The sequence below is a fragment of the Macaca thibetana genome, chromosome 4 (genome assembly GCF_024542745.1).
Source record: "Macaca thibetana thibetana isolate TM-01 chromosome 4, ASM2454274v1, whole genome shotgun sequence".
NCBI lineage: Eukaryota > Metazoa > Chordata > Mammalia > Primates > Cercopithecidae > Macaca > Macaca thibetana.
In genome coordinates, this window is record NC_065581.1 from 132,776,477 (window position 1) to 132,920,655 (window position 144,179).

Here is a 144,179-nt window from a genome sequence, read left to right on the forward strand (position 1 = left end):
CTATGATTGGCAGAGACAGGACTTAGAACCCAGAAACCTAATGTTTGGCCAGCACACTTTCCATCACCTCAATCTTGCTTTGAAGGAGGATTACACAGTAGGTGAAAGTAGGACCTTTAGAGTTAACAGAGGTGGTTCCAAATCCCAGTCTGCCTCTTACCAACACTGCTCTGGGCCATGCTGCTTGAATTGTGTAGGCTTCAGAAAGAGTACAAGCTGGAAAACAGCTTAGAGGCTTCTCTGAAAATGATCAGCAAGCAAAGGTATGTTTAACAGTACCATGAAACTCATGAATGGTTCAGATCTCAGGTATCAAATATTTTCCAATAAATTTTTTTTTCTTTTTCTTTTTTTTTTTTTTTTTTTTTGAGACAGTCTTGCTTTGTCACCCAGGCTGGAGTGCAGTGGCGTGATCGTGATCACAGCTCACTGCGACCTCGGCCTTCAGGGTTCAAATGACTGTTGTGCCTCAGCCTCCCAAGTAGCTGGGATTACAGGTGTGCACCACCATGCCAGGCTAATTTTTTTGTATTTTTAGTAGACAGGGGGTTTAACTATTATTGGCCAGGCTGGTCTCTAACTCCTGGCCTCAAGTGATCCACCTGCCTTGACCTCCCAAAGTGCTGGGATTATAGGTGATTATAGATGTGAGCCACCATCCCCAGCCCCCATAAACTCTTTAGGAAGATTTTTTTTTTTTTTTTAATTTCAGAGAGTGAGTCTTTTGAAATAGTTTTCTATGATTGACTTTTATTGATTGAGTTCTAAGAATGAAAAAGCTTGCTGAACACTAGATGTTAAGAGATTTAGTGGCACATTCAACAAGTCTTCAGATAAGGCCAACCTAGCTATTTTATTCTTTTAAACATGCATCTAATGCTGGGCACAGTGGCTCAAATCTGTAATCCCAGCACTTCAGGAGGCCAAAGTGGGAGTATTGCTTGAAGTCGTGTTTGAGACTAACCTGGGCAACAAATGAGATCCCTTTTCTACAAAAATAAAGTTTTTTAAAAAATTAGCCAGGCATGGTGGTACATGCCCGTAGCCCCAGCTACATGGGAGTATCACCTGAGCCCAGGAGTTTGGGACTGCAGTTAGCTATGATCATGCCACTGTACCCCAGTCAAGGTCAGAGCAAGACTCTGCCCCGCCCCAAAAAAAGTTTATAAAAAGAATGCATTTTTCCAGGCTTAATACCTAGGTAATGGGTTGATAGGTGCAGCAAACCTCCAAGGCACACATTTACCTATGTAAGAAATCTGCACATCCTGCACATGTACCCCAGACCTTAAAAAAAAAAAGAATACATTTAATGTATCCTCCCAACGCTGGGGAATGGATTCCTATTTTATGTATTTACTCAACTGACCAAAGTAAAACAACAACAAAGTAGCAAAGAAATAAAACACCAGTACAAGCTATCTGATTTACTCATAGTGATACTTCAGCAAGTATCTGACCTCCTAGAGCTTACATGTCATTAGGAGACAGACAGTTAAAACACAAGAAAATAAACAGATGAATAAGATTGTAACACATTCTGATCTGTACAATTAAGGAAATGAAAGAAAAGCAAGGTAAATGAAAGAATAAAAAATAGATACCAATATTAGCTGAGATGGTGATTTTTCTGAGGGAGTGATGTGAAAGCTGAGACCTACATAAGGAACCAACCCTGTGAAGATCTGAGGACTGAGTGATCCAGCAGATGAAATATCCTGTGCAAATCTCCTGAGTGACCTCGTACAATAGATGGGATAGCTTGTGCACAGCTCCTGAGGCATCCTGTGGGGGGTAGCCAAGGGGCTGGGATTGGACAGATATATCTGGAGCATAACAAGTAAGGGGAGAACAGAATAGGCAGTGGGTAAAGAGTTGTGCAGGGGTAAGACTATGCAAAACCTCATATATCAGAATCACAGAGTTAGAATTTGATTCCAAACACAACAGAAATTAGGCTTTGGGCTTTGAATTATGAATTAATCACACAGCCCACAGAGACCAAGATCTGATGCTGGAATTAGTCAGGAGTCTATAGGACCTTGTGGGCTTTTCTGTGTTTGCTGCTGTGGTTAAAATTAGCCACAGCATCCCCTGCCATCCATCTCCTAGGCCTGCATTGTGACTCCATTACCCATCTGGTAGAGGGCAGCCTTACTAGTGAAATATTAATTGTTCTTGCATTTAAGTCTTTAATCCATCTTGAGTTAGGTCTTGTATAGGATGTAAGGAAGCGGTCCAGTTTCAGTATTTTTGCATATGGCTAGCACCATTTATTAAATGGGGTATACTTTCCCCATTGCTTGATTTTTGTCAGGTTTGTTGAAGATCAGATGGTTATAGATGTGTGATTTTATTTCTGAGTTCTCTATTCTGTTCCATTGGTCTATGTGCCAGTTTTGTACCAGTACCATGCTGTTTTGGTTACTGCAGCCTTGTAGTGTAGTTTGAAGTCAGATTGCATGATGCCTGTAGCTTTGTTCTTTTTGCTTAGGATTGTCCTGGCTATACGAGCTTTTTTTAAGTTCCATATGAATTTTAAAATAGTTTTTTTTTCTAATTATGTGAAGAATGTCAATGGTAGTTTAATGGAAATAGCATTGAATTTATAAATTGCTTTGGGCAGTATGGCCTTTTTCATGATATTGATTCTTCAGTGGGAGCTGAACAATGAGAATACATGGACACAGGGAGGAGAGCATCACACACTGGGGTCTGTTGGAAGAGGGTAGGGTGGGGGCAGAGAGCATTAGGGAAAATAGCTAATGCATGCCTGACTTAATACCTAGGTGATGGGTTGAGAAGTGCAGCAAACCACCATGGCATCATGTTTACCAATGTAACAAACTTGCACATCCTGTACATGTACCTTGAAATGTAAAATAAAATAATATGCCTTTACATGTTTCTACTGATTGCTCCAAGACAGTAACAACCAGGCTATTTCAAATTCTGGGGACTCTGTTCCTGGTGCTGACCCACTGTGTGCTCTCCAGCAAGATATCTTTGTCCCAAAATAGGACTGGCTGTCTGGCTCTGCTTGTAACGACTACCTTCTGGAAAATAATGAAAACTCTACTAAAGTGACTGAGTCTCATTCATTCTCATGATTTCTGCATTGTCAACAGGGCATTTACTATTTAATACATATATAGTGCATGTTCATTGGCTGAAAATATAATACTAGATAATACAAAATGAGAAGTTTAAGAAAAAGATGGTATAGAGGTCTTTGAGAAAACCTGTTATTTCTTCCATTCTCTTTTTCTCAGTTCACTTTTTTCTGGATTTATACAGCAAATACTTGTGAGAGAATTTGGTAAGAAGTTTTATTTTCACTTGTTAGATTTCATTTTCCAGATTACTTCATGTGGCAGAAATGCTTATTTCTCACCTAACAACCATTGGGTTAATTTCCTCCATAGCATCAGAATCTTCTCTCCCTTGAGGAAACTGAAGTTGTCAAATAGGGCTTCAGAGAGCCCCATCTTCCTGGGTCTTCCTCCTCCCTATTTCCAGGAACATGTATGATTTGGCTGGAACTCCTGTAGTTACTTTGGAACCATTAGACAAGCATCAGGAAAATCTGTACAGCATCCTTGACTCTAACACACTTGAGTCACCCAGCCGAAGCCAGCAACTATCTCATGTAGACTTAATATTAATTAAAATAAACCCTAATGTGTTTAAAGCATTTTCTGCCAAATCCAAACCCTGAAGGATACATCATTCACACAATGTGATGTCCCATTCAGTAAAACAGTGTTTGGAAGAGGCCCTACCATGCAGCAAATATTGTGCTTACTGTCCTGCATTTTTCAAGACATTAGGTGGACTGTCTGCTTGGTTCTGGCTAATAGGTTAAGGTGTTCATGTGTTCTTTCAGGCTGAAGTATAGAAGTCTCTTGTTGAAAAGATGGAGCCATGAAATCAAAGCAGCCTGCACTATGTTGAAAACAACTGCTCTTGATAGCTCCTCAGACTCATAGTGGACTTCACATGAGCAGGAAATAAACTTTTGTTGTGCTAAGTCACAGAGTTAGTTGAGGTCGTTTTCACTTCAGCCATGTCTAGTCTATGCCTAAACAATGTATCCACGACCTATAATTGGCCCCAAAGGTTATGGAACCCCCAGCATAGTACACTAAATATTGTGTATATGTGATTGTGTGCATTTTTCTAGAGAAGAGAATACATAGATTTCAGCATATTTCATTGTGACTATGATCTAAAAATTATCAAGAACCACTGACTTACGAGAGAAACTCTAAGTGCTAAATATCTTCCTGTGGATAGCATTTATTTAACTGTACTTCTTTGTAATATCCTTTCTTGTTTCTCCTAAACTCTCATTTCCATGTCGAGGAAAAAAAAATGAGCTTAGAATTCAAACAATTTGGGTTCAAAGTATGGCAAAGATTTTTTGCAGGCTGTATAACAACTTCTTCTTCTTCTTCTTCTTCTTCTTCTTCTTCTTCTTCTTCTTCTTCTTCTTCTTCTTCTTCTTCTTCTTCTTCTTCTTTTGTTGAGACAAGATCTTACTTTGTTTCTAGATGCGATCACTGCTCACTGCAGCCTCGAACTCCTGGGTTCAAGTGATCCTCCCACCTAACCCTCCTGAGTGGCTGGGACTACAGGCATTCACCACCATGCCTGGCTAACTTTTTCATTTTTAGTACAGACAAAGTCTCACTGTGTTGCCCAGGCTGGTATCAGACTCCTGAACTCAAGTGATCCTCCCACCTCTGCTTCCCAAATTGCTGGGTTTACGGGCGTGAGCAACCGCACCTGGCCTACTAGCTGTGTAATTTCATTCAGGTTAATTTGTTTCTCTCTGAGTCCCAATTTCCTCATTTATAAAATGGCCAGAATATAAGATTAATATGGGTTTTGTACCTCTGTTTTTAAACATCAATTGCTAAATAAATATCATTTAACTTTTACCATAGTTCATGTATATTTACTTCATTGTTTATGTTTACGCATTGTCTCCCCATCCTGATTTTTAAGTCCTGGAGGGCTAGAATTGCCTTATGGCTCATTTTTATTTTCTCTAGAGTAGTGCTGTGCAACAGAAATATAATTTAAGCTACATGCATAATTTTACATTTTTCTAGTAGCCACATTTTTAAAAGTAAAAAGAGAAAAGAGAAATTAATCTAAATAATACATTTTATTTAACCCAATACATCTTCAAATTGGTAATTTCAACATGTAATCAATATTTTAAAAAGAGACATCTTACATTCTTTTGTTTGTCTTTGAAATCTGATATGTAAATTCTACCTATAGAATATCTCAGCTCAGACTAGGCACATTTCAAGTCCTTAATAACCACATGTTTCTCATGGCTACCATATTGGACAGTGCAGATATAGGGCTTAAAATAGTATCTTGATTGATGGATTGATTGATTGTGACTCTCCTACCCAGATGGTGTGCTTTAGGCAGACTGATCTTATTGGCTATCCTTTTTTGTATGCTTAATTGCATTTGATGTGCCGCTAAATTTATACCTTTCTTGAAAATTTTATTCTGCCTAGAAATGCCTTTTCTATGTTTTTTTTTTTTTTTAATTTAAACCAATCCTCCACTGCTTAGCTGGTATTGTATTCTGGGTTCTCCATGGAACTGTCTGAGATTTTTCAGCCCACAGCATCCAGTCCTTCCTTCAAAGTCACATAATTTATCCCATTTTACGTACTGTATAATTTATCTTATACATCATAATTGACAAAAAAACATGTTATGAGTGCTTACTCATTATTATACCATGGGTTGGAAAATCACCTCTACCTTTTAGAAACATAAATTGAATGAAGTATATTGTGTGTAAAAGACCAATACAAAAATTAAGAATATATTTGGCAAGAACCAAATCAATGATAGAGATGGTGTTCCTTAAATGTTTTCCTTGGACAACAGCTCTGTTATTCAGTTCCTCACATCAGAAGAGTCCCCATGGTTTAATAAATTTTTAGAATGCATATCTAAACAAAACTGGACAGGTTTTTGCTCAAACAGGGCTTCTCCGAGTCTTTAATATGCCAATGTATAGTGTTGTTCTCCAAGAGCAGAAAACAGTATGCAACAGTTTCAAAACATTGTTGAATCAGATATCTTTTTCCTGTTGAATCAGATATATTTTATGTGATGACTGTTTTGTAAAACCTCATTTGAGAAATGTTTCTTCGAAAACAATGAAAATTCTAGGAGTTGAAACTTGAGCAGAGTGGGGAGAATGTCTCCAAACCACAATGGAGGATGCCCAGGAGAAGTAGAGGTGCAGGGTTCAGATGCCAACCTTGGGAGGATTTAAAAGGGTGACTACTTCTTGGTGGTTGTTTAGGTTTTTTTTTTTATTCCTTCCTTCCTTCCTTCCTTCCTTCCTTCCTTCCTTCCTTCCTTCCTTCCTTCCTTCCTTCCTCCCTTCCTTCCTTCTTTATTTTTCTTTTTTTTTTGATGAAGTTTCGTTCTGTCACCCAGGCTGGAGTGCAGTGGTGTAATCTCGACTCACTGCAATGTCCACCTCCTGGTTCAAGAGATTCTCATGCCTCAGTCTCCCGAGTAGCTGGCACTACAGGTGCGCACCACCACGCCCAGCTAATTTTTGTATTTTTAGTAGAGATGGAGTTTCATCATGTTGGCCAGGCTGTTCTCAATCTTTTGACCTTGTGATCCGTCCGCCTTGGCCTCCCATAGTGTTGGGATTACAGGCATGAGCCACCATGCTCAGCCTAGTTGTTTTACTTTCATATTCCCTGAACACTTTGCACTTTCTCAGTTTCTTTGCTCATGCCTGAAAATCCCTTCCCATCTTTTCCCTCCTATAGAAATCCTTCTTAAAATGTAGGGCCCTACTTAAATTTCACTTCTTTAATACATCTCCTTCATTTTCCATCCAGGTCTGAATTCTCCTTTCTCCTGTGTTCTTTAAACACATCCTTTTATAGCTTAAACTTCTATGCATTCCAAGTCATAATCACTGGTATTTTGGATTTTGCCACAAAATATTCTAAGTTCCTGATTTTCTATTCCTGATCACACTGAACCAAGAATCTAGTACACACTAAGTCTTCAAAGATATTTTTGGAATGAATAAATGAATGACTGGAAGGATAAGTGCGTTGTTGTCTTCACATAGACAGGCTAGAAAGTTTATCAAGCAGGAATTGTGAACTCTATATTTTTTGAATAAACTTTTAATTTCAGAATAGTTGTAGACTTACTGAAAAATTGCAAAGATAGTAAAGAGAATTCCTATATACTCTGCAAGTAGTTTCTCTTATTATTAACATCTTAGACTAGTATAGTACATTTGTGATAATTAAAGATCCAATATTGTTATCAATATAGCAATAAAATTTCCATTCATTATTCAGATTTCCTCACTTTCCCTAATGTCCTTTTTCTTTCTAGCTTTCCATTTAGGATGCCATACTACATTTAGTTGTCATGTCTTCTTAGTTTCCTCTAGATCATGACAGTTTCTCATACTTTATTTTTGATAACTTTGACAGTTTTGAGGAATACTGATCAAATATTATGCAGAATATTCCTCAATAAAGTTTTGTCTGACGTTTTTCTCATGACTACATGGGGGTTATGGATTTGGAGAAGAAAGGTCATAGAGGTAAAAGCCATTCTCATTACATAATGTCAAGAACACACCATAGCCACATGCCTTACTACTACTGATATTGAGCCTTAATTACCTGGTTGAGTTAGTGTTTGCCATTTTTAAAATTTTCAGTGACCAACATTGCTTCTTGCCAGAGGCACAGAATTGGGATGTTATGCCTGTGTCTAAGGCATCTAGCACTGATTTCAGTACAATATAGGCATAGCTCTCATGTTTGGTAAATGGAAAAAAAATGGATGAATACCTGAATGCTTCTCATTGATGTCTACTCCACATGGCTTCTAAAACTTGCAAATTCCTTGCTGTAATTAAGTTTTACTATAGGAAAAAAAAAAAAAAAGAAAAAGAAAAGAAAGCTAGAGACTGCACTTAAAAGATATCCTCTCTAAAGGAACAAGTAATATTCAATGTGTATGAACTGAATAATGTAACATAGAGTTCTATTCATACCAACTCTCTAAACAGTTTTGTGAAATAGCAAGAACAGCAACCAAATAATCATCCTAACATCATTCTGGGAAGTACAGTGGCTTCTGCTTCCTACTTTGGGGAGGAAATAATTACAAGAATGGCAGTAACTGGTTTGATAATTACAACAGCCTGGTCAAGATGATGTCTACATTTGCAAATCGCCCTACACACCCTGAGATCTCTCCCAAGATTGAATAGATTAAACTGATACCTAAAAGGGCTCCTGTGGTAAAATAACCAAAGCAAAAGAAACCAGGAACTCGATAAAGGCTATTCACAAATGAAATTTTTGGCAGGCTGAGAAAGAGTAGAAAGCTTTGTAAAGAAAAGAGGAAAGGGAATCAAAAAAAGAACAGAAATATTTTTAGTAAAAATACCAGAGGAGAGGGAAGAGTCAATGGATTAAAAGACAAAGAGTATCTGCAGGGAGTGGGATATGCTGAGCTCTTAAGCAGTTGACAGATAGGAACTTAACATTTATTAGTCAAGTAAATACTTTTGCAGAAGGGACAGGAAAGTGTACATCTTAACAAGACTGAAAAACATTGATTTATCTTGTTTCATTTGAAGAGCAATTTATTTGCTATTCATTCATAGTCTTACTTGATTTTTTAAAACTCAGTTCACTTGGTAATTTTAAAGGTATCTTGAGCTTCTTCTATCCAACTGCTTATACATGTTCAGAGAACAAATTCATGGTGGCTGAACTGTTCTTTAAAACCTGACCAGTCACAATAACTTTTATTGCTTTCCTAAACCATGGGTAAAATAAAGCATAAATCAAAGGATTCACAGCTGAGTTATAATAAGCACACCAACAGCAAATCTCATAAATATAGGGAGGGGTTATAAAGCCCATAAAGGCATCAATTAATGAATCAATGCTATATGGTAACCATGAAACCATAAATGCTACCACTGTGACCCCCAGGGTTTTAGCTGCTTTTCTCTCTCTCCTGGCCACTCTGGCTTTGTAACTCTCTGAGGATGATTCTGTCTTGCTACCAGTATTTTCTATCTTTTTAGCCTGTCGTCTAGCCACAAGAAATATGTTACCATACAGAATTATCATAACAAGGGTAGGTATAAAGAAGGATAGAAAATCTATTAACACCCAGTTTCGATTTACAATGGTCTGACAACCTCCTATACAGTTCAGGGCATCAGATAATTCTTCCAGCCCATCATCGTAGACACCTGTGTAGAACACAGCACCGCTGTACACAAGGGGCAGGATCCAGGACATGCTGATGCAAATTCCTGACACAGATATGGTGAACTTGGTAGGATAGACCAGAGGGTCAGTAACTGCAATGTACCTGTCGATGGAGATGAAGCACAAGTGAAAGAGAGAAGAGTAACAAAATGCCACATCACAGCAGGTGTGGAAAGTACAAAAACTTCTCCCAAAATACCAGCAGCTCTCCATGGTCCTGACCATGCTGAAGGGCATCACAGTCACACCCACCAAGAAATCAGCACAGGCCAGAGAGGCAATGAGAAAATTGGTCGGAGAGTGCAGCTGCTTGAAATGGAGGATTGAAATCATAACCAGGAGGTTTCCAAACACAGCCAGCACAGCCCCAAAGCCAAACACTATGTACAGAATCACCCGGGATCCAGGCGAGTAGGGGATTTTCACACAGGACCCATTCACATTCGCATAGCACAACTGCACAGCTGCCAGCAGGGATGAGTTGCTGCTCATAACGCTGTTATTTACACGTAGAGAAGTTTTGTCCTTGTTGATTGTCACAAAAAATACAGGATTGTTTCTGATTTTCAGTGCTCCTGGGGAAAAAAAACACATATTCACCAGGATGTCAGAGGAAATTATAAGATATTATCTCCAATATAATTTTTCAAGTTTCCATTTGTATTATAAATCCCAATTTTTTTTATGGCAAAATAAAATTTGACAAAAATTATATTGAACAATATTACTGGAGATTGTTTCAGCTGACAAATGTCTCATGCTCTTAATTTGATAAAATTCCCTTTTGGTCATAAATATCCTTTTATATTTTATTTTTACCTTTTGAGTTTCTCTGTGCAACAGTCGCCGATATGGGATGTAATCACGGAGCTGAAAGATCACCTCCTGTTACCTTTATCTCGGTTATCTGTCTTGCATTACAGCCTTAAACATGAAGTCCTTTTAGCTAAATAAATGCCTTCAATGGGAAAATCCCTCAATGGAATCCCTGTGGTGCGAGGTGTGAACTAGTAAGATTATTTTCAACAGTGACTACTAGGAAAGTTATTCTACAAAACAGGTCTCTACTGTGTATTAAATTCTATTACCATTATAATTTTAGGCCAAAGATTTATTTTTCCTTAGTGCATAGACTTAAACCATTCCCTTGTTCCCAATCACAACTTAGACACCCGGGTTTTTGTTACAAAGATACAATAGGGTGTAAACAGTAAGCATCAATACTTGCCTCTTTCTCTCCTGTTAAGAATCACTTTTTCATCTGCACAGGTTACCAACAAGCAGAAATTATTATAATGTATAGCGAGGGGAACTTGAGATTGATAAAATATATTGCATGAAAGCATTAAAGAACGACATGGTGTTTAGACACAACAGCATTTCTGAGATGCTGGTGGAAACAACAGTCCTCCTTTCAAGACAGCTACTGGGAACACATCTGCAACATGTCTGCATCCACATGATAAATGAGCAGTGAGCCCTCCCTCTGGCTACACATTCGTTTGCAATTCCTGGTGACTGGACTTCGTGCTCCCAATCCTAAAAGCAGTCAAAAAATAAGAATAATGAACAGGAAACTGGAAAATGGGAAGAGAATCATCAGTAACGTTCCCAACCCTGGAATGTAAAAACACTGCAGAGCAAAGAAAAATATTATTCTCTGCCGGAAGAAGGATTCAACTCTCTTTCCAGTACAGGGCTGTGACTTTAGAGACATTTGTGAACTTGCTTTTCAAGTTATAAAGAGTGATAAGTATTATGATTAATTCATCTTGCTATCTGATTCCTAGTCAATAAAATTAACACTCTTAACCAAGTAATTTTCAGATTCTTCTTAATATTTTCTGAATGTCTGATTTTGTGAAATGATGTCAATTGCTTATATAGACAAAACCCTGTTCAGGGCTTTCTTAACTTGAGCACAATAGACATTTGAATTCAGGTAACTCTTTGATATGAGAAGTTATTCTGTTCATCACATGGCTTTTAGCAGCATCCCTGCTACGAGATGTCAGTAAAATCCTTCTAGTTGAGATACCAAACATGTCTCCAGACATTGCCAAATTCCTCAAGGGACAAAATCAACCCCCTTCCTCCATTAAGACCATTGTGGTAGGCAATAAAAAGTGTCAAGTGATGCCTCCATTTCAAATAGAGAAATAACTGTATACCCCTTCATCATTCTGATACTTATTAATTCATCTGTTCAACACATATTTATTGAATTTCAGTAGCTGTGTGTTAAGATAATGAACAAAACTGTTATGACCACAATACTCATGAAGTTTATAATCTTGAGAGGGAAACAAAACTTAAGGAAATAGAAAGACAGATTTATGATTTCAAATTGTGATAAGTACTACACAGGTGAAACACAATAGCGTCTACAGTAAGCACAATGTCAGGCAGATGAGACAAAGGGGTCCCTAAAAACATGAGAAAATAAAAATTCTACTTTAATATTAATAGAATTTTAGATATTGTTTTTTAAATTGTACCATCTAAACTTACTAGAGGATTCTGTTTTATACTTTTATGTTTTGGATTAGTGAATAAAGAGCCCTAGTCCAGTGCTGAGATGGGACGTCAATTTGAGGGTGTTTTCAAGGCCTCTAAAATTATTGCACATATACAACTCTTTCACTCTCGCTCCTAAGGTAATCATCATAAATGGATTTGGATCAGATAAGATCGAGAGTAAGCAGAAGTCCTCTTTCCCAGAGTTTTATGATTCTAACACCCGGGGCAAAATTTAGAGGCAAACTTTTGAGTGTCGTGCATCAGCTAAAGCTTTCAGTCTCACTGCCACACTTGCTCTTTAGTTTGCAGGTTGTGAACTCCTTAAAGACATTTCTAAAATAAAAGTCCACTAAGTAAACCATCTCCCCAGTGACCCAGAGTGTGAAACATTCTTCATTATGACCAAGGTGGGAGGAAGATGTGATAATGAGACCCTGTTGTTGCAGTACCCAAACTCAGAAGTTTGTTAATAAGAGGAAGGGGAGACAAATGTTTTGTACTCTTGTCAATTTGGATTAGAGGCTAAAAGCAACCAAACACAAAGCAGGGTCAATGTGTTCAACTGTAAATGAAGAGCGGCAGGCATTGATTATATGCAATCAATTTATCTAAGTTATGGTCTAAGCAATTCTTCAAGTTAGTGCATAGCTGAGTCAGTGCTCAGCTTGATTCAATCCATAATCCATTTGTGTTTGGCAAGTATTTCTTAGAAATATAGATTAACAGCTTATGGAATACTTTGAGTAGGATGAGAAACAGTATGAAAGTAATTTTTCTTCAATCACAGCCTCCAAATGAGCTCTAGCAAATCTTCCTTTTTTATCCCTTAGTTTTGTATCTCGAATAGAACTCGTACTTGTTCAGTCATTTTTCTTCATTTTTTCATGTATTTGCTATGTCAATTTTTGCAAGTTTAATTAAAGAATTCTAGATAAGTGTTTTGTCAAAACAAATTTGTAAAACACACTGACACTTAGATCCACTGAAAAATGAATCATGCACTGGAATCCTTGATTCGAAGGATTCTATTGTTTTTGTTTTTGAATTAATGTATTTATTTTCAAAACTAAGTTTATTGTGATACGTTAATGTAATATTATACTAAAACAATCATAAATCTCTAGGACATTTTAACTATACAATTTTAAATTCATGAATGTCTTATTATCCATTATAATTCTAACAAAACTTATCTTTCTTATGAATATGAATTATCTCTAGCTACAATCCTAAAAACTACATTACTTTGTATTTTGTAATATTAAAATAAATTTTATGCATGTTTGTTTAGTTAAATATTTTTTGGTTTACAAATTACACGATACAGTCGCTGAAACTTTGTATACAAAAGTAATTGTCGACTGCTGTGGATCAAAGTATAAGAATCAGTTTTATTCATTTATCAAACTCAAAGTGACAATTATGCCAATTATGTTACAATTATGGTAAGCAGACTAATTAGGATTTTGTAGAAACTACAATGTCAAGTTTTATCTGTGTAAGATGATGCTATTAGACACATTAATTGCCCTTTGCAGCCAATCTTACCCCCACTTCCTTTCTCCTGCCATAGGCAAGCACTGATTTCCTTTCTATTGCTATAGATTATTTTTACCTGTTCTAAAAATAATCTATTTTTAGAGATTATTTTAGAGAACCACACAGCATGTACTCCTCTGTGACCAGCTTCTTTCACTCAGTTCAGTATCTGGGAGATTTATTCATGTTATAGGGTATATTCATTGTTCATTTCTTATTATTGCTAAGTATATTATGCATTGCATGAATATACCACACCTGATTGATTAATATACCCTGTGGATAGACGTTTGGACAGTGTTCCTGTTGGGGCTGCTATGAATAGTATTGCTGTCAATATTTGTATACAATTATTTGCATAAACACATGCTTTTATATTTTTGAGTAAACATCCAGATGCAGAATTGGTGGATTTTATAGGAAACTTACATTTAACTGTGTAAGAAGCTAAAAACTGTCTTCTAAAGTAACTGCTCCACTTTATGCTCCCACCAACAATCTGAATGTTCCAATCACTCTAAGCCCTCTTCAACACTTGGTATTGCCATTTCTTTTTATTTTATCCATTCTACAGGGTGTAGCAGTATCTCACATTTTTAAGTTGGTGAATAATGAGGTTGAACATCTTTTCATGTTATTATTAGCTGCTAATGTATTCATTTTAGTGAACCAGCTGTAAAAACATTTGCTCATTTTTCACTGAATTTTATTTTTTATTATTGACTTAATTGGATATATCTTATTTCCAAATATATGCTGTAAATATCTACTTTTCATTCCCTTGATAGTGTTTTTGAAAAGTAGAAGGTCTTAATTTTCAAAAATTTTAACCAATTTGTATGGTTATTGACTTTGTTTATTTTCTGAGAAATCTTTGCCTAACCTGATTATCACAACTTTTTCTTCTATGCTCCCCCTAGAATTTTTACAATTTTAGTTCTTATGTTTAGGTCTAGTTTCACATTAATTTTGAATATGTTGTGAGGAAAGGTTTGAGGTTTAGTAGTAGCCATCGTAGCAGTATATGGATATTAAGCAATTCCAGCAGTATTTCTTTAACAGACTATTCTTTCCACAGTGAATGGCATTTATCAAAAACCAATTTACCATTTAAGAATGGATCTATTTCTGGACTCTCTATTTTATTACACTATTTAACATGTATATATTTAGGCCAATATGTTACCGCCTTGTCTCAAACTTCCTAGTAAGTTTTTGTTTGTTTGTGTGTTTGTTTGTTTTGGAGATGGAGTCTCGCTCTGTCGCCAGGCTGGAGTGCAGTGGCATGATCTCGGCTCACTGCAACCTCCACCTCCTGGATTCAAGAGATTCACCTGCCTCAGCTTCCCGAGTAGCTGGGACTACAGGCACGCACCACCACGCCCAGCTAATTTTCGTATTTTTAGTAGAGATGGGGTTTCACCATGTTGGCCAGGCTGGTCTCAATCTGACCTCATGATCTGCCCTCCTCAGCCTCCCAAAGTGCTGGGATTACAGGCGTGAGCCACTGCGCCTGGCCTCTAGTAAGTCTTAAAGTCAGGTTGTATTAATATATGCCTTCCACCTTGTTATCCTTTATCAAAATTATTTAGTCTATTCCATGTCTTTTGATGTTTCATGTAAATTTTAGAATCTCCATGCCAATATCTGCCCAAAAAACTTGTGGAATTTTTGTTGGTATAAAATTGAGTCTATAAATGAATTATGGAGTGAGAGGTGCTAAAATACCTGATCAAGGTAAATTTGTTCATTTATCCTTTTAGTTCTGTCATTTATGGTTTATAAAGTTAGATGCTCTGCAATTAGGTGCATGCATATTCAGGACTGCTATATTTTCCTGATAACATTGAAGAATTGGACGTCTTAAGTGTTTAGTCTACTAATCTATAACCACGTTGTATCTCTCCATAGTTAAGAAGCCAATAGAAGAAAAGCAATGGAAATTAAAAGTGTTTAGCCCAAATTAGACAAGAAAAGAGAAACAGAGAATTAAAAGCCAAACAGAACAAATGAAAAATAGCAAGAAAATAGAATTAAACCAAAATATATGCTATTACTTACATCAGATATATAATATATATATTTACTTGCAGTGCTTTAAATATAAAAATATATAATATATAAATTATATATAGTTAATATATATTAAATATATTTATATATATTTATAATATATAATATATAATATATAATATATAATATTTATAATATATAATATATAAATAATATATAATATATATAAATATATATTAAATATATAATTATATATTAAACATGAATATATATTAAATACATATAATTATATATTAAATATAAATAAATGTATATTAAAATATAATTTACATATTAAATCTAAATAAATGTATATATAAATATATATTAAAGATATAATATATAATATATATTTTTATTATATGTAATATATTATGTATAATATATGAATAAATAACAAATATATATGAATAAACAATATGTATTTAAATATGTATTAAGTATATATTTATATATAAGTATATATTTATATATATAAATAAGCTGAGATTTTCAGACTGCATTAAGAAAGCAATACCTAACTATATACTGACTACAAGAGATACATTTTAAATATAGACAGTTTGAAAAAAAGAATTGAGAGGGATATACTATGATAATAAGCATTTAAAAAGCAGGTGTGATTATATAAATAGCAGACAATGTAAAATTTACACAAATAGTACTTTAAGAAATAAAGAGGGACATTATATAATGATAAAAGAGTAATGTTCCACAGGAACTGAATGTTAAGAGGAAATCTCTGAATAGCTTCTGGTTTTCTGGAATTGATTATCTGATGTAATCATATTTAAAGGTATTACTGACTCTGTTTCCAGTGATAGATAGGGAACTGGTATTCTCTGGCATACAGTGGCAAAACATTTACTCAAATTATCATCTATAGACACTTACAGTCAAATATTTACAGAAATCAAGGGTCTGGGTGACCATGGGTTTGTTGCCATACAACATTTTAATGAAAATGAGGAGTATGATGGGTTGGTTAGTTACTTTTAACTGCTCTGGAGAACTTGGGGGGAGAAAAGGGTAAGTTTTATAGGCTTGAAGGACATGAAAGCTTCTGTGAATGCATTGAAAGAATCTCTTATCTCTTGCAGCCACAAGGATGTGTTTCTGAATATCAAACCCAAAGTCTAATTCTGTAGGTGGTTGAATAACAAAGTAAACTCAATTTCCGAACTCCCAGGGTCTCTTTTATGAAAATCCTGGAACTGATTTAGAAGGAAAGGGGTTCTGAAAATTAGAATAGTGACATATAGACTGATCTTTATAAAGATCAACTTGAACTCTTAAATTGGCTTAAGCCTTCTCTGCCAGTGGAGGCAGCCTTTTCAGCCCTGCCTGAGGAGGTCAGTCTCCTCTCAGGTAAAGAATCTATAATTCCTCTTCTGAGGTAGTTGCCTTACAATGTACTGCTGATCTTCCTCAGAACCTGCTCTTAACACCTTTTCTTGCTTTTAGACTGACTTACAGTCAGACTCTGGCCCAAATAGGAGAGGTACATAGTGTGATCCATGAGGAGTTACAACACAAACCAAAAAAGTTGGATGATTTTGACAATATATAGTAGCAGAAACCGGAATACTATCTATGGGACTGAATCTAAACCATATAAGATGAATATGGAAAGAATGTAAAGTTGGATTGAGCTGAATATATTGATATGAACCCACTAAGCAGACAGTCTCTATTAAATATTTTAGTTCAAGGAGCTAGGAATAGCCCCAACAGATTGCTTGGTCAGATGATTAAAATATGGATGCAAATGCAATGCCAACTGAAGATGAAAGGTCAGAACTTCTTTGCTTTGCTGTCAAGAAAGGCATCCAAATACTTAAGGAAACTTGAATGCTGGAGTGAATTTATCATCTAAGATATGCTCATGCAGTGCAGGAGGGACCAGGAAATATGACCTTCACCACAGCTGTATGAAATACATTTATGAGGGAAGTCCAGCATCCTAGACGTGTTCTGCAGAGGAAGAACAACCTAATGTTCTTACAATACAATACACACTTTCTCCAAGAGTGTATGGAGCAAATATACCAATGAGGTGAACTTAAAGTTGGGTATAGTAGGTTGAGGAGAGAAATTGAAGGTAAAAACATGGAAAACATAACCAAGAAAGACAGAACAGTGTGTGTGTCAAGTCTTGGAGTAGAGGAGGTGTCACGCATCGTCAGGATTGACAAGGAGGCTTGTGTTACTGTAACGCAGGCATTGTTTAGGCAGCAGCATGGGATAAAGGAGAAATGTGCACAGGTTGAAAACTGATCACACCTGCATTCATTTTCCAAGCAGTGTGGATTTATGCAAAGGTCAGTGTGTGGGAGGAGAGAGCACAAAAATATACTTGATGATAGGTACAAATCTTTGGTATTACACACTCAGGTATGCTATGAATGTAATTTATTTTTCTGCAATTCAGTTAAATTTGCTTATATGCTTGCATTCCTTTGGGTACAATAAATAAATCTCAGTATATTTAGGGTTTACTCCTTTTCCCCGGGGTGACATCCAGGTGCCACTGGACTTGACCTCGACATTATTATCTGTGGGTACTCTTTGTGGTCTGTCTTGAGGAATGCGTTTTCCTAACTTTAAGGAGCACGCTTAGCAGCATTTTACCTCCGAGAAGGCAAGTTTTCCTTCCAGCCTTGTGAAGTCTTCCTCTTGCAATGCATATGTCCCAGCCACAGGTCTCTGTATCCTGTGGCTAGTGCTGATGGGCTGGCTTAGCCTTCTTTCTATTGCTAGGAAGTCATTAAGTTTTTAAAGAAATGTCAAGTCTAAGATGGCGGCTGTTAAAAATTATTGCCTTCCATGCTTTTGCTCTAAGTCCTTTCCTGACAGGAAGTTTAAATGCCCAACTTTGCTTTTGTTTGTTTGGTTTTCATTTCCTATGCCAATCACCCTGTATCTATCCATGTAATTCAAACCTTTGTGTAAACCTCTTCCAAACACACTCTTTCATAGTCTTCTGACATTTCTGAAGTCAGGTATGACTACTGAGGTGCCATTTTAACACTTCAACCAGTATTTTTACAGGGTCACAGTACTAACTCTATGTCCTGGGTTTTCAATCAGACTTTCACAGTGTGAGACATCTGAGAAAACTCCAATTAGGCTCCCACATCTAGTCAGGATGACTCTGAGGATACAACTCAAGTCGCTGTGCTAATGGGAATTGGGACACTGTAAGACATTATACCTTCTACAGAAAATCTTTTCTATTCACTATTCTGTCCCTAGAGCTATTTGACCTTTATCTTACCATATTAACAAAATCTTGAATTGATTCTTACTGTGTAACTAACCACATGTTCATGGAGGAAATGGATTTGGGAATGACTCCTGGTAGCTTCTATAACTCCTGAATATAGCACATAGTTAACCTTTAGAAGAAAGAGTTGGAAGATCTGATAGGCCTGCTGCAAAATAACACTTATAATACATTAATACATTAAGATGTAATGCCTAAGATACATTAATGCCTTTAAAATGTAGTTTCTGAAATATACCAATGCAGCTATTATTTCATTATATATGTTAAAAAGCTGTATGCCACAGATACATACTCAAAAGATATTCTCCTTGAATGAAAACAGACAACCCTAATTTCAATGCTCAGATCAGAACTGAGATATGTGAAATGACTCTATCAATTTTAACATATTATTTTATCACAAAGATGTACGTGATAGAAATAATTTACAAAGTAATTATTCCCTCCTCCACGCACATACACACTGCCTGTAATACATGAGATGAGACTTTGTAAGAATGTATATAAGAACATACATATATAGGGGCTGTATTACATATACTATTTTGTAAGCTACATTAGAGTTTTTTGTTTTGTCTTTAGTAAAAAAAAATTTGTGATTGTCTTAACATGTAAGTTTGTACAGGAACTCTTTAAAGACTTCATAACATTCCATTACATAGGTAGAGAATAATTTATTTAACTAATTCCATATCAATGTAGGTTTTTCCCAATTAATAGTTAAGAGTTATGCAATAAATATGCTTGTAATGTGTGCTTACCTGCCAGGCTCTTTTCTTAGGATTAATTGCTAGAAATGGAACTGCAGAATCAAGCAAAATGTGTCAAGTTCTGCTTTTTTTTTGTTTGTTTTGTTTTTGTTTGTTTGTTTGTTTGTTTAGAGACGAAGTCTCGCTCTGTCGCCCAGGCTGGAGTGTAGTGGTACAATCTCGGCTCACTGCAACCTCTGCCTCCCGGATTCAAGCAATTCTCCTGCCTCAGCCTCCCAAGTAGCTGGGACTACAGGCGCATGCTGCCGCGCCTGGCTAATTTTTTGTATTTTAGTAGAGACAGAGTTTCACTGTGTTGCCCAGGCTGGTCTTCAACTCCTGAGCTCAGGCAATCTGCCCACCTCAGCCTCCCAAAGTGCTAGGATTATAGGCGTGAGCCACTGCGCCCGGCCTATTTTTTAAACTTTTTTATAGAGACAGGGTTTCATCAAGTTGTCCAGGCTGGTCTTGAACTCCTGGGCTCAAGTAGTTCATCTGCCTCAGCCTCCCAAAGAGCTGGGATTACAGGTGTCAGCTATCACACCGGCTTTTTCTTTCTTTTTATTTATTTTTTTTTAAACTTTTATTTTAGGTTCAGCGGCACGTGTGCAGGTTTGTGACATAGGTAAATTTGTGTCACGGGGGTTTAATGTGCAGACTATTTTGTCACCCAGGTACTAAGCATAGTACTGGATAGATATTTTTCCTGATCCTCTCCCTCCTTCCATGCTCCTCCCTCAAATAGGCCCCAGTGTCTGTTGTTCCCCTCATTATGTCTCTGTGTTCTCATCATTTAGCTCCTACTTATAAGTGAAAACATGCTGTATTCGGTTTTCTGTTCCTGTATTAGTTTGCTAAGGATAATGACTTCCAGCTCCATCCATGTTCCTGCAGAGGACATGATCTTGTTCTTTTTTTATAGCTGCATAGTATTCCATGATGTATTCTTGTTCCATTAAGCGTGCTACCCACAGCTTTTCAAAAGTTATCTTTTTTTCCCTAATTTGCCTGTTTTGTCTCGAAGTTTAAAATATTTAAATTGAGCACATGACAATTTGGGTTTTCTGTTATGATTCTGACAATAGAAAATTATGGAAGCAATATTTTCTTCTAATTTTGTAACCTCTGGAAGAAATCAGCTTCGATTTTGTGAATGATATGGACAAGATACTTAGCAATATTTTTCCAAAAAATCATATGTCCAATCATCATTTTTGAATGATCTATTCTTTTCCCATAATTTAAAATACATTATTATTTTCATCATTGACAATGTGCAAACTTTGGATAGTATTTATAGAAAAAAAAGACAGCAAAATGCCTTATATTATGACTGAAACATAAAGTAACAACCTGTATGGGATGAGAAAAACAATCCCATAAAAATCACCATTGCAGAAATTGAACCAAGGTTATTTCCACATTTGTAAAACATCTCCAAAATGTAAAATATGAGTTCTGTCCTGGGCCTGAAATGACTGATGTATAAAGCTCAGAGACCTGTTAGGACCTGCAGAAAAACTGGACCCCAAGAAATAAGCTTCTGAAAATGAAAGCAAAGCAAATCCAATCTAGAGAAAGATATAGAGGGCAAGACTTACACAGGGACTAGGGAACCAGGAAACCTTTGAAAGTGGCCAAAGTTAAGTATGAAATGAAGGCCTGGAGGAGGAAAATAACTAACAACTGACAAAGTAGGGAAGTGGCAGATTTGCAGAAACTGGAAATATAAACCTTGTATTAACCATCATTTAGTAAATATGTTTCTATCAAATACTTAAAAATGTTCACTTGAACAAAACAATAAAAGTATAAAGATTATGCAATTAAAATTGAAGTACCATTCCTCTTTCCAAATTTAATGTATTATATTCATGCACTGTTTTTCATATCATTATTACTGGAAAATTCTCATTAAAGCACAAATTCCTTAATTTCAAATTTAGGATGATTTAGAGAATAAGTTTATGGTTGGTAAACTGTGTTTTAATATTGTCTAGTTATAATAAGTTTTATTGCACCCCTAAACCAAGGGTAAAATAAAGCATAAATCAAAGTATTTGGAACAGAGTTAGAGTAACCAAACTAGGAAACTATCTCATAAACATAGGAAGGTGGTATAAAACCCCAAAGAGAACCAATGAGTGAATGAATCAATCATATACGGTAACCATGAGGTTTAAAATGCAACCACTTTAGGCCAGGCACTGTGGCTCACGCCTGTAATCCCAGCACCTGGGAGGCCAAGGTGGGCAGATCATGAGGTCAGAAGTTCAAGACCAGCCTGATCAACATGGTGAAACTAATGTTTAGTCTCTACTAAAAATACAAAAATTAGCTGGGCATGGTGGCACGTGCCTGTAATACCAGATACTCAGCAGGCCGAGGCAGGAGAATCACTTGAACCTGGGAGGCGGAGGTTGCAGTGATCTGAGATTGCACCATTACACGCCCGTCTGGGTGATAGAGCGAGACTCCAACTCAAAAAAAAAAAAAAAAAAAAAAAAAAAAAAAAAAAAAAAAAAAAAAAAAAAAAGCTACCACTTTAATACCTTCCTCCAAGAGGTCTCAGTTGAAATCCTGGGGTGTTTACATTTGTTTTTTCTCTGCAGCAGCCCCTGAACTGCAATTTTTGCCTCTCCAGTTACAAGAGACTGCCAAAGTCCTGCTTAGCTTCTTAACAATTGCATTTTCCTTTGTTTCTCGGGTTCTAGCCACAGAGAATTTCAGAATTCAGAAAAATCTCCAAGGGCAAAAGCAACACAGGATGCTGCCCTCACTTCTCTGCTATTCTCCCTTCTCCTGAGTGTTGGTCTCTGAAGCAATGGCTTCTTTGGTCCCTAAACTACAAATGTTTTCCAGACAGCGATTGGAGACTACTGACTGGTTTAGGACACCATTTTCTGCTTAGCCTGTATGTGTCACAGCAAGAATAGATGCTGTTGTGAATATAAACATTTTTGCAGAAGGCCCAGCTCACTTCAATGTGCTTCCTTTCTCTCTAGAATTTTGTCCAACAATTCTAGGCTGTCATAGTTGCTCTCCAATACTTCAAACAGTTGTTCTATATGTTCAGTTGAGCTTTTACAATTGTCTTAAGTGGGAGAGATGGTTTGATCAAACTATGTCATCATAGTCCAAATCAGAAATTTCTCCCCTTCATTCTACAATTTTTATTTTGCTATTTTTTTATCTTATTTTATCATCCAATTAATAATATTTTCAAATTTTCAGTCTGATTTCTTCCTTGTCCCATGGGCATTTGTATTGGACCATCATATTTATGCATCTTCATATTCTCTGACTAACACTTTGCTGCTTACTCTAAGACACCCCTAAGGACACCAAACCCTTTAGTGGCCTGAGGTTCCATGGTTTGTAGCCAATGCCCAGAGACTAGTTTCTCCCATCACTTCCAGACTCAAGTGGTGTGGGAATTCACTTTTGCAAAGGTTGTTGAAGTGACCAAATGAAGATACCCTACAGTTTCAGGAAGCAAACTTTCTGTGGCGTGAATTCTGACCTGTGAGAGATAGGAGGCAGGAGACAGACAGCACATAGATACTATTTTTGTATAACCTATTTGTAGACCTCTACATAATGAATGTCTGGATTTTTTGTGGCTTGAGAAGCAGACAGCAGCAATTTTCAGATCTAGAACTTTGATTTTTTAAAATGGTTTACAGTTTCCAAACATGATTATTTCCTTGAATGTGGTCAGCTTTCTTATATTAAAAACTGTTAAAGGTAATCAAGTTACTGTAAAGCATAATGCAGATTTCCCATTGGTTTAAAATTTTTTTTCCATCATTTCTGTTGATTTTCACGATATTCTTTTCTCCTTTTTCCTGTTTGTTTAAATTGAGTTGAGACATTCTATATGAAAAGTTGGTGTAATAACTTGAGAACTGAGATATTATGTTTCTTCAGAGAAAATTTGCCTTTACTTGTGGCATGTGGCTAGAAAAACCAGCAATCTGGGATAATCCTTTTCTCCGTTATAGACATTGAGACTATTTGAAGTAAAGGTTTACCCTGATGTTTAGAGAATAATAGTCTTCCAGACTGTAACAAAAACCATTAGTGGTCGGTGATGCCTGGGCTCATTTTTCTTGTTAGACTCTACAATCTAATCATTTCCCACTAACCATATCAGGCTGTCAAAATCTCTCCAAGGACATGGATAGACAGTTGTCAAAAGGAGATGTACAAACAGCCAACAAACATATGAAAAAATGCTCAACATCACTAATCATCAGGGAAATTAAAACCACAGTGAGATACCACCTTACTCCTGCAAGAACAGCCACAAATAAAAAGTGAAAAACAATAGATGTTGGCATGGATATGGTGAAAAGGGGACACTTTTACACTGTTGGTGGAAATGTAAATTAGTACTATCACTATGGAAAACAGTATGAAGATTTCTTAAAGAACTAAATGTAGTACTGCCATTCAATCCAGCAATCCCACTACTGGATAGCTACACAAAGGAAAAGAAGTCATTTTATGAAAAAGACACATACATACTTATGTTTATAGCAGCACAATTTGAAATTGAAAAGATATGGAACTAGTCCAAGTGCCCACTGACTAACAAGTGGTTAAAGAAAATGTGGTACATATACACCATGGAATACTACTCAGCCATAAGAAGGAACAAAATAATGTGTTTTGCAGCAACTTGGATGGAGCTGGAGGCCATTATTCTAACTGAAGTAACTCAGGAAGGGAACACCAAATATTGTATGTTCCCATTTAAATGGGAGCTAAGCTATGAGAAAGCAAAGGCTTAAGAGTAATACAGTGGACTTTGGGGACTCAAGGGAGAAGGTTCTGGGGGCGACTATGTACTGGGTACACTATACACTGCTCAGGTGATGAGTGCATTCAAATCTCAGAAATCACCACTAAAGAACTTATCCATGTAACCAAAAAACCACTTGTACCCACAAAACTATTGAAATAATAATAATTTTTAAAAGCTCTGCTTCACTCTTCGTATACTCAGATGCTCCTTTTGGTATTGGCCCTAAAGTTTAGATTCATCTCTCTGAATTTCGTTTTTCCCTGAATCTTAAATAATTGTTGATTGCATTTATATCTTTCTGATATTTTAAAGATTTTTAAAATACTTTTTCCAGATTTCCTAGATCTTCTCACTAGGAGAATGGAATAAATAACCTATTCTACCATTACTGGAAGAAGATGTCCCACATAGGAATTTTTTTAAATAAATGTAATAAGAAAATTTTCTTTTGTGATATATTTTATAATTCAAGGTCACTGAGTACATTTGCATCTTAAGCAAACAAAATAATTACAGATAAATGTATATTTGTAATCTATTTTTATATCAAGGTATGAGTTTTTGATGTCTGGGACTAGTTCTCAACTGTAATAAGGAAGACTTAGACAAATTTATTTTCAATCATATTACCTGCAAATAATAGTTTAACTTCCTATTTTTGAATTTCTATATTGATTTTTCTCTCATTTAGGTGTGTTAGCTAGCCATGTGAAAATATTAGACCATCTTGTCTTTAGCTGGAGCCTAAAAGAAATGTTCAAATGTTTCATCTCTAAGTATGTGCTGAATACGTTTTGGTGACAAGTATGTTTTTGTCACAGTAATAAAAGAAACAATGACCACTTAAAACTCAGAGAAATAAAACTTAGGCAAGATACAGCAACCTTCATTCTAAAGTTCAGTATTAACGGATTTGGTGTTTCAGTTCTTATTCTTTTGAGTGATGATGTGATGGACTTAACCAAGGCTATTGAAGAGTTTTCCTAAAATCACCTGTCCAACTCTAATTCAGCCATCTATGCCCAAAGAGGTTATCACATGGTGACAACAAAAGCATTATATAGAATACTCTAGATATGCATTCCAAAATGACTTCTATTGAACCAATGTGTAAACTCCCAGAGAGTAAAATGTAAAGTTACAGCACACATTGTTTATACTCTTTTTAATACACCTTTTTTACAGTATTAGCATAGAATTTCGACTCTGCAACATTCTAGGTAGTGAAATACACATTATTTTTAGTGTGAGAAAAACTACTAAGAAAAGTTGTGGAAGCAAGTTATACATTATTTTCAGGAGATAAAGGTTGACATAGAAATGACAGCTACTAGTGATGATTGCTAATTCTTGCAGTTTCCATTTGCTAATAATCTTTGTGCCAGATTTTTGTGGTAGATTTTTTCACATGAAACATTTCTGGGCAATGTCTATAGTCACTTCTGGATCCCAAGGCTGAATTATTGGTTCCACCATATTATGGGTGAGCATGCTGAGATTCTGCCCAGCCATTAAGCAGGAGAGGCTTACCTGCTGTCTCCCAAACTCCTGGAATGCACAATCATTAAAGAAACAGGGAGGAATAGTCACAGAAGAGCAGCAAATAAACACACCCTTTGGTAGTATCATCCCACGTGGACTGTGTCTGACTGTGTCTGTTATGAGCTGAATTGTTACCCCAAATTCATATGTTGAAGTTCTAACCTCTAGTACTCATGTCTAGATAATTAAGTCAAAATGAAGTGATTAGAGTGAGCCATAATCCAATACGATTGCTTATCTTTATGAGAAGAGGAGTTTAGGACACACACAAATAGGGAAAGACCAGGTGAAGACACTAAAAGAAGACAGCCATCTGCAAGTTAAGGAAAGAGGCCCTCAAAAGAAATTCACCCTGCTGACACCTAGACCTTGGACTTCCAGCCAGTAGAATCATGGGAAAATAAACTTTTGTTGTTTAAGCCATCTAGTCTGTGGTACTTTCTTATTGTACCCCTAGTCAAATAATACAGTTTAGCAAAAACCACTTAAACAATGCAGCCCTAGCCAACTAATACAGTATTGCAAAAGACATTTAAAGAATGGCCACTTGTAATTCCAGCACTTCGGGAGGCGGAGGCAGGCAGATCACCTGAAGTCAGGAGTTTGAGACCAGCCTGGCCAACATGGTGAAACTCTGTCTCTACTAAAAAATACAAAAAGGAGCCGGGTGTGGTGGCATGTGCCTATAATCCCAGCTACTCGGGAGGCTGAGGCAGAAGAATCGCTTGAACCCAGGAGGCGGAGGTCGCAGTGAGCTGAGATCACACCCCTGCACTCCCACCTGGGCAACAAGAGCAAAACTCCATCTCAAAAAAAAAAAAAAAAAAGAATGGCCACTTGAACATAAATGAAAGTAAGTTGAGCATTTTAAAAAAAAGATTCAAAATGTCACATCCAAAAATGCGATTCAGAATTCTGTAAATCGGAAAAAACAAGTGCATGTGGCAAGGATGTGTACAAAACATAGAGACAGGTGACATGTGTGAACCACTTTATCATTTATTATTTAATGTAGTAAATATCTTTACAATAGTTTAATCTTCCTGTGATCTTTTTCCTGGTTAATTTGAAAAGTGATATATTTCTCCAATTTTGAAAAGTTTTATTTATTTATTATATTTAATTTCCTCATAAATTCATAATTTTGAAAATATTTTTAATTTTCTCAACTTAGTGCTTAGACTTATTCTGAAAATAAACTAATGGTTGATGAACTAGCCTTTAAAACATCCCCGCTTAAAATAAGTTTTATGGCTTTCCTAAACCAAGGATAAAATAAAGCATAAATCAAAGGATTCATGACTGAGTTATAATAAGCACCCTGACAGCAAATTTCATAGATATAGGCAGGGGTCAGGAAGCCCATAAAGGCATCAATTAATATATCAATTGTATATGGTAACCATGAAATAATAAATGCTATTACCATGACCCCCAGGGTTTTAGCTGCTTTCCTCTCTCTCGGCCACTCTGATTTTGTAACTCTGAGGATGATTCTACTTTGCTACTAGTAGTTTCAATTTTTATAGCTTGTTGTTTAGCTATAAGAAAAATCTTACTGTAAATAATTATCATAACAAGGGTAGGTATGAAGAATAACAGAAAATCTATCAACACCCAGCCTTGACTTACAACAATTTGACAGCCACCTACACAGTTGAGAGCACTTACTAATTCCTCCAGTCCATCATCATTGGCACCTGTGTAGAATACAGCACCGCTGTACATGCGAGGCAGAATCCAGGACACGCTGACACAAATTCCCGACACAGACATGGTGAACTTGGTAGGATAGACCAGGGGGTCAGGAATGGCAATGCATCTGTCGATGCAGATGAAGCACAAGTGGAGAACAGAAGAGGAACAAAATGCCACATCACAGCAACTGTGAAGAGTACAAAATTTGGCTCCAAAATACTAGCAGCTCTCTATGGTCCTGACCATGCTGAAGGGTATCACAGTCACACCTACCAGGAAGTCAGCACAGGCCAGAGAGGCAATGAGAAAATTGGTTGGAGACTGCAGCTGCTTAAAATGAAGAATAGAAGTCATTACTAAGAGATTTCCAAATACAGCCAGCAAAGACCCAAAACTAAACGCCGTATACAGAATCACCCAGGACCGAGGAGAATAGGGAGTTTTAATACAAGATCCATTCACATCCTCATAACAGAGCTGCACAACAGGTTGGGAAAAATTGCTGGTCACGGTTCTGCTGTTTGTTGTTTGCTATTTCTGTCCTTCCTTGTGATAGGGAATTATAATTTTGAATTCTGAAAATTAAAACAAAAACAAACAAACTGCATATGTGAGTACTTACAAATATTGTTTCATATTATATTCTTTTTTAATTTTAATTATCAAGAGAAATTAAATTTCAAAACATAAAACATAATTCTGTCTTTAATCTCATAATTATTTCTGTCACTATGTCTAAACCTCGTAGCTAACCTCAAGCAAATCTATTATGAATTTTCATCAGCCCAGTAATCACATTAACCAAGTAATTGAAGAAATGTAATTTAAATACCTAGTTTTACACACATGTGACTCTCTTCTTTTCAAAGGACGATCTTGTATAACATAATTACATATTTGAGAAGTCACCTTTTAATAAGCTTCCATCTCCTAGGACATTTTAGGAAACCAGCCAATCCATCGTACCCATTATAAATTCTTCACAAGGAATCCCCACAGTGTAAGATGTGAATCATGAAATGAATCCCACTTTTGATAATTATAATTAATAAGTTCTCCTACCATAGGAGAACTGTTTCTCTGTGCTCTGCAACTTGGTAGAAATACTTATGATTTTCATAACCATGAGATTTCTTTAAATTCAACTGTCCTGAAATAGCCTAACCCAGCATTTGACAATAATATTATCTATTCCTTATTTACAAGACTGTCTATATCATTTGCAGCATCCAGCACAAAATAAAATGCAGAGACACTTGTTCAAAAATATGAACAAAAATGTCATTAAAGGTACTGAAATAGAAAGCTTTCACCTTTCTTTTGTGGTCTTTCTTGGCCTGTCATAGTGTTCAATATCTGCTATGTAATGTCCTTGGACAAAGAGGTATTTGCAGGGCAAGTGAGGACTCTCACAGGTGTCTGCATGCCCTGCCTTGCAACTCAGCTTGCACGTGGCCCACCCACTGCCAGATTTCCCCTCCTATCAGCTGCCGAACCAATATGCCATAGTCAGGATGGGGGCAAGAAGCTGAGCCAGGCATCTGCCCTTCTGACAGGCCTGCTACCTCAACTAAAGGTAGACCGATGACCCCCAAGGGATCACAACCTGCACACCAGAAAGCACTTGATACCGGGATTGGAGGTGATGAGGGGCTTGGCCCTGTTGAGGAGCTCATCAAACGTGCTATGACTCTGCCAGCCAGAGATGGGGACAACAGTCTATGCCTAGCCCTGAGACAGTGGAGGATGTGCCTGACTGCAACTCTCCCTGTGATGCATCCTGTCCTCTGCAGGGGTGAAAAGAGGATGGCAGTGGTCCCTGGTCAGAGCAGGTAGGAGGAGACTAGATGGAGCCCAAGGTGCCATGGGGCAGGGGAACATGAGGCTGAATACCCATCCCAGGGAAGAAGGGACAGGTGTAATGCAAGACTACTGGTGGTCTGAGGTTCAAAGCACCCAGCACACACTCCATTGTCCCTTCATTTAACAACACACACACTTCAAAGACAGAAATTCAAGACAGCAACCATGGGCATGAAACCCTAATAGTCTAACATTTAAGTCTCTAATCCATCTCGAATTAATTTTCGTATAAGGAGTAAGGAAAGGATCCAGTTTCAGCTTTCTACTTATGGCTAGCCAATTTTCCCAGCACCATTTGTTAAATAGGGAATCCTTTCCCCATTTCTTGTTTCTCTCAGGTTTGTCAAAGATCAGATGGCTGTAGATGTGTGGTATTATTTCTGAGGACTCTGTTCTGTTCCATTGGTCTATATCTCTGTTTTGGTACCAGTACCATGCTGTTTTGGTTACTGTAGTCTTGTAGTTGAATATTTTTAAAAAATACGAAGAGCTTCACATAATGTAGTAGTTGTCCTTTTAGTATCAGATAATTGAGAAAAATACATGTGGACAAAAGTTACTATAAATTCAGCAATGACGTTAAATAAATATGTATTTTATCAATAAAAGATAAACATGTATTATTTATAATAGTACATATACATAAGAGACATAGTATTTATATAGCCTCTACGTGGGACATAAGTGGATTAATTACCTCTTTGCAATAGTTCTGCAACCTCCCATTGGCTGAAGCAGACAATTTGGAACCACAGTGCTCCAGGATTGAGACCAAGCTCAGCAGCATATTCCAAAGTCAGATTTTACTTGCAGATGGTCTTCCCGAGTGAAGCCTACTTCCACCCTCAGTGTGTCTTGTTTCAAATATATCCACGGCCCTGCAGCAACTTGGTATGCAGCTTGTGAAGAAGTTTATCGCTTATTTGTATAAATAAATGATGTGTAGAAGAGAGGAGTGGTGTTGCATTAACAGTCTAGTTAGTTTTGGGGAAAATAAATTTTTGATCAAAAGACTTCCTTTTTAAGCACCACAAGAAGAGGAAAAGAAAATAAGCAAGAAAGAGGAGATTGGAAGTGTATTCTCCACTATGATGTGGATTCGATCTTGGAAATATAACTGTACAGTATTTATTTCTGAAACCAGTTCATCTAAAATTACACTCTACATAGTACAAGTAAATGGAATGGGATATATTTTTAAAGTGCCCCCAAATTGTGTTCCTTATTTTTTATGTGTCAATGTAAGTTCACACTTGCAATTGAAGAAAGGAACTCACATTTCTATTAAGACATTACCTGACTCTCAAGTTCTGAGCTCCTTTTTAAAGAAGGAGAATATGGGACCTTAACTGTGAGCATTTGAAAGTTGATCAATAAAGCCGTTCCTTAACAGTATTATCTGAACCACAAATAGGTACCCTGCTATGAACACTTGCATCTTCCTTTTGTCCTCTTTTACCTTTAATTTGTTTTCCTCTGAAATATTCTCTGATCTTTTTGAAAGGTATTAACACACAAATATGAAACAGCTTAATCTTGTGTAAAGTATTTCCAAACTGGTTCATCTACAAAATGTATGACACGTAATATTTGTGTAGCTCTATTTACTCACTTACTTTTTCTTTTCATTTTATAAAACAAACCTATTACAGAATTGTCTGGGAAAATCAGCTACCTAAACAAAGATTTCAGGCTGTGATTCAGGGATTTGAGAAGGCAAACCATTTTATTATTTGTTTTTTCAAATTTTGACTGTATCTGGAAACACTCAATGTATACTTTTAATTTAAAAGAATTAAAATTTCTATTGATTGAGAAATGTATAATCAGATGGGAAAACTGAAGCTGTTCCTAGAGTGTATAATACCAATTTGGGTATTTGCTATTTTGAAACAATGCTTGGCTATATTTGGATTACTCAGCTTTATACAATTTCAATGTCAAATACAATATCTGGTACAAAGTAAGGACTCAAAAGTGAAAAATTGCTCATTTGAATTGGCTTTTAAAAATTATTATTTTATTTAAAATTACTTAAAAAAAAGAACTACAGAAGCCATCTTTTTGTTCACATGCTTATTCCACAATAATAAATTATATTCTCCAAAAGTAAGATGTAGTGTGTATTCACATAATCATTAAACGTTTTCTTTGCTAACACAGTCTTTGTAAAATGAGCAGAAAGAACTGCCAAGGTTCAGAAAATAAAAGCGCTCAAGCGTTTTTCAGATGATCTCCGAGCACTAGAAAGTTCTACATTCCAGCTCTCTATAAGTCTTTTTACATTAAAATAAAGTTTCAAGAATTTATAATCCCGTGTCTTCTTCTCAAGAAAGATATACATTAAAGATTTTTGTCCTCAGAGAATCTAACTTGTAAGTAAAGCAGGAGCTTTATTTTCCCCTTTGTGTATTTTTTACAGCTGAACACTGATCATTAGTGTGGGAGAAACTACAAAACTTGAAAATATTTGAAGATACAAGTAGGAATCTCAGAGAAGAAAGTAGGGAACCAGAAAACCACAAAAGAATGCTAAATGGAAAAGATTGGACAGATCTTATTCACCTATCACTAAATCTAAAATATGTCAAAATACATGAAGACAACAAATGCTTTAGAACAACTATTGAACGTATCATCCTCCAACTTGGCAGATGGTCATGCTTGTCTCTCTATGTCCAAGTGTTTGTTTTTGCACTTGACCTTAATTTCAAGTTAGTTTTGAGGTCTCCACAGTAATGTTTTAAATCTGTCTCTACTTCTTCAGAAAATAAATTAGTTGTTGACGAATCACTTCTTAAGACCTTGCCGCTTACAATAAGTTTTATTGCCTTCCAAAACCATGGGTAAAAGAAAGCATATATCAAGAGGTTCTTAGCTGAATTATAATAAACACACCAAACTAAAATCTCATAAACATAAGGAGGAGTTATAAAATTCATATAAGCATCAATCACTGCATCAATGACATATGGTAGCCAAGAGACAAGAAATGCTGCCATAGCAATTCCCAAGGTTCTGGCAGCCTTTCTCTTTTTGCTACTCTTTCCTTGTAACCCCTGAGGAGGACTGAGCTTGGCTGGTTGTACTTTCTATCTTCCTAGCCTGATGCTTGGCCACCAAAAATGTCTTACTGTATATAAACACCATGGCGACAGTTGGTATAAAAAATAGAAGAAAGCAAAGTAGGACCCAGTTTTGATTCAGTGGAGCCTGACAACCTCTTACACAGGTGAGAGCAACTACTAATTCCTTAAATCCTTCTTCGTTGGCCCCCGTGTAAAAGATTGAAAAGCTGTATGTGACAGAAAAGAACCAGGAAAGAACAATGCATATCCCTGAAACTGACATAGTAAACTTGGTTGGATAGCTCAGAGGATCAGTAACAGCAATGTATCTATCACCAGAGATACAGCATAAATGAAATAAAAAGCAAAACAGAAGGATGTGTCAAAACATGTACGGAATTTACAGTAACTGTCCCCAAAGTACCAACAGCTCTCCACAGACCTCACTGTGCTGAAGGGCATCACAGTGACTCCCACCAAGAAGTCAGCACAGCTAGCGACGCGATCAGAAAGTTTGTAGGTGTATGCAGTTGTTTGAAGTGGAGGATGACAATCATGACCAGTAAGTTTCCAAACACTGCCAGCACAGCCCCAAAACCAAGGACAGCATAGAGGATAGCTCGAGGACCTGGTGAGTAAGGAGTTTTAATGCAGGATCCGTTCACGTTCTCGGGACACAGCTCCACAGGCTCAGCTTGGGAGAAATTGTTCACCATTGCTTTCTTGTTTGAACTATTTTAAAGTTCTCAAATTCCTGCTTTCAAAAAAATTTTTAAAAGGCAGCAATTTCAAAGTCTTCTAGGAGGGGGAAAAAAAATCTCCAGTTAAACTGATAAAAGTTTGTGATTTTTCCACCAATATTTTTCCATATTAACTGTAACCTCTTGACCTTTCTAAAAAGTGTTCCCACATTCACATTTTAATATATTTAGAGTGGAAATGTGTTGCAGAAAGCCATTAAAAATATAGTCAAATATACTCCTAAAAAAATGGCTGGCAATACACTTAGTCCAATGAGATATATAGATATAATTTGCTAATCATTAAAAAAAATCTTTTCTTGTGTGTTACTTTACCTTCTGAAAAATCTCGTCTGTAATCACCACAGTTGAGAAGTAATTTGGCTGTCAAAGCTGAGCTTTATTACATTATCTCCCCTGAGCAGCACTTTAGCATTAATGACAAACTGTTCTTCATTTATTCATGAAGGTAGAGGTAAATTACATCTCCTTCAAACTATGCCTTCAAAATCCCTATAGTATAGAGTGTGAAGACTGAGGAAAAGTTTCCTCATAATAGCTTTAAACTTACTTTAGGAATACATTTCTTCTACTAGTTATGTTTTCAGAATTTGTGGGGTTTTTTTCTTTTTATATTCTTTCATGATTCAGACAGCTTGAGATGATTTAGAGAACCAATCTTATTGAATTGATATTAGTCAGTGTAAAAGTATTTTCCAGGCTAATAGGCAGTGTTAGGTGTCTAAAATTAATGATTTATTAAAATACCAATAACTCACCTAACATCTCACCTTCCCATCCTTAGAAAAATGGTGTAGTTTTAAACCTATCACAGAAGAATGGACAAAAACTGGGGTGGACCAGAGAGGGATGTTTTTGGATAAGCCATATCCTTGAAGAATAGATTCATGCTGAGTCATCCAAGGCGCAAATAGAGACTAACTTGGTTTCTCTAGGTGTATGAGTTTGTTGGTATACTGAGGCATATGGTCTTAAGAAGGTTTAAAGAGTTCACCTAACAACAGTGAATAGTTTTACTTCATTTAACCATGAATAAGTGCAACCTTGCATCTGAATCTTCATCTGTGAGCTAGAGACTGAACTACTTTTATTGGCATTAACCCTATGCCATGGGTCTGGGCTCTGTTGAAAGTGTAGATTCCTAGAAAAGGTTACATGTGTACACGTAAGTGTGTATATCTTTTCTCTATATAGCTACAATTTTTAGGTAATAGGCTTCACTAGTCTGTGATTTTTAAATTTTGTGTGTGTGTATTTGTGTGTGTGTGTTTCTGTGTGTACAGGTGTGTGCCCAGGTATTTTCAGGTTTCTCTAGTATTTTCTGGCTTCACTGATCTATGAGTTTTAAATCAATTTATTTTTACTTTTATTTCCCAGTTCATTCTTACCAGAGCCCTCATTAGTTTGATGGTACAAGACTTAATCTCCTCCTTGCAAAATGTCTCCTGGTTATTCCTAGGATTCCTCAGAAGGGTGCATCTATGTGCACACAGATCAGTCTACCCAATAAAAATCACATTCCATACCCCCATGTTCTCTTCTTCCCCAGGTCTCCTGATAAGGTCCACCACATCTCTTGTTTTACTCTCAGAATGGCTAAACAAATTCCACCACTGCCACATCCATGGTGCCCTGCCTGAGATTCTGAATGTCTATTTAAAGAATGCTATTTTCCTAAACTTTAAAAATCCCCACTTCACTAGTACCAAATTAAGGCTGCTATTGTGCAAAAAGATAGTGACCACTTTCCTCACTTTTTAATACTTGAGCCCTAAAATAGTAGCCTTCAGTCTTGTAGAGTGTCTTAAAACTTGCCCATTCCTGGAAGCAAAGACACTTGAGTAGCAAGGAGCACCCCTAAGACCCACATCTTGGTGTTTAATACTTTTAACCAGTAAGAGCAACTGGTGCTTCTTTCTTATTCAAAGAAATGGTTCATTCCCATATGGGACAGGGAAGGAAGTACAGGAGGAAACTGGAACACATTTTGATGCCAAAAATTAAGGAGGATTTTTTTTAATGTTGGAGTATTTCATAAGAATGATGTTGCTAGCATAAATGAGCTCCTATTGACTGAATGTGGGACAATTTGAGTCCTTATATAACTATGGGGAATAAAAAGTATAAACCATTGAAAAAGAATGAGGCCACACTAATCAGATATAGATAAAATGATTAATTAATAGATAAACAGATAGATAGATAGATAATAAATGAAAACTCTTTCTTACAATAGAATGCAAAGTGCCAACTGGTACCTATGAAGAGAGTATAAATTTGAAACTTTGTTTTGGAGACATCACATTAATATTGACTTAGGCAAGATTCATCACTAGATGCTAAATTGAGGAGGGGTGGAGTTTTATGAGAATCAGGTAGTATTTATATGGTTTAAAATGTTTCCAAGAAAATGCTTATTACCTGCAAAAGAAAAAATAGTAGCTATATAGTGGAGACATCAAACAAGACCCTGACAAGATGATCAAAATTAATATCCCCAATGAAGGGCAGATGGCGGGGTATGCCTCTGGATAAGATACTGTGAGAAGCACAAAATATGCTGTACACGGTATTCTAGTCTGGAGTGCATAACCTGGATTTAATCACGAAGAAATTTCAGAAAAACCCAAGTTGAGAAACATCCTATTTTTAAAAGGGTGGAGGGCGGTGGGGATTGAGGTTATATTCTTCAAAAATGTTAACGTTGTAAAAGCCTAAATAACTTCTCCAGAATAAAGGAGACTAAAGGGCAAGACAGTTGGGAGGCCGAGGCAGGTGGACCATGGGGTCAGGAGATTGAGACCATCCTGGCTAACACGGTGAAACCCCATCTCTTCTAAAAATACAAAAAAAAAAAAAAAAAAAAAAAAAAAAAAAAAAAAAAGCCAGGCATGGTGGCGGGTGCCTGTAGTCCCAGCTACTCAGGAGACTGAGGCAGGAGAATGGCGTGAACCCAGGAGGTGGAGCTTGCAGTGAGCCAAGACTGCACCACTGCACTCCAGCCTGGGCAACAGAGCAAGACTCTGTCTCAAATAAATAAATAAATAAATAAATAAATAAATAAATAAAAATAAGTACAATGCAAGTACTCCAAAATCCAAAAAACAACAACAAAAAAACCAAAAACAAAAAACCCAAATCTGAAACACTAGTACTTACGTATTAAGCATCCCAAATCTGAAAATTCAAAACCTGAAATACTCCAATGAGCATTTCCTTTAAGTGCCACGCTGATGCTCAGAAAGTTTCAGATTTGAAATTCTGTATTTCAAATTTTTGGATTTTAGATGCTCAACGTGTAGTGGTATGTAACTGTATAATTTAGTCAATAAGTTATTAATTATCGAGAGAGGATTTTAAGAGGACTAGAGTAGGAACATATGCCACCCAGAAGTCATGAACTTGAAGCTGAAGCAGTAACTGGGACGACTGAGTTGCCACTTGGGTAAGAGATGAATATGTTTGGGGTTATACAAGGAATTATTACATAAACAGAAAGAGAAAACCATTTAGATGTAAGTAGAGGGAGCTAAAGTGTGTGAATTGTAGGGGATACGTATTAATTTGATTGCCTAATATTCAAATACTCTTCCTATTGGTGAGGAATATCAAGAGAGGCGAAATCAGGGCCCAAGTTATGCTATTGGCCCTCTCCATGCACCATGACTCCCCAGTGTCTACAAGATGCATGCATGCACATGGGTCCATGAAAGGGCCATATACGCCAAAGTGACTCCCAAATGCCAAAGGAGCCAAGAAATCAAAGAAGGAGGCAGACAAATTCAGTTTGTCAATATTTTATTGGGGGAACTTATAGACAGAAGCAACGTCTTAGGCAGCTGCAAGACAAATAGATTTCCATACTGCAACCTCCCAGATCCAGGGCTTCTATCTTGGGGGAAAAGTATATGTGTTCTGGAAGAAACCTACAGGTGATTGTGAGCATCATGTCTATGATTTCTTCAGCAGCATCTCGGATTTCTTTAGAGGAAACCTGCCATGAATAGGCATTTCTAGACATCAACTAGACATTTTGGTGGCATTCCCAGACTGGGGGTTAGTCAGCAGATTAGCATTTAAAGTCAAGTCATTCTTGTCCCCACAGCCACTCAGAAACTGAAGATGTGACACAAACAGAGTGGGAGTAAGAGATTCTTCCCAGCAGCTGCAGTGATGCTGTTCCATGGGGATGGTGACAGGGTTCAGCTAAGATTGCAAATTTCTGCGGTGGCTTTCTAAGCAGATCATTCAGTGGTGGAATGTTCGCCTGATTCCTCTCTGAGCCTGGTTCTTATGTCTTCCTGTAAATTATGGGGTCTTCCTGAAACCTTTATAATAAATTAAGTTTCTGCCTAAAACAATCTGAAAATGGATTTGATGTTGTGGATGAGAAAAAATGAAAATTCCAGGATGATTTCTTACATTCTGGCCTATATAAGCTGGTAGAGGAAAAAGCATGGGTAGAGGGTGGAAGGGGAGGAGATTTCCAGTTGGCATGTATTGATGTTGAGATGCCTTTGAACAATCCTATTGGGAATTGTCCAATAAACAGATGGATAGATCTGTGTAGAGCTCAAAAGACTAGAGAGATTTATTTGGGGGCCATCATCTTATATGTCACGATTAATCACCCAGGGAACTAAGAGTTAAAGAAATGGTTATTTATTATAAATCTACTGTGTGTCAGGTATCTACCAAATATCACTGTGAAGTAATGAAATTGCTTTTCTCATGTCACATGCAAGTCAAATAATTACTATCCTGCACTATGGCCTGAACAAAATTGTTCAAAATGCTGTATTTTACTTTATGACTATGGAACTAGTTAGATATAATGCATTAGTCTGTTCTCGTGCTGCTAATAAAGACATATCCAAGACTGGTTAATTTATAAAGGAAAGAAGTTTAATGGACTCACAGTTCTACATGGCTGAGGAAGCCTCACAATCATGGTAGAAGCTGAAGGAAGAGCAAAGGGATGTGTTACATGGTAGCAGGCAAGAGAGACCGTGTGCAGGGGAACTTCTCTTTATAAAACCATCAGATCTCATGAGACTTATTCACTGTCATGAGAACAGCACAGCAAAGTCCTGTCCCCGATGATTCAATTACTTCCCATCGGGTCCCTCCCATGACACATGGAGATTATGGGAGCTGCAATTCAAGATGAGATTTGGGTGGAGACACAGGCAAACCATATCATATAGTAATGGTCTGAAATTTCTATTATTAGATTCTTTCTAGACCAAAATCTAATTAATATTCTTAACAGAGTTCAAATGATATAATTTTTTTTCAACAACTTAAAAAAATGTCCACTTCTTGATCAGTATCGGAAGAAATATTAAGTCATGATAGTTTTCTTAATTTCTTTAAAAAAGTATTTTCAAATACTAATTTTTGAGGAAAGTTTATTCATAATTTAGAAATAATTTACTTAACCATATTATAAATTATGGTGATTGAAAATAAAATTTTTAAAGTTGTAGGTAAAAATATAAAGGGGATTGTGACATATTACTCATTATTTCTTGGCATTTCTTTATTGCTGAACTATTTTTAAGATAACGTCATTCTTGTTCATGGCCCTCTTATTTTCCCATACTCTGCTGCCCCTTAGCGGTCAATCTGAACAGTACTGGGTTGATCAAACGAGGGGATGCCAAGGCTAAACAGGTAAATGCCCAAAACGGAAATGTCTATTTTAAAATTATCCCCACACCAAATACTTTAACGCATGGCTACTCTCTACTCTCTCCCTTCCCTGCAGAACCCAGGAGGTGGAGGTTGCAGTGAGCTGAGATCATGCCACTGCATTCCAGTCTGAGCAACAGAGCAAGACTCCGTCTCGAAAAAATAAATAATAAATAAATAAATAAAACCTGTATTCAAAGGTGCTTTTGGTCCTTTCCATCATTTCATGATCCTCCTAAAAGACACCGTATTCTAGGATTTTTTCCATGCTTGTGAAATTTCCAGATACTGCATCAGCGTTAAGCAATTAACTGTGGAAATAAGTGAATAGTCATAGTTAAAGACACAATTGACAAAGAAATTTGGTTATTTCTGTGGCCTGAAATAACTTAACCATAACTATGTTTGATAGCATATACTTGGATGTATTAGAATTTTAGACATTCCATTCAGCTTGGAACATGTATTAATAACATTCACTAAAATGTAACCTAAAGAGGATTAAACATTATTTTTTATTTTGACAATGCTTCTCATGTAACTTAACATGTCAAATAATCCTGTTTACCTCCCTTTGGGGATGCTTCAGGGGCCCTCGGTTGCATCCCAAAGTTAGAGGTCAGGAAAGATCATTTTGAAACTGAAATTTGATTTTATGAAGCATGTCAAACATGTTAAAACTTTAAAACACTTGCTATTATAAAATAGAATTCCAGGCCACCACAGGTCTTTCATTTAGTCAAAATGGTTACCTGAAATTTTTAAAAAGGCAAAAACATTTACTCATTGATAGAGGGAAGACTTAACTTTCCAAACAATCTGTCTCTTTTTTTTTCCTTCTTTTTCCTGTGGTTTATTCAAAAGGCAAACAAAAATCTTTCATCATTCTTTAATATTCTACGAAAATCTTGTTCAAGAGAGAAAGCCAAATTTCACCTTTGCATTAGTGTACTATTAGTGTCAACCCCAATTTTTAATAGCATCTTATAGACAAATCTATCCTATTTTAATCAGTTTGACCGTAAGGTGAGATTCTCATAAACCTTTAATAATCCTTTATAAATTTTTATTAAAGAGATCAGTGCTCTAAGAGAACCCTGTTGTGCTTTTATTGCAATGTTCAATTTATGGAAAAACTGAATAATACCCCTTTAAATTTAGCCAATATGTTCACACACAGAATTTCTTTTACAAGATTAATTTTTCACAAACTTTCCACAACTTGCTCAAACCTTCAGCTTTATCCTTTGTAACTTAAAACAATCCCTTAGCCCTTTAATCTAGGCAAACAATAAAACAAACAACAAAAAGAAAACACACACATTCCCATACTTTCTTATTATCTTTCGTCAAAAGCACATTTCACCTGCTTGTAAAATTTTTTTTTACAATTTTTGCATGTAAAACTGTTTTTTCAGTGTCTTAATTACATGTTGCAATGTTAACTCTTAGTGATTTTTATTTCTGGTGAGAAACCTGCTAAGTAAGTGGATTTTAATGATGTACTAGGTGTGAAGCCTAGGGCCCAAGACAGGTAAGTCTGACTGTTTTTTAGCATAGCCAGGGGCTTGGCTAACTCCACATGTCTCCAGACCTTACCTGGAATCTAATGGCTCCAAAGCAGGTAAGTTGAACAACTTTCAAAAGTTAAAGAAGCAGTTTATTACCTTAAAGAATTTAGCAAACCTAATATCTGACCTGCCTAATTTAGACCAACTATCTTTATTTTACCAATAGTCTTTAAAACTCTTTATTTCCCAAAGCTTACTACAGTCACATAAAGTAAAAGACATTACAGTTTTTATTTTTCTGAAACAAAATTTGATTTAAGTGCTTATTATTGTTAAGCCAATTAACCCGAGCTCTTTTATTTATGAATGTCACACACACAACACATATAAATACACAGAAAAACAGAAGATGCAGTATTGGTAAGATTTTTCATTTGCCAGTTTTCAAGTTTCTTAATTGGATTACTGGCTTCAGAGTGGAGTCCTCGGAAAAGCAGGGCTAGGAAGACAGAGTTTCTAGGGTCTCATAAGCAGGCACATCCTGAAGGCAAAAGAGATCCCCCAAAATTAAGGGTCTTGTTTTTATACCAGATCCTGGATCCTTCCCCACACCCAAAAAAGAGGGAATCAACCCACGTCCCATGGGAGTCATCTCTCAGTGGGGATGAGGTGAATGGGGACATAGCCATATCTTCTAGGTGGCCAAGAGCATGCTTCTCTGATCCAAATGTGCAAAGAGCCATGCATTGCCCCATAAGTGCCATTAACTATCCCCAAAAGTACATTTAGCATTTAGCTTTAATTCCTGGGGTTTCATGAGGAAAACAGATTTTTCCCAAAACAGTTGTGTGGCACTTCCTGTTTTCCCCAAGGAGTCCCAGGCTTTCTGAAGTTATCTTAGGTCCTCTCGTGTGTGCATCAAGCATGGCAAGGAGACAAATAAAGTAAAACAATTCAAATGACTGAAAAGAAATTAAAAAAAAAAAAGTTTTTCTAAAAAAACCAAGATCCAAGAATAGAAAAAAAACCATGAAGGCCTTTCAAATATACCTATAGCTTAAATATCTGCTTTTAATGAAACTGACTTGTAACCAAATATCTTATTTCCGGACTCTAGCCAGAACAAACAAAAAATATTTCTGACTTTTGAACTTACCAAAGGTAACCCCCCACATGCTCAGAGAAAGGAAAATTCAAGATGGGAAGTCAGAAGTTGTTCATAAAGAGGAAGAGAATCAATAAATGGCAAAAGTCACAGAGATAATGAACCAGAAAGGACTCATTCCCTAAACCAGGAATTGAGCCCTGGCCACCACTGTGAAAAGATAAAGCCTGAGGCACCAAGCTACAGCATTGGGCAGTTTCCATTGCTTTTCCCAGAAGGAGCTGAAAGCAGTCACTTCTGAGCTTGCAAAAGTGATTAAGATAATTTTAACTGATTAAGATAATTTTTAGAACTATGATATGAACCCCAAAATTCCTGTTTCCTGAATGGCAGAGACCAAGAGAAAGTACCACCATGTAGTTACAGGGTGAAGCTCCCAAGGACGTAAAACAAGATGGGAGGGAAATCTCAATGAGTTTTTTTTTTTGTTTCAGGCATCTGCAGCAAAGTGCGTACCTGACCAGTTTGCTGGGCTGGCTTGAACAGTGAGCCTATGGGGGTCCTAGGCCCGCAGTCTATCCTAAGGACCTCTTTTTATGACAGAACAACACAGAAAGACAAATTCTTAGCACAAAGTACACCAGATTCACTACAGCTTAAGACTACCCTCATGAATCCTTTTTCTTATTAATTAAAACTTTGCAGAGGAGACAGTGATTTTTTTACCATTCCTACAACTGGTTTGCAAAGAAACAGAGAGGCCAGAAGTCTGACTGCTAAGAAATCCTTACCATTTTTGTTTGCATGCCACGTTTCTGGGTTCCCTTTCCTTGAGCGGCCCTAGTGATCCTGCTGGCTTCACCACAGTCCTGGGGGTCAAACTGCAATACAAAGGAAAATCATCTTTTTTGGTTTATGGACCCACAGGCAGAAGCCTCTCAATTTTGTATGACGCCACATGAGGGATTGCATGGGGGAACCGAATTAATGTTTTCCATTCTGGCCAGAGTAAAATACATGTGGCCAAACATGGACATTAGCCACTCTGCCTAGTACCAAATATCAAACTGGCAAGGTTCAAACTTGCCCCCAGTTGGGCCCTGTCTGTCATCTTTGATCCACTCAGAGTCAGGTGTAATGATTTTCTGACCATCAAACAAAACTTAATAAATTTAAAAGAATAGAAATCATACAAAGTTGTTTTCTGACCATAAAAATACACTAAATATTAATAACATAAAATTATCTTAAACACTTCAAATATTTGGAAAATTAAATAATACGTTTCTAAAAATCACCATGGGTCAAAGAGGGTGTCTTAAGGGTTATCTAAAAAATATTTTGAATTAAATGAAAGTAAAAAATACAAGATATCAAAATGTGTGTGATGCAGCTAAAGCAGTACTTAAGTGAAAATATATAGCAGTAAATGCTTATATAAGAAAAGAAGAAAAATCTCAAGTCAGTAACTTAAGCTTCCAGCTTAAGAAACAAGAGAAAAAAAGGAACAAATTAAACTTAAAGCAAGTAGAAGGAAGGAAATAAGTATTAGGACAAAAATAAATAAAATTGAAAACCAAAAAATAATGGGAAAAAAATCAATGGAACCAAAAGCTTAAAAAAATCAATAGTATTAATAAACCTGTTTCCAGGCCAAGAGAAAAAAAGAGAGAAGATGCAAATTTTAGTATCAGAAACAGAAGAAAGAATATTATTACTAATACTGAGACATCAAAGAGAGAATGGGGAATGCTACAAACAGCCCTATATATATAAATTCAACAACTTAGATGAAATAGGCAAACCTCTTAAAAGAAACAAACTACCGAAACTCACTCAAGAAGAGATAGATCAATTGAATGGTCCTACATCTAATGAATGTGCTGTATAGTTAAAAATCTTTAAAAACATACAAAGTAAGGCCCTTGTGGTTTCACTGGTGAATCCTACTGATATTTAAGGACAAAATAATACCAATCCTACAAAATCTTTTTCAGAAAATAGAAAAGGAGGGGACACATTCCACTTACATGAGATCAGCATTGCCATGATGCTGAAACCAGGCAAAAACATTACAAGTGAAAAACAAGCAAAAACTATAGACAATAGCCCTCAAAAATACAAATACAAGCATTTTCAACAATATGTTAGCAAATAAAATCCAGCAGTGTATAATAAGAATAATATATCACCACCAAGTGGGATTAATCCTAGGAATGCAAGGCTGGCTCAATATTTGAAAATCAATTACTATCTCTTTACTATATTAACAGACTAAAAAGTAAAAGTATGTGATCAATAGGTGGAGAAAAAGCATTTGACAAAACTTAGCATTAATTAATGATTAAAGTTCTCAGCAAACTAGAAGTAGAAGAAAACATCCTTAATCTAGGAAAAGAAATCTTAAAAAATCTACAGCAAACATCATGCTGTTCATCCTGCTTAGTAGTGAGAAACTGAATGCTTTCCTCCTAAGATCAGAAACCCAGCACGGATGACCTCTCTTATTAGTACTATTCAGTGTCATAATGGAAGTTCTAATTAGTTTGACAGAGCAAGAAAAAGAAATAAAATGCATACAGAATAAGAAAAAAATAAAACTATATTCACAGATTATATTTGTTTTTGTGGGGAAAAGAGTGACTTTATTTTAAATGCTAATCTGCCATGCGACTTCTGACTAACCCCAAGTCCAGGAATGCTGCCAAAATGTCTTGCTGATGTATTACTTTTTATTTAGAAATGCCTATTTATTGTAAGTTTTTCTCCAAAACCTCCCTTGATGCTGTTACAGAAATCTTAGGCCCTGATGCTCATAGCCACCTACATATTCCTTCCAGAGCACATATACTTTTCCCTCAAGATATATGCCCTGGATCTCGAGGGTTGCAGTGCAGAGATCTATTTGTCTTGTGGCCACCCAAGACCATGCTGCTGTCTGTAAGTTCCCTCTAATAAGTCACTCAATATCAATGAACTAGGTTTGTCTGCCTCCTTTTTTGGTTTCTTGCCTTCTTTGGCATTTGGGGGTCACTTTTTATATATACCCTTTCACAGAACAACTGTCTATGTAGAAATTCTAAAGAATACACAAAAAGCTCATAAAACTAACACATTCATTTAGTAAGGTCACAGAATACAAGGATGTTATACAAAAACCAATAATATTTCCATATTTCAGCAAAGAAGAAGTAAAAATTACAATTTAAAAATACATTCACAATAGTACCCAAATGAATAAATTACACATGACTCACAAGATATGTGCAGAATCTGTATATTGTAAATTACAAAACACTGATGAAAAACAATATAAGAAAATCTAAATAGATATGGAGATATACTATGTTTATGAATTGAAAGTCTCAATATTAAGATGTCAGTTCTTCCCAATGTGTTCTGTAGAGTCAGAACAATCCCAATCAAATTCCAGCATGATTTTGTAGATATTGACTAACTGCTTCTAAAATCTCTATAGAAAAGCCAAGAAACTGAAATGATCAAAAATTCTGGAAAACAAAAAAGTCAGAGGACTCATATTATACAATTTCAAAACTTACTCTAGAGAGCTTCAGTAATCAAGATAGCATGATGTTGGAGAAAATATAAACATAGATTAATAGAACAGCATATGAAAAATAGAGACAGGTTCACAAAAATATAGTCAACTGAGTTTTTGGCAAAAATGCAAAGGCAATTCAATGGAGAAAAGATAGACTTTTCAACAAAGGTACTGAAATAATTGGACATTCACATGCAAAAAAACAAACGAAATAAACCTTAACAGATACCTGATACATTCCACAAAAATTAACTGAAAATGAATTGTAAACCTATATGTAAAATGTAAAACCATAAAACTTTGAGAATAAACTACAGGAAAAATCCGTATAACTTTGGGTTTGGTGATGAGCTTTTAAATTAATCACTAAAGGCATAATTTATAAAACAAAAATATGGCCACCTGAAATTTATCAAAATTAAAGATTTATTTCTCCATGAAAGACACCATTAAGAGAATGAGCAGGGTGTGGTGGCATGTGCCTATAGTCCTAGCTACTCGGGAGGCTGAGAAGAAAGGATTGCTTGAGCCCAGAAGTTTAAAAAGTTGTATGTCCAATGATCTGGCCTATGTATAGCCACTGCATTCTAGCCTGGGCAACATAGCCAGATCCCAGATCTTTTCTGAAAGAAAATTTTAGAAATTTTAAAAGAAGAGAATGAAAAGATAAGCTACAGAGCTACAGACTAGGAGAAAATGCATGCAAATGATAAATTTGATAAAGTACCAGAATACAAAAATAATTCCTAAAACTCAACAGTGGGAAGACAACCTAATAAAAAATAGGCAAAAGATTTGAATTAACATTTCACTAAAGAAGACATATGGATTTCAAATAAGCATGCATAAAATCACAATGAGATGTCACTCCACACCCATGAGAATATGAGAATGAAAAATATTTTTTCAATTCAACAATATTAAAAGGTGACAAAGAAGTAGAGTAACAGAGATCCTCAATCATTGCTGATGGGAATGCAAAATGATATAGCCACCTTGGAAAACAATTTGGAAGAATTTTGTAAAATTAAATGTAGAACCAGAATTGACATCTTCCAGTAATTTGCCAAAATGATGAACACAAATGGAAAGAGGAGAGGCATCTGATACATGTTCTCTAGGCCTTTTAGAAAACACGGAGTTGTTCTTTTGGCCACATACATGCGAATCTACAAGAAAGGTGATATTGTAGTCATCAAGAGGATGGGTGCTGTTCAAAAATGAATGCCCCACAAGTGTCACCATGGAAAAACTGGAAGAGTCTACAGTGTTACCCAGCATACTGTTGGCATTGTTGTAAACAAACAAGTTAAGGGCATGATTCTTGCCAAGAAAATTAATGTGCATATTGAGCATATTAAGTACGCTAAGTGCCGAGACAGCTTCTTGAAACAAGTGAAGGAAAATGATCAGAAAAAGAAGGATCTCAAGGAGAAAGTCACCTGAGTGCAATTAAAGCAGCAGCCTGCTCCATCCAGAGAAACACACTTTGTGAGAACCAGTAGGAAGGAGCCTGTCTGCTAGAACTTATTTCCTATGAATTCATGCCATAATAGGTGTAAAAAAATTACCTCTAGATTGTAAAAACATTTCTCTTCATTGAGTAGAAGTGTGGTGGCCCCTCCCCCAGAGTAATATTTAAAGCAAAAATAAATGAATAAATATACACTTATACAGCCCAACAAACCTACTTCTAGATATTCACTCAAGTGATTGAAAATTTCTATTGTTACCAAAATCTGTATTGAAGTATTTATAGAAGTTTTATTCATAATTGCCAAAAAATTGGAAACAATGAAGAGATGAATGGATAAATAAGCCATGTTATAGCCAAACAATGGAATATTATTCAGCCACAAAAAAACAAACTATAGTTTTATACAACAATGTGTATGTATCTTAAATGCATTCTGCTAAGTGAAAGAAATCAGACCCAAAATGTTATACATCATATGATCGAATTTATAGGACATTCTAGAAAAGGCAAAACTCTGGTGATAGAAAACATAAGTGGTTGCCATGGAAGGGAGGAGGGGGATGGGTTGAATAAAGGTTGTCGTGAAAGGGAATTTTCAGTATGATAGAACTGTTCTCTATGGTATTGGCGTTATGGATATATTACTCTATGCATCTGTCAAAAATCTACAGAACTATATACCACAAACAATGAGCTTTATACAATTTTTGAGAAAATCAATCAGTATATTTGTGGATCATAGAATAGAATGCAGATCTATGACAAATGAATTTAACTGCAAAGCAAACACAACCTGATTTCACTGAAGGGGATAGGTAAAGAGCCGACCATGGTGAGTTTTAAGAAAACGTTGTTTTGACTCAATACTGTAAGACTAAAGACAAGAAGAACTACACATAAACACTGCACTAAAGATTTTTTTCCCACACAGAGTAGGAGTTAGCAATTTTGAAGCTATTAGGTTGGTGCAAAGGTAATTGCGGTATAATGGCAAAAAGCACAATTACCTTTGTAACAACCTAATTTTTTACATTGTACAAATAAGAACATAAATTGTAGATAATGGGAGCTAGGTTTCTCACTTCTAGAGAAAGAAGCTAAAAATTAGGATGAGGGAAGGTTAGAATGACCCCTATAATGTTGGATTACAGTTGGGAATGCCTAGATGAATTCATGTTTTTATGTATATAGATAAAATCTGATACAGTTATGGATATGTAAAACAATTGGAAAACAATTTGGCAGTTTTATATAAAATTAAATATATAGACATATTTTTTATAAGGCTTATACTGCATATAATTTATACTACATACATTTCTCTATGGACCAGTTCCCTGATTCCCTGCCCCAACTCACACAAACCCTACCTCTGCCCAGTCCAAGCACTTTTATTTTTACGAAATATATTTTGGGGCATGCAGCAAACGTGAGGATGGCATGAAGCCTGGAGTAAATATCCTACATACATGAATTAGTATATATACATTTATTTCCTAGCTCTGTCCATTGAGGGGAGCATAGAAGCATTGACACCCTAGTAACAATGAGAAGGCTAGTGCCTTGATCTTGATTTCTCTTCTTTTCTTTTTTTGGTAGGGTGGGGGACAGGGTCTCACTCTGTTGCCCAGGCTGCAGTGCAGTGGCATGATCTTGACACACTGCAGCCTTGACCTCTTGGGCTCAGGCAATCCTCCCACCTCAGCCTCCTGAGTAGTTGGGACTACAGCTACTGTGCACATCACCACACCCAGCTAATTTTTGTAGAAATGGGTGTATTAGCCAAGGTTCTCTAGAGGAACAGAATTATACATATATATGAGTTATACACATATATACATACATATATATACAATTATATATATATGAGTTTATTAAATATTAACTCACATGATCACAAGGTCCCACAATAGGCTGTCTGCAGGCTAAGGAGCAAGGAAAGCCAGTCTGAGTTCCAAAGCTGAAGAACTTGGATGTTCGGGGGCAGGAAGCATCCAGCATGGGAGAAAGATGTAGGCTGGGAGGCTAGGCTAGTCTAGCCTTTTCACGTTTTTCTGCCTGCTTTATATTTGCTGGCAGCTGATTAGATGGTGCCCACCAGATTAAGGGTGGGTCTGTGTTTTCCAGCCCACTGACTCAAATGTTAATCTCTGTTGGTGACACCTTCACAGACATACCCAAGATCAATACTTTGCATCCTTCAATCGAATCAAGTTGATACTCAGTATTAACCATCACAAGGGGGTTTTGCCCCATTGCCTAGGTTGGTCTCGAACTCCTGGGCTCAAAAGATGTGCCTGCCTTCGCCTTCCAAAGTGCTGGGTTTACAGGTGTGAGCCATGCTACTGTGCCTGGTGGTCCTGGCCCTTGATTTCTAAACAACATTTTCCAATAAAAGGAAGAAGAGCTCAATAGCAAAATAACTGCTTCTAGAGCTGGAGCAGGGAAAATACAAGCTAGTTTAGTTGGTACTGCTATACCAATGCTAATTTCTTAGTTTTGACAAGTGGACCATGGTTATGTAAGATGTTAACATTAGGGGAACATTAGGGGAACATTAGGGGAAGCTGGGTGAAGTATATATAGGAGTGCTCTACTATTTTTGCAGGTCTTCTATAAATCTAAAGTTATTTCAAAATAAAGAATTATTTAAAACATGGGGGAGAAGAGAAAATGTATTCTAGCTAATGGGAACTACGTGAGCGAAGCAAAGAAATAAGAAAACCCCTGGTTTGTGATTGGGGAGCTAGCTGCTGGGAGGGAGGGGTGAGCAGACAGATATAGAGAAGTTATTTAAGCCAACATATTTCAAGCATAAATTTTGATGTTTGGAAAGGCAGGATTGAGACCACGTGGTCCTTATATGTGTAGGGACCATATGATGCATCATCTGAACTGAAGTACGTTTCAGAATGAAAGGGCATGCTCAGAAGACAGGTGGCCAGGACAACAAGCATTAACTAGGACTGTCCTAGCAAACTAAATGTGTGGTCACCCTGTGCATATGCGAGGGGCTTGAACTTGATTTTGAGAGCAATGTTTTCCATTATGCATATTTAAAAGTTTTACAGACAAGTTCCACCGTCAAATACACTCATAAAATACCAGGTAAAAGAAATTTATACATGTTTCTTTTCTGAACCACTTCTCAGTGCCTTTAATTTACAAATATGTTCTGTGAATCTTCAAGAATGTAATATAATATGTTTCCCAAACATTTCTTTGTAGACCAAGTCCCTGATTCCTTACTTCAACCCACATAATTCCCCGGCTCTCCCCAATTTAATCATTTTGGGTTTTTTTCTTAAGATTTACAGTTCAGGGAATGCTGCAATCATGGAAATGGCATGAAGCCTGGAGCAAAATTCTCAGATTGGAGCTTCAAATATTCAGTGGTGGCTTTGACAATAATAAAGTTGAGTAGACCCGGGGATAGAAGATCCAACGGCTATTGCAGTGGATCAGGATGTCAACTGTGAGGGACAGAGAGAAGAGGGCACATACGAATAACACTTAGGAGGTAAAATTAGAAACGAAAATACCAGTCACCAGGAGGTAAAATTAGAAACAAATATACCAGTCACCATGCTATAATGCTCCATGTAAGATTTCCATGGGATACCTGTTTATTACCTCCATGTTCAAAAGCTAGGGCAAAATCGATCCTGTACTTGGCATATGACTAGGCACTTGTGTGATCTTAAACAGAAAACAAGTTAGACTGTAGAGAGACATGGAAGGTGCTTAAAAATAAGGTACAACTGAACTAACTCTTGTTTATTAAGTATTAATTTAAGCTTCCTTTTAATCTAGCACAGATTTTTTAAACTAGTTGTGGTTTTCCCATTGTATTATAAATAAAAAACAAACTTTCGTAAGTCAGTTTGTACTTCTCACTTACCAATAAGTCCCTGTCTTGCTCTATTCACCTTTTTGCGTCTTTTACTTCTTTGGCTTTCCCAGAGAATCATACAGTGGTCATGTAAAAAATATTTTTAGTTTAGTAACTATTAAATGAACCAGCAATTATCTCCTTCTATTCCCTGGAATTGCTATCCCAGACACTGGAGATACAGCAGTGGACAGTTCTCCATCCTAGAAGGTATTTATATTAATAAGGACACAACAAGAATGCAGATAACATTCTCCACTCAAGAACTTCTGGTTTCCTTCAAAATCTCTCCAAGAAGGCTCAAATCTCCAAATTACTATTTCTGAAAATCCAAATTACAAGCCTTCAGTCGCAGGTAACTTCTGCACATGGAAAGGATTTATTTTGGGGAGATGTGACATTATCACTCATCAAATTAGGAGACTTTTAAAGCCCTACCAGGTTCAAGACACCTGGCTGAATTTAACTTGGTAGCAGCCAGATTCACAGATGAAATATTATAAGTGTCAGGAACTCTTTGTAATTCATTTATCCTAATACTTCTAAATTTTGCAAGGTTGTCTAGACATATTTATTTTTTTCCATTTAAATACCAAAGGATGAAATCTTATTCTTAAGTTTTCAAAAGACCTGGAAGGAATCCATTCATAACATATTTTAAAGCAAGAAATTGCAATAAGCTCAGAATGAGGGCTCAGACAGCTAAGTTTTGGTCCCAGCATAGTCAGTAACTATCAGGGCAACTTGAAGAGGCCAGTTAATCTCAGGTTCTTCTGTAGTGCATTGTACCTTCCCCTCCCAGAGCCCAGAGGTCTATCAAAGATAATATGAATGGTATTTGGAAAGTGCACTAAACCTCACACAGATGTAAGATCCTTTCATGAGTTCCTTCAACGATTGAAATGTCTCTTCCTACGTTCACCAGCCACTTCCTAATTCTCAAGTACAATGCACTACTTTCAGTTCTTTATTTACTTGAACTTTCTGTGACAGATGACATGATGGACCATTCCCTCTTTTTTCCCTTCATTCTCTAGTTTGCCTTTTCCTGGTTTATTTCCTATCTTGTGGGTTACTCCTTTTCTGGGTTATTCTTTCTCTGTCCATCTCTCTTAAACAGATAACATTCCACACTTAGTGTTGGTGAGTTTCAACCAGAATTCTATACTAGGTTTTGCTTTTTTCCACCTAAGTGCATCTGGACTTTTGATATCACATATCCGGGTAATCATTTTAGAAAATAGTGTTTCCTTAATATAGGCGAAGGCTAAGCCAATCTATCTTCTAATTAATTTGGTGAGGGCTTTCTTTCATTTGTAGCAATTGATGCTTTTCATCTAACAATTATATTATATTTGCATATTTATCATTGGAACAGTCTCTGCTTGTTTTAAACCCTGTGAAAACTACGCCCTGCTTTTCAGGAATGCTTCGAATGACTTGTACGTACTAGGAAAACTTATTTACTAAGTGAGGACCCAGAGATGACTCTTCACTTATTCCTTCATTGTTCCCGCTAGGATTGTGTATTCCCCTTTGCATTTTTCGATAGAGCTGTGAACGCGATCTACTGCAGTTAAAGGTTAGCAAACAAGATAGGCAGGAGCTGAAGGGGCGGGGTGAAGACCTGCGTGCAAGAAGGCTTCACCAGATAAAGAAGACAACTGTCCTCCATTCTGTCCTCTGCTTTTTTGCACGCAGGCTAAGAGGCGTTCACCATCTCTACGTCAGGCTTCAAAGAACAGCTCCCTTACAATTTTGCTGATACTCCCATTCCTTAGCTTGGAACCGGAGGGGCGGTGAGGGCCGCTGTCACTCAGCCCCGCGGGCCAATAGAAAAGGGGTGAACCCCGCCTTCTTCCTTGAATTGTGCTGCGGGCATGCGCATTAGGCGTCCCCACGCCACCGCCCATCAGCTGAGAATTGCAGCTGAAGGCTCGGGGGTCGGTGGGTGACGGTGGTCGGAGGTGTAGGAGGGAGCCACCGAGGTCCAGGTAAGAGGACCCTGGGGAGGGGGGTTTCCTGGCCGTGCGACAGGGAGGCGCGGTGCCCCTGCGGCGCCGCTCCCCTTGTTTGTGCGCGTGGTCAGGTGGCCGCCGCCCTGCGCTCTGCAGCAGGCACTCGGTAGGTGAGGAAGGGCCGGACTGCCCCGGCTCCCGGAGCGCCTGCGGCTCCCCATACCCCCAGGCCGGGTGCAGGGGCGCAGCGCGTTCCGCATTCCTGGAGTGTGCGGCTGTGGTTAGGTGGGCCTCGCCAGCCTCGCACCCGCCGCGGTCCCATGGGCAGCGCTCCCGAGGCGCACGGCGTGGCCGGCGCCAGACCCGGCTGGGGCCCAGCTCAGGAATCCAGACACGACCAAATGACCTCTTCCTCTTTTCAACTCATGGATTGAAAAACACACTTTAAACTTCCCGAATATAGAGGAACTGAAAAATGTATGGCTGTAGCAGACAAACCGTGTATGTTTGTTTATTCAGTGGCTCGTAGTATTTGTTTTATTTGGCTTGATGACTTAACATACTTTCTTTGACATTCTTAGTATACACGTTTAATTAATTTACATAAAAACCTTTAAACATACATAAAGTATTTCTAGTATTTCCTCCACCTTGTTTTTTAGTTACTTACTTTCTTTAAATTCAGACAAAGAAAAAAAAGTTGCATTTCTGATCAAATGCTGTGTGTTTTTTTCCCACAAATTTCTCACATTTGCTTGACTCTTATCTATATACGTTAATTTTTGTTTACCTCAGATCGTTGTATTCTAACTATAATTATATATAGTATATAAAACTTGCCCAGAATCTGGAAGAAAAGAAAGTAATTATGAAATGCTGTGCTATTTAATAATGTTGGAAGTGAGCGTTTCTTCTGCAGGTTCTCTGAGCACACCTGGGCAGAGGCTGATAATGGTGTTAAACTGTGTTTGTGATGTGGCCAGGCCTTATAGGCCACTTTGAGAAGTTGGCCTCAGACTTGTGACTAGTTAAGAATTATGCTCTTAACTTCACAGTGTCTGCAGAGGTTAATATGATACCATATTAAGTCATTAACATCATCATTTTTCCTCGGATATGTTACTTATGTTGCTCTTGATAACAAAATCAATTCTCATTTTGATTATGACCCCAAACTTTAAGTGCTGATGATTGAAAAGTAAATTATAGAAAATATCCACAGTAAGTCTGAGTAAAGTTTGCTGTGATTCCATTTAATTTGCAAGTTTCGTGTGTGAAAGTGTGAAAAAAATAATCCTTGATATTGTGAACTAAAACCAAGTAGTACAAAAGTTCAGTGATGGAAGATCTAAGGCCAAAGAATGCAGTTAATGTAGTTTGTGCAGAGGATACTTATGTAGACAGTTCCTTGAGCATTTAGTATGCACCAGGCACTGTAGATTACACAGAATGACAAGGTCATCTATCCCCTGTTTATATTCCAGAAGTAGCTCCTGTTTGTATTCCAGAGGTATAGGGATCAATAATAAAGGTTTGTATTCCAGAGGTGTAGGGATCAATAATAAACAGTAACTAATTAGACTATTGAGTATTGTGAAGCAGTAAGTTAGATTGACAAAGAGTGGCCTGTGGTGAGTTCTCACTTTCAGATCAGAGTGGTCACAAAGGTTTCTCTAGCATGTGATGAGGCCTTGCTGGGGAGAAGGAGCCAGTCACATGGAGATCATGAGAAGAGCCTTCTAGAAATAGGAAATGGCACCCAGCAAAGGCCTAAGGCAGCAAGGAGCCTGCGACCTTCGGGATCTGAAAGAAGGCACTGGAATTTTATGTTTTAGAAATGGTAATATTTACCCTCACGCTGGGTGTGTGTTCTTAGGAAGTGGGTACATTCATTCATTCTACAAATATTTGTTAAGCACTTATGATGTAGCCAGGCACTGAGAATAGTGCAATCCACAAAACAGGCAAAAAAATGCTCATCCCCCACCCGTCAGAACTTATTTGGGGTAGAGGGTAGAGAGAAGTCCAGTTGTTTATGCTGATGTTAATGATTAAGAAAGTGAAATTGACCCCTTCTTTGCCCAGAGTAGATTTATAGAGCATGAGATATATGCTAAATGGAAATCTTAAGGATTCTACAGTGTATCTGATTTTAACTGGGAGTAGTGTTTGACACTTTAAGATTACATTTTAACGTTCCCTTTGTTCATTCTTTTGTGTTCTTTAGAAGCAGTCTTGAGAAGACGCTCATCTGAGTGTTGCACTTTGATTCTCCCTTCCTGTTTTTCTCTTTATGGTGTTTGTGTATCTTCATAGAAAGATGATTATTGAGATGTGGAGATTGGCACTGTGCAATAGCTCTTTCTGTGATGATGGACGTGGTCTGTGAATGAGCTGTCCAAGCTGCTGGCCACTAGGAACACAGAATTTTTGAACGTTTGAAAGGTGTCTAGTATGACCGAGGAACTGAATTTTTCATTTAACTTAATTTTAATTAATTTTAATTTTTTAAAAACAAGAGCTACAATGTAATTTAAGTGATATACAATATAAAACGGTGTAAATTGTCACATCAGAAAATGAAATGTAGAGTAAAAGTGTAGTTTCTTAATGCAGTTACCTTGTTAACAGCTTATAATAAGATATTTTTTGCTTTTATTTTAATTGACAGATAATGATTATACACATTTGTGGGGTACATGTGATACCTCAGTAGATGTATACAATGTGTAATGATCAAATCAGGATAATTAGCATATCCATTACCTCAAACATTTAACATTTCTTTGTGTTAAGAGGATTCACAATTCATTCTTCTAGCTATTTGAAAATATGCAATAAATTGTAATTAATTATAGTCACGTTTTAGGGGTATAGAACACTAGACTTCATTCCTCCTACCTAGCTGTATTTTAGTGTTAGTTAACCAACCTTTGGCTATCCCCCCTCCCGCCATCCTTCCCTGCTTCTAGTAACCACTATAATTTAAGTTTTAACAGCCCGTTTAGTTAGTGGCTACTCTATTAGTGCAGGTCTAGGTAATGAATTCTATAATTATTATTCTGAGCAATGAAATAGGAATTCTGAGTGGGTTTTCAAAAGTATTCAACAAGAGTACTTTAGTGCATAGCTGCTCTGGGCTAGGTAATGGAGACTGATGTGGAAAAGCAGACATCTGAATCAGCACCCATTTAGCCTATACGCAGAGATCATAAGCTTTTAATTAATTTGTAGTTACCTATCCTATCTGTCTCTGCATGTATTTGTATATGTATATTTTAAAGACAACCATTTGGTTCCTTTCCTTTGTGTGTCTCATTATCAAAAGAGCCACCTGTTGTTGCCTTTTGGATACCACATATTAGAATAATAATAGAGAAAAGGAGTAAGCTATTCCTCTCTGTTACCTTGATCAACTCCTGTAGTTATCCCAGGCATGTTCCTTCATCTTAGGAGTGGAGGAATAGCAAAACTTCATACGGGGCTTGCAGAAAAGTGGTAAATCTGGTTTTTCTTTTTTCTTTCTTTTTTTGAGATGAGTCTCACTCTGTTGCCAGGCTGGAGTGCAGTGGTGTGATCTCGGCTCACTGCAACCTCCGCCTCCTGGATTCAAGCGATTCTCCTGCCTCAGCGTCCTGAGTAGCTGGCACTACAGGTGCATGCCACCACACCCAGTTAATTTTTGTATTTTTAGTAGAGACGAGATTTCACCATGTTGGCCAGGATGGTTTCGATCTCTTGACCTTGTGATCTGCCTGCCTCGGCCTTCCAAAGTTCTGGGATTACAGGCGTGAGCCACTGCACCCAGCCCAAATTTGGTTTTTCTAACTGAGTGAGTTCATCTGCCCTTAATTTTGTTGTACGAGGAAGCAGTATGGTTTAGTGTTTAAAAAATGTCAGCCCTATGGTTATTTTCAAATTTTAGCTCCTTTGCTTAAGCAGATTATTTATTCTCATTATGCCTCAATTTCTTCATGTAAAAAAATCACATTAGTAATTATACCCACATCATAGGCTTGTAAGAATTAACTGAGAAAATAAATTTAAAAGTCATAAGCACAATGTTTAGGAAATATGAGTACTAGATGAGTGTTGGCCATTGTTAACTTTGTTTTATTTTACATATCTTTCTATCTTTCGCAAATTGCTTTTCATTCTTCACTCATGATACCTGGCTAGATACAGTGGCTCAAACCTGTAATCACAGCACTTTGGGAGGCTGAGACCAGAGGATCGCATGAGCCCAGGAGTTCAAGACCAGCCTGGGCATCAAAGTGAGACCCCCATCTCTATAAAAAAAATCAAAAAATTAGTGGGATGTGGTGGCAGGTGCCTGTGGTCCCAGCTACTCGGGATGCTGAGATGGGAGGATTGCCTGTGCCCGGAAGTCAGGGCTTTAGTGAGTCGTGATCACACCACTGTACTCCAGCCTGGGTGCTCTTGTCTCAAACAACAATGACAACAACAGCCAAACAAAGAAAAAGTAAAACAAAACTTATGATTCCAGTCAATCTAAGTGGCACCACTTTGGGTGAATGAAGCCAGTTGCCAATTGTCTCACCAGCAGGAACTTTCTTGCGTTTAGTAGCTTGAGGAAAGTGATGAAGAAAATTGATTGTGTTTGTGACTAAGTGGTTGATTTTCCAGAGAGGAAAAAAGGTGGCCTTGAAAGAAAACAGTGAGAAGACTTGGAGTTCACTGGTGTGAGTTTCAGGGGTAAGGAAGATGCTGTAGAATACTATCCTTGACTTGATAGAGCTGTTTATGGGAGAGAGAGTAGGCCTCAGGTGTGATTGCATGGTTTTGAGACAGGTGAGTTTCTGATGGTCTTATGCTGATGTTGGTCCTGTAGCTGCAAGAACAGATCATAACTTTCCTCTGTGTAGGGTGGAAAAGCAATTGTCTCTGGATGTGCATTATCTCATTTTGATCCTGGCAATGGGCCCAAATGCAAAGTGTCTTGCCCAAAGTAGAGGTTTCTTGTTGCTACTTCCATTGTGTGCTGCACAGGAAATGGCTGAGTTCTTGTAGCTTCACAGACATGTAGACACGAGAGAAAGCCAAGGGTATGAACTGGATACATGGATGTGTGACTCATTCAGGTATCATTAAAATGGAACCATGTGTATGGAGGAGCGTCCCCAGAGAGTACAGGAATAACAAACTGAACAATTTTTCACTCAATGTGTTTGTTTTGGCTTGTAAGCCAGTTTTTCCAGAGATCTACCTGATAGAGGGAAAGGAGAAAGGAAGATGTCATTGAACCAAGAGAAATTGTCTTTATCCATACCTTGGAATATTGTTTGGCAATAACAAGGAATGAAGTACTGATATATGATACAGCACAGATGGACCTTGGAAGCATGTTAAGAGAAAGAAGCTAGTCTCGAAGAACACATTGTATGATTCCATTCCTATGAAATGTCCGGAATAGGCAAACCTATAAAGATACAAAGTAGATTAGGAGTTGCCTTTGGCCAGTGAGGTTGGGGAGAAGTGGAGAGTGATTGCTAATGATGACAAACTTTCCTTTTAGAGTAATAGAAATGTTCTAAAAGTAATGATTGTACAATGTTGCGAGTATATTAAAAACCATTGGATTGTGTTCTTCAAGTAGGTGTATTGTATTGCCATATCTCAATAAAATCACTTTATATGAATTTAAGGGGTGCACATGCGGTTTTGTTACGTGGATATATTGCATAGCGGTGAAGTCTGGGCTTTTAGTGTAACCATCACCTGAATAATGCACATTGTACCCATTAAGTAATTTCTCATCCCTCATGCTCCCATTCTTTTGAGTCTCCAGTGTCTTATTATTCCACACTCTGTCCATGTGTACACATTATTTAGCTTCCGCTTACAAGTGAGAACATGCAGCGTTTGACTTTTTTCTGAGTCATTTCATTTAAGATAATGGCCTCCAGTTCCATCTGTGTTGCTGCAAAAGACATCAGTCTTTTTTAAGGCTGAATAGTATTCCGTTGCATTTATATACACTACATTTTCTTTATCCTTTCAGGAATGTTAATAGACACCTGATGGGCACTTAGGTTGATTCCAAATCTTTACTATTGTGAATAATGCTACAATAGGCATACAAGTGCAGATACCTTTTTGGTATAATTTTTTTTTTTTCTTTTTGGGTAGTAATGAGGTTACTGGATCAACTATTAGTTCTATTTTTAGTTCTTTGATGACTTGCCATGCTGTTTTCTATAGAGGCTGTACTACTTTACACTCTCACCAACAGTGTGTTCCTTTTTCTCTGCATCCTTACCAACATCTCTACTTGTTTGACTTTTTTTTTCTTTTTTCTTTTTTTTCTGCTCAAGATGTGTTTGTGGATGACTTTTTAATAGCCATTCTGACTGTTGTGAGATGATGTCTCATTGTGGTTTTAATTTGCATTTATCTGATGCTTATTGATGTTAAGCATTTTTCATATGCTTCTTGGCCATTTGTATGTCTTCTTTTGAAAAATGTCTATTCATGGCTTTGGCCCCTTTTTAATGGGGTTATTTGTGGGTTTTTTTTTTTTTTTAGTTGTTTGAGTTTCTTGTAAATTCTGGATATTAATCTCATTGGATGTATAGTTTGCAGATATTTTTCTCCCATTCTGCAGGTTGTCTGTTCATTCTGTTTATTATTTATTTTGCTGTGCGGAAGCTTTTTAGTTTAATTAAATCTCATTTGTCTATTTTTTGTTTTGTTGCCTGTGCTTTTGAGGTCTTAGTCATAAATTCTTTGCCTAAACCAATGTCCAGAAGAGTTTTCTCTAGATTTTCTTTTAGTATTTTAATCGTTTTAGGTATTACTTTTAAGTCTTTAATCCATCTTGAGTTGATTTTTTTTTTTTATATGATGACAGATAAGGGTCCAGTTTCACTCTTCCGCATGTGGCGATCCAATTTTCCCAGCACCATGTATTGAAAAGGGTGTCCTTTCCTCAGTGTATGTTTATGTCAACTTTGCCAAAAAGATCAATTGACTGTAGATATGTGACTTGACTTCTGACTTCTCTATTCCATTCCATTGTTCTGTCTGTTTCTATATGAATATCGTGCTGTTTTAGTTACTATATCCTTTTAGTATAATTTGAGGTCAGGTAATGTGATGCCTCCAGCTTTGTTCTTTTTGCTTAAAATTGTTTTGGCTATTCAAAACCTGTATTTGTTTTTTAAGTGACTTGGAGATGCATTTAAAATTGCATGGTTTCAAGGATGTCCCGGATGGTGTTGGTGTCAGTGAATCCCCATGTCTGCTCTTGTTCTGCCTGGGCCCAAGTCCAAGGCTACCTGGAAGGAAGTTTATTCCTGTCTCCCTACTGTAGTGGTCCAGCTGTCTGACTTTAGGTTTGAATTTATCCTTTTATGAAATTGCTTTTGGATCTATCTCTAGGATTTGGTGCGACCCAAAGAGCGCAGAATGGATCAACTGTACCTGAGAGGGAAATTGGAGAATATCTAAAAGCAGCCAGGGCTCTCAGGGTGGCCAGACACATTCAAAGTGCACCAGAGTTCCAGGCAGAAATTGCTTTTGGATCTATCTCTAGGATTTGGTGCGACCCAAAGAGCACAGAATGGATCAACTGTACCTGAGAGGGAAATTGGAGAATATCTAAAAGCAGCCAGGGCTCTCAGGGTGGCCAGACACATTCAAAGTGCACCAGAGTTCCAGGCATGGAACCAGTACTGTTCTAACGGTCTCAACAGTACAGCTGTTGTACTTCCTGCCAACACTGTTTCTTAGAGCAAAGACACATTTCACTGTGGCTTCTCTCCCAGAAATCTTCTGTGGCCTTAGTTCTATGTGGTAGCAAGCATGGATAGCCTTGGCATCAGAACCCTGGGACTGAATCCCACCTCCACCTGTGGGTGGGTTGGGTTGCCATTACTTAATCATAATAAGCCTGCTGTTTGCTCATCATTAAAACAAGAATATGCCACTTAATTTAAGGAGGAGGTTGTGAAAATTAAATTAGTCTATTTGAAATACTTTTCATGTCGCAAATGTGTGAGAAATGTTAGGCCATTCCTCTCTTTCCCTTTCTGTTGTTTCCCCTTTGTCCCAGCTGTGAATCGTCTGATCCAGGGTTGACCAGGAACCTTCCCTTCCTTTAGTAAATACCATACTGCGTGTGGCCTTTCCATGTGCTCTGGGTCTCTCCACCCCAGCCTTCGTGTCGTTGCCTTTGTTGTTCTGCATACTGGTCATAACCAAGCATCCAGATCTTATGTTTCTATTTCATAAATTCTTTCTAGACAAGGGTGATGGTCATTCTTTTTGTAGCCCTTCTCATTTTAGCCTAGCACGTGATCTTTTATGGATTTGTGGGTTTTTTTGTTGGTTTGCATTATTAGCTTTATCCTTCCTCCTAAATGACAAACTTGATTTAAGCAGATACTGTGTCAGTGTGTTTTGTTTGTTTTGTTTTGTTTTGTTTGCACCCCCACATGCTTAGTTTAATGCTGGGCATGTAGCGGGCTCTTAGTAGAGAGCTGGCTTACAAATTGACCACCAACAACTTTGCGGTATTCCAGTGCATATTCATGGAAAAGATGGAGTGGCAGTAGTTGAAATTCTTTGCTGTGCACAGTTCAGTATGCAGGGACATTCCTTTTCAACCTTCTTTCCAAACCCTGATTGGAGTGGTGTGGATTGAAGAGGCAGAGAATGTCATCTCACCTGCCTCCTGTGGCAGTATCTCAGTGTCTCTTCCATTCTGAGATGCTGGCTGCTGAAAGGGGAGAGTCATTCGTTCTCCTTCCTCTGTCAGGAAGGTTTGATAAACATTTTATATGACATTTGCTTCTCAGTAGTTGGCTCTGCTATTTCAAATTTAACCTTTTCCATTAAAATTAGAGCCCTATTACCCATACATTCCTGAGCAGGTCCTGTGTGTTTGTTAAATTAGATATTGAGGTTGGTGCAAATGTTATCACCATTTTTACCGTTACTTTTAATGGCAAAAACCACGATTAAAAGTAATGGTAAAAACCGTGATTACTTTTGCACCAACCTAATACAGTGAAATTTCTGGGGATAGCCTGGAGTCTGTGTTCCATTTAATCAATATTTAAATGCCTGTTTGTGCTAAGAGTTGTTTTTAATATTGGAGAAAGATAAACAGCATATGGGCCCTGCCTTATAATTGTTTGGAGTTTAGTTAAGGAAAAAATATGTAAACAACTAAAATTATATACAGGAAAGGGATTTAGTAATTTTTTTCTTTAAGAGATCAAAGACGTTTTCAAAGGGAATATGCAATTTGAACCTTATTTTAATTGTTTGATGTGTTTAACATGACTCTGTCCTTTGAAGTCCAGTTTTTTTTAATAGACATGAGAGTTTTGCTATTTGATGTGTCACTTTGCCAGATTTCAACTCTATTAGATTAATCAAGTTTGTCCTTGTAACCTTACAGTTTGTTAATTTGGAAAATGTAAGCCAGTAACTTTAAAAATGTAATTGTGTGCCTTTTATATTATTTAGGTGACTGCTTAGAAAACTGCACAGCCTACCAACATCTGATGAAATTAGCGAATAAGCGCATCAGCCATGTCTTACACTCCAGGAGTTGGTGGTGACCCCGCCCAACTGGCCCAGAGGATCTCTTCCAACATCCAGAAGATCACACAATGTTGTGAGTTGAGTTTTAAATGGACTTCACTGTTTGTATCCACTCTTAACTGAACTTGGTGGAGGTTCATAAAAGGACAACTCTGACAGAGGGAGGAACATTCCTCTAACAACAGGTTTTAAAGGGCTCACACTGTTTAGAATGAATACAAGAGAATTATATTTGAGATAACACTTACTGCATTTTTCCATAGGAAGTCAGGGCCAGGCATATAATACATTATTTCATTAAATGAAATAAAGATTTAAAAGGATAATGGATTCTTATATCTACTTTAAAGCTATCTAGTTCTAGATGAGATGATGAGACCTGATGACTCAGTCTCGTAGGTTTGGAACCAGATAGCACTACCAAGGGCTTAAGGAACATAAAGCTTATTAAAAGTAAAATCTAACTGGATATGGGTTAGGTTAATCTTATGACGGGCAAGTATGTGGTACCTTATTAAGGAGCAAGAAGAACTAAAGAGGGGGAGTTTTAGTCTATAGAGGAAGAAATTATAGAAAATCAGACCTGCATTCCCCACAAATTATTCTTTGCTATACTTGTCAGAGATAGAATACCAGTAGACTGATGCAGTGTGACACTTCATTCAGAACGATTCATCGTCAGGATATGTATTAAAAAAAATCATTATAGCAGATTTGAGCAGATAAGTTTTTTTTTTTCGTTAACTTTGTTTTTTGTTTCTAAATTATGGCTAATCAGATACCTTGGGTAATTCAAGTCATCTTGCTCTCAGTGTTTGGCCCTCGGGGCATTACCTGAACTCTTTCATCCTTCAGAGTATGTTAATACAGTTTTATTCTTCAGCCTACTTCCTTACAAGGCTATTCTTTTTTACAGAATGTTAACACATGTCAGAAATAATGTTTTCAAATGACCATACTGTGTTTCTTTACCTAATCATTAACTCCCCAACAGCTGTTCCTCTACCTGAATGATTTAAATGAGATGCCAGTGTGTTTTAGGAGCAAAGAGAATAAAACTAGACTCTAAAAAGGTGCTGCTGTGTACAATGGTAGAAAATAACCCTTATTCTGATTTGGGTGATTTCTGGGTTTTTTACCTATTCCTGGAAGAACAAGGAAGTGCACAGTGCCAGGCACCATGTTGTCCACAGCAGGGAATATAGGAATGGTACATTGAGAACTGCTGCAGTTTGTCACAGGCCACCAGCATTGGCTCTGCTTTGCTCCTCTGGCATCAGATCTGTGCTGATGGTGGCCACAGAAGAGCCTCTTTTCTTATCTTTTCTTTTCTTTTCTTTCTTTTTTTAATGGCTCCCTTGCTGCTGGTTAGAAATAGCACTGATCTGCCCCAAGTGTATATGGCTACCTGTGCAAAAATTAAGGAAGTTTATAATTCTAATTACATATGTGGAAAATTAGGACCTTTATGCAAGAAAGGAGGCCAAGAGGCCTTCCTCCAAAGAATAGAATAAGCATCCTGTGTTGGGAAAGCTAAACAGTGTCAGGAATTGAGGATGAGGAATGACTGTCCTGTACCGAGATTGTAGAAGTAGCAAGCAGTAGGTAGTATGAAAGATACATGGATTGAAGATTGTGTGTGAACATGAACTGGAAGGAGAAAAGCGTTGACTTAAATCAGGCCATGTTACCTAAGAAAGAGATCAGTTGATTCAGTGGATGAGAAGTGACAAATTGGGCCAGAGTTGAATATTTATGGCACAGTTGGTAGCTAAGTGTGTGAGTACATTTGGGGCAGTTGGAGCATGTGAAGGGCTGGCGATGATACTCCACAGTCTATGTGAAGAGCTGTTAAGAAGACTGGGACTGTTCATACAGGTGAAGGTACAGTTACCATCTCCGGATATTTGAATCACTGTCATGTGTGAAACAGAAGCCATATGTTCTGCGTGAACGTAGGAGCCTCCACAAATGTACAGAAGCTACAGGTAGTCAGATTTCAACTCGAGAAGGAGGAAGCGCTTTTGAATAATCCAAGTTGTTAAGGGAGAATTGCCTCCCTCAGGAAGAATGAGATTCCTTATCAGTGACCAGAAAAAGGATGGTCAGATGTTTCCCAGATTTGTTAATAAGAATTTTAAACATAGGAATAATGGTTCAGACTAAGAGGGTTTTAATTTTGATACTCTGTTGGGATTCATTCCACAAATAAGTTTGGGGGCACATAGTACTTGCTAGATACTGTTCCAAACTGTAGGAATGTAGCAGTAAACAATCTATAAGGTCCTGTTCTCATTGTAGTTTACACGTGTAGTAAGGAGAAATAATGAGCAACTTAATTTTCTGTAAAGAAAGTACAGTGAAAGTGAGGTGAGAGCAAGTGACCGGGGAAGCTGCCTTGACTTTAGATGGTCTTTGAGGATGAAGAGAGACTGGTAGTGAGAAGATTCAGAGAAAGGGCGTTTCAGACCGAAGGAATAACTAGTATTAAAAATTCAAAAGCAGACCTGGGCTTGAAATACTCAGAAAATAAGGAAAAGGGAAAAAGCCAGCATGGCTGAAGCACAGCATCTGGGGTAAGAGTGCCAGGAGATGAAACCAGAGGAGTCTGGTAGGTCAGCTGGGGCCTTGCAGGTCATTCAGGGAGTTTAGATTTCATTTTAAGAGGCAGTGGAAATCACTGGAGGCATTTAAGCAGGGGAGAAACATAATCAGATCTACATTGTGAAAAAATTACTTTGGCTGCTGCTTAAAAAATAGACATTGGGAGAATAGCAGGGAGGTATGCTGGTCATCACAGAGGTCTGGGGAGAGAGATGCTGGCTCGCACCAGGGTGATGGCAGTGGGGATGGAGAGAAGCAATGAGTGTATTTTGGAGGTAGAGCCAGCGGGACTTGCTGATGCATGTGGGTAGGGATGGTAGAGAAAGGAAGGAGTTAAGGATGACTCCATAGTTTTTGCATTGAGCAACCAACTAGTTGGTGGCAAGTGTGTACTGAGATGGGAGGGACTACAGTTCAGGACAAGTAGGGGAGAGTTTTGTTTTGACTAAGTATATTTTGAGATATCATTTAGATATCTAAGTGGAGATATCAAACATCTACTTTAGATACAGGAATTTGGAAGTCAGAGTGTCGTCAGAGTATAAATGGTATTTAAAACCATGGGTGTAAAGTAATCACGTAAGAGTGAGCAAAGAGAAGAGGCCTGGAACATTAAAAAATGTTGAAATCAGGAAAGTAGCATAAAGAATCTAAGGAGTGACCTGTGAGGTAAGATAAAAATCAAGATGCGGTAGATTTCTAGAAATTAAACAAAGAATGTTTCAAGAATGAATGAGGCATTATCTGTCTCTAACGCCGCTGGGAGACTAAGATAAAAGCAGATAATTGGATTTGGTAAACTGGTGACTTTGAAAATAATGTTCTCATAGCCATATTGCAAGTGTAGATGGAGGAAGGGAAGGAGAAGCACCCACTCTTTCCATTTTAAAGAGACTTTCCAGATTTCCTCCTCACCTCTGCTTATGTAATTGATCATGTGGCTATACCTAGCTGCCAGAGAGGCTGAAAACATCTTAGCAGGATTTCAGTGTGCTCACTAAAATTGGGGATTATTCTATTTGAGAAAGAAGGGTGAGAGAATCAATATTTAGTAGGCAACTAGCAGACTCTGCCGTGAAAGTAGGAAGAGGATCAAAGAAAGGGTTCCGTTTTACACTGCAACAGAGAAATTCTCGTAAGAGTATAATTGCAAAGGAAATGTTTTGAAAGTGAGAGGGCATGGGAATGGACCACTAGAAAGTGGTTCACATTTCATCCACTGTATAGAGGCGAGGCTACATGTGGAACAGATGGAAACGTGGTGGGCAAACATAGATTTCCTGTTTGAGTGGTCTGTTCTTAAATGAAATGGGAAACAAGGTCCTCAGATAGAGAATGGGAGGGAAAGAAGGGGGTTTAGCATATGTGTTGAGTATACATTTAGGATTTGGGGTAACGAATTTAGTGAAACCAGTCATCACTGTACTTTCTCTAATTTTGAGATTCAATGTCTAAATGAAGGGGAATTTAGATTAGATAAAATATTGTTAAAAATCTAACTACTGGCAAGAATGTGTACTGATAAGGGCTATGCAGAAATCACGTGGAAGTGAAAGGCAGAAGTGTGAAATTTCAGTTCATTTTTTTCCCCATTTGGTAATGCTAATAATACTGGGTGCGACTGAATAAAATGATACTTTGCACCGCATTTAGGTTCTCTTCACACTACATTTGCAACTTTTGAAATTGTGTCAGTACAATTATCTGATTTTACAAAAGAAACCTAAAGAGGAGATGCTGTAAGGTAACCTGTAATTAGAATATGAGCAGCATCTGTTAAACTAAAGCTAAAGTCTTCTTGAGTGTTGTGGTGGGAAAGTTTATTTTCACATTAGTTTTGATGAAATAAATAAACACTTATAAAATATTAAGTTATATGTTTAGTTTATACCAAAAAAAAAAAAAGAACATGGCAGTCAAGAATATTTTAAACCATTTTTTGTTAAAGATCATCTGTAGTCTTTTGAATTTGTTTCACTAGTAAAGCAGTTAAACTATATTATAAAGATAGAATTTACATTAAGCATAAAATGTTTGAATATTATAAATGTTTACATGTAAAATAGATTAGAAATGTAATTGTATTAAAATAATAAAACTGTTAAATAGTTATAACAAACTATGACTTTATTACAGGTTCTGTAGACAGTTTAAAATGATTCAGAAAATATTTTTGTCCTATGAGAGAAAGTGTTGACTCCATAACAGCCAGCAAGGCCCTCGTACCACCCACGCTCCGTCTTTTGCCCATGGCATAGACAGTCTTCTCTGTTGCTGGCCTAGCATGCCATCCAGTCTTTTTCAACCCGACGCTCCAGACAACCATTCCAAGTAGACTGGAGTTGGCAGGCAAACAAAACTGTTTGTTATCACAGGTCTAGAAGATCATCATGCCTCTTAGAAATGCTTAGATTTAGTTTTCAAACTCTGGATTGAGATGTTCAAAAGTGACATTTTTATTAGCAACATCTATGCCCATTTACCTTCTATCATTTCTCCATATTTTCTGTCAGACATATTCCTAGCTGTGATGTATAGTATAAGGATAAGCAAGCCTTTGTGGGTTTACCTGTATGATAGGCTCGGTCGTCATATAGGTATAAGGTACCTATCATATAGGTAAACCCAGAGTAGGCATTTTCATGGGGGCCATTCATCCTTCCCCAAACACAAACAATGTAGAAAAATATCTTAAGAACACACAGAGAAACTCAGGTTTTTAAAAGCAGCAGAATCAATATATCAAAATACATCACATAAGTAAACACGGGCTTGTTTTTTCAGACTTTTAAAAAATGGAAGTATAATGTATACATTGAGTACTAGACAAATTATTTTTGTATAGCCCAATGAATTCTCTATCATACTACCACAAATGTCAAGAAATAGGACATTATTTAGCCCCCTAAAACCCTTCTTGTGCTTACACACCTCCATGCCCTTCAGAGATAACCAGTGTCCTGACTGTTAGCATCATTGACTAATTTTCCTTTTCTTAGTCTAATAGAATGAATAATCAAGTAGAATTATTTTTTGTTGGGCTTCTTTCATTATGTTTGTGGAATTCATCCATGTAGCTGCAGGTCATTTGTTTTCATTACTGTATAGTATTCCACATTTAAACATACCACACTTTATTTATTCTTTCTACTGTTTGTAGTGTTTCCGTTTTTTAATTTTGTTTTTATTTTTTGCTAGGATGAACAGTGCTTCCCTGAACATTGTTATATGTTCTTTTGGTGCATGTATGTGAAGGAATTGGGTTACTGGCTGATAGGATATGTGTATGTTCAGCTTTTGTGGATAACAGCTAAGCAGTGTCCTGAAGTGGTTGTACCAGATATGAGTACAGCCAGCGTATCAGAGATTTTGCTGCTCAAAGTCCTTGCCAACATTTGATGTTTACAGCTTTTTATTCATTTTAGTCATAGGTTTCTCATGATTTGCTTTTGCAATTCTCTGATTAGAATCAGAGTTTTTAGAATGTAGCTGAGTTAAAGAAATCGGTGAGATGATAGGAAACGTTTCTAATCAGGCAAGCTGTATGTGATTGCATGTACATTTCCTGAAATCGTTCAAATAGCAGTGTAAGCAGTGTAAGACCTTGAGTAATCTCTGGAGCCTTCCAGGACATGGTTTTCTCATGTGTATTTTCTGTGGGCTAGATAATGGTCTCTTCAAACTTTAACAGGCAATAATTCTAACCAAAATTTTTTAGGAGTCCCGAAACTCTTCTAACAGGTACAAGATTATTCTATGTATTGTTAAGAGGCCAATTGCCGTATCTGAATCCATCTGCATTCATGCTCATAAAACCCCATAATAGAAGAAGCCATCACACTCAAGACTAGCTAGAGTTCCACCAAGGCTTATGTATTATTTTTAAGTGTTAGGAGATGGTAAAGTTGGGGCACAGAGGTTTGAATCCTGTCAGAATTAATTTTGTATTGAAGGAAACTGGTGAATAGAAATGAGAATAGCTGACTGTGAAACACAGTCCTTGAGATAAAAATTTCCCTAACCCCTAAATAACATAGTAAGCCTTTCCACTTGTGCTAATGTGAATTCTTCTTGCATGTATTTCTTTTTAAAATAATAACCTGAAAGAGGAAGATGTAGTGTGACTAAAGTTGGAAAGTGAATAAAACGGATATATTGGAAACATAAAATCTACTCATCAGAGTTTATGAGTATAGAAGGTTCTGCTAAAATATGCATCATGTATCACATGGGCTTGTGTATGTGTGTTTTTTCCAGAAAATTTGGAAAGACAGAACCTTCTGGGGCACATAAAGTATGAACGTAAGCTTATAAGTGCTAAGAGAAGGTGACTGAAAAATATTTTTGTTGAATCTTCACTTGTTTCATTTTTAATCATATCTCTCCTACAGATCACAGACTTCAGTTTAAAATCGAAACAGATGCTGTTGGTTTCTCTGTGTTGTAATTAGCTTCCCATGCTGCGAGTGTACGTTTCAAACTTGTTTATTAAGAATTGGTGCATGGCTCCTGTCCCCATAAGGTTCTTATGACTTTGAGATGAAATTAAAAGTCTATATAAAAGTGTGAGCCCTTTTGTTACTTTTGAGAATGATCACAGTTCTTTTAATTAGTTAGGGTCTGGTGAAGGGGACACTTGTTTTTGCATTTTAACACATGACTGCACAAAAGGGAAACTAATATTATCAGCCTTTTTTTTTTTTTTTTTTTTTTTTTTTTTTGTGCCAGAGCAAATATTTTTTAAAAAAAGGAGCTCTAGTTCTGAGAAATTAATAAATTTATTGGAACCATATGTTTACTCAGGAATTAAGAATGTTTCCTTTTTTTCGGGGTAGTCTGTTGGTGGGATGGAAAGGCAGCTTATTAGAGGAAAAAGAGTTGAAAAATTGTCTCTTCCCCCTTCCTAAAATGCTGTTTGAGGTATTTATGTCTAAGATCGCACATCTGAAAATATGTGGTGGGTGATTTTTTTCCCCGCCTTAGAGGAGAAAAACTTCAGTAGTTTTTATTTCATTGTGATTTTCTTCATGCCTAAGATGCTGACATAAAGCAGAGATAGATGTGAAGGTTAATATCTTATCCAAGGAAATTTTAACAGTGTGACAACTTTTCTTCTCTTCAGTGACTTTTACTATGTGACTGAACATGGTATTTATGGCCAGATATGAGTGAATTCTTTGTTTTATGAACTAAATCTTTAAGACGTGGCTCCAGGATGCTTCAGGGAGCTTTATCCCTCACTCTCCTGTCTGTGAACCATACACATGCTTCTGCCCTTGGTTCCAACCCCAAACCATAGTAGTGGATGTCTTCCTTCCCCGTATTCAATGTAAGTGTAAATCTTAGTGGTTCTACTGGTCAAATCTGTGTCTCTCCATCTCTGCCATTATCACATATGCCCAAGCTGCTGCTATTTCTTTGAATGACTGCAGTCTCCAAATTGTTCTCCTCACTTCCATTCCCGCCTATTTCAGTCTTCTCCAAATAGTTGCCAAGGTAAACTTGTAAAACTATAAATCAAATCATGTCATCCTATAGCTTGAAAGGCAACAGTTACTTCTGTGGCTTTTATAATCAGATATAAATCCCCACCGTGCCCCACAATATCCCCAAGATCTGACCCCTGCCCCCACTTGTCAACTACCACTCTGTCCCATGGTGCTGCTCTGCTGCTCCACATTCCACCAGGTAGATCTTCTTTCTGCTTAGTGAACAGTCAGCTCATCCTCACCTCAGGGCCTTTGCACTTGCTCCTCTTCTGCTTCAGACATCTTCCCAGATCTGCATGTAACTGGTTCCTTTCTGGCATTCAGGTCTCGGGGCCCAAAGCTCACTTCCTTAGCAGTGTCTTCCTTGCCTTATCGTTTTGCTTCCTCCAGTCATTCTTTTTCTCATTAACCTGTTTTGTTTTTATAATGCCTTTTACCAGTAAATTAAAGTACTGTTAGTGTTTACTTATTTTTTGACTTTTCTGCTAAAATCTTGGCCCCCAGAGATAAAAAGCTTAATATATCTTGGCTACAAAAGTATTTACACATAATTTTATTCTTTCATTTTTTTAATGAAATTGAGATCACACTATACAGGTTTTTTGGTGCTTACTTTTTTTTCTCTTCTTATTGGTTGCTTATTTTTTTTATGTGGTTATGCCATGCGTCATTTAATTAATTCTCCATTAACAGACATTTTGTCCTAGGTGTATGTGTTTAAAAACCTGAGAACTTAACCATTTGTGTTGCCTCCACAAATGACTCCTCTGAGTTCTCTGTAGATAAAGTGTCATGGTGACCATGTGATAAAAATCCCCATACGTCTGTTTTGATACTACATTTATTTAAGAATTTCTGTAATAATTATTAGTTTTTTTCCAGCATAATCTATGCTCAGTAATTGTGTGACAGGGTAGCTTCTCTTTGATTACACATATTCGTTACTTGTGTAGCGGCTACTCAACTGCCCTGTGAGGCTATCCCTCTGTACATTTTGGTTGATTTGGTGCTGAAGTAGGAATCGAACAGTATGAGTTAGGCTTGGCATTTAGTTTTGGTTTCCTGTAGTGATTTTGGCAATCGTCACCCTCATCTCTTTGATCCCTTTTTGTTGTTTTGACCAATTACTGAACAGTGTTTTTATTAAACAGTGTATTAGTCCATTCTCACGTTGCTAATAAAGACATACCTGAGACTGGGTAGCTTATAAAGAAAAAGAGGTTTAATGGAGTCACATTTCCACGTGGCTGGGGAGGCCTCACAATCATGGCGTAAGACGAAGGAAGAGCATAGGGACTTCTTACATGGCTGCGGGCAAGAGAGGACTTGTGCGGGGGAACTGCCCTTTATAAATCCATCAGATCTCATGAGACTTATTCACTATCTTGAGAACAGCACAGGAAAGACCTGCCCTCATCATCCAATTACCTCCCACTGGGTCCCTCTCACAATGTGTGGGAATTGTGGGAGCTACAATTCAAGATGTGGTTTGGGTGGGGACATAGCCAAACCATGTCAAACAGTGATTGCCCTTTATACTTAATCCAAACTGGGTGTTTTTTTTAAGAAGCAATTATTAATTTGTTTGCCTATTAGTTGTTTAGGAGAAACTAAAAGTCATACAAGGTATTATTCTGCAAGTCTTGGTACATTTATTTTTCCTACTCTTCTTTCTCATTATAGTATCATTATCATGATCATTATTTGAAGTTATGTATTAATGATATTGAGTATGGCCACCCACTTCTTTAAGATAGTTTGCCTTTTATTCCATATAAAGTCAAAGTAAATGCCCACAGACATCACCAAGATCCTGTCCTAGTCTGTTGCTTGGGAGCCTTCAACAAATATCCAGCCAAGGCCACTTATTTGTGAATACCCAGTTCACTGCCTTGCTGCTGGGCATGGGAGGAGAGTGGGGCAGGGTGGCCCAAGTACATCCAGTGATTTTAGTTGTATGGTATTTCCTATATACCCTGCTTTGTTCAGTAATCTCTTTCTGGAAGATATGTAAGCTAGTATTTTTAAACTATTTTTAATTGTTTACTCTGTGCCTTGTATTAGGTATCTTTTATTCCTTTCTTTGTGCGTTGTTTTTGATCTTCCAGTCACCCTGGTCAGGTGAGAAAATTTAGGTTTGGAGTGGTTGTCACTTGCTCAAGTTTGTACAGCTGTTAAGTGGCAAGGCTGGTATTTGAGCCCAGGAGAGTCTGGTTCATATAACATGGTGCATTTGGATCATGCTGTATATTTTACCAGGGTGTTACTTCTGCATTTATGTTCATTCCTGCATGAGTATTTATTAAACACCTGTGACGTGCTAGGGACTGTCTGGATGCTAAAGGTATGTCATTGAATAAAATAAAAATATCTGCCTTTATGGAGTGAATCTTTAGTGAGAGAAGACAGACATAAGATAAATAAATAAGTAAATTATGTAGTATGTCAGAAGGAGATGTTAAGTGTTACGAAAAGAAACAATGACAAAAAACATACCGGCAAGGATCCAGTGTGCTGGAGAGGGGTTTGCATTTGACAGATAGGGTGCATGGGGAGTCGGGATGGACTGTACTGAGGAGTTCCTTGTTGAGCACACGTTTGAAGGAAGGAAGGGAATGTGTCCCACAGTATCTAGGGAAAGAGTATTTTCGATGGGGAAATAGCATATCCTTGGGCTGTCAGATGTAAGCACCCCTGGCCTTCAGAGGAATGGAGAGGAGGAAGGAGAGAGAGTTGGGACCAGGTCAGGTAGGGCCTTGCAGGCTGGTGTAAGGACTTTTACTCTGGGTGGAGCCAGGGTTGCGGGGAGGGGAGTGCAGTGCTGGTGCAGAGGCAGTGCAATGTTGGACTCAACCAGAGTTTTAGATTTTGTCAAGTGGTTAAGAAGGGAGAGAGGGGCTTAAGATACATGCAAGAGACTGGGTATGATGACTGACTCCAGAGTTTAAGTTGGGTAAGGAGTGAGTGAAGACATTGGAGGTGAGGAAGCATGGCAAAGTGGCAGGATCAATGGATGGCAGGTTGGAGTTGGGGCCAGGAGAGTGAGCTGGACATGCAGGTGATTTGTAAGTAGATTGCCTGAAACCAAGATTATGAAAGAGTGACAGTTCCTAGTAATGAGAAGGTGTTTGATGGGATCTTGGAGTGTGTGGCTCAGGGAGGGTGGAGGACAGAATCATTTCAATAGGAGACATGTGCAAAGAATGGAGGCCAGCCAGGATGGTGGAAGGATCGTCAACCTGTGGATTGAAATCACAAAAAAATTAAGACAGGAGTCATATTGGACAGAATGGCAGCGAGCCAGGAACTACAACCAGTGAAGAGTGAGGGGTGGCCCGAGGAACCAGGAATGACTAACCGTGCAGTGGGTGGTGATCATGGGGACTGACGTGTTCTGTGTGTCTGTCTGTTGTTGTGCTCCTTTTCATGGGGCCTTTATTTTTGAATTTGTCCTTCTTTTGTGAGTTCCTCCAGTCTCTAGTTTGTCAGTGCATGCATGTTATCTGGCCGTCTCTGAGGAGTTCTTTTGTGATCTTCCTTTACACTGTGATTGCTTCATTGAGTTTTTTTTTTTTTTTTTTTTAAATCCTGTGGGTATTTTGGGGTATAATTTTTACCATATTCACTTTGTGGCAACATGTTTTCCTGCTGCGAGTTCTCTTAGGGAGTTTTACTGTTCTTTTCCACATTTTAAAATAGTCTTTTGTGTGGTTACTCTCCCCATTTTTTTTTTTGTTTGTTTTTCAATGGAATGAGTTTGATTTTCCTGGCAGGAGATTACAGTGGAGGGAGAGGGAAGTGCCAGTTTCTCTGCTCAAGGGCTCCATTCTCTCTGCTGTGCTGTGCTGTGCTGCCCTGGCGGGACTGTTTCTTTCCTCCTCTGCCTCTCAGCACCTAGCCTGGTGTAGGAGGGCTTCCTGCTCCATCCCTGATGTCATCCCAATCACTTCATCAGCCCCAAGATGCACAGACACCTCTTTCCAAGGTGTTCCCCTGGTTTTTGAGAAGGGTCGGCAGCCCACGGCCGCATGAATCTGTTCTGTGTCTCCTTTTCCCACCTCCAGCACAGTCCCGGGTGCTTCTCAGCCCTGCTTCTGCCCATTCCCAGCTCCGGGTGGGATCGACTCTTCTGATGATTTGCTGGTGACAGTGTGGAGCTCTGCAACCCCAGTTATTCTCCGCCACACCCATACGGCTTCCTGCTCAGGACCTGCTATTTTCTGTTACTTTTGGCCATATTTACACGTTTTCGAGAATTTGACCGTATTTACACATTTTGTGTTAATTTCTCTGAAATGTAATTTTTGTGGCTTTTCTCCCTGCTCCCCCATTCTATAATATGCCTTGAGGAGGGAAGAAGGAGGAATATTCAGAAACATGCTTCTACTGTGTTTCTATAAGAAGCAGAAATCGATTTTCAGTGTTTTAGATACAGCTGTCAGCATGTGTTGGCAGTTAGAACTGATCAGAAATGACTGAAGTAAAAGGTTTGGGAATCGTGCTTGTAAACTGAGGGGAACTCGCGACAAGAGTTCAGCTGCTTTTGTAGCAGTCGGAGAATTATTGGGCCCTCGAGTGGGTGACAGGAAGGAAGCTCATCATGATGGGCAAAAGATGTGTCAGCGGGGTTGGGGAACTGCAAGGCGCAGGGCCTCACCACTGCGCAGTCCTTACCTGTTTGCTTCTTACACAAATCACATTTTCATGGAACCGTTGTTGCTTCTGATTCCAGACTACCTCAGAGCAGGTAAACTGAGCAGGTCCATGTGAAAAATGTTAGGGTGAATAAATTTGCTAAAAGACCCAGCCTGTAATGTTCCAGCCATCTAGAAGTCCAAATTGTTGTTTACATACAATTTTAGATGACTTGTTTTTGTACTTTAAGAACTGTGCCCTCAGATTTAACCCTTTATTAATCTACAGTAGCTTTAAAATGCCCCAAATTTCCACTGATTTGACCTTTATGCCTTTCTACCTTTAAAGTATCTGGGAAGAAAACCAATGACAAAGTGAAAATTAAATGTGTTGTAAATTTGAGATTGCTTTGTGGAAGCGGGCTATGCCTTCAGATATTCTGTGCTGGGAAGGGGAGCACAGGAAGCCAGTGTAGTTGGGCCCTGCGTGCGGGTGGACACTCTCCATTGAGCTTCCAGCCTCGAGACTCATCCTTTAGAAGATCCTTCTCCATCTCCCTTCCCACCCCTTCTTGTCTCTGCAGTTTGGATCAGTGCTTTTGCTCACAAAGAAGACACGTGTTCTCTTTAGGTCATAAGACAGACCATGAGATATGCTGATGCTAGAGGGGAGAAGCCAAAATTGTTTTAGTAGCCATCCTTCAGATTCTCCAGGAAATTTTTCCACTTGTGATATGCTTTTTAGAGTTTTAATACACTTTTCTTGTTTTTTTCTTGATACAAGAAATAGATAGATGTGGATATTTCTAATGATACATTTTTCTCTGCACATTGTACCGTATAACGAACCCGGATCCTAACTCTAATTGTCCAAGACTTATTAGTAATAACATCTTGTACTTTTATTCTTAGATCTTTATCTATGCTATTTCTAAAATGTTTATATATATATGTATATATATATATATATATATTTGTGTGTGTGTATATATATATATATATTTTTTTTTAAGAGTCTCCCTCTGTCACCTAGGCTGGAGTGCAGCAGCACAATCTTGGCTCACTGCAACCTCCTCCTCTGGGTTCAAGCTATTCTTGTACTTCAGCCTCTCGAGCAGCTTGGACTACAGGGATGTGCCACCATGCTTGGCTAATTTTTGTATCTTTAGAAGAGATGGGTTTTCGCCATGTTGGCCAGGCTGTTCTCAAACTCCTGGCCTCAAGTGATCTGCTTACCTTGGCTTCCCAAAGAGCTGGGATTACAGGCATCAGCCACTGTGCCTGGCCTATATCATCTTGTTTAATACTCCAAACCACCCTCTAACAAAGATGGAGGGCTTGATAGATGAGGAAAGATTGGAGTCTAAAACAGAGTTTGTTTCTTTTAATATTTAGGGTTTTTTTTCTAGTCCTGTTTTAAATATGTCACTTATATGCAACTACTAGATACATGTCACTGTCACATAGTAGCTGACTCCTCCCTCCCAATTATGGGCTATAACTATCTTGTGTCAATTGATATTTATCATCTCTACAGTTCTTATAATTATATCATAGATTATTAAGTATTAGCACTCAAGTATGGTTCACATTAGATAGTTAAGAAATGTAAATAAGAAGCTGAACACTTAAAAAAGGTGACAGGACTCCCCCATAAGACAGCTTCAAAATACATGGAGCAGAAGCTGACAAAACTGCAAGGAAAAATAGACAAAGCTGCAATTATGGCTTTCAATACCCCTGTCTGAATAATTGATAGAACAAGTAGATACCAAATCAGGATACAGAAGATTGAAAGTACTAATCACCTTGATAGTGACAGCCATTTATACAACAGTCTATTCAACAACAGCAGAACACACATTTTTCTCAAGTGCACCCAGAACATTTATTAAGAGAGACTATATTCCTGGCGTTAAGCAAGAGTTTCAGCAAACTTTAAAGATTCAAGTCATACAAGAGCTATTCCTTGACTACAGTGAAATTAAATTAGAACTCAGTAACAGAAAGATCCCTGGAAAATCCCCAAATGTTTGAAAACTAAACACATTTCAGATAAGCTGTGGATCAAAGAGAAGGCCAAACAGAGGAATTGGAAAATATTCTGAACTGAATGTAAATGAAAGCATCATATATCAAAATTTGTTGGATAGTATTAACTCAATACTTAAGGGAGCACTAAACACCTGCATTAGAAAAGAAGACAGGTCTCAAATCATGACCTCAGTTTTCACACTAAGAAATTTAGTAAAAACAACTGAAATTACAAAGTCAGCAGGAAAAAGGAAATTCAAATCATAGTGGAAATCGAAGGGGGAAAAAAATCAATGAAACCAAAAGCTATTTCTTTGAGATAAATAGAACTGATAAACCTCTAACCAGACTGAATATGAAAAAAATAGAAGAAACAAATTACTGATATCAGGAATGAGAGAGATGATCTATTACAAATTCTACATATTTTTATATGTAAAAATCTATACATATTTACATCTATTCCGTACATTACAGAATCTGTCATTTATTTAAAGGATTTTTTTTCCTTTGAAATGGTTTTTATTTTTTTTTTTACTTTAAGTTCTGGGACAGATGTGCAGAATGTGCAGGTTTGTTACATAGGTATACATGTGCCTTGGTGGTTTGATGCATCTACTAACCCGTCATCTAGGTTTTAAGCCCCACATGCATTCAGCATTTGTCCTAAGGCTCTCCTTCCCCTGCTGTCCATCCCCCTACAGGCTCCGATGTGTGATGTTCCCCTTCCTGTGTCCATGTATTCTCATTGTTCAACTCCCACTTATGAATGAGAACATGCAGTGTTTGCTTTTCTGTTCCTGTGTTAGTTTGCTGAGAGTGATGGTTTCCAGCTTCATCCATATCCCTGCAAAGGACGTGAACTCGGTTGTTTTTTTTTTTTTTTTTTTTTTTTGTGGCTGCAGTTAAGGGAATATTATAAACAACTTTATGACAATAAAGTTGACATCTTAGATGAAATGGATAAATTCCTTGATAGACACAAATTATCAAAGTTCACTCAAAATAAGTCAGTAACCTGCCTGGCTCTATATCAAGCAAATTGAAATTACAACTTAAAACTTTCTCACAAAGAACCAGACTCAAATATCTTCACTAGTGTATTCTATCAAATATTTAGCTAATTGTACACAAACTGTTTCAAAAAATTGAAGACTTCATTTTATCAGGTCAGTATAATCCTTATATTGAAACCAGATAAAGACAGTAAAAGAAGAGAACACTAGGCTGGGTGCAGTGGCTCATGCTTGTAATCCCAGCACTTTGAGAGGCCAAGGCTGGTGCATCACCTGATGTCGGGAGTTCAAGACCAGTCTGGCCAATATGGTGAAACTGTCTCTACTAAAAACACAAAAAATTAGCCGGCAGTGGTGGTGGGCACCAGCTACTTGGGAGACTGAGGCAGGAGAATCGCTTGAATCCGGAGTGGGAGGTTGCAGTGAGCTGAGGTCACGCCACTGCACTCCAGGCTGGGCGTGACAGAGTGAGACTGTGTCTCAAAAAAACAAAACAAAAAACAGAAAAAAAAAAAAAAAAAACTACATATCAATTTCATCTCATGACATAAATGCAAAAAATTTAAACAATTTAATCAAATCCACCAATATTTTAAAAGGATATAACAAGTGGAGTATATCCCAGGAATTCAGGGTTGGTTTAATATTCAAAGAGCAATCATTGTTGTTCATTATATTAACAAACTTAAAAAGAAAACCTATATAATCATCTCATTAGATGCAGAAAAAGTATTTGAGAAATTCTACTTCTATTCCTAACAAAAATTATCAGTAAACTAGGAGTAGAAGTGAACTCTTTAACCTGACAAAAGAGCATCTATGAAAACTTACAGTGTCACACTTAATGGTGAAAGACGAATGCTTTCCTTTATAAGATCAGGAACAAGACAGGGATGTCTGCCCTCACCACTTCTGTTCAGAATTGTACTGGAGGATCCAGCTAGTGCAGATGGATAATATAAACAAATAAAAGGTCTTCACATTGGGAAAAGAATTAAAACCATTTGTGTTCACAGACATAAATGTCTAGAATATCTGATGGAATCTACAATTTAAAAAAAATTACTAGAACAAAAAGTCAATTTAGTAAGGTTGCAAAATATATGATCAATGTACAAAAATAAATTGTATTTCTCTATACTGACAATGAGCAATCAAAATACAAATTTGAAATTTAAAAAGCTGGCATTTACAATAACATCAAACATTATGAAATACTTGGGGGCAAAATAAGTGAAATACTTGAACACTGAACAATACAAAATATTGCTGAAATTAAAGAAAACCTATACGATTGGGAAGATATACCTTGATCATGCATCAGAAGACAGTATTGTGATTTGAACGGACACTTCAACAAAGAAGATATTCAGATGGCAAATAGCACATATTTGCCATCTCAACTAAGGATGTTTGGATACTCAACATCCTTAGTTATTAGGAAAATGCAAATTAAACACACAGATACCACTATTAACCTATTTGGCAAAATTTAAAAGACTGAGCGTACCAAGTACTGGAGAGGATGTTGAGGAACAGAAGCTTTCATACACTGCTGGTGGAAGTGTAAAATGGAACCGCTTTGTCAAATAGTTTGGCTGTTTTAAGAAAGCTAAATGTAACACCTATTGTACCATCCAGCCATTCTACTTCTGTTTATTCACACATAAAAATTAAATATATGCCGATATAAAGACTTGTAGACAGATACTACTAGGAGCTTTATTTGTAATGGACAAAAACGGGAAACAACACAAAGGTCCATCAATAGGTGAATAAACAAATTGTGTTGTATCATCCAGTGGAATACTCAGCAATAAAAGGAATGCACTATTGATACGCAGAGCATGGATGAATCGTAAAATAAGTAGGCTAACTTAAGCCAGACGCCACACTTTTTCAAAAAAGAGTAAATACTTTGTGATTTCATTTATATAAAACTTCAGAAAATGCAAAATAACGTAAAGCAACAGAAAGCATGTTAGTGATTGCTTGGTGATGAAGGGAGGAAGCAACAGATATATGCAGGAGGGAGGAAATTGCAAACTACAACAAGGAAACTTTTTGAGGGTGAAGAATCTAATAACTGTCTTAAGTGTGATGATGGTTTTACAGATGTACACATATGTGCAAACTTGTAAAACTGTAGTTTATATATTTGCAGTTTGTCAGTTGTACCTCAATAAAGTGGCATTTTATTAAAACAATGTTAATAAGAATATTCTTATTAATTCATTTCTGACCTTCAAGAGAACAACAGGCTCTGTTGAACTCTTGCTATATCCGGTACACGGTGCCTACCTGTATTGTTCTTGGTTAAAGTTTATGACAACTGAGAAATAGGTGCTTTCTCACTGTTGAAGCAATTGTAGCTTGGGGACATTAGGTAAATTGTCCAGGGTCAGCAGCCAGGAAGAAGTGAGATAAGGTTTCCAAATCAGGCTTTCTGGCTCCAACTGTGCCTGCTGGTCAGCCTTCAATTGTACTTCTTCCTCAGTGTGATGTGGCTAAGTCTGTGTTGGAATCTCAAAGTCACTTGTCCAGGGATTTTACTAACCATTATTTTTTTCTATGTTTGGCTGTTACAAGTTGGTTATTTTATGTTGAAAACAGATGTTTTCTGCTAAAATTGAAGACAGCTATTCTTAGTTATTTGGAGACAGTTCTTTGAAGGTACTCTGTGTGTTAGGTTGATCTGCCATGCTGCCACAGCCTGGCCAGTCTCATTTGTCAGACAGCATCCATTCGCTGGTGAACTCTGACAGGTGGTAACATTATGTATTAATAGCCTCTGATACCAAATTCAGCCTAAAATTTTATGACAAACTATTCTTTACTGTAAAGCTTTTTTTCTTAAATAGTCCACTAGATGGCAGCAGATCCATGTGGAATAGAATGGGTCTTCATTGCTGTAGATGAAGAGCCAGAAATGGGACACAGTTTTGTTTTTGATGACCCAGTAGTGCCTCATTTTCGGATGTGTAGGAAATGGTATTCTTTTTCTGTTATGAAAAAATGTAACATACTCTTTGAAGTCACGTCTGTGGAAGTGAGTAGTGGTACAGATAGTTCAAAATTGTAGATAATGCAAAAATAATTTTTTCTTTGTATTCTCATAGAGACACATGTTGATTTAATCCTATCTGTATGCATTAGATGAACTTTTCTTCAAGAAACTGTTTATGCTTAAATAATTCTTTTTATGGTTGGAAAAACTGCAGCTTGTTTCATGAGTTTTTTTCTTTAATTGGACCTAGGCCGATCAAAATAGAAGATGACTGTCCTATAAATTCATAGCACCTAAGGCTAGATAATGAAGTGAAATCCTACAGACTGGACTTGGGAGAAAATAGGAGGATTATTTATTTTTCCAGATCACCATACTGCTTGTCATCTGACTAGAAACCTCTTATCTCCCTTTCTCTAAGCTTATTTTTCTCAAGCATTTTTGAATATGGTCAATTGGGGCGTGGCAGAAGATCCTGTGAACCCACATATCCTACTATCCATGCCTTCTAGAAGAGGAAGAACTTAGGAGATAGCCAAAAACCAGAGAGTCATAAAATAATAGAGTGCTAACAATATTTTTGCAGCAAATATGCTATAAAAATGCTTATCCAAAGCAATGAAAACGTATTTTGTTTCTAAATTAGTATAAGAGCAACAGATGAAAATGAAGTACTCAAGCCAACACCTATGATGGATGAATAACATATTCTGAGAATTAAAGAAATTCAACTCAGTGTACATGCATGCATGTTCAATGGAAATTTTGTAACATTGTTAAATATTTTACTAGATAGACTTAACAATATAGTGACTACAGCAGATCCTCCATTTCCGTGGGTTCTGCATGGATTCAACCAACCATGGAACAAAAATATTCAGAAAAATTTAAAAAATAAAAAATACAAATAAAACCCAGCACACTATAACAATTTACATATCATTTATTTTATATTAGGTATTGTAAGTGTTGTAGAGATGATATTCAGGAGGATGCGCATAGGTTATATGCAAATACTCTGCCATTTTGTATTAGAAACTTGAGCATCTGTGGATTTTGTTATCTGTGGGAGGTGGATGGAGGGAGGCATGGAACCAATCCTCTAGGGATAGTGAAGGATGACAGTACATTCGAATAACATGCCAAGTTGAGTTTTTAAATACAAGGTTTTAGTAATTTTTAATAATTGAGGACAAGGACCGGCCAACTTTCCCTGTAAAGGGCGGACACTTTTAGACTTTCTTGCATTTTCTTTTTTTTTTTTTGTTAACCCTTTCAAACTGTAGCAACAGTTCTTAGCTTGGAAGTCTATACGAAACTAGGTTTCAGGCTCTACGGGCCATAATTTGTTGACCCTGGTGTAGGAGGGTAATGCTAGTTGTATATAAAATGAAGTCTCTGGAATCTTGGCAGTTCATAAAACCCGGAGAAAGAGCAGGCATTTCTTTCTTGATCACTTTCAGCTGGAAGAAGGACCCTTGTGATCCACTGCCGGACCTAAACTTACTTTGAGCGCTGCTGGAAACCTCTAAACATCTCAGTTCAACTCCTTCAGTTTACTTTTTCAATCTAGACACACTTATTTTTTCTTTGTTTGCTTTGTCAACTGTCACACACCTGGATTATGAAATAATGTGTTTTAACGTCTTTTACTTTCAGTTCTTTTAACACACTGAAAAAAGTTTTTTGAAAACCAAGAAATCTACATTCTAACCCTAGCTCTTCTAATAAATAGCTATAGTTGTTGGAACAAGTTAGTTATTCTGTCTGGTTCTCAGCTTCTTTGTTTATAAAATAGGATTGAACTAATACCATATAATATTTCTTCCAAATTTGATTTAGTAGTTTCAGATTTATGTTTCTGTAATCCCTTTATCACCTGATCAGATGATGCCTTTAATTGATCCTCAAGTGTAGACCTGCTCAATTTAAAGGAACACAACAAATTAATGTTGATGTTCAACAGCCCTCCCATTGTGCCTGGTACATAGTAGATGCCCAGTAAATGTGTGTCGAATGAATCAATGAGTGAATAATAAATGGGCATAACTACCTTTCTTAACTCTCCATTTATTTATGCTTTATGTTTTAGAAATACATATTATTATATGTTTGTAAAGGTAATTAGCCATAGGAAATAAAATCGGTAAAATCATCTCTGTAGAGCATATGGATATGCATCTGGGAAGTCCAAAGGATGAATGAAAACATTAATATAAAAAATCAAAAATAATTTACTAGGGTATAACATGAGATTGCTATTGTTGCAAATTGGTATATGGCAATGCCCATGGTCACGTCCACCTGAGTAAGGGGAAATCCGTATTGGTGAACCTCCCTCTGGCTTTGTTCTGACAACCATTTATTACTAGTTTATTATTTCACTGAACAAGTGCTTCAGGAGTTGGGGTGAGGGATAGGCTGACTGACATACGTAGAACAAAATGTAGAAAGGCTGTACCAACAAGAGAACACCCAATTCATGGTGAACAGCTTGGCTCGCTTGGTTACCTTGTACCGTTGTGTACTCTATCCAGGGCTCAGTAGCAAGGCCAGAATGAGTCCTCGAAAGGATGGTTTTGCTCCAATATTCTAAGGGACCCCTATGTTTTTCCTATTGGGATTTGCTACTAGTTTCCTTCAGTGCCCTGAAATTACACAGGCTTGGTGTACCATTGGATTAGCTGAGTCATTAAAGCCAAGTTGTAGATCTGCTTATACCACCACTTGAACTCTCTGGATGGCCTTTTCTCTTTGGGAGTTGAAGCTGAAGTTGGTAACCTTTGGGTCATTCAGTAAAGGGTGGAAGCAGCATTAAAAAGTCTGTTTCTCATTTGTACTTGAGTCTACAAAGAAAAGCACTTTGCAGAAGTATGTCAGTTATCTACAGATTAATTCACGAAGATTTTTCACTGAGGAAACACTGCCCTGTATTTTCATGGCTTTATTTTCTACCTGCTGGCTTACTTACGCTTTGCAGACATCTAAGAGTACATGTTGCTTCCTGCTTTTCTGGTCCTAAAAGCAGACGTAACAAGTCTATTGGACTAATGTAGTGTCCTGTAGGAGGAGATGATCCATATCCTTGACAACAAAATTGTAGTACAGAGATTGAGAGTGTACATAACCATGAGATAAACCTGTGAAGGCTTGCTGATGTCCCATCCCATTGATAGCAAATCCTTCCTCATGTTCTCTGTCTTTTAGGATAGAGCAAAAAGTGTTTGCCGTATCAGCAGGTATATACAAGTAGCTAGAGATTGTGATGCTCTGTTGTAGTACATCCATCACATTTTGAGGAACATTGCAGTTGGAGTCACCACCTGAATAGCTTTTGCTAGTTGTCATGAGCATTAGCCTTCTGCATCCTCCAGATAGACCAGTTAAATGGGAATGAGAGGCATGTCCACTCCCTGCTCTTTCTGTCCTTTGTGGTGGCATTTCTGAGTAATTCCCAGGGAACAGATAATGCCCTTGGTTTTATTGTTTCATTAGAGTGGGTCCCCAAGGAGTTCCAGTGATTTCTTTCTTCCATAAGAACCCTTACTTAGGGAGTATGAGTGAGAACTGGGGGTTGCTGAGTATATCTGTTATCTGTTCAGAAACCGGAAATTACCACATGGTGGAACTAGGCACCCACTGGGCCTGTCAGAATCTATTTCTACTCAATTCTTTCATTGGCTGAGTAATTTTATATAGCATTCATGTAGTGTACTTGTTTGTACTTTGCAAGATTGATATGCATTTCAGTCCTTTTTGTGCTATTCGGTTTATTCATGAATATTAAAGTTCCTATTCTTGGCCCATTTTTTTTTTTTTTTTTTTTTTTTTGTTATGCTTTAAGTTCTGGGATACATGTGCAGAATGTGCAGGTTTGTTACATAGGTATACACGTGTCTTGGCCCATTTTTCTACTGGATTGTCTGGCATTTTCTAAATTATTTCTAGTTATTGACTATTGCTCCTTCTTTCTTATATATTATGTAGTCTATACCTTTTGTTTTTAAGGCTTTTGATTGCAATTATATCCTCAACTGCTTTTCATAATTTTTACCAATCAGAAATGTGGAAGTTTAATTATCAGTGAAGTTGAAATTTTGTTATATATACATTTGGCTTTTGTAAATTGCAAGATTATAACCTTTGTCCATTTTTTATTGGGCTGTTTTTCTGTTACTAAAAATAACTACCACTGTAGTTTAACCTTTTTCCTCTTCATATCCTGCAGTTACTGTCTCCCATGTGTATACAAACACACACTTACATAAGTACTTGTGATATATGTACACATTTTTTATATAACATTTAACAAAGTTCTTTTATGTAGTCAAATTTGTCAATATTTTCCTCTGTGAGTTTTAGTTTTGTATCATCCTTAGCTAATATTTTATATCTCTTACTCTAAGATCATATATAAGATCATATGATAAAAACAATATTTCTTATAGCAGTTTAATATTTTCAATTTTACTATTTAAATTAATGGTTTATTAAAAATATATTTTGCTATGCTGGGAGGTAGGGTTCTTTCTCCCCCGCCCAAATAGTTAGTCAGTTTTCCTGGTGTCATTTATTAAATAATTTATTTTTTCTCACTTGCTATGATTTTTTCCTAAAGAACAATAACCCTTTAGAGTTGAGATAAACACCTGCCAGTAGTCTATCGATGCCCATACTACAGTTTGTATTATCAATACACTTAAGAAAATAAAGCCCCTATAAGGCAGTTCAAGAAAATCTGTTGAGGTTGAGAGGGAATATATAGCTAATCACAAGCAGCCATAAGTTAAACACAGCAAACAGAATTTGTTCATCTTATGAAAGGAAAAATCAACTCCCAAAAAGCAAAAATAAATTCCTATTAAATTAACCAAATGCTAACAGTTACTATATGCTTTGATTCCTCTCTAGTCTTTCTGTTTTTCAGCTTTGACTTAAAAGCAGTGTTTATTACTTCATTCCCAGTGACCAAAACTTATCCTGCATTTTGTAATACTTTATCGTTCCCTTGAGCGTGTAAATAATGAATATTTTTAAAGCATTTAAGCTATATAAGTAAACCACTCATTTAAATAAAAAGAGTGGGAGGGGGTTAGATTGTTAAGAGTTCTTTGGATTTTCAGATTATTTCCACTTGACGTTTTATTTATGTACCATGACATTTTATTTATGTTCCCACACACATAAAACTATATAGATCCTCCCCTTTTGTGTAGAGCCTTTAAAAAAAAAATTGCAATAGTCGTAGACTTCCGGATTGTGAGTTTAACATGACTTTTAAGCTCTGTACTTCTTATTGAAAAATTTTTAAGTATTCTAAACCTCACAAAATATATATAAAAGTGTAGTACAATGAACCTTTCATCCGGATTCACCAGTTGTGGGCAGTTTTCAACTTCTGTTTAATGTGTTTTTTACTTTCTGTATTCAAATTTCTCCAATTGTCCCTACGATTTTTTTTATAGTACTTGCTTTTTCCTGATTCGGAATCCAGTCAAAACTCATACAGTGTCTTTTGGGTATTTTAGTTCTTTAATTTAGAAAGCATCCCTGTCTTGGTCAACTTTTTTCTTCCCTTTTTTGACATTGACTTCTTCAAATGCTCAGGCATATTATCTCGTAGATTGTCCCACAATCTAAACTGGTCTAATTTCTTTTTGTGATTAGATTCATGTTAAATATTTTGGCAAGAAAAATCCATAGATCATATTGTGACTTTCTCACTGCAGCATGTCACAAGGTTCATAATGTCAGTTTTTTCCATTCTCACTGCTAAATTTGGTCATTTGTTTTCAGACAACAGATTTATATATGATAAAGTTATGTCTTTTATAATTAATGTCATCTGTGTGGTGGTAATTTAAGTTGTGTGAATGTCCTGTGATTTTAGCATTTTTTGATGATCTTGCTAAAATCAGTTATTACATGGATAATTGAAAAATGATTTTTTCTAATTCTATTATTCCTTTCTCATTTATTAACTATAACTTATTTACATTATATTCTAAAGAAATGTGTAATCATTACTTATTTTCCTCACAATTTTTATGCTAGTAGCATTGAAGTCTGTGTGCCATTGTATTTAATATCCTAATGGGATAAGGAAGAAGATGGTATTTTGGGGTCATAAGTGCATTTTCACAAGTTAACGTTCCCACACAATTTCCTCTTGAAAATTAATTCATTTTTGTTACTAATTAGATTTAAGTAAACCGTTTATTCTTTTTCCCAGTTAATATTTTCTATTTTCATCTTTGTTTTTCTGTCTGTTTTCAACTGCCCAATTGCTTGTACATATTTTTAACTCATTGTTTCTGTTGCCTTAACTTTTGTGACAATTAATACATGAATTTTCTATTATAATAGCTGTAGAAATACAAAGAACTCTGAATCAACTTGGAACACCTCAAGATTCACCCGAATTGAGGCAACAGCTGTAAGTATCTAGTTAAACAAATAAGAGAGAAAGGAAAAACTCTATTGCTATTATTCTGTTGCTTTTACAATATGTAGTGTTATGTTTATTGGAGGAAAAAATGGAAAAACAATGGAGTTTTTCTCCTACCTTATCCATACGTTTGTTCCGAGCTTTTGTGTAGATTTTTCCCTGTCTGGAGTAGGAAGGTGTTTTATTTTAAAAATCTGGCAGGCCGAGGCAGGCGGATCATTAAGTTCAGGAGTTTGAGAAGAGCCTGGCCAATATGGTGCAACCCCATCTCTACTAAAAATACAAAAATTAGCCAGGCATGGTGGCAGGCTTCTGTAGTCCCAGCTACTCAGGAGGCTGAGGCAGGAGAATCTCTTGAACCCAGGAGGTGGAGTTTGCAGTGAGCCAAGATCACACCACTGCACTCCAGCCTGGGCAACTGAGCAAGACTCTGTCTCAAAAAAAAAAAAGTAAATTATTTGATAGGCTTACCCTATCAAAGCAGAATTTCTTTAGTTGCATTTCTTATAGTTTTTAGGTAGGTTGTTTTTGACAGCTGTTGAAAAATTATACTCTAGTATCTCAATTTATGTGATTTACTTTCCATAGCTAACAATCCCTGCAGTCACCAGAGTTTTATTTGGTTTAGATCCAATACATATCCAGCTACGTGAGCTGTTTCCCCACAAGTTTATACCTACATCCTTGAATTTCAGAGAGCATTAGCTTCCCTTTAAAAAAAAAGTTATAATGAATTATGTAGTACATATTCCAGTAAATTAATATGCTGTTAGAAGACCAGCGGTCATAGCAATAATATCTTGTCTGTGGTATGTTATGGATTTTACAGAGTATTTTTACATATTTTCTCATTTAAACCTTACAGAATTGGAGTAAGAGAAATAGACCAAAAGAACTGTTTCCATTTTGTTCATGTCTCTTATGGGTTTAATGAGTTGCCCAATGTCATTTAAAACTTAAGTCTTAAATTTTATTTCAGTACTGTTACAGCTGTAAATTTCAAGTCACATATATCTAGTAAGCAATACTTCTAAACAACATTAAGTGTAGAGGGAAAATTGCAAAGAGAATGATATTAAAAGATAGGTAATAGGAATTCATATTTTTAGGAAGTACAATTTGAAGAACTTACAATTATCTCTAATTTATATTTTATTTTTCCACAGTGGGTAAGTGTCAGAATGGCAAAAATGCTCCAAGCCACAATTAATCAAACTAAATTAAAATGGAATAGAAGTACATAATTCATAATAGTTCTAATATTTTGATAGAGTTAATAGTGAAGATTCTGAATATATATCCATAGTCACTCAGATTTTTTTTTTTTTTTTTTTTTTTGAGGCAGGATCTCATGCTGTCACCCAGGCTGGAGTACAGTGACTTGATCACAGTTCACTGCAGCCTGGACCTCCCAGGCTCAATCAATTCTCCCACCTCAGCCTCCTGCGTAGCTGGGAATACAGGCATGTCCACCATGCCTGGCTAATTTTTGTATTTTTTGTGGAGATGGTGTTTTGCCATGTTGCCTGGACTGGTCTTCAATTCTGGACTCAGACAGTCCCCCCACCTCAACCTCCCAGAGTGCTGTGATTACAGACATGAGCCACCATGTCCGGCCTAAGGTCTTCTTTTTAAAACTTTGACTATGTTATGATTTCCAAAGATTTACAAAAATGCATTAAAGATAGGGTATTTGGTAAATAGAGATAGAAATAGATTTTAATTACCCTTTGTCAGCCAAATACAGATCCCTATTCTTAAGCATATTCTTATACAATATCTCGTTATTTTAAAGGACCCTAAGAGTGACCAGACCATATTTAAAATGAGATGAAATATATGAGAGGTACTGATGTTGTAATTTGTAAAACATCACAATATGAGCTTTTTCTTTAGTGTCATGTTTTCAAATTGGAAATCTTTTCCATTTATAAGCTAGCTAGATAAAATATGGATGTGTAGTCAGCACTCTGTATCCATAGATTGTATGTCTCCAGATTCAACCAACTGCAGGTCAAAAATATTCAAGAAAAAATAACAATACAATGATAAAAAAACAAAAACTGAACTATAAAATATGGCAACTATTACATAGCATTTACATTATTGTATTGGGTATTACAAATAATCTAGAGATGATTTAAAGATATGGGAAGATATGCATAGATTATATGCAAATGCTATACCTTTTTATATCAGGGACTTGAGCATCAACGGATTTAGGTATCCACAGGGGTCCTGGAAGCAATCCCCTGCAGATACTGAGGGATAACTATAATTTACTTCTTTTATTTATTGTGTTCCTTCCCTTTACAAGGAAATGCTATTTTTCCAGCGCAAACTTAAATAATAGTAAATTTGTACCAATATTGTCTCTTTCCTTTTTATTTTTATTTTTATTTTTTGAGACAAGAGTTTTCCTCTGTTGCTCAGGCTGAAGTGCAGTGGTGCAATCTCAGCTCACTGCAACCTCCACCTCTCATGTTCAAGTGATTCTCCTGCCTCAGCCTCCCAAGTAGCTGGGATTATAGGCATGCACCACTGCACCTGGCTAATTTTTTTAATTTTTGGTAGAGATGGGGTTTCGCCATGTTGGCCAAGTTGGTCTCAAATTCCTGGCCTCAAGTGATCCTCCTGCCTCAGCTTCTCAAAGTATTGGGATGACAAGTGTGAGCCAGTGTGCCTGCCGCCACCTTTTTTTTTCTTTTTTTAAGTATCTATAGCATATAGAGAATAGCATCTATTCACATAGAGAAATAAGAGAGGCCAGTTATAACTAGATCTGGGAACTGGGCAAAGTCTAAGGCAACAAATGTTTTCTTGCTCACCTGACCTTCCAGGTGTGAGATGCAGATTAAGGGCTGCCACATCCCCAGTATCTCAAACAAAGGATCAGACATCCGACAGTCTCTCCTTCAAGTTCCCTCTGATTTGAGTCATCTGTGTTTCTAAATGGTCATTGATAATGGTTTCTCTAAGCTCACCTACCCTGTGTCAGTGAAGAACCTGACATGTAATATTTGCTCAATATTTATCAAAGAATAGGATATGAAATTTTTTTGATAGAGAAAGTTGAGAGCCAGTTTATGAAAAGGCAATTTTTGTACAACTCTTTTTCAGTGTTGATTCAAATGACAGAGTTGTAGCTTAAAGAAGTGTATTAGTCCTTTGGTTGTAATGCGTGCTTTCTCACTTTAGGCAACAGAAGCAGCAGTATACTAACCAGCTTGCCAAAGAAACAGATAAGTACATTAAAGAGTTTGGATCTCTGCCCACCACCCCCAGTGAACAGGTATCAAGCTTTAAGACACATTGTTGATGCATTGAATGTGAAAAAAACCAAATACGTTGTAGGATCTTTGAACTGTTACGCTAGAAAGGAAATTATGCTAGAAAGGAAATCAAAAATAATTCTGTTTGAGATTAGTTCACAGAACACAAAACTATATTTAATTGCTCAGGTAGTATCCTGTGGTTCAATAAAGCAAAAATTATTTCCATGCATTTGCCCTGACCCATAATTAAGTAAATTCTCAGAAAATGCTTCCTGAGTAATTATTTCCTGGCCTTCCGGGGCTGAGTGCGTGGAACATGCAGGCTCATTCAAGATGTGAGGTGTCCTGGGGGCATATATTTATTTCCCTGCTTATTTAATGGAAGTTATTACTTAGCTAAAAGTATAAGGCTTTATTTGCCTGAAAAGGAATTACTTTAAAATAGCCTCAAAATAATGAGCTAGTTTTTAGCAGCATGAAAACTTGAGGTGAGAAATCCAGCATAATGGGTCTTTTGCCTCCAGTTAAATATGCTCGGTATTTGACATACTGTCAGAATGTTGTTGAGAGTTAATCCGTAAGGCCCTGTAATTGGGGAGCAAGTGAAAACTTCAGGATTAAATAAAGAACCAACTACTGCAAACTGTTTTACTTCACAGCTAGATTCTAGTTGGCTTTTTCTTCTCTTTCCTCTAGCGTCAAAGGAAAATACAGAAGGATCGCTTAGTGGCAGAGTTCACAGCATCACTGACAAACTTCCAGAAGGTTCAGAGGCAAGCGGCTGAGCGAGAGAAAGAGTTTGTTGCTCGAGTAAGAGCCAGTTCCAGAGTGTCTGTGAGTATTTTAAAAGACATTCTAGAAACGACCCTTACTTCCTAAGGGTCCTATCAAAGTCTATAGTAGCATAATTTTTTAAGTCATAAAGATCTGTGACTAACTTGGAAATCAGCACTTGAATATTCATTTTTATGCTTTTCTGCTCCATTTTTGGAGAAGATGATAATTATGTATTACTGTGGTTTTTTTTTCTGTGTCATTGTACAGAAGATTACAGACTATATAAAAATATAGAGACGTATTTTGTCAAAAAAGATGAGGGATCAAACCCTGAGTAGTATTCTCACATCGTCTTGGTACGGAGGCTTTCTGCTTGTGGACACACTAGTATAGAAAGCACTTTCCTCCTGGATTACACCAAGATGATGGAGATGAATGGTGCAACTATGTTGTCTGAATATTGAAAATGAACATGAGCCTGGAGAAAATAAATGAAAGGAAGCTTTACAATAGAATTTTGAATTAATTTAATTTTAAATTCCCTTACAAACTATCACGAGTTTTCTTATTCATTAACATATGGATTCCAAGACTACATTAAGCTTTAACTAAATAATACTTATTTGACCCTTGAGAATGTTTAGTGTTTGTCTACTTAGAATATAAAATTACTTATAATTATGTTATTACTTGAAGCAGTTGACCTGAAAAATTAGAACAAGAACTTCTTTCTCTCTCTCTCTACACACACCACACACACACACACACACACACACAGAGACATGTACATAAATCGTTTAGATTATTAGGGAAAATATGAGTGTTTATTTTTTCTCATTTTTGCTTTCTTTGCCACTTCTCATTCCATCCTGTTACTAAATCATTCAGGGCGGTTTTCCTGAGGACAGCTCAAAAGAAAGGAATCTTGTATCCTGGGAAAGGTAAGAAATACAAAACATTTTTCAGATCAAAAGGTAATTTTTCAAAGTTTATACATTAAGGCCCCTGGAACAGAATTAAAGCTTTCAATATAAGTTGTTTATATGTTGAAAACAGAGTAAATTTGAAAAAAAATTTAATTATAAAGTATTTGTCATAAAATATATAAAATTTTCCAAATAAATGTTTATGGACTTAATTAATAATATAGACTTTCCCTTATATGAGGTTTAAATCAACTAAGAAGAAATACCCAGTTGACAAATATAGCTTCCAATAATTAAGTAATAACTCTAAACTCACGTTAGATAAAATGATATAAGTGAAATGAAAAATGAATAAAATTTTATTCATATATCTGTTATATTCTTAGAATTTTTTAAGTGAGTAGTTCTGCGACTTTGAAGAGTAAAACGTCCTATTTAATGAATATATCTTAAATAGGAAATGAATCTCATTGTTTTGAATACCAATCTTTGTTTTTTTCCACATTCATTTTTTTCTGTTAGCCAAACTCAACCTCAAGTGCAGGTGCAGGATGAAGAAATTACAGAGGATGACCTCCGCCTTATTCATGAGAGAGAATCTTCTATCAGGCAACTTGAAGTAAGGCTTACATTGTAGACTTGGGCTGCTACTCTGTTCTTAGTGAGTTTGTTCTCAAAATGCTTAGGTAATGCTGGCAGAGCGTACGAGAAAGAAATTTTATTTTTTTCTTTTTGAGACAGTCTCCCTCTGTCGCCCAGGCTGGAGTGCAATGGCGTGATCTCGGCTCATTGCAATCTCCATCTCCCAGATTCAAGCAATTCTCATGCCTCAGCTTCCTGAGTAGCTGGGATTACAGGCATGTGCCACCCCAACCGGCCAATTTTTTGTACTTTTAGCAGAGACAGGGTTTCACCATGTTGTCCAGGCTGGTCTCAAACTCCTGGTCTCAAGTAATCTGCCTGCCTTGGCCTCCTAAAGTACTAGGATTATAGGTGTGAGCCACCATGTCTGGCCCAGAGAAAGAAAATTAATGTATCAGTTTGGTAGCATTTGTAATGTATAAATTAGAATAATTCCTTTTTTAAAAAAATAATATTGTCCTTACTGTTTGTGCTAGGATGAGGGAACATACTCCCTCCTACTGCAGCTTTTAAAAAATTATGATTCTATTAAGCCATCTATGGACTACCTTAGTATTGAGAAAATACCAGTGTAGAGATAAATGTCTGTCCGAGAGTCTGGATGTCTTTCCAGGATACATGATACACATCATACGTGCATGAGTAAGACCTTTTATAAAGCCTTCAAAGAATTTTATTTCTCTTCACTATGTTTAGACATCAAAGAGATCTAAAAGATTTATTAAGTCATAGCTCTTATGGAGCCTATTTAGTTCCTAGAAAGAAGGCTAATAATAGCTAATAATGGCTACAATTTATTGAAGACCTTACATGTGCCAGGCACTGTGGGATGAATTCTTTATGTTAATTATCTCATTTAATCCTTATAAAAACTTTATGAAGTAGTTAATTGTGTCATTGAAGAAAAGTAAATTTATATTTTCTTTATTCACTAAATTTATAACTTTTTTATTCAGTAGTGACATTTCACTAACCTGTTGCATGTTCAAATTATTAATGTGAGACTTTAAATTTACATCTAGTGTTTTCTTATTTTAAATTGTCAAATTGATATGTAAATTTTTACTAGAAATACGTGCCAAGAATATGTTATACCCTTGTAAGTAGATACTGCTTGTGGTAACAAAACTATCAGATTGTATAAAATGAACTCAGCAATCCATGGCACTTCTCTATTATAGATCCTTTATTTCCATCCTGCCTCACTCACTTGGTATTTTTAATGCCACAAACTTATTTTAGAGAGCTGGTGGCTGTTGCTCAAATTCTTCTTAATTATTGTCAAGTATTTTCCTGATATTTCCAAAGTTTATGTATTATATTTATGTATTATAGATGCATGCTCAACCATGTGTGAGTAGTGGTTTGGATTTTTAAAATTTTTCCTCTTTTGTGGAATGGGGACTGAATTTCTGATTCTAATAATATATGCCTTCTTCTCTTAGGCTGATATTATGGATATTAATGAAATATTTAAAGATTTGGGAATGATGATTCATGAACAAGGAGATGTAATAGGTAAGACCTGCTGACTTAGATTTTGGAGGTGAGAGCAAGGTACATGCAGTTTACCTGCTGTAACTTTCTCACACAAGGGTAACCACTTTCCATCCCTTTTTTGGTTTCCCTGGAACCAAAAGCATGTCTGTAAAACACAGTAAGCATCACCCTTGGCATTATCTAAAACAGATCTCATTTTTGACTCCTGCTGGTTGAAATAACCAGCTTGATTTATTTCAGAAGCCCAAATTTAATCAGGGCTTACTGCTGCCAAGACCATGGAAGGCACCATGAAACATTATTCCAGCTTATTTCCAGGGCCTCCGATTTTAGTCTTACTCCAATTTAATTGTCATCGTGCTAAGCACTTTTGGGGAAACTTGTGGTATATGTAACTGTGCATGACATCTTGTCTTTTAGGTATTAGGGAATAGGTAGCCATTTGCCTAGTCATTCATTTTAATAGCTTTTTGGTAGATGAATTTAGTAGTATTACATAGAATTTAGGAATTCTTTTTAGAAGTGATTTTTTTTAAGTTGCTAAGAATCCCTTAAATATTGAATGTAGTAGCATTTCAGTTAGGGGGTAGTTGTTAGCATTCATCAGGATCCTGACCATCTTGAAATCTGGAGCTATCTATTGGTATGTCTAAAGATGCTTTTAGTTTATTTTCTGAATTTGGTCCAACTGAAATATTTGCATCTTTACTTCAGTGTAACTGTTTTTTGTCCATTCTTACCCTCCTCTGTATCCCCATTAGATCACAGGGTAAAATTTCAAAAACTAATTTATTCATCATCCAAAACACGTTGAGTGGCTACTATGTCCAGACATAAATCTAGGCATTGGGGATTCAGCTGAAATTAGATAACAGATGAAATACCCTATCTCAATTGGTCTTATAATGGGAGGAAAGATGATTTTTTAAAAAGGTGAGAAAAGCAAGTAAATAGTGATAAGTGATGGAGAAAATAAGGCCAGGGTAGATGGGACTGCCAGGGGTGGAAATTGTTGCTGCTTGACACAGGGTAGTCAGATATGGCCTTACTGATAGGTGACATTTTAGTGAAGCCTTGGTATATGTCAGGGAGTAAGTAAGAGAAAGTGTTCCAGGCAGAGAGAACAGCAAGTACAAAGGCCTTGAGGCAGAAGTGTAGCTGACATTTTTAATGAGCAAGAAGGAGATGGAGATCATGTCCAAGGGCAGGGGATGACATCATTTAGGACCCTGAGCCGATGTAAAGACTTCAGGTTTTACAAATAAATGAGAAGCCAAGGAGGATTTGAGCAGAGGAGTGCTATAACCCTGCTTAGGTTTCAGAAGACTCACTTGGCTGCTGGAAAAAGACCAAAAGCAAGGAGATCACCTAAAAAGCTATTGCAGTCATCCAGATGCACAATCTTGTTGGCTTGGATCAGGATGGAACTAGAGGGATGGTGAGAAATTAATGGATTTCAGATATTTTTTAAGTGGAGAGCCAAAAAGATTTACTGACTGCCTGGGTATGAGTGTGAAAGAAAGTTAATTTAAGGGTGATGCTAAGGTTTTAGCTTGGCCCACTATGATGGTGGAGTTACTGTTTTCTGAGATGAGGAAATCTGTAAATGGAACAGGCTTAGATGGGTATAAGTCAGTCATTTTTGAATATGTTAAGTTTGAAGTGCCCCTTTACACCCAGTGAAGGTTTTCTAGACATTATTAAAGTGAATATGGAGTTCAGGGGAGAAGCCTGGGCAGGGAGTCTAAATTTAGGAGTGATCTGTGTACACATAGTATTTAACACCACAAGATTGGGTTAGATAATCCAGGAATTAAGTCTGGATAGAGAATAGAAGGGGTCTGAGAACTTAGCCCTGGATCCTCTAAATGTTTAGAACAGTGTCTTCAAACTACGTGTATGCATTTATGTATTGTTTATGTTTGCTTTTGCACAGTGAAGGCATAGTTGAATACTTGTAACAGAGATCATACAACCCACAAAGCTTATTCATTCTCTGGCTCTTTGTAGACAAAGCTTCTTAACCTCTGATTTAGAGCCTAGACAATTGAAGGAGAACGAATAAAAAAGACTAAAGAATAGCCAGTGATGTGGAGGAAATCCAAATGAATGTATCATCCTAGAAGGGAAGGGAAAAGAAGTGCTTCAAGAACAATGGCTGGTCAGCTGTTTCAAATGCTACTGTGTCAGGTCAAGTAAAATGAGGATTAAGATTTGACTACTGGATTTAACAATGTGTAGGGATAGGTGACCTCAGTAAGAGCTGCGTTGGTGAAATAGTGTAGGTGAAAGCATGATAAAAGTAGGCCCAAGAGAGAATGGGAGGAGAACAGTGGTGGATACCAAGTATAGATGACTCTTTCGAGGAGTAAAGAGGGAAAGTGAAACAGAGAATGCAGGCATAGCTGCAAAAATGGATGTGAAATAAACGAGAGGTTTTTGGTTTGCTTGTTTGTAAGGTAGGATTGATGGAGGTGATCTACCAGGGAAGAAATATTGATGATAAGTAAGAGAGGGAGGGAGTTTGCTGGACTGAGGTTTTTGAGTTAAATGATGGGAAATGTGATAAAGTGCACAAGTGGAAAAGTTGGCTCTTGCTCGGGGTATGATATTCTTCTTGGCGACAAGAAAGTTGTCAGAGCACACAGATATTGCATGTAGATAGGGTCGTGAAAACGTGTGGAAATGTCTTCTGATGGTTCCTGTTGCCTCAAAGAACTAGAAATCAAAGTCATGGGCTGAGAATGATAATGCCGGAGGAGGCTTGAGAAGCTTGAGGAGAGAAGAGAAAGTATGACATAGTCTTTCAGGAATCAGGGAAATGAAGTAGACCTGCTGGGCAGTCATGACTTTAAAGTGAAACATGGTTAATCCCTTTTACATCCATTATCAGCTGCATGGGTACTGGTTGGGGTTTTGTCATATGACTAAAGTGGAGGGGCAAGGAGCTGGGGATGAGTGTAAGCTGAGGCTAAGTGATTGTCCAAGGACTGTAAGGCTAGGGTAAGGAGGGAAGTGAGGACATGCCATATGTGAGGGACAGTGAAAAAGTGGTAGGATCAATGAAAGTTGAAAATTGTTGGTGCCAGGGAATTAGAAGGAGTGAGCTCTACAGATAGAAGGTGGTGATCAGAGAGTGAGACCCTTCAAATTGAGATTGTGGAACAGCTGCAGTTATTGGAATGTCAGGGTTTGGGATGTGACCATGGAAATGGGCGGGTGAGGAAAGGTGTTCGTCTTTGGAGAAAGTATGGTCAGTGAACTGAGGCCAGGGTGTTAGAACGGTCAGCAGTTGGATCTTGAAGTCACCAGTATGTATAAGAGAAGTATTTGAGAGAGCATCAGTGAGTCAGAGGCTAAAACATTCAAGGAATGAGAAGAAAAGGCCATGCAATTTATAGATGTCTGCAACAAGGAGGGTTGGCTGAGTTTGATAGCATGAGCTTTAAAGCTGAGAGTTGGTAGGGAGGAAGAGACGAGGGTCTCATGCTTCAAAATGACACCCGTTCCACCTCCAGGCCCCTGGAGGGTGGGAAGAAAAACTGCCACCAATTGAGAAGCCTGCATGGGCCCTTGGTGAGGGCTAGATTTTAGCACGGAAGTGTGTTGATGACCACAGAGTAAATGGTTTTCAGCACTCTGGATTTACCCTAAATAAATATTGTCACATGCTTGCTACTGAGTCGGCCATTATAGAACACAAACTAGGTAGAGCGTAGGTATTATGCTCCAATAACTTAAAGTACACTCCACTTACAAAGACGTAGAGGGAAAAGAAATTGAGAAACATTAATGACTAACATAATGAGTGAGGGATCAAGTTGTAGCATTTGGGTTTTTCTGTTTGTTTCCCTCTGAGGAGATAATATTCTTTGAAATATCAAGGTACCAGTTTTTATCATGATGAACAAAATCTTCAGCAGTAGAAAGAAGAGAGTTGATCTCTTGTGCATTGGTCTTGACATAGAACAAGCTGTGAAGTTTGACACTGAGATATCCCTTGTGCTGACACTGATTTGATAATGTCAGGGTGACAATACTCTTCAGGGGTTGCCAGGTAGAGCCAGAGTTGCTCTGTAATGAAGATGATCAAAGTTCTGTTCTACAAATGCTTGTGTACTGTTTGGATCACCTGAAAAATAGTATAGGTGTATACTGTAATTTTTATAGCCATCTTAAAAAAAATTCAACTTTACGATATACTACGATTGACCTTTGAATAATGAGCATATTTAATCTTACCTTGAATGAAATCTAGTGATTTGTTACTACAGCATCAATACATGTTTAACACATTGGTGTGTGTGTATTTTATTTTACAGATAGCATAGAAGCCAACGTGGAAAATGCAGAGGTGCACGTTCAGCAAGCAAATCAGCAGCTGTCAAGGGCAGCAGATTATCAGGTAATTTAACTGTGATCGATTTTCTTATAACTTAGCCTTTTCGTGTGTGTGTGTGTGTTTGTGTTGGGGAAGCAGGGAAAGATTAGGTTTAAAGTGGCTGAAGATGTTAAAAATTAAAATCCCATGGAAGAGAAGTCTGTTTAAATAATACCAGTCAGTTTAGAACTGGTTTTAGCCTTTGTTCTTCTCAGGGTTGAACCAGAATTGTTGGCCCACAGGGAGAGAAAGTTTAGTGTTTGGGCCGCAGAGACAATTCCAGGCTTTTCTGATGGCCGGGGATCTCTGATGTCGTTGTGACATTTCTACTCAGAAACCTCTTTGTAATAGGCCCCTCCTTCCATTTCTTGCTGCTCCCTTTTACTTTTTCTTTCTGTCAGTGACACTCTGGACTAAAGAGGTAAATTTCCTTGTCCTAGAGAGATTGCTTCAGGTCTTGTGGAAATCATATTAGCTTTGAGTGTCACCGTTCATCATATAGTCTGTCCACATGCAGCAGACCCTTCACCAGGAATGAATTTATTTCTTGAGTCAGGTTAATATGGGGAGCCCACATGCATGTGTCAAATATAAATTATGTGTCAAGTACTATACAAATATTAGAACTATCAACTATTAATACATCATACAATATGCAGACCTTTGATGTTCAGCATGGATAAGGCCAGGCTCCTTGGAAACCCCTAAATACCACATAGCATTTGATTTCCTTTTTAAAACTCCATTCCATTGTTGCTGTCATTCATAATTATCGTTTTCTTTACCTTATTAACTTTTTTTTTTGACACAGAGTCTGGCTCTGATGCCCAGACTGGAGTGCAGTGGTGTCATCTCGCCTCACTGCCACCGCTGCCATCTGGGCTGCAGACATCCTCCTGCCTCAGCCTCCCGAATAGCGTGTACCCCCACGCCTGGCTAATTTTTGTATTTTTTGTAGAGACAGAGTTTTGCTGTGTTGCCCAGGCTGGTCTGGAACTCCTGGGCTCAAGCGATCCACCCATCTCAGTCTCCCAAAGTGCTGACATTACAGATGGGAGCCACCATGCCCAGCCGCTGTTAACTTCTTATAAACTATCTAAGATATTGTCACCTTCTCAGACATTCTCAATTGCTTTTTGCTTTTCTCACCTTAGAAGTTGCCTTTCATTTCACAGTCCATCTTTTACTGGACAAATTACTGCATATTCAGTGATAAGTAAATAATAATGAAGCTGTATGGAGTTTGCTGAGTTATAACCAATGGTATTCACCGACAGTCACTCCTGTTTATTATCTTTGTGCATATCATTCGGATATGCAGCTCAGTGGAATTAATATCACTATATCACTGTGTCATGGACTTTAGGTATCCCTCATGAATAATTGAAAACACACACACACAGACACACACACACACACACACACACAGATCTGCAAATGCCGGAAGTCTTATGGAGCTGTTAGCATATAACTGCCGAAACTTAACAGGATCCATCAGTGACTAGGTTCACGTGGTATTTTATTTTGCTTTTGGATTTGGGGGGAATGTGCGTATATTGCCAAGTTTTTTACTCTTTCTCTTCCTTGTGGAAGGCCAAGCCTACAGGAAAAAGCGCATGTCCCAAGCTACACCCCAGGACTGGAAGCTGCCCCCAGGCTTAATTCCCCAAGCTCCCAAAGGGGGCTGAGATGGCTAAGCAGCACAAGTGCTGAGAAAAGAGGCAGCTTTCCAATAGTTCTGTTTGGAAGCCTTGATACGAAGGTGATACATTCACTTATCCCCACATTGCCCCAGAGTCTCATTACCCCACACTAGGGAAGAACCCCAGGCATCAAATACACCATTGTGGGATACCCGTGATGACTCACAGGTACATTACACGTGTGTTTGTGGTAACCAAGTGGAGTCTGGGAAAAATATTTATGCATGATATTGAAATTTTAGAGAAATTGTGTTTGATACATGAGGAGTATTCACTGGAAAAATAGATGAATATGTGGAATATTCAAACTATGGTGTTCAGGGTAATTTCAGACTCAGAAATGTATCTTTTTATAAATATTTTGGTACTTCTACTTGACACAAAGTAAATTTACAAATTTTTCTACTTCGTAAGAAAAAGGATTCCTGCATGTTGATGTGAGACACAAACGCCATTAAAGAAATACAGGAAATCTACAACTGGACCAGGAATGAAGAATGAAACAAAATTCTTAACCATTCGGTTTTCAGTGACAGCATTATGATTTTATTTGCTCTGTGGTTTTTACTTGTTTGTTGAGATTTTGAATTTAGTTTCCCATTAGTATTAAAGAATGAGAATGATTTTGGAAATTCATTCCAAAATCATTATATTTTGGAAACAAGAAATGTGTGTGAGGGGCCGGGCACGGTGTCTCAGGCTTGTAATCCCAGCACTGTGGGAGGCTGAGGTGGGTGGATCACGAGGTCAGGAGATGGAGACCATCCTGGCCAACATGGTGAAACTCCGTCTCTACTAAAAATAAAAAAAAAATTGTCTGGGTGTGGTGGCAGGTGCCTGTAATCCCAGCTACTCAGGAGGCTGAGGCAGGATAATCAATTGAACCTGGGAGGTGGAGATTCCAGTGAGCCGAGATTGTGCCACTGCACTCCAGCCTAGGCGACAGAGTAAGACTCCGTCTCAAAAAAAAAGAAAAAGAAAGAAAGAAATACACGTGAAGAAAAGTTGCCAATTTATACTTACTGATATCTTCCGAGAACTCATTTTTAAGAAAAACTGTAATAAAAGGTAAAGAATGTTGAAGCTCTTAAGCTGTTCTGTTTTCATACATAGGTAACCTCAGTCTCTTGTTTAAGTCAGTAACTTATTTCATGGTGTCTTCTTTCTTAAGCTCAGCCACACCCTTAGAAAAATTACCAATGAAAGTTGAAAAATTGCTCCCTTAATTGTAGCATTAGTTCAGTCATTTTTTTTGAAAGAATATTGCCATATATATTAAAGAGATTTTTGAGAAACAAAAAACACAGTCAAAAATTTGAGGGCAATATACTACTACTGATTTTACTCTAGAAATGAACCAAATTATGTTTAGTTGCTATGGAGATACTCCACTAAATCTGTAAACATGTTTTTTTGTTTTTGTGTCTGCAGCGCAAATCCAGAAAAACCCTGTGCATCATCATTCTTATCCTTGTCATTGGAGCTGTGATCATTGGTCTCATCATATGGGGACTGAACCGCTGAAGTTATGAAGGAGCACACTGTTGCACTACATTGTCTAAATTATGTAGGAAGGTTCCTGTAATCATGTTTTTTTAAATTATTATTTTAAAGCTATTGTATAAAGGATGGTTCCCATACTTTGTTATTTTTATTGGGGGGTTGGAGTGGTTCCTTTGGATTAAATCTGATATTTTCTAATACTGAAAGATTTTCTAAATATCACTGCTGACATAACTTCCATGGTCTTCAATTTAATAGTTGTTAAGTTTTTGCCCACATTGCGTATGCCTTTCATTTGTAATTTATTTACCCTGCTTGACTTAGCTTTGGGAATTTGTAAATTTAAAGGTGTGTGTATTCTGTCTGCATCTCCCTGTCACTGTGACACACCTAGATTTGTGTTACTTCAATTAAAATTCTCAAATTTAATTTTGATTTGCTTCAGCAGGGAAAATATTCTCAATAATGTAAAATAATTAAGGTCTATTCATGGGGTGTATTTTTCTGGTTCACAACAGCACAAAGTGTCTTTCATTTTTCTGTTGGTTTTCTTTTAAGATCCTTTTTACTCTGAAGTCGGTGAATACTTTTCTAGTTTATTTGATACTCCTTCTGTGTATATATTAAGCTTTTGCTGTAGATTGCCTAGTAAAATTACTAAGGACAGGTTGTTTTTACATATGGCCTATTTAAGTCTGATGTTTACTGGGGAAAGTGTAGTTACTATAAATGTTTAACATCATTTGGAAGAAGAGTATGAAAAACCAATACCAATTCCTATCGTGTTTGGATTCTAAAGATCCCAGTTTGTTATTCCACTAACCTAGTTATCTTAACCATATCATTTGGTTTTGTGGGCCATTATTTACCTTCCCTTATGTCTTATAGAATAATGGCTACTATTTTTAGGTCAAAATTACTTTTGGAAAGTAACTTTCCCACAATTAACTGTTTTTGCGCGCCTGACACTTAAAATTTAGTGTTTACTTTTTGTGCCATCCTTCATTAGAAAAGCAATTGGATGTTTGCCAGTTATCTCACTTCCCTTTTGAAATCAATGTTGTTTTAATGCACTAATCTGAATTCTGTAAAGAGGATTATCTTAGTTTATACTTTGTATTTTATAATGTTCTTGTATAGCAGTTCAGTACTGAAGGCAATGCTTAACTTAGCAAGCTCTGAGACTTCAAATGGGAACAAATAGTAGCTAAGTAAACCATATCTTTGCAACCAAAATAAAGATGAGTTAAAAGGTATCTGGTTAGGCCTATTTCATGAGAATTATGCTCTGGTGGGACCACAGGTCACCTGATACTTAGTGCTGCGCTGCCTGAAACCTCAGCATGGAGACGTCACCACATGCACTGTGGCCATTCAGCATCTTTCTGGAGCACCAGTTCACTCCAGGTTTTTATTTTAGGGTGTCACCGATTTTACCTACTTTGTCAGACTGATAGAAGTTTCTTTGCATGTCAGAAAACTCCATTTTTTTCCACAAAAGGGATTACAGAAAACTCTTTTGTGAGTAAGTGATTGGAACCCAGAGACTCCTGTTGCCAGAATCAGAATGCCCTAGAACAGAATGGACAATGCAGGGAGGAGAATTCACACAAACAGCACCTGTTCTGAGGCCCGGCCAGCCCACCAGTCCTGCTCGAATGTGGTCTTCAAGTGCACAGAGGCACATGAGGTTTCTGGTGATAAACCAGCATCTTACTGCTGTTTTAAAGTCCCGGCCCCATGGCTTTCACCATCAGTTCAGTTTTTTCGCTGTACTTGATAAAATGTTTATTTTCATACAGGTCAAGTACATTTACTTCTATTCATTTCACAGTGAGTACCCAGTAACAACAAAAGCACTTAAAATTGGGGGGGGCATGATTTTAGTACCTTTATTTGAAGTGTAATCATTTTAAATTATTATTATTTTAACTGGGGCAGTGATCAGTGGTTTAAACAGGAACTTTAGTGGTTTCAATTCTTTTAAGAAACATTAATTTTGAGGGAAAAACTTCCCACAAAATATTGGGAACGTAAGAGTAGTATTGATTAGAAAAAAATTAAATAAGAAACATAGTGTGGTAGCCAAATTAAAAAAAATTTTTGAATTTTTCTGTAGGTCAGTTTTAGAATTGCTGTGAAAAGTGAAGGTTGCCCTGTGGAGAATAAAATTAGAGTTGTTTTCATAACTGATGGCATGGTGAGTCCATTTGAGTCAAACTGAAGAATTTCCTTATCAAGTGACTATACATTTGTTTTTGTGTGCTCAAAAGAAATTCTCAAACACAGATTGATATTAACCAGCCAGGTAAATTGAATGACAATGTGGCATTAAGTATTTGGCTGTTGTATTTGTCATTAAATACTATGGTCTTGCAATATGATTGATGGTAAAAGAGTGATGTCATATTGATATAGAGTAGCTTGTTTTTTTAGTAGACGTGGGACCATCTCTTTTAGAAGTACAGCTCAGTCCAGGACAGCTGTGGATGCAGTGTCTGGAGTTGGACCCTCTGAGCACGCTGGCTGCCACAGTAGCATCTGCATCGGTGACCAAGGACACTGCACTTTGAAGAGGTCGCCACAGGGTCGTTTAGTGTCTTCACTGCTTTTGTTAAAAATTGTAAAATTTTGTAAACAGAAAAGTTGTGTTTTTGAATATCAATTTTTTAGACACACCTACAATGATAAATAAGTGCCTTTAAAGGCCCCTCTTTCCTTGAAATACATCTGTGGTTTAGCAAGGAAAGTACAAAACAGTTTATGTAGTTGGTATAATTTTTGTGTCTTCATGTAGAAAAATGAATGTCATAATAAAATATAAAACTTATGTAAAGAAAATAAAGTCATTGTCCACCTTAATAGCTAAGGTTCACAAGGTAACTTATTCAGCATTTATTTTTTTTGAAAGTCAAAATTGAATTTATTTCTTTCACATGGCTGGTTTGCTGCAATATAAAGTTTCAGAATGGGCTGAAGTAAATTGATTGAGGGATTTGAGTTGAATGACATTTTCAAGTTCATTTAAATATGATAAAAATTCATTGGTAAATAACATCTGTCTTTCCTGGAAAAAAAAAAAAAAAAAGTTGTGTATTTTCATGATTCAGTTAAAACGAAAAATAAACCTGTGAATCCCAGGCCTTTTTAGTCCTCCATAACATTTGAACACTTTGACTCATCAGCAAAGAAATCAAATTTTAAGCCAATGGGAGCCTGAAAGTGTTACAATATACTGCTTCTTTGACAAAAGTATCTGTTTAACAGCTACCCTAACGTAATTTATAAATCAATTAAGATAAAAACCATTTTTTCTGAGTATTTAGGAATTTGTGTCATCAAAATACTGTGACATGAGAGATAGGACAAGAAATTACTTAGTTGCCAGATATGCACTATTATCTTTCCTCATTTCAGCTGGATTTTCCAAAGTCAGTAGATTGGATGAAGCAGCATCTCATTCACTGAGATCACAAGATAGGTAGGAAACCTTTTTCTTTAATGTAAATTTTGCGTATTTTAACAATTCAGTTAGAAAAAAGGAAACCACTTGATGGATTATAAGTACAAAGTGTTTTAACATAGGGAACTAGACATCAAAATGGTGGGTGAGGGAGGTGTCTGCAGCTGCAAAGTGGGTGGATCTCAGGAGCTGGCCCAGGCACTGCTGTGGCTCTTGAGAACATCCAGAAGGCTGTGCTGTCTTGGCATGCGGCACTGACAGTGTGTCTCAGGGAGCTGTCCCCAGCTGTCAGCTGTTAAGCCAGTGCCTTGCAAGAGATTTTGAAACTGCTGTGAAACTCATGTCCGCTGCCTGCCTACACTTCTGCCTGCAGTGGCCTCTGAGGAAAGATGGTCTCTCCTTTTCTCCTGGAAATGCCTGTCACTGGTCAACTCTAACTTAGAACCAGAGACAGAAGGAGTCTGTGGGAAGTGCGGTTTCTGGTCTACCTGCACTGCAGAGGACATTCTAGAAAGAGCAATGAGTTGTCAGTCTAGCATAATTGTGAAACGAACACTGAGATGTACAGTTCAAACCACATGAAGTGGAAGCCTCAGAATTTTCTTCACTTTCATTAAAGATTATTTGATGGAAAAATGTAGAAGCATTGGCTCTAGATGGTAAGCAAGTCATTTTTTTCCAACCAAAATAAAAAATACGTATACTAAGCTTCTGGGGCCCCAAGACTTAACACAGTTTCCTTCCTTCCCTTCTTCCTTCCCTCCCATAGTAGTTCCTTAATAAATACTTAATTTGGCACTTATTTGGGGCCAGTGTTTTGCCGGGCTACCAAATGCCTGGGCACAGGGTGTTCTAAGAGTGAACCAAAGAATAACCTTCCTGCCTTCAGGGAGTTTACGTTTTGTTATTTGGCATATGAAAAGCACTTGGTGTGTTAAAAGGAGGGAAGTACCTGTGTGAAAGGAAGGAGGCAAGGAAGAAAGGAAATGTCTAAGTATAAATCTCCCTTTGGACGAGCCTCCTGTTTATCCAGTTTTCCTTACTAAGTAACCGAATTTCATTTTCTTTTCTTAATTGACAGACTACCAGAAAATTACTAGTTTTCTAAAGAGAAACTACTGATTTGAGTGATGATCTGTGTGTAATGGCTCCAAAAAGGAGCCGCTCTCTTGGTGGCAGCAGTTGGATTCAGAGCTTGGGCATCCTGATCATCAGGACAGACATTTACAGGATATTTATAGAATTACTGCCCCAAATAGAGGGCAAAGCACTAGACAAGGGTGAGAGCCAAAGGGAATATGGAATCTATATTTCATCAGAATACACTCAAAGCAAAAACAGTAAGTATGCTCCATATAAGAAACGTATCTTAAAATGTTTTTAATTTAACCGTACCCCGTCCCTTGACAAATCTTTTTCTTCTAAATCAAATAGGAATAAAGATAAAATCTTCCTATTGGCACATTTTCTCATAATTTAAATACCCTATCAATTTTATTTTATTTCTTTGTTTTGGTAATCATTTGGCTAATATGAATATTACATAATATTTTTCTCCAAATCCTAATTTTAAATGCAGAAATAGAGCTAAATAATACACTAAATAGGTTTTTATAGACACTGTTGCTTCTGGCAGGTTTTTAAGAGGTTGGTCACTTAATTACTCAGAGTGGGATTCCTGTAGGTTTTGTGCAGTGATGGCATTTATGCTTAAAATGTAAGTGGTGGAAGGCAAAACCAGATTTCCTGTGCAGTCGTTACACGCACAACACCTCTACTTGTTGGAGAGGGAGTTTTCTAGAACTGAACTGAATCTTTAAATAAACTTGAAAGGGCATTAATTCCCACTTTGGCCAACCCAAAGTACAGATTTTTAAGTGTTTACTGTAAGTATCGTTAGACAGTAGTTACTAACTCCAACACCTAATAGCATTGGTAGAAAACTTATAAATACAGTTATTTAACCTAGACTAAGATTTTTCTGATACCTAATTTCACTTTCTAATGCCCTCTGAAAGTTTTTTAATCAGTTGTTTAATGGGAGATCTGAAATATTAAACTCAGAACAGAAAGAAGAGAACCTATTTTCTAGAAATTAGGTTTTTAATCCAAGTAAGATATAAGCTTTTGCTTTTTTAATAACTTGTATAGCTAAAAACTAGATGGTGAAAAGCTCTCAGATCAAAGCTGATCCTTCTGTCAGTAATGATTTTAAAAATAAAACAAGATTTTAATGGGGAATATTTTATTTTATTTTATTCTTATTTCAAACCTAGGTGCTGTGGTCGTTTTGAGTTCATTTTGAGGCATTTTCAATGTGCCTCACCACATCCAACCTCTTTCCAGGGCCACATTTAATGTTCAGCCTCAAAGGTTATCATAGTTTTAACATTTAAGTACTATTTTATAGTGGGGTATATACCAAAATTTGCTAATAGTAACATAACCTTAGTTATATAACATTCACGTTAGTTCTATCTTGGAGGCAATAAATAAACACTTCTTGTTCAAGAAATTCACGTTAGTTCTATCTTGGAGGCAATACACAAATATTTTTTGTTCAAAATTAGGGCTACCCTATTGTCTTTATGTCTTTTCCTGATCGGCGGTCAAACATTTTTCTTAGTCATTCAGAAATTTTCTATGTTGTTTAAATTTTCTTTAAATCTAGAATGGAGTATGTGACCAATACTTTCCTTTGGAATGGTATGGACATTTGAAATAAAGATCCCATTCTTTATAAGTGTAAAATATGTATAATGCTAGTATTTTTAATTAAACTTTTGAAAACTGGATTCACATGCTGTTGTAAGAAATAATACAGAGACCTGCCGGATGCTGTGGCTCACGGTTGTAATCCCAGCACTTTGGGAGGCTGAGGCAGGTGGATCACGACGTCAGGAGATCGAGACCATCCTGGCTAACACGGTGAAACCCCATCTCTACTAAAAATACAAAAAATTAGCTGGGCGCGGTGGCACACGCCTATAATCCCAGCTACTTAGGAGGCTGAGGCAGGAGAATCACTTGAACCCGGGAGGCGTGGGTTGCAGTGAGCAGAGATCGCGCCACTGCACTCCAGCCTGAGCGACAGAGTGAGACTCTATCTCAAAAAAAAAAAAAAAAAAAGAAAAGAAAAAAAGAAAAGAAATAATACAGAGACCTCTTTCGTGTACCTTTTCCCACACAGTGAACATCTTTCAGAACTGTCGTACAATATCATACCCAGGATATTGACACTGGTATAGCTAAGATACAGAACGTTTCCACACAGAACTTCTTCTAGCACAGAGATCCCTCATCTTGCCTTTGATGACCATACCCACTTCACTCCCATCCCTACTCCCTTCTTAACCCTTGGCAACCTTACTCTGTTCTCCATTTTTATAGTTTTTTTTTTTTTTTCAATTTCAATAAAGCTATATAACTGGAATCATAATATGTAACCTTTTGGGATTGGCTTTTTTTCATTTAGCATGATTTTCTGGAGATTAATGCAGCTTATTGTGTGTATCAAGTCTATTGACAGGTACTTTTTAGTGTGAATAGAATCCCTTAGCTTAGATGTACCACCGTTTGTTTAACTGTTCACCTGCTGAGAGACATTGGGCCAGTTTTTGGCTACTATAAATAAAGTTGCTATAAACGTGTGTACAAGTTTTTGTGTGAACATAATCTAGTTTTCAGGGTCAAATACCCAGCAGTTATATACTAGTTGGGGCATATAGTAGTTGAATGTTTAGTTTTTAAGAAGTTGCCAAAGTTACATAGCGTAGCTGTACTATTTTGTATACACCAGTGGTGTATGAGTGATCCAGTTGCTTCATGTCCTTTTCAGCATTTGGTGGTATCTCTACTTTTTATTTCAGTCATTCTGATAGGTGTATAGTGACAGCTCATTGCAGTTTTGATTTGCCATTTACCCTGTGCTAATGGCAATGATGTTGAGCATCTTTGTTTCATATGCTTATTTGTCACCTCTCTCTCTTCTTTAGTGACATGTTTCTTCATGTCTTTTCTTTCTAATTGGATTTTTTTCTGTTGAGTTTTGAGGGCTTTTAAATAATGTGTGTGTGTGTCCATGTGTCTGTGTGTGTGTGTGTTTTTTTTCTAGATACTAGTCCTTTGTTGGATGTGTGATTTGCAAATATTTCCTCCCAGTCAGTAGCATGTCTTTTCATTTCTCTTTTCTGGGCCTTTCACAGAGCAGAAGTGTTTAATTTTGATGAAGTCCACTCTGTCCATTTTTCTTTTTATGGATCATGCTTCTGGTATAAAGAACTTTGCCTCTCTCTTTAGATCCCCAAAATGTTCTCTTTTATGTTCTTTTCTAAATGTATTATAGTTTACATTTTACTTTTCCATTTTGAGTTAATTTTGTATAAAATGTGAGACTTAGGTCTAGGTTCATTTTTGTTGTTGTTGCCTATGGATATTCAATTACCCCAACATGATATTTGTTGAAAAGGCTCTCTTTTCTCCATTGAATTGTTTTTGCACCTCTGTCAAAAATCAGTTGAGCAAAAATGAGTTAACGAGAAATCAATTGGGCATATTTGTGTGGGTCTTATCTGGGTTTTCTATTCTTTTCCATTAGACTATGTGTCTATACCTCCACCAAGACCAGAATATTGATTACCGTAGTAAGTCTTGAAATCAAATAGCTGATTTATTCCACTTTATTCTTTTTCAAAATTGTTTTAGCCACTTAGTTCCTATGTCTTCCCATATAAGTTCTAGAATAATCTTGTCTGTATCTATTCAAATATCTTACTGGGATTTTGATAGGAACTATGTTATACCTATACATCAATTTGGGGAGATTTGACATCTTTACCGTGTTAAGCCTTCCCATTCATGATCACAGGATCACTTCACTTCTTTTTAATTTTGTTTTCTTTACCATGTTAAGCCTTCCCGTTCATGATCATAGGATCACTTCACTTCTTTTAATTTTGTTTTCCTTAATCAGTATTGTGTGGTTTTTCAGCATACAAGTTCTGTACATTTTTGTTAGATTTATACCTAAGCAATTTAATGTTTGAGAGAGATTGCAAATAGCATTGTATTTTGAATTTCCATGTTCACATGTCTGTTCTAAGTATATAGAAATAAAGTGAATTTTTCTATTTTGTATACTGAGACTTTAATGAGCCCACTTACTCATTTTAAGGGATTTTGATTGATTCCTGGGACTTTTTTTTTTTTTTTTTTAACATAGACAGTCGTGTCATCTGCAAATAATGAATAGTTTTATTTCTTCATTTCTGACCTGTATTCCTTTTTTTCCTTTCATTGCCTTAAAGCAGTGGGTAGAAATTCCAGCAGAAATAAGAGCAGCGAGAGTAGAGATCCTTGACTTGTTTCTGGTCTTAGGAGGAAAGGATTCAGTGTTTCATCATGAAGTATAATGTTATCTGTAGGTTTTTAAAGCAGATGCTTGCTAAAGTTAAGGAAGTTATCCTTTATTCCTTTTTTTTCTGCAAATTTTTATTATGAATTTGTGTTGAATTGTCAAATGCTTTTTCTGCATTAATTTATATAATCATGTCATTTTTCTTCTTTAGCCCATTAATGTGGTAGATACATTGATTGATTTTTGAATGTTGAACCACTGTTACATCCTTGAGATAAACTCCACTTGGTCATAGGGTATATTTGTATATATAGTGTCATTCTTTTGGCTAATGTTTTGTTAAGGATTTTTGCATCTGTTTTAATGAGACATACTGGTTGGTGGTATCAGGGTAGTACTAGCTTCAAAATGAACTGGGAAATATTCCTTTCTCTTCTGTTTTCTAATGGAGATTGTATAGAATTGGTGTCAGTGCTTTTTAAAACATTTGATAGAACTTTCCAATGAAATCATCTGGGCCTGGAGATTTTTGGGGAGGGAGTTCTTTTTATTATAATTTCAACTTTTACAACAGTTATATGGGTATTTAATATATCTGTTTCATATTGAGTTGTGATAGTTTGTATTTTTAGAGGAATTAGTCCATTTCATCTAAGCTGTCAGATTTATATGTAGAGTTTTTGGTTGTACTTTCTGTTAGACTTTTGATGTCTGATATTCCAAAACTCCTTCATTTATCATTTCCTTTCTATTTAGAGCACTCCTTTAGCCTTATTATTATTATTGTAGTTCCACTGGCAACAAATTCTCTTAGTTTTCTTTCATCTGAAAATGTCTTGATTTTCCCTTCATATCTGAAGAATATTTACACTGAACATAGACTTGTAGGTTGATAGTTCTTTTCTTTCAGCACTTGAAAATTGTTCTGCCGCTTCCAGCCGAGAGGGGTGGCTCACGCCTGTAATCCCAGCACTTTGGGAAACCGAAGCAGGCAGATCACTTGAGGTCAGGAGTTAGAGACCAGCCTGGCTAACATGGCAAAACCCCGCCTCTACTAAAAATACAAAAACTAGCCAGCATGGTGGTGCACGTCTGTAATCCCAGCCATTTGGGAAGCTGAGGCAGGAGAATCACTTGAACCTATAGGCGGAGATTACAGTGAGCCGAGATCGCACCACTGTACTCCAGTCTGAGCAACAGAATGAGACTCCTCAAAAAAAAAAAAAAAAAAAGGAAAGAAAATTTCATAGTTCCCCATGAAAAATCCAGTTTTTTATATTGTTTTGATTCCTGTAGATAGGTGTCATTTGTCTTTTTTCTTTTTCTTTTTTTCTTTGTGTTTAGTTTTTAACTATGATGTATCTTGTAGATTTGGGGTTTTATTATATTTGAGGTCTTCTCACCATCTGTATGTTTATGTCTTTTGCCAGATTTGGGGAGTTTTCAGCCATCATTTTTTTCAAGAATTTTTTCAGTCTTGCCTTCTTTGTTTTATCTTTGTTTCTTTGTTTTATCTTCAAATTTATTCATTCTTTCTGCAGTAGCTTCCGTTCTGCTATTGAGCCTATCAATTAAATGTTTCATATTGATTCCTGCATTTTTCAGTTTTAAAATTTCTGGCCCTTTACGGAAAATGTTGGCTGATCCCCTGGAGTATAAACCCATACTGTAGAAGAGAAGATCAAGTTAAACAAAAGTTGGTCTCTTTAAATAAATACATAAAGTACACATAACTTGGTGAAACTGATCTGGAAAAAAATAGAAGACATAAAAAATTTAGGAATGAAAATACAGATAAATAACCAAACATAGATTTTAAAATAATAAGACACTATAAACAACTTTATGCCAATATATCACAAAACAGAAAATGAATAATTTATATGAAAAATGCAAATTACCAAAATCAACTAAGGTGTAAATGATTTCTGCTTCCTGCCATATGGTTGACTAGGTATACTCAAGGATCCTTCTGCTAAAATACAACTAGTTCTTGGATAAAATACAACACACATAATATTAGTTCATCTCCTGGCTCATTAGAAAGAAAGATAATCACTAAAGGTTATTACCAATGAAAGAGGGCTAAAATTAAAGTAGTTGAGAAACAGGAAAACTGTGCCTCTGAGACTAAGCCATGGACTCCAGGCAAAGTAAAGAAAGTGAACCTAAGACTCCTTCATAAAACCAGGAATGCTTTAAAGCATTAAAGTAGTCCTAAGTCAGTGGACTCTGGTGGTTACTCTAAGAAGTGGATGAAAATCCCCTCTGAAGGAAAGCCTCCCTAATTAATGCTTCTAGATTAATCACACATGCAAGGAAACACACCATTTGTGTTGAGAAACAGTAGATTTAGATATTCAGGGAATTCAGGTATTGCAATTAGCAGAAGTAGAATAACAGTTATATGTTTAAATAAATAATGTATGAATTAAAATGAACATGAAATAAAAGATATGTTAAAAGGCAGATATTAAAAAGAACCAAAGACAACTTAGTCATGAAATTTAATTCTTGAAATATATAACATAATGAATGGTTTAAGAGCAGATTCATCACAACTAAAGGAATTGTTGACTATCAAGTTTTAACTGAGGAAACAACATATTGCAGCAAAAACAGATAAAGGGATAGAAAATATGAATTAGAGATTACGAGACCTGAAGGATAAAATGGGAAGGTTTAGTTTGTGCTAATTGGAGTCTAAGAAGTAGAAAACAGAAAAAAATTGAGGTAATTGCTGACAAATTTCCAGAGCTAAGAAAAGCTTGGGACCCGGTGTGGTGGCTCATGCCTGTAATCACAGCATTTGGGGAGGCCAAAGCAGAAGGATCACTTGAAACCAGGAGTTTCAGATCAAGCTGGGAAATGAAGCAAGAGCCCCCACTCTATCTCCATCTCTACAAAAATAAAAAATAAAAAATTAAGAATTAACCAGTTGCGGTGACATGAACCTGTAGTCCCAGCTACTTGAGAGGCTGAGGTGGAAAGATCACTTGAGCCCAAGAGTCCAAGACCAGCCTGAGCAACATGGTGAAACTCCATCTGTACAAAAAATAAAAAAATTAGCCAGGCATGGTGGCACACACCTGTGGTCCCAGCTACTCAGGAGGCTGAGGAAGGAGGATCACATGAGCCCAGGAATTCAAGGCTTCAGTGAGCTATGATGGTGCCACTGTACCCTGTCTCAAAAAAAAAAAAAAAAAAAAAAAAAAAAAAGTGGATCCACATACACAAGAAACAAAAAGTATATCAACTAGGAAAAGGAAGCCAATGTATATTCATTATAGTCAAACTTACAAAGGCAAAGGATCTTAAAAGCAGCCAGAATAACTATCCACTTCTAAAGGAATGACAAATTGACAGGAAACTTTTTATTCATTTATTTTTTGAGACAGAGTCTTGCTCTATTGCCCATGATGGAGTGTAGTGGTGTGATCTCTGCTCACTGCAACCTCCATTTCCCGGGTTCAATTGATTCTCCTGCCTCAGCCTCCCAAGTAGCTGGGAGTACAGGTGTGCACCACCACCCCCAGCTAATTATTTTGTATTTTAGTAAAGACTGTGTTTTGCCATGTTGGCCGGGCTGTTCTTGAACTCCTGACTTCAGGTGATCTACCTACCTCGGCCTCCCAAAGTGCTGGGATTAGAGGTGTGAGCCACTGGACCTGGCCGACGGGACTTTTCAGAGACAAAACTGGAAGGCAAAAGACAATGGAATACCATCTTTAAGGTACTGAGAGAATAACTCAATAGAATGAGTGCCCAGTGAAATTATCTCTCAAAATCAAGGGTATATTAAAAACACTTTTTTCTCAAAATGAGCATTTACAAACAATGGACTTTCACTCAAGAATCAGGATGAATTTTAGAGTAGAGCAAAATGACTAGGAGGAAAATCTGAGATGCAAGAAGATATGGTGAGCTAAAAAATCAATAATCATGGGAAATGTAAATAAATACTGTCTATATTAAGAAGTAGTTACTCTGTGGAGTAAGAAAGAGCATAATTAAAATACTAGCAACATTTTACATAACTCAGAAAATGTATATGTGGGGAAAGTGTCCGGGAGCACTTAGAAGTTAGTGTGAGTGCTCCAAGATCCGGATACTCTTTAGGGTGGAAGTTAAGATAATGAATGACTTTCGACTTTGTTAATCTAAGTACTTAACAGGAAATTTTCAGATAACCATTAAAGAATAGCAATACAATATAACTTTCAAGCCAGTAGAGAGAAAACATTTCGAAATAAGGGAAAAACATTTTAGAAATGCCAACTCCGATAGACCACAAAAATGCAAGAAAGGAAGAAAAAGCATAGAAAAAGCAAAGAAATGGCATAGTATATAATAAATGGTTACAATAAATATAAATCGCCTATCTCACCAGATTAATAAAAAAAAGTCTGCCTTATTCAATATATACAGTTTACAAAAGCCAGTGCAAGGACAGAGAAAGACAAAAAGTAGAATTAGGGAAAGTAAAACAAGCAAATATACCTGGTTAGGATAGCTATATCAATATTAGCCTTACAAATATTAAAGTGAAAAGCATTAATAGGGATAAGGAGACTCTCAAAAATAATAGAAATTTCAACTGAAGTAGGTATAACAGTTCTAAACAAAGTTATTAAAGTAAAAAAATGTATAGAGCAAAATGGAACTATTATATTGTATTTGAAGTCACTCAGTTTTTAGCTAAAGCAACAAAAAATAAATAGAACATGGTAACCAAAGTTGATTCAATTAATACCTAAAGGATCATGTTCCCCCAAATTAGAGCATGCACATTTTCCTTAAGCATGTATAAAAGATTTAGAAGGAAAATGATAAAGGAATGTTTTGAGGACTTCTGATAGGGAAATATTTCTTAGAAAATCTGCAAAAGATATTAACCATAATCTACATAAAGCCAACTGTTTTATTTAAAACCTCTCTGGAAATAGTTTTGTTGACTGATAAACACTCTAGGTCAGTCAGCTTATCAATGTCTAGTGAGTCCTAACACTCTTTCCACTGCACAGTAAGTTGCATCTTAGGTTTTTAACTTAAAAACAAAAGCCTGGTATCAAATGTTATACCCAAAAACTTATCAGTATCTTTTTAACCAATGTAAAGATTTTCTTTAAATCTTAGGAGTTGTGGAATTATTTCTAACACACTGGTTATATGTATTAGTTTTCCACTGAGCCATCATAAAAACAGAAGTCACATCGTCACTATTTCTTGCTTGTCTAACCCAGCATCTGTGGTACCCTCGGCAGTTACTCATGGCTCCTAGGCCTTCCTTTAGAGTATTGTCTCTTCTATTGGCTTTGGATGGAATTGACTCCATCCTAATGCAGAAACGATAGGCACTGCTTTCTATAAATCGGTCAGCCTAATAACATTCCTTTTGCCTCAGAGATTGGTTCAGAGATGGGGAAAAACCCAGTCTAAGCAATCATCTTGCGACTTACTTTCCTCCAATTGGTGATCCAGTTAGGGCAACATGTGGAATGTGCTGCTCTGTATGTGAAGCCAGATGCTCACGTTCATAAAAAACATTTTAATACTGTGACGGAAGATACAGCTTCGAGACAAAGACACGAGCTTGGGCAGAGTCATTCATTCATTCAGTAAGCATTTGCTGAGTGCTTAATAAATGCTAGACCCTGAGAAAAAGCAAAATCTTATTCAGCATATTCTGACACTGGGGACAATGGAATAGTTGATAGCTTCCACACTTAATTAGAAACAAAGATTATCTCTTAAAACCTCATTCTTGTATCTAGGAAGACTTTTGTTTTCCCAATCAGAAATTGTAGTTCCAGAAAAAGAACAAGACAATGAAAACATTGTATAAAAGGTTTCTTTCAAACTTTTTTCAATTGACAGTTTTTCACCCCAATCATCTTGATGCAGAGAGGCTTCAGAAACACAAGTGACTCTGTGTTCAGACCAAGTACTTGGCCTCGAGAAGATGAATGATCAGACCAACTCACCATATGATTATAAGGGTCAGGTAGTTTAAAAAGAAATTACAATCTGAATTGAACCATGGATGAACAGTGTTTCTATTGAGCTTCAAATCCCAGCTAATAAGCATAACCTTGTAAAGAGAGGTTACTGTTTGGGAAACTGCATGTTCTTGCAGGAGGGCAAAGCTTTTGCAATATAAATAGTTGTAAGGGTAGTAGCTTTCATCTTTAATACCTTAACCCTCTGTGTTTAGAGTTTTTGTATCCAGGGCTGAATTGAGAATTTTAGAAACCTTGAACACTGAAGAGATTGTAATAACCCCATGTGTAATTTATAAAATCTTCAAAAGAAAATTTACTTTTTAAAAATGTTATAAAACTCATGAATACTGAAATGAAAATGGCTTCATTTTTATATTTTATTCCAAGACGCTACATAAATTCATGAAAGTTAAGCTTTTCTTGGTCATTCCTGATTCCTCTGTTTTGCTGGTGCCCTCAAAGACTCAGTTTGTTGGGTATTAATTCAGCACTGATTGCATTACAAGTACCTACTGATTTTCATGTAATTTTCCAAAGTATAGATGGAGAAGAAGAATATTATTTCTGGGAGGAATTTGATTATGTATGGTGAAGAGTATGTTTTGAGTTTGGCTCCTCTAGACTTATTTTCTTCCTGAATAGGTCTAATAAGAAGCACCTTTCAATCCTAAATATATCTTTGTCTTACACAATGACAAGGTAATGTGGATTTTAAAAAAGCAATGCAGGTCTGAATCTTGACACTGTAGAATGTTTGTACATTAAACATGATTGGAGGAGACATTCAGTTGGGTAAGGGTCACTGTGATTCACTGTGATTCTAAAGGCCATGTCAGGCCCATTGCTCTGGCAAAATTTAATATGCAAGAGTTGGTAGGAATGTGCCTCAGAGAAGTAGGCTGAGGTTGAGCCTGTCATTTCTGACTAAATAAAGAAGAATGCTTGAAAATCTGCTCTTCCCTCATCCTCAAAGCTGTTAATGATTTGTAAAATTTTCCCTTTTTTTCTTTGGTCGTGGTATTAAGAACAAATTAAAAGACCAACAGCACTTGCCTAAGAATTCTGATATGACATTTGAGTAGTATTACTGTTTTTTGTTTTCTTTTTTAAACCTAAAAACCTTCTGGAGCTCTCTGGAATAGAGAAAAGTTGACATTCTTTTTTCTTTTTGGATAAATTGTTAACCAGAAAACATTTGTCATATCTAGATCTTAAAGCAAAAGTAAATATTATCTTCATTGAGAAAAACAATACATCTCAGTTCCTTACTTTATATTTCCGTACTTTTTCTCTAATTTTTGTTTCTCTCCTTAAGACTATTTCTAAATTATCTAAATTTAGTGGCATAATTGTCTCTTATATAATGATACTATTACTTGGAAGTCGTCGTTCTTTTTCATTGAAACATAATTCATCATTGAGAAATAAAGGCACTCACAGACACACAGGCACACACGTACTACAATGGCACAATTTTATGTTTTGAATAGCATTTAAGTCGCAATTTAATATATGCTGCTTTTCTTTGGGTCATCAATTGTATTACATTCTCTTAGATTCTTAGTTTCTTTGCCCTTAGAATTCTTTTAAAAATGACAATGGTTGTTGGGTTAGGGGCAGTTAACAGGGAAAGGAAAATAGTCTTTCAAAATCGGTCTTTTAGGGAGATAAGTTGTTCCATTTAAATTACAATACTCAACTAGAGGATTTCAGAAGAAATGAGAACACTGTAATTGAACCACAGTGCTGCTTATTTTGCCCCCCTATGCCCTTCCCTTTTAACCCACAAAGAGATAGCTTTCTTTTATTGAAATTCTCTCCAGTGGATATTGACTAAAGTTACACAGATGAAACAACCAGAAGGAGAACCCATGCTTCTTTCTCCATGTAATAACCATTATAATATAAGAAAAGTTACACGGAATGAGTCAGACAGGGGATGGAAGACTTTATTCAAGACTATTGCAAATGAGATCAAGACTATTGCAATGGGGGAGAAATTGAACTCAATCACACTGAAACAAAAGATAGGAGAATTTTAAGAATTGAGGTGAGTTAGTACCGAAAGACACTAGGGGTGAGGTTGGTAAATGGGGTCAGGCTATCTGTGCTTGCTAATTGGCACCTACTGAAGTTAGGCTTCCCCTTTCCCACAGATACAAAGAAATAGAGGTACAATTTTTCTTGATGATTACATTTCAAAGGCATGGTTCTTAGGCTTTGGAGAAAGATGCTCCTGGGTTGTAGAAGATTTATTTTACAAAGATACAGAGAAAGAAATTATAATTGCAAGTTTTCTAAAGTAAATGATCTAAGAAAAGGGGCCTATGCTCACGAAGAAACCTTTCTAAAGTTTAATCAAGCTGAGGGGAATGTTGAAGCTGTCCTAGTTGTAATTGCTACTGTTTGTTGTTGAGCTCTGCATGCCAGGTACTGAGCTGTATGTTCTACTTACATTTACTGGCAATCTTACCATCGATCCTTTGGAGTAGCTTTTATTGTCCCATTTTACCAAACAGGGATTTTACAGATGAGAAATCTAAGGCTCAAAGAGTTTAACTTACCGATAGTCACACAGCAAGTAGATGCTAGAGCCAGAATTTGAACTAGGGAGCCTGCCTTTCTGCAGAGATCATACTTTTGATTACTAGACCATCCTACTTCATCTGTATTTCTACTGAATATTCAAGAAGTGGTAGGATCATTGCCAAATACTTCTAGAGAAGGTACTTATAACAGATTTGCTGTTGTCAAATCATCTTGGGAAGAATGCCCTTAATTACTATGGCAACACAATATTTATGCATACTTATCTGGACCGTAGGCATGCCTGCAAATGGAACAGCATGTCTCTCACTGTCAATTTTGGAGGATCCCCAGTTGATGTAGCTCTGTATTTGCTCATAAAAATTAGTTATAGTAGGAAAAAAATGAGGAAAGTCTAGGTGTAGACATTAAAAACACATGTTAGGAGCTGGAAGTGGTGGCTCATTCCTGTAATCCTAGCACTTTGGGATGCTGAGGTGGGTGGATCACTTGAGGTCAGGAGTTCGAGACCAGCCGGGCCAAAATGGTGAAACCTTGTCCCTACAAAAAATACAAAAATTAGCCAAGCATGATAGAGCATGCCTGTAATCTCAGCTACTCAGGAGGCTGAGGCAGGATAATTGCTTGAACCCAGGAGGCAGAGATTACAGTGAGCTGAAATTGCACCACTGTACTCCAGCATGGGTGACAGAGTGAGACTCTACCTCCAAAAAAAAAAAAAAAAGAAGAAGAAAGCAAACACATGTTAGAATGCAAGGTTGATTTAATATCTGAAAGTGATTAATACATTATGTTAATGCAATAAAACAAAAACCCACATGATTTAGAAATGTTTTTGACAAAATCCAATACTCATTCATGATTAAAAAAAAAAAAACTCTCAACAAACTAGAAAGAAAAGAAATTTCTTCAGCTTGATTGATAAAGGGTATCTTCAAAAAACTCAAAGTTAGCATCATCTGTAATGGTGAAAAACAAAGTGCTTTGCTTCTGAGATTGAGAATAGGAAAAGGACATTCATTCTTACTACTTTTATTTAACATTGTCATTGAGATTATAGCCATTGCAATAAGGTAAGAAAACAAAAGGTATCTGGATGGGAAATGAAGAAGTAAAACTCATTACTTGCAGATGATATGACTGTTTATGTAGAGCATAAGAAGAAGTCTACAAAAAAGCAAATAGATTAACTGAGTTTTACAAAGTTGTAGGATACAAGGTCAGTATACAAAATCTGTTATATTTCTGTACACCAGCAATGAACATTCTACAAATAAAATTAAAATTTTATTCTTACTAATATTCTACAAATAAAATTAAGAAAATTAAGAAAAACTGATTCATAACATCAAAAAAATATAATACTTTTAGAAATAAATTTTACAAAAGAAGGGCAAGGCCTGTACACTGAAAACTATAAAATATTGCTGAGAGATATCAAAAGATATCTAAATACCTGGAGATGTATTTAGTATTTATTGATAGCTAAATATGGTCAAGATGGCAAATATCTCCAAATGGATCTACAGATTCCATGCAATCTCTATCAAAATCCCAATAGAAATTTTTTGTAGAAATTGACTTGCTGATTATAGAATTCATGGAAAAATGCAGAAGACATAGAGTAGCCAAAATAATTCTGAATAAAAAGACTGACACTGATGGACTTATACATTTGATTTCACAATTTACTATAAAGCCACAGCAATTGAGAAAGTGTGGTATTGGCACAGGAACTGGCACAGATCAATGAAAGAGACTTGAGAGTTCAGATATAAATCTTTACATTTATGATCATTTGATTTAATTAACTTGGACCTCATAAAGATGAGATGTGCCTTCTGCGTCTATCCCAGAAAGGTTAGCCTTTAATACATAACAGCCCAAATGGGAGCCAGACATCAGCTTGTGTTGGACAGACCAGAGCCAGATGGGTGGGCCTTGTTTAAGAAAAAGAACACGAAATTATGAATGTAAAATTAGCTATTATGAAAATGAGTATTTAAAATGAGGAAATCACAAAATGACAGTGTTTTTCAAAAAGCACACAAATAGCACAAACATCACAAAATCCACAAAAATAAGTTATTAATTAACTGCCTGTCACCTCTGTAACAATTGTTTTCTACATTTTTGGGTTGCACACTTTGATTATCTCCTCATATGAAAAAGTTTTTAACATTTTCTCTAGAGATTGAAAATATAATTCAATTTTCTTTCTAGCACAATGGATAGAAAGGGAAACTTCAGAAACTTTCTTGAAGCTTCACCACTCATTACTGGTAATGTCACATCTGAGTTTCTGGTTCAGGCAGTGCTCAGAAAAGAAATGGGAAAACTCCAGCTCTTTGATATCATGGCTTATGGACACTGATAGCTGCTACTATGCATATGGTCTGCTTTTGTTAGGTCTTTTCTGCTTCCTGTTCCTACTGGGAAGTACCTTAGAAGAGGAGTGAGAGGAACAAAAAATTGTCTTTAATCCTTGGTCATAGTGGCCTACAAGCAGGGAGGCATGTCCTTGTTCCTTTCTCTTAAGGTCAAAGATCGGGTCCTGAAGCTCAGGTTGTGTCTTGGAGCTCAGCTGATAATGGAGGTATTGTTAACAGCCTACTAGTCCTACTGCAGTCCCTGTACCACTGCCCAGATTACAGGGGGTAATTCCCAGCCTGGGCAATACTTTGTACTTCATGCTGCCTGTGCATGCTGGGGCGAGTGCTTCTTCTGTGATTACCCCCAAGAACACAACAAGCGTTAGAATGGGCTAGTGCAAGTGACAAGCCCTGGAGATTAAGCTTCATTAACAACCTGGTAAATCTATAAATCCACCTCTTACTGTCAGAGGCGTTCAAACCAGAGCAACTCCATCTTGAGTGACGGCAGGAAAAATGAGGCTGGGACTTGCTGGGCCGCATCCCTGAGAGAAAGGTATTTCTAGCCTCTAGATGTTTACAGTTAAGGGAACAGATTGATGGTGTTTATTAAACAGACCCAGACTTGGGAGTGTCCTAATATCCCGATATCTTGAGAACAAAAGCATTCCTAATTTTGCTTTAAAGATAATATTTATTCTTGTGAAATGCAGTAATTAAGAAAATTAATCCTTTATCACAAACCCTTGTAGCAGAGCACATCTCACCATCATCTTGTTTTATTTTATATATATATATATTATATATATATATATTTTATATATATATATATTATATATATATATATTTTATATATATATATATATATACACACACACACACACACACACACACACACAAACATTATACCTAGGGTGGACATGTTCCTCCTCTTACTTTCGGGAACCTCCTACTCTGTCTATGGAGTAGCTGTTCTTTCACCACTTTCTTAATAAACTTACTTTGCTTTGCACTGCAGATTTGCCCTGAATTCTTTCTTGCATGAGATCCAAGAACCTTCTCTTGGGGTCTGGATCAGGACCCCTTTCCTGTAACATTACCACAGCTGCCATCCCTCTGGAGGGTGTCTTGTATACATTGCCAAACAGAGCCTCAAAGCTTCCCTGTCTCAGAATGTTAGAAGGCAATTAGCCACATGTACTCATTAGCATGCCATCCCTACAAAAATCCTTGCAGTCAATTCAGAGTTTGGATTTAGTTAAAAGGAGATATGCCAATGGCCAGATTGAGTAGGGTGAGAGGGATGGAGAGTGTAGAAGTGAAGGAAAACAGATAGCAGGGAGGGACAACAGCGCTCTTTGAGAAAAATCCCTAGTCATAATTGAACTGCAATTAGACTCATCAATAGTGATTGAGCATAAGGAGGTAACAGTGGTTTGGTGGTTTGTTTTATAACATGAGGCTGCCCTGGGATGGAAAGAGGAGCAGAAAGAATTGCCACTGGGTCTGCTTCTCTGCTGTGGTAACTTCCCTTTGAAAGGACTAGACACAAAGAGGAGATAACTTTTCCAACTGGCAGAAAGAACAGTCAACACTGGGGATCAGGAGGCATATTGCAGATGGGATTTCAGAAAAGAGCTGCAGTGAGTGCATGAAAGGTGCCCTAGGGCAGCATGGGCCAGGCCCCAACAGCATGGTCATGGGCGTTTCTTAGTTTAGTTAAACAGCACCTTCTAAAGTCCAGGCACTTGAAGGCAGTTGTAGTGAGAAAGTAGACACCCAGGAAATGACACTGAAGTCACTAAGACCCTGTGGGTCCCCTATCATGCCTATGGGCATTTGCTTAAGGTGCTAGAGATGCAGGTGCAGATGGCTTTTCTGAGGGCAGGGCACCTGCTGTTGCAAAGGGACCAATGAGCTGGCTCATTGAAGGCAACACACATTCCGTTTCCTGGGAATTCCAGACAGGTATAAGAAGGAAGGGCCTGACATTTTGTGACTTGACAAACTGGGGCTATTAATCTTTCAAATTTAAGGTAAAAGTAATTACACTAGAAACTGCTGTTGGTGGAACTTTGAAGATCATCAGATGGCACATTCTGAATTGCCGTCACAGTAAGAATTCTTCAGGAAAGAGACACTTCTACTGAGAATCACCTGGTTCCCTCCAAACCAAGAAATGCCCAACTCTATGTTCCTCGTTCTGCAGTTGTCAAACTCTAGTGGCTAATAAGGAGATGCTATTACTCTGTTTCTCACAGGAGTCTTCTAGAACATGTGGCAGGGATGATGGATGCTTCCATGCTCCTATTGACCAGCTGGCAGAGGGAGTGAGAATGACAAAGTTTATACCTTATAAACAACACCATCAGCTAAATTATCACTGGGTTATGATTTTTACATTCATAAACATGATCGTAAAAATGTCTTCATTGATTTTTATGTTTCATGTTTTCATGTTTATAAAGATAATCCATGCTTATTTTAAAGATAGAAAGTAGAAAACTGAAAGCTTTCAGTTATCCTGCTCTCCAATAAATATTGTTTAACAGTTTGGTTTACATCATTCAATAATTTTTTTCCATATAGACATACACATCTATATCTATATATGCATAACTCAAATCTTCCTAAGTTCCCCAGGACATTGGAACCACCTTTTACTATAGCCATCTGAATGAAATAGCTTGAGTCCCTATCCTAGGTAGTTTTGAGAATCTAGCATTTCCTCCAATTGTCCCAGCAGGTCCCCAGGAGGACGCTGGTAGAGTGGTTATTACCTCTTACTCTGGATTCTTGTTCCATGCTTAATTGCTTATTGGTTTTGTTGCCTTTTCCTTACCCCTGATGACTGCCCCAGGTTTTCTTCAAAACCTGAACACAGCCTCTTCACGTTATTTTTCAGTGCCCAGCTATTGTGTGAAATTAAATTTTACTGAAGGTTTGCCAGCCTCTTCACGTTATTTTTCAGTGTCCAGCTATTGTGTGAAATTAAATTTTACTGAAGGTTTGGGGTTTAGGGAGAAGGTATGGAAATTAACTCTTGTTCGTATTTTGCTTTACATTTAACTTTTTCTTGGTTATAGTAATTGGTCTTTTGCTATTTATGGCAATTATTACCAATTACCATTATGATACATATAATCTTTAATGACTAACATTCACACTTGCTAGAGGCCAGTCTTCATGCTAAGGACTTTTTATGCATTCCCTTATTTAATTTGCATAATAACCCATGGGAAGTAGTTATTATTATAGTCATTATTTTACATATTGCAAACCAAAGCTAAGAAAGACTAATTTATCCATGGTCACACAGCTAACTAAAGTATGGTTAAGTTTTAAACTCAGACAGTCTGGCTCTGAAGGTTCATGTTTTCAATCACTATGCTGTTCTGCCCTCATGCCTTCATAAGGATATAAATGCTGCTCATCCTAGTGATCGTTAATGTGTTTCACAAAAATTAGTCCCATTTGGATCACATCCTACGTAGCAGCTACAGCCTTTACTGTGGTATACATTTCCATTGCTGTGAATGATGATCTCCCCTCCAAAATTCATGTTGAAACGTAATCCCCAGTGCACAAATATTAAAAGGTGTGGTCTTTAGGAGGTGGCCTTTGGGAGCTTGGTCATTCATACATGGGATGAGCACCTTTATAAAAGGACTTAGATTGAAGGGAGGCTCTCTTGACTTTGCAACCCTTCCACCATGTAAGGACACAGTGCTCCTCCCTTCTGAAGGATCCAGAAACAAGGCGCCATCTTGGAAGCAAAGACCAGACCCTTTCAGGACACCAAACCTGCCGGCACCTTAATCATGGAGTTTCTAGCCTCCAGCTGATGAGAAATAAGTTTCTGTTCTTCATAAATTATCTGTCTTAGGTATTTTTTATAGCAGCATAAATGGACTGAGACATTCCTCTTTCAAAACATTTATTTTGTTTTATTCTTAAAATCTCCTTCCAAATCGATTTTCTTCTCCCCCCACCCCCCCATTGGCCATTCTAACCTTAATAATCTTAAATAAGCCTGATCCCCTTAATTTCCCTTTAAGACTCACCTTGGCATTAAGATAAATCAATGTCTATATTAAGCTCTATTACTTTTCTGTTACCTTTTTAAACATGTTTCCCTAGGCCAAAAACATTTCTTCTCCTATAAGGGCATCTTGTTGGAGAACTCTAGAAATCAGTCTCCACGAAACATGGGAAAATCTGAGAGGCCACAGAAATGTCAAATGGGCGATTTTATATATGATATGCTAGGCAACTTTGGTCAAACTGTGCATTAGCAAGGAGCTAGCTGAGTGTAGTCCCTGAACATGAATGCAGATGCTGTAGAGCTTTGTCACAAAGGCATTTGTCTTCACAAAACACACAAAAAGTTTTAGCAAAGATGCAGTTATCTAGTGAAATGGGACGGGTGCAGTGGCTCACACCTGTAATCCTAACACTTTGGGAGGCTAAGACGGGCAGATTGCTTGAGCCCAGGAGTTTGAGACCAGACTGGACAACATGATGAAACCCTGTCTCTACAAAAAATGCAAAAAATTATCCAAGTGTGGTGGCGCACACCTGTAGTCCCAGCGACTTGGGAGGCCAAGATGGGAGGATCACCTAAGCCCAGGAGGTTGAGACTACAGTAAACCATGATTGCACCACTGTACTCCAGTCTGGGCAACAAAGCAAAACCTAATCTCAAAAATAAATAAATAAATAATTGAAATAAAGTATGAAGGACACCCATATCTGATCTGACCAATCTTATCTATTTCTATCCCTTCCATAAGACATAAAAAACATATTTTTTTTTTTTTTTGAGATAGGGTCTCCTGTCACCCAAGCTGGACTACAGTGATGGAATCATGGCTTACTGCAGTCTCAACCTCCAGGGCTCAAATAATCCTCCCATTTGATCCTCCCATCTCATCCTCCTGAGTAGCTAGGACTACAGGCGTGCACCACCACACTCAGCTAATTTTTGTACTTTTTGTAGAGATGGGGTTTTGCCATGTTGCCAAGTCTGATCTCAAACTCCTGGGCTCAAGGGGTTTGCCCACGTCAACCTCCCAAAGTGCTGGGAGTACAGGCATGTGCCACTGCATTCAGCCATTAAAAAAAAAATTTCTAACATCCAAGTGAATTAATAAAATGTGCAGGTCCAGATGGAATATTAGTTTCCTCCACCCTATCCCAGATGCTTAAAAAATATCTTGAGAAATCTGGTGTAATGTCACAGAAGCTTTGAAAATGAGTTCCTAGACTTATGAACCACTGTCTTCTAAAGATGATTTCGTGACAGTCCTTTTTGACTACAAATGGAATCATCTTGAAAAAAAGGTTATGCTGCATTTTTCTGAAACAACTATCACAATTTAGCAATGCAACTAAAAACGTATATGGCATTTGACCAGTGTCCCAACCTGTGTCCTGGGACTTATGGGTATTTACTCCAGGAAACAAAAAAAGATGCTATATCATTAAATATCTTAATTGCAAACATATGTCATAGAAAAAAATTAGAAGTTATGCTCAACATTGTGGTATAGTTGTTCAAATTATTGAATGTACTTAATTGCATATTATGCAAATATAAAGATTTCATAAAAGTATGAAATAATGTTAAAGATATGGTATAAATAAAGTATATGCGAAGTGATGTGCTCCTTTTGCTTACAACAATGTCAATTATGTAGTTGTATGTTCTGAAAGAAGGAATAAAGCTTCCTGAGAAAACTGCTGTCTGCCTCCTGGTCTTCTTCCTTGCTTGCCATGCTGCCTGGAGTTTCTTCTCCCTGGGTTATTACCTCAGATGGTGAAAAATGGTCAGAGCTACAATTAAGTGCAAATGGTGTCAGCTTCATAACTCCCAGAGTCTGGACCCACACACCTCTCAAAAGATAGAAATTGATCATGCATAAGGACTAGGACAGAAACTTTTCCCACTCCTTGAACAAATATTTAAGTGCATACCTTGTTGCCAGAAGACCAAGGCCATATTGCCTCTGATCCCTTAAGCTAGGATTTCTTGAGTATAGTTGGTAGACCCTCAGTCGAAATAACCTCTTGTGCTTGTTAAAATGCAGGTTTCTGGCCAGGCGTGGTGGCTCAGGCCTGTAGTCCCAGCACTTTGGGAGGCCGAGGGGGGTGGATCACCTGAGGTCGGGAATTTAAGATCAGCCTGGGCTACATGGTGAAACCCTGTCTCTACTAAAAATACAAAAATTAGCTGGGCGTGGTGATACACACCTGTAGTCCCAGCTACTACTCAGGAGACTGAGGTAGCAGAATCCTTTGAACCCGGGAGGTGGAGTTGCAGGGGGGACGGGGGGCGGGGGGGAAGCATGTTCCTGAGATTGTAGGAAACCCACAGCATCAGAAATCCCTGTTTTTATGGTCCAGGAATCTTATTTTGCTAACCTTCCCAGAAAATTTCACAGAACTATGATACCCTATCACATTGTCTCCTTGCCAGGCTTCACCCCCTCCCTTCCTCCTGCATTACTAGTGCTTCGGCTGGCTCTTGCCTCCCTGGCTCTGCATCCCTCCCTGGTTTTGCACCTCAGGTTTGTCATCTAAGGCCCATTATCATTAGGAACCTAGGATTTCTGAATTTTATACTTCTGCTTTTCCATGTGCTTTACAGCACTGCTTGACTTAAAAAAATACTATGAAGAAGCAGCTGTAGCTCTGCAGCTCCGCAGTTCAGCAACTAGACCCCATACCATATGTCTCTCAAGCATTCCCCACATTTGTCCTCTGCTCACTTACCTTTGGAAGAGGCATGAGAAATTGGGGAGGATCAATAACATTCACTAATGACTTCCCTGCCAAAATATCACCATTCTCTATGTCACAATCCTCTCATGACATATGGTTATAGTCTCTTCCTCTTGACCTGTATTTGTGGCACCCTGCCCCAATTCAATATAGAAAAACAAAAACAAGCAAATAAATTATATGTTAAAGTTCCTTTTTAATTTACCAAAATACTAAAAAGATTTGCATAACCTCCAGAAAACAGCATGTTTCCCATTTCTTGATTGAATCATTCATCCAACAATAGTATTTATTTGAAAGAGACTGTCAGTTATGTTTTACAAATTCCAAATTGGACTGCTTCTTGAAGTCTCCCTATGAAAAATCATCATCAGTTAACATTTTTATTAAAACAAACAAAAAATCAGAATAAAATTGGCACTGATTTTCTGCATGTATCTACCATGTTCTGGGAAGATAAAAATCAGCGTGAAGAATCAAGATCAACACCATATATCTGGGCATGGAAGTACATATTTATATAGTGGGGATGCTCTAATATACATCACTTTCAAATTCAAATGCAGACTGGTGCACAATATAGGCACAATTTGTTTGCACTTTTGCCAAAAGTTGGCCGAGAACTCCAGAAATTAAATGATTAGAGATTTGATTTTCTCATCTCCATCTATTAATACATTTAGAAAAGCACTTTACTTGACAACAGAAGATTAGATGAATTGTGATTTTTCCCCTCCTCCCAAAATATTTGTGGGCATACTAGTCTCTGTGACTGAGGTAAGCAGCTCCAATACTCCCCTGCCCCAGGGACAAAGGGGACTCACCTGGGTTCCATGACTTGTGCTCTCCCGTCTACACATCTTGTGAACATTCCAGGGTGAACATGTGCTCTCTTATGACATCCTCCTTATGTATTAGTGCTTGGTTGGTGTGTTGGTCTGTTCTCACACTGCTAATAAAGACATACCCGAGACTGGGTAATTTATAAAGAAAAAGAAGTTTAATGGACTCACAGTTCCACATGGCTGGGGAGGCCTCACAATTATGGTGGAAGGCAAAAGAGGAGCAAAGTCATGTCTTACATGGCGGCCGGCAAGAGAGAATGAGCCAAGTGAAAGGGGAAACCCCTTGTAAAACCATCAGATCTCATGAGACTCATTCACTACCATGAGAATAGTATGGGGGAAACTGCCACCATGATTCAATTACATCCCTTGGGTCCCTCCCACACACGTGGCAATTATGGGAGCTACAATTCAAGATGAGATTTGGGTGGGGACACAGCCAAACCATATCAATTGGCATTATGGGTTAAATGAGTTTATCATCTCTCAAATAATAATGGTAATAATAAGACAACAGCTTTAAAAAGTGAATCAAACACATTGACCTGAAAGTAGCCTTTGGCTCCCTTTACTTCAAAATGGAAATTTCTTCTGTGGTATATGCTATCCCACTTGAGAGAAGATTGCAGTGTGTTTAGCAGAGATAAAGATGCTTTCTCTTCTCAGCTTCAATAGGGAGTCTCCCAGGAATTTAACAGGTTATTGGTTCAATAGAAAGCTTCAATGAGTAAATTGATTCTTCAATCCAGACACCTGACTGGTGATGCAGTTCACCAGCCTTGTGTGTCAGGCAGGCCCACCTTTATATTAACCCCTTTGAGGAATGCTTTCTGGCTCCTGTGGAGGTACCTGACTGTGGGTATGTCTAGCCATGCTTATAGAAATTCATTTATAATCTTAGCATTGGTGTATCAGAAAACTTGTTTTAACTGGTTTATAATTTTGAGGGTATTTGTGGTATTATTTTTAAACATACTTATGTTCATATTTATGTTCAAAGAATCAGCCTCATGCAGGATGAATGGAGTAAACCAAACACACAATTAACACACATTTTAGTTTCAACTATAATGCCATGATTTTTCTCTAAAGCAGAACTTGAAACGTTGAATGGCATGCTTATTTGTTTATTCCTAAGCAAAATACTTAAATTAAATGTCTTAAAATTTTTTCTATCTCACTCACATTACTTGATATCTAATTTGGTTCAATTGAATACAGGAAAAAAAATGGATATATATATTATATATATAATATATATATATAAATGATTTCACAGAAAAAACAATACAATCAACTAGTCCAGCAAATAACATATCTAAATATTGAAAAGCATATTTTAAACCAGTAAATGACAGAACTAAGAGACATTGAATATTTAGAATAAGGATCACAAAAAAGAAAATACTAGGAAACACCAAATTCGCTTTCTAAACCTCTTAACACTTAACTTTTAAAGAATAGAAATAAAGAGACATTTTCTGTTTGCAGCCTCAGATTTTGTTTAAAATTATATTGTACAATGGTGATGACTACACCATTTGGCTGCATTTGAAGAAAGAATATAAGCGAAAAGAGTGAGCGACTTTTGACATTTGAAAATCAACATTGTTTACAATTAAGAAAGTTCACTCTAGATTGTTTTTAATGAGTTTAAAGGGGTCTATAAAGACTTAAGTAAACTGTGTTCTATGTTCATATTACTTCTCTTCAATTATATTTTTCCAAAAGTTCAATAACTATAAACATGCTAAATGAAGCCATATGTCCAAAGCAGACAACAGTCTTAACTCTCATTTGCATTACACTTAAGTTCAAAACATTTCCCCACTTAAAAATGATTTTAAAACAAAAAGATGAACACTTGATAGGTTCTTAATTGGGAAATAAGTTATGAATAGAGTAACAAATCATGAATTTATAGCCAGAATACACAAAGAAAGGAAAAACATAAAAATATTTTACCCAGTTAATCTATTGAATTTCTTATGTAAAATAGGGTATTAAATCTTGTGTACAACAAGATACATTATGGATATAGATGTGTGACTTCAGAATTTTAAAAAATTCAAAACAAGCAAAGACATGGAATCAACCTAAATGCCCATCACCAAATGAATGGATAAAGAAAATGTGGTATATATACACAATGGAATATTATTCAGCCATAAAACAATGGAATCCTGTCATTTGTGACAACATGGATGAGCCTGGAGGAATTGTTAAGTGAAATAAGCCAGGCACAGATAGACAAATATTGTATGATCTCACTTGTATGTAGAACCTAAAAAAAACTTGATCTCGTAGAAGTTGAGTAGAATAGTGGTAAGCAGAGACTGGGAGGAGGGGGAGAGCGGGGATGAGGAGAGGTTGGTCAATGAGTGCAATGTTACAGTTAGATAGGAGGAATAAGTTCTGATACCCTATTGCACAGTAGGGGTACCATGGCTAACAGTAAAGTATTGTATATCTCAAATAGCTAGAAGAGAGGATTTTTTTAATGTTCTTGCAACAAAGAAGCAATAAATTGGTGATGGATATGCTAATTACCATGATCATTATACAATGCATGCATATATTGAAACTCATATTGTACCCCATAAATATGTGCAATTACTATATGTCAATAAAAATAAATTTAAAAAATTCATAGCACAATGAGGTTGTTCAGTTAGGGACTGAGTTCCATGTTTATATTTTTACCCTTCACTCTTTACATTCAAAACATATTTATTGAGTGAGTAATATGTAGGCAGGCAATATGTGTTTATTTTTTCCATTTGAAGATGGCAGCAGAGTGTGTATGATGGATAAAGTGTCTCAGACACTCATATTCCAGAACCCACAGTTTAGGAAATACACCTAGGAGTGAAAATATGTTGGATGCAATATGAGTAGGTATATGGAGTTACTATCCCTTGGAGTAGGAAATTAACTCTTTTATCCTACATTTAGAAAGATATCCTAAGAAATTAACATAATGAGCTCCTCTCAGGCTTAAGTGTGGAGGAAGTAGGGGCCCAGAGAGCTAAATAATCAGTTATTTGCATGTAAGGGCATGGGGTCTTGCTTGTCTCTGGTCTTGTCTTGTAGACTTTCCCTTTTCACTTGCAATACTCTATCCCTTCCACAATTTTGCTATCTCCAATGGTATATAAATAAAGAGAATCAGTCCAAATTCATGTTCCTCACTCAAGTTTAGGGATTCTCTAAAGGTTAGCATAGTCTTTTCCTCCTCATATTCCACTGAGACCTGAGTCTCTTTGTCTTCCCAGTGGCTGTTGTCCCTGTGACCTCAAAACAACCGCTTATTACTCTATTATCTGTATATACATTCTTGCATTAATTACTATTAAATTAATGTAGTTCAGATTTCCCAGAAGAAAATAGTCTGGAATTGAATACCTACTGGAATAGCATATGCAGGCACAGGTGTCCTGGGAAACATTTCTCCAGGAAAATTACATGTACTTAGGTTTTTACAAACTCAACAAAATGGGTTCCATGTGCTGAGAAGATACAAGCTTGCCAGCTCCATCTGAGGGCTGCAGGTTAGACGGATGGATGAAAGGCAGGCTCATCTGCGCTCCTTCCCTGCCTCCAAGCAGGTTCACATACACGTTGCTCTTTGCCCCTGTACACACCCTGAAAAACGTTCTGCCTAGTGAATTGCAGACTCTAAACTCATTTCAGAGTTGGTCTCAATAAAACAAGATACGTCTATCTCAAAGAAAGGAGAATTTAGGATTTTCATATGTAATTGTGAATTGTAAAAACTATTAACTGTTCTATTTAACTTGAAAATAACAATAGTGGCCGCATCATTAGAATACACTATAAAAATTGGTATGTGTTTTCTTCTTAAATTTTCTATATTATGAAAAACATCCTGGAAAACTACAAATGTATTCAATTTTTGTAGGTAGACCATGGATTTCAAGTGATTTTTGAATGTTTCGTTGCTCTGCCACCCTGACAGCTGAATTCATTTCAAAGCACCAAGTATTCTCTGTGCAACTGGCAGAGTTCAGTTGCCGTGTGGAGATCTGACTTTAGTCAGCCACATGATAGTCTCATGGCATATTTAAAACATCCATATGTTCTAGGAACCAGAAATAATTCCCCCCTCCATGCTCTGTCCAAGTAAACTTTCCTTACAGTATTTCTAAGGGCAATATTGTTTAAATTAACTATTCCTTTGTATTCCTTTAATACAATAAATGGCCATGCTTTGGTTGGTATTGTGTTGGCACAACAAAAATCTGTAAGAGAAGAGGAAGGAATAGTTCTAATAAGATCACATTATTGTTATTTGGAAACTAGCATTCTTCTCCACTTTAATATTTATAATAACAAGCACACCTTTCATTCTAGTGAAGAATAACCAATGAACATGAAAGCTTTGGGGGCATAGCAGAGTATAATAGGGGAAGGTTTTATCAGGATAATCTCACTGAAGCTCAGGCTAAAATTTCATCTACTCCTTTGCTAATTCCACAAATATTTATTGGACACTTAACTATTTGCCAGGTATTGTTCTTGTATCATGGGATGAGGCAATGAAGTAGTCAGACCAAAATCCTTGCCCTTATAGAGTATATGTTGCAGTTGGAATATAGACAATTAACATAAATGAAGTGATTATTATGTTCAAATAGTGATAAGTAGTAAGGCAGATAAAAAACAGAAGGGAAAGAGAATAGAAAGTATGAAAAAAAAAAAAAAACTTGAAATTTTAGATAGGGTGGCCAGAGAATGTACTAACTAGTGAAAAAGAGAAGATACTAGCTAGTGAAAAAGCACATCAGGAGAATACCTGATGTGCTTATTTCTCCCTGCAGAAATTTCAGTAACTCTAACCAGGGGTTTACAGACAGAACTCTGATTTCTTCGGGAAAAAGCCCCTGGCAGGAGGAGAGGCTGTAGTCTCCACAGTTCAGGGGACATAGTCTTTTCTGCTTAGTGGCAGTACAGATGAGGGGCATTCTCCCTAGTACAGTGAACCTGCTCCACCAAGGGGCAGCCAGACTGCTTCATTAAGCAGGCCCCTGATCCCGTACTTCCCGACTGGATGACATCTCCCAACAGGGATCATCAGACACCTCATACAAGAGTGTTCCTGCCAGAATCGGCCAGGTGCCCCTCAAGGACAGAACACCCAGAGGAAGGAGCAGGCAGCCATCTTTGTTGTTCTGCAGCCTCCACTGGTGACACTTCCAAGTTCAGGAGCCACCCAGGCAAATAGGCTCTGGAGTGGACTCCCTGCAAACCACAGCAGCCCATCGGAAGAGGGCCCTGACTGTCAAAAGAAAAACAAACAAACAGAATGCAAAAACAACAACAAAAATACCCCATAAAAACGCTGTCCAAAGGTCAGCAGACTCAGAGAACCCACGATGATAAGAAAGAATCAATGCAAAAATGCTGGAAATTCAAAAAGTAGGAGTGCCTCCTCCAAATGATTGCAACACGTCCCCAGCAAGGGCACAGAATTGGGCTGAGGCTGAGATGGATGAACTGACTCAAGTAGGCTTTAGAAGGTGGGTAATAGTAATAACCAACTTTGCTGACTAAAGGAGTATGTTCTAACCCAAAGCAAAGAAGTTAAGAACCATGATAAAACATTACAGGAGTTGTTACCCAGAATAACAAGTTTAGAGAGGAGCATAAATGACCTGATGGAGCTGAAAACACAACGCAAGAACTTCACAATGCAACCACAAGCATCAATAGCCAAGTAGACCAAGTGAAGGAGAGAATCTCAGAGCTTGAAGACTGTCTTGCTGAAATAAGACAAGCAGACAAGGTTAGAGAAAAAAGAATAAAAAGGAACAAACAAAACCTCCAAGAACTATGGGATTATGTAAAAAGACTGAACCTATGACTAACTGGGGTACCCGAAAGAGACAGGGAGAATAGAACCAAACTGGAAAATACACTTCAGGATACCATACAGCAGAACTTCCCCAACCTAGCAAGGCAGGCCAACATTCAAATTCAGGAAATCCAGAGAACCCCAATAAGATGCTCCACAAGAAGATCAACCACAAGATACATAATCATCACATTCTCCAATGTCAAAATAAAGAAAAAAAATATTAAAAGCAGCCAGAAAGAAAGGCCAGGTCACCTACAAAGAGAGGCCCATCAGACTAACAGCAGACCTTTCAGTAGAAACCCTACAAGCCAGAAGAGATTGGGGGCCAATATTCAACATTCTTAAAGAAAATAATTTCCTACCCAGAATTTCATATCCAGCCAAACTAAGCTTCATAAGCAAAGCAAAAATAGCATCCTATTCAGACAAGCCAATGCTGAAGGAATTTGTCACCACCAGGCCTGCCTTGCAAGTACTCCTGAAGGAAAAGCCATTACCAGCCACTACAAAAACACACTGAAGTACACAGACCAGTTGCTATAAAGCAATTACATTAAAAGGTCTGCAAAATAACCAGCCAGCATCATGATGATGGGATCAAATTCACACATAACAATATTAACCTTAAATGTAAATGGGCTAAATGCCCCAATTAAAAGACACAAAATGGAAAGCTGGATCAAAAGTTAAGACTTATTGGTGTGCTGTAGTCCAAGAGACCCATCTCATCTGCAAAGACACACATAGGCTCAAAATAAAGGGATGAAGGAAAATTTACCAAGCAAATGGAAAGCAGAAAAACAGCAGAGATTGCAATCCTAGTTTCTGACAAAAATACTTTAAACCAACAAAGATCAAAAAAAGACAAAGTAGGGCATTACATAATGGTAAAGGTTTCAATTCAACAAGAAGAGCTAACTGTCCTAAATATACACATGCCCAATACAGGAGCACTCAGATTCATAAAACAAGTTCTTAGAGATCTACAAAGAAGTCTCGTAGATTCCCAAGGAAAAATAGTGGGAAATTTTAATACTCCACTGCCAATATTAGACAGACAATTGAGACAAAAAATTAACAAAGATATTCAGGACTTGAATTCAGCTCTGGATCAAGTGGACCTGATACACATCTATAGAACTTTCCACCCCAAAACAATAGAATATACAATCATCTCAGTGCCACATAGCCCTTACTCCAAAATTGATTACATAATTGGAAGTAAAACACTCCTTGGCAAACACAAAAGAACTGTAATCGTAACAGTCTCTCACATCACAGCTCAATCAAATTAGAACTCAAGATTAAGAAACTCACTCAAAACCACACAACTACATGAGCTGAAAAACAATGAAAATTGAACAACCTGATCCTGGGTAAATAATGAAATTAAGGCAGAAATTAGGACATTCTTTGAAATCAATGAGAACTAAGAGACAACATACCAGAATCTCAGGGATGCAGCTAAAACAGTGTTAAGAGGGAAATTTATAGCACTAAGTGCCCATATCAAAAAGCTTAAAAGATCTCAAGTCAACATCCTAACATCACAACTAAAAGAACTAGAAAACCAAGAGCAAACATATCCCAAAGGTAGCAGAAGACAAGAAATAAAACCAAAATCAGAGTGGAACTGAAGGAGATAGAGACATGAAAAATCCTTCAAAAAATAAATGAATCCAGGAGCTGGTTTTTTGAAAAAAAATTAATAAAATAGATACACTGCTAGATAGACTAATAAAGAAAAAAAGAGAGAAGAATGAAATAAACACAATAAAAAATGATAAAGGGGGTATCACCACTGATCCCACAGAAATACAAACAACCATCAGAGAATACTATAAACACCTCTATGCAAATAAACTAGAAAACCTGGAAGAAATTGATAAATTCCTGGACACATACACCCTCCAAAGACTGAACCAGGAAGAAGTCAAATCCCTGAATAAACCAATATTGAGGCAGTAACAAATAGCCTACCAACCAAAAAAAAAAAAAAAAAGAGCCCAGGACCAGACAGATTTATACCTGAATTCTATCAGAGGCACAAAGAGGAGCTCATACTATTTCTTCCAAAACTATTCCAAACAATTGAAAAGAAAGTACTCCCGCCAACCCATTTTGTGATTCCAGCATTATCCTGATACCAAAACCTGGAGGAGGTATAACAAAAAAAGAAAACTTCAGGCCAATAGGCCCGACGAACATTGATGCAAAAATCCTCAGTAAAATACTGGCAAACCGAATCCAGCAGCACATCAAAAAGCTTATCCACCACCATCAAGTTGGCTTCATCCCTGGGATGCAATGATGGTTCAACATATGCAAATCAATAAAAGTAATTCATCACATAAACAGAACTAAAGACAAAAACCACATGATTATCTCAATAGATGCAGAAAAGGCCTGTGATAAAATTTAATATTCCTTCATGTTAAAAACTCTCAATAAACTAGGTATTGAATGAACATACCTCAAAATAATAAGAGCATTATATGACAAACCCATAGCCAGTGTCATACTGAATATTGAATGGGCAAAAGCTGGACGCATTTTTTTTTTTTTTGAAAACCAGCACAAGACAAGGATGGTCTCATTCACCATTCCTATTTAACATAGTATCGGAAAGCCTGGCCAGGGCAATCAGGCAAGAGAAATAAATAAAGTGTATTCAAATAGGAAGAGAGGAAGTCAAATAGTCTTTGTTTGCGATGACATGATCCTATATCTAGAAAACTGCATCACCTAAGCCCAAAAGCCTCTTAAGCTGATAAGCAATTTCAGTAAAGTCTCAGGATACAAAATCAATGTGCAAAAATCACAAACATTCCTATACACCAATAACAGACAAGCAGAGAGCCAAATCATGAATGAACTCCCATTCACAATTGCTACAAAGAGAATAAAATACCTAAAAATACAGCTAACAAGGGAAGTGAAGGACCTCTTCAAGAAGAGCTACTGCTCAGGACATAAGAGAGGACACAAACAAATGTGAAAACATTCCATGCCCATGGATAGGAAGAATCAATATCATGAAAATGGCCATACTGCCCAAAGCAATTTATATATTCAATGCTATCCCATGAAACTACCACTCACATTCTTCACAGAATTAGAAAAAACTATTTTAAAATTCATATGGAACCAAAAAAGAGCCCATATAGGCAAGACAATCCTTAAGCCCATATAGCTAAGACAGTTCTAAGCAAAAAGAACAAAGCTGGAGGAATCATGCTACCTGACTTCAAACTATACTATAGGGCTACAGTAACCAAAACAGCATGGTACTGGTACCAAAACAGATACATAGACCAACAGAAGAGAATAGATATCTCAGACATAAGACTGTGCATCTACAACCATTTGATTTTTGACAAACCTGACAAAAATAAGCAATGGGGAAATGATTCCCTATATAATAAATGGTGCCAGGAGAACTGGCTAGCCACATGCAGAAAACTGAAAATGGACCCCTTCCTTATACCTTCTACAAAAACTAATTCAAGATAGATAAAAGACTTAAATGCAAACTCCAAAACTATAAAAATGATGGAAGAATATCTAGGCAATACCATCCAGGACATAGACATGGGCAAAGATTTCATTGTGAAATCTCCAAAAGCAAATGCAACAAAAGCCAAAATTGACAAATGGGATCTAATTAAACTAAAGAGCTTCTGCACAGCAAAAGAAACTATCATCACAGCAAACAGACAACCTACAGAATGGGAGAAAATTTTTGCAATCTATCCATCTGACAAAGGTCTAATATCCAGAGTCTACAAGGAACTTAAACAAATTTACAAGAAAAAAAAACAAAAACAAAAACCACCCAACCCCATTATAAAGTGGGTAAAGGACATGAATGGACACTTCTCAAAAGAAGACATTTATGCAGTCAACAAGCATATGAAAAAAAGCCCAACATCACAGATCATCAGAGAAATACAAAACAAAGCCACAATAAGATAGCATCCCATGTCAGTCAGAATGGTGATTACTAAAAACTCAAGAAATAACAGATGCTGGTGAGGATGTGAAGCGATAGGAATGCTTTCATACAATGAGAATGTAAATTAGTTCAGCCATTGTGGAAGACAGTGTGGTGATTCCTCAAAGACCTAGAGTTAGAAATACCATTTGACTCAGCAATCTCATTGTTGGGTATATACCCAAAGGAATATAAATCATTCTATTATAAAGATACATTCACATATATGTTGATTGCAGCACTATTCACAATAGCAAAGACATGGAATCAACCCAAATGCCCATCAATGATAGACTTGATAAAGAAAATGTAGTAGATATACACCATGGAATACTATGCACCTGTAGAAAGGAATTAGATCATGCCCTTTGCAGGGACGTGGATGGAGCTGGAAGCCATTATCCTCAAAAACGAATGCAGGAACAGAAAACAAAACACTGCATGTTCTCACTTGTAAGTGGGAGCTGAAAAATGAGAACACATGGACACCGGGAGGGGAAAAACACACACTGGGACTTATCAGAAGTGGGGCAGCGGGAGGGAAAGCATCAGGAAAACTAGCTAATGCATGATGGGCTTAATACTTAGGTGATGGGTTGATAGGTGCAGCAAACCACCATGGCACACGTTTACCTATGTAACAAACCTGCACATCCTGCACATGTAACCCAGAACTTAAAATAAAATAAAATAAAAAGGGAAAGAAGAGAAAACAATTCACAATATCATTGAAACAATTAAATGCCTAGGAGCAAATTTAACAAAAAAAGTGAAAGACAGATACACTGAAAACTATAATATATAAACGTTGCTGAGAGAATATATAGAAGATCTAAATATATGGAGGAATAATTCATGTTCATGGATTGGAAGACTCAATATCAAGATGGCATATTCTCTTCAAATTCTCCCTAGCAGAAGAACTGCAATAATTACCAAACTCGTCTTAAAAAATATATATGGAAATGCAAAAAACCCAGAATATTAAAACAGTTTCAGAAAAAAAAAAGAAAAACTTGCAGAACTTACAATTTCTGATTTCAAAAGATAGTACAAAACTACAATAAGCAAGATGATGTTGTACTGGCATAAGAATAGGCCTGTAGATCACTGAAATAGAATTTAAGTTCTAAAACAAACTCTTAAGTTTATGGTCAATTTATTTTCAACAAAGATGCCAAGGCAATTCCTTGGGAGAAAAGATAGTCCTTTCAAAAAATAATCTGGTACGAATGAATATTTACTTGCAAAAAGAGGAATTTAGACCCTTACCTCATACCATACACAAAAAACAATTAAAATAGATGATAGAGCTAAATGTAAGAGCTAAATGTCTTATTTTTTGCCCTGTGTGTGTGTTGTTTGCTTAGTTTTCTTTGTATTTGCATTTATCTATCCTTAAATTCTCCCAGATGTATGAAATATCTCAAACACACTCTGTATTCCGTTAATTTCAGTGTTCTGAAAGTTCTCCTGGAGTTTTCGTGCTGTGCAAATGTGTATCAGTTTATTTCTACGACTAAGTCAACATATTTGAATCTCTCTTCATCAAACTTTTGGGAAGTTCTCTGTTTCTTTTGTGTCTGGGACTCTGATTCATGGCTCCATAATAATCCTCTTTCTTGCTCTGGCATACCAGAGAATGGATGCTTGGGGATAAGTTTTAAGATTTTGCAAATTCAAAAATTCTTTATTTTACTCTCATGCACAATAGGTAACTGATATGGTTTGGATGTGTTCTCACCCAAATCTCGTCTTGAACTGTAGCTCCCACAATTCCCATGTATTGTGGGTTGGACCCTGTGGGAGGTAATTGAATCATGTGGGCAAGTCTTTCCTGAGCGGTTCTCGTGATAGCAGATCAGTCTCACGAGAACTGATGGTTTTATAACGGGGGGTTTCCCTGCACAAACTCTCTCTTTGCCTGCTGCCATTCATGTAAGATGTGACTTGCTCCTCTTTGCCTTCCACCATGATTGTGAGGCTTCCCCAGCCACGTGGAACTGAGTCCATTAAACCTTTTTCCTGTATAAATTACCCAGCCTTGGGTATGTTTTTATTAGTAGCGTGAAAATGGACTGATACAGTAACTGAGCTGGATGTTTATTTTTTGGTTGGAAATCACTTTCCTTAAGAATTGTGATGGCTTTATTCTAATGAATACGGGCTTCCAATTAGCTTTTGAGAGGTTCCAGTCAATCTGATTCTTTGTTAATGAATTTTCCCTTCTCTGGAAATCATCCACGTGCAGTGATTTCATGATGATCTTCTATAATTTCATTTTCATTTTTGGCCCAGTGGACTCATTTCTTCACTTCCATGAGATTTTTGTAAATTATTTGATCTCTCTCTCCCTCTTCCCAAATCTTTTTGCTTTGTCTTCTGGAACTTCTGTTATTTGGATAGGAATTACTTGACTAATTTGATCAAGTAGTTAAAATCCTATTTTCTTATTTTTCCTTTACTTTCTTGAGCATTTCTTTTTTCAACATTATGTTCCTAATCTTCTTTTGAGTTTTTCATTGCTGATATTTTATTGTTAATTTCTCAGACTCCTTTTGTTATAAAATTGTTCTTTCTTCTAGTATCCTGCTATTATTTAATTGATGCTATATTATTTCTTAGCTCTCTGAGTATATCAATGAACGGGTTTTGTTATGTTTTGTTTTCTCAGGATAGTATCTACTTTTTCAAGTTGAAATTTTTGTTTTTATTAAATTGATATATCATAGTTGTACATTTTTTGGGGCACATGTGATATTTTGGTACATGTATATAGCATGTAACGATCAAGTCAGGATAACTGGGATATCCATCACCTCAAACATTTATCTTTTCTTAGTGTTGGGAACATTACAATTCTTCTAGATATTTTGAAATATACAATAAATTGTTAATTATAATTTTCCTACTGCACTCCCAAATACCAGAATTTATTCCTTTCATCTAAATGTATATTTGTACCTATTAACAAACTTCTCTTCATTCCTCCCTCATACTTTCCTTCTCAGCTGGCTTTTTTTTTTTTTGGATGATCTACTTTCCTTTGTTAGTTTTTCATTGCTGTTTTGGTCTCTGACTTTCATTTTAAAACAGTAGAAGATTTCCTCAAATACCTAAAGATTCTTTGAAGTTCACTCGTACTGAAAGCTGTACAGCAAAATAGGAAATTCTAGGGCCTAGTGGGACTTGTACACTGTGGGCTTCATCCTGGGATCGGACTTGGCACTTTTATTGAGGAGTCTCCAACATTAATATCTTTAGGCTGAGTAGATCCTCCAGTGAGTAATCTATCTCCTGTCTGGAGGGTTTGAGTCAGCTCTTAGGGTTCTAGGAGCTAGTGGAGAAGAAGGGGCAGTCATTTGACATTCAGCACTTCATTTCTTCTCCCTCTTTCCTTTAAAGGACTTTGGTCTTCAGTGTTGCATGGTCCCTGTCTCTCCCAATTAAAATTTCTCTGTTATCTTTTCTGCAGAATAAACCTTCATTTTGGCCTGGAATAGAAGAGAATCATTAGAGCAGCTGAGTGGAATAGAGGTGTAACCACCCAGTGGTTCTTCTAGGCCACTGCCCAGATAGAGCCAGTTAATTAAGACAGGGGAATTGCAGTGGAGAAAGAATGGGAGACCAGAGTTTTATTATTACCTAAATCAGTCTCCGTGAAATTATTTTATTTTATTTTATTTTTTTAGATAGTTTGGTGGGGAAGGGGCTAAGGAATGGTGAATGCTGATTGGTTGGGTCGGGGAGGGAATCACAGGAAGTTGAAACCATCCTCATCCTCTTACGCTGAATCAGTTCCTGAGTGGGGACTGTAAGACTAGATGAGCCAGTTTACCTGTCTGGGTGGCACCAGCTGATCCATCAGAATGCAGGGTCTGAAAAATAACTCAAACACCCATCTTAGATTTTACAATAGTAATATTATGTTTTGGAGCAGCTGGGGAAGTTAGGAATCCTGTGATCTCTGGCTGCATGACTCCTAAGCCATAAGTTCTAATCTTATGGCTAATTTGTTGGTTTTACAAAGGCGGTCTGGTCGCTAAGCAAGAAGGGGGTTTGTTTTGGAGAAGGCCTATTATCTTTGTTTCAAAGTTAAATTATAAACTAAATTCTTCCCAAAGGTAGCCTTGTCTATGCCCAGGAATAAACGAGGGCAGTTTGGAGGGTAAAGACAAGATGGAGTTGGTTAGGTCAGATTCCTTTTACTGTTATAATTTTCTCACTGTTACAATGTTTGAAAAGGCCATTTCAGAGGGGGGAGTTTGATTCCCTGACTTCTTCTAAAGTTTTCAGACACTTCCCCACTCCCTCACCTTCACTTGCAGGGCCCTCTTGAGTCCCCAGTGTTTCATCATCTGAAGATCTTATGACTTAAATCACCTTTCTCCTGAAACATTTCTACTACCAAGTTAATATTTAGTTTTCTCAACTTGCCAAGTAGGTTGCCATCGATCCATAGGCTTTATAGTTCCCCAAAAGTTTGCTGCTCTTTTCCTCCTTGTATTCTCTTTTTCTTTGTGGGTTTAGAGCCCCAAAAACTTATGTTGGTGGGTTTCAGGAGGGAGTCCATGCAAATCAGGTGTTCAGCTGAACACCTTTATTCAGAAGTAGGTTATAGTATTCCTTATATGTTTTTATGTGGCAGAAAGTTTTCATAATTTAAATTAATTACTTAGAAAATTTTATGCTAAATAATAGGGACAACCAGGACAAGGCCAGTGGTTGGCTGTTGGTAAAGAGAATAACAACACTGCATAGTTAGCGTAGCCATATGGAACCACCTGTCTCCATCACACAGAGAAATCACGTTTGTCCTGAGCTCAAGCAAAATTACTATCCTTTCAAAATACAAATAGAAATAAAAATACTTCTTGGCCTTTTGCTACACATTTTTACATTTTACCACTCCTTTAATTTTATTCATTTGTTTGTTTTTTAAGGAGAGTAGATATTGAAAAGCAATTTAGTAAACGTAATTATAGAGCAATACAAAATAACAAGATGT

At 37.1% G+C, this 144,179-nt stretch overlaps 4 protein-coding genes across 4 annotated transcripts; 1 reads left to right on the forward strand and 3 right to left on the reverse strand.

The window, feature by feature from the left end:
• Positions 1 to 8,783: 8,783 nt before the first annotated feature.
• On the reverse strand, positions 8,784 to 9,821 carry TAAR6 (trace amine associated receptor 6). Its single transcript, XM_050788008.1, has one exon. It carries the CDS (start codon positions 9,819 to 9,821, stop codon positions 8,784 to 8,786), a length of 1,038 nt encoding a protein of 345 aa, XP_050643965.1.
• A 17,192-nt stretch (positions 9,822 to 27,013) lies between these two features.
• Positions 27,014 to 29,069, reverse strand: TAAR8 (trace amine associated receptor 8). Its single transcript, XM_050788872.1, is given in 4 exon segments — positions 27,014 to 27,293; positions 27,295 to 27,312; positions 27,314 to 28,042; positions 28,942 to 29,069. Coding segments are annotated over 4 exon segments (1,155 nt in total).
• Positions 29,070 to 32,063: 2,994 nt separating this feature from the next.
• TAAR9 (trace amine associated receptor 9) lies at positions 32,064 to 33,175 on the reverse strand. The gene is given in 5 exon segments (XM_050788873.1): positions 32,064 to 32,416; positions 32,419 to 32,451; positions 32,454 to 32,822; positions 32,825 to 32,953; positions 32,956 to 33,175. Coding segments are annotated over 5 exon segments (1,104 nt in total).
• A 19,092-nt stretch (positions 33,176 to 52,267) lies between these two features.
• STX7 (syntaxin 7) lies at positions 52,268 to 104,772 on the forward strand. The gene is made up of 10 exons (XM_050788014.1): positions 52,268 to 52,455; positions 61,915 to 62,065; positions 87,143 to 87,212; positions 90,423 to 90,516; positions 91,196 to 91,333; positions 92,165 to 92,217; positions 92,725 to 92,821; positions 94,290 to 94,362; positions 98,667 to 98,749; positions 101,860 to 104,772. Exons 2-10 carry the CDS (start codon positions 61,981 to 61,983, stop codon positions 101,950 to 101,952), a joined length of 786 nt encoding a protein of 261 aa, XP_050643971.1. The 5' UTR covers positions 52,268 to 52,455; positions 61,915 to 61,980; the 3' UTR covers positions 101,953 to 104,772.
• The last annotated feature ends 39,407 nt before the right edge of the window (positions 104,773 to 144,179 follow it).

Coding starts and splice junctions, on each gene's coding strand:
- TAAR6 (XM_050788008.1), bottom strand. CDS start 9,821: ATGAGCAGCAACTCATCCCTGCTGGCAGCTGTGCAGTTGTGCTATGCG.
- STX7 (XM_050788014.1), top strand. CDS start 61,981: ATGTCTTACACTCCAGGAGTTGGTGGTGACCCCGCCCAACTGGCCCAG. Junction 62,066..87,142: donor CCAGAAGATCACACAATGTT/GTGAGTTGAGTT, acceptor CTATTATAATAG/CTGTAGAAATACAAAGAACT. Junction 94,363..98,666: donor TGAACAAGGAGATGTAATAG/GTAAGACCTGCT, acceptor TTTATTTTACAG/ATAGCATAGAAGCCAACGTG.